The 142925-nt window shown below is 46.8% G+C and overlaps 2 protein-coding genes across 7 annotated transcripts in view; one reads left to right on the forward strand and one right to left on the reverse strand.

The window, feature by feature from the left end:
• Window positions 1-409: 409 nt before the first annotated feature.
• MTA3 (metastasis associated 1 family member 3) lies at window positions 410-120870 on the forward strand. Of its 6 annotated transcripts, none has more exons than XM_084793285.1 (18): window positions 410-766; window positions 3031-3098; window positions 9733-9826; window positions 32701-32827; window positions 47928-47991; window positions 49957-50074; window positions 58574-58676; window positions 63356-63455; window positions 76556-76744; window positions 82423-82497; window positions 84969-85027; window positions 88446-88570; window positions 91648-91796; window positions 92508-92730; window positions 99596-99682; window positions 103143-103289; window positions 115766-115957; window positions 117477-120870. In XM_084793285.1, exons 1-17 carry the CDS (start codon window positions 739-741, stop codon window positions 115921-115923), a joined length of 1914 nt encoding a protein of 637 aa, XP_084649411.1. In that variant the 5' UTR covers window positions 410-738; the 3' UTR covers window positions 115924-115957; window positions 117477-120870. The 6 variants fall into 6 exon arrangements, with proteins under 6 accessions (XP_084649411.1, XP_084649412.1, XP_084649414.1 ...); XM_084793286.1 differs by having other exon boundaries at window positions 415-766; window positions 88449-88570; XM_084793290.1 differs by lacking the exon at window positions 410-766 and adding an exon at window positions 981-1333.
• A 7608-nt stretch (window positions 120871-128478) lies between these two features.
• HAAO (3-hydroxyanthranilate 3,4-dioxygenase) overlaps window positions 128479-142925 on the reverse strand; it is a 15692-nt gene continuing 1245 nt past the window's right edge. Inside the window, exons 2-10 of the mRNA XM_084792790.1 lie at window positions 140237-140315; window positions 136146-136229; window positions 135796-135902; window positions 132612-132701; window positions 132205-132248; window positions 131785-131930; window positions 129549-129617; window positions 129160-129242; window positions 128479-128874 (exon numbers count right to left, since the gene is read on the reverse strand). Coding sequence (XP_084648916.1) covers window positions 128796-128874; window positions 129160-129242; window positions 129549-129617; window positions 131785-131930; window positions 132205-132248; window positions 132612-132701; window positions 135796-135902; window positions 136146-136229; window positions 140237-140315 — 781 coding nt within the window. The 3' untranslated portion in view covers window positions 128479-128795. The remainder of the gene's footprint in view (window positions 128875-129159; window positions 129243-129548; window positions 129618-131784; window positions 131931-132204; window positions 132249-132611; window positions 132702-135795; window positions 135903-136145; window positions 136230-140236; window positions 140316-142925) is intronic.

Below are 142925 nucleotides of genomic sequence, written 5' to 3' on the forward strand. Positions count from 1 at the left end.
CTGTACATAGAGCCTGTTTAGAGGCAGGGCCTGAGCATGTAGGGGAGTCTGTTCTGTTCAGCTTGGTTTTGGCACAACCACCATAGACCGGTCAATGTGGCTGGGGTGCCAGAGGCCGCTTCTAGTTTTTTTTTTTTCCTCGCTGGGTCTCAGACTAGGCAAGTTGCAAGCTGCAAGCACGTTGGGTCTTTTTGGCCCCAGGGCCTGCCGGCTCTAAAGGCACCAAACACCCTCTCATCACGAGGGAGGGACGCAAGCATCTGTCGCCTGCGTTGACTGCATCGGAGAGTTGCACCCAGAAGGGCGTTCATGTGCTTGAGGTCACACATAGAGGGGTGTCCCGGGGGTACAGAAGGAGGAAAGGAGAACCTGTCCCAAGGTGGACAGGTGACGCAGGCAGGAGAGACGCTCAGAGTGGTTGAACCTCTGCCCTCACCCGGGTTCTTCCACAGCCCCCGGCCCTGCTGTGCAACCCAAGGACAGTGCGGGTGGCCCCCGGGGTCCTCGGCCCCCCGCAGCCCGCCGCCCGGTCCCCGCCGCGCTCGGGCCTCCTGGGCCCGCTCGGCGTCGCTCGGCCGGCGCTGGGGGCGGGCACAGCCCCCTCCCTCGGTGTCCCCTCCCCGTTCCTCCCCCTCCCCCGTGGCGAGGCGGCGGCGGCGGCGGCGGCGGCGGTCGAGGCTGAGGCAGCGGCGGCGGCGGGCGGGGCTCGGCTCGGGCTCCGCGGGCGGGCGGGCGGACATGGCGGCCAACATGTACCGGGTCGGAGGTAGGAAGGCTCGGCCCTTCCCGGCCCGTCGGGGAGCGGGCGGCGGGAGCGGGGGTCCGGGCGGCGCACGCTAACCTCCTACAGCCCGGGAGTCCGGGCCGAGGGCGCCGCGGGCTGGGCGCAGGGGGCTCCCCACCCCCACTCCCCTCCCCCACTGCTCCTGCCCGGCGTCCCAGGGCCAGGCCTTTTCTGGGGCCACGCATCGGACACCCCCTTTACGAACGCCCCCAAAGGGACAGGGCCCCTGCAAACCCTCAAGCTGAGTGGCTTTTCCTTCGCGTGGCTTTTGGGCACCGGGGGGCTGGGGACACCCCCACGCCCCGCTTCTGCTTCTGTGTTAGTGTGGGCTAGGGGCTGTGGTGGCCCAGATAGGGGCACAGCTGGATAGGCTTGTTTGCAGAGCCAGGGCCCTGCACCTTGGCTGCTTTGGTTTCTCGTTCAGCCCCCCTAAGAGTAGGGCTGTGTATGGGTCTCGGGGAGCCGCAGCCCCAGGTGGGGAGTTGAGCTCAGCCTGGACGTTGGCTCAGCGGTCTGTCTTCCCAGCCTTCTGCAGAAGAGAGAAATAAGGTCAAACAAACTTTCTCTGCTCACGACGCCCTCCCTCCCTCCTTCCTGGTAAAATAATAATTCAGATAAGCGGCGTGTTTGTGAGTGAGACTTGCTCTTCTGTCTTTGCTCATTAGCTGAGCTCCTGATGGATGAATAGTGGGGAATGGCCTGGCTAAATGAGGCCACTTAGCAGCAGAGAGCCGGGAGAGAGCCGCTGAAGTAGACAGTGACGGTGCAGTCTAGTGTCAGGTAAACACATAGTGGGAAGTTTCCAGAGACTCTGTGTAGAAAAAGCCACTCTTGGAAAAATCCTGTACGTTTGGTTGAAAACTTGGCATGGTTTCTTTGTAAATGGAGTTGGATTAAATATAATAAAAGGGTAAAAATCCCCACACCCTCCCCAGAGGACTCAGCCCGGTTCCTCACCGTTCCAGGTAGAGTATGGAAAAGTTAGGCTTTCTCCTACCTACTCTGCCCGCCAGAAATCTTTTTTTTTTTTTTAAGTTTATACTCGAAATGAAATTGGGCTGGTAAGCCTTTCTTTCTGCTCTGATTTTGTCTTAGGTCAATAGTTTTATATGAGAAACATTGCCCAGGGATGACTGGACTAGGATAGGGGTGAGGATGCTGCCTTGGGAGCTCTGCTACCCAGTGATGAGAGTGTCTGCCTACCGTGGAGCACGGTTGTAGTTGTTGGTTGTTTTGTTTGAGACAGGCTGTCTACATAGGCCTAACTGCCTGCCACTACATAGACCATGCTGGCCTCACATAGATCTGCATGCTGCATCCCAAGTGCTGGGATTTAAGGTTTAGGCTTTTTCCTTCCTTCCTCCCTCCCTCCTTCTTTCGTTCTTCCTTCCTTCCTTTCTTTTTTTTTTTTTTTTGAGGCAGTCTTGCTATGTAGCTGAGACTGGCCTCTGCTTTGTGAACCTTTCTTTGTCCCTCCCCCCCCCTCCATTACACCAAGACAGGCTTGCTGTGTGTTTCCTCCCCCTCCCCCACCATGGTTTCTCTGTGTATCCCTGGCTGTCCTGTAGACCAGGCTGGCCTCGGATTTACAAAGATCCTCCTGCCTCTGCCTCCCTGAGTGCTGGAATTACAGGCATGCGCCACTAGGCCTGGCAACTTTTTTTGTTTTTTGTTTTTTGAATTAAATGGTTAATTTAAGGCTGGCCATCATGGCCCATGCCAGTAACTTCAGACTGTGAGAGATGGAGGCAGGGGACTTAGGAGCTGAGGCCAGTCTTAGCTACATAGTTGGTTCTTGTCAGCCCGGACTAATAAAGCTATTTCTAAAAGCGAAAGAAAAAGAAACTTAAGCAGGATGTGGTTGTGTGGTGAGTGCCACTAATCCCGACAAGTCAGAGTATGAGGCCCGGAGCCTCCTTGGTGAGAAGTGGGAATTCTAGGAAAGTAGCAGATGTGGAATAGCTTATTGAGGCTGTATTCCAGGAGAGCCAATTCCCTACTTCAATTGCCTACTGTAGAGAGTTGTAGCCTTATAATAGATTGCTGTGGGTTTTAATCCCAGCACTTCAAATCCTAGGCAGAGGCAAGCATGTCTCTGTTGAGTTTGAGGCCAGCCTGGTTAACATGGCAAGTCCTGAGACATTCAGGGCTACATAATGTGACCCTGGCCCGCCCCCCACCTCCAATGTTGTGAGCTATCAAGTGTGAACTTCTTGTTGAAAAGATCTGTAATGTTTCGATTGCAGATTACGTCTACTTTGAGAACTCCTCCAGCAACCCGTACTTGATCAGGAGAATCGAGGAACTCAACAAGGTGAGTACTGTTGCGTCATCCGCTGAGCGCCAAGACGCTTTCCCTTTAAGGGTGGCCGGGCAAAGGCCTCAGAGGGGATTTTCACTTTCAGTTCCAGACTATGAAAGTCAGATTTTCATAAATTACAGACTTCTGCAGGCGTCTCAATGTTTGTTTACTTTTTATAAAGACCTTTGGATGTTATTGAGTAAAAGATTGCGAATTTCTTTAAATTGCTTTGAGCCTACAGATCAGGTCTGTTGGGACAGCTCTTTTCCTGTTTAGAACTGTAGTGTGTATTTTTTGTTTCTTTGAGCCTGGGCTTTTACTGACATGGGGATCTCAATCCTCCTGCCTCAGCCTCCTCGAGCAGCGCTGTGCTTCGCATTTGTTAGCGAGTTAATATTTTCCTCCTCGGGGTTCAGGAGGAAGAATTTAAACTGGGCATGGCGGTTTATGCTAACAGTCAGACACATGGGAGCTCAGTGTCAGCCTGGGCTACAGCGTGGTCTAAACTGCCCCTCCCCCAGCACACAGTAAAATGAGTCAGTGTGATCCTAGCACCTGGGAGGCCGACACAGGAACTTTTTATCTATCTAGTTTGAGTCTGGCCTGAGTTGTATTACTGAGACTGTCTTAAGCAACAAAATAAGAGTCTGGGGAGATGGCTTAGTTGACAAAGCACTTGGCTTGCAAGCAGGAGGATCTGGGTTCAATTCCCAGAATCCATGTTTTAAAAAAAAAAAAAGAAAAGAAAGAAAGAAACAGAAAAACCGGTTTAGTGGCTTATGCTTATCCTTGCCCTGGGGCTCACCAGGCAAGCAGGCTAATTACTTGGTCAGTTCCAGGCTAGTGAGAACCAGATCTCAAAAACACACTGGGCGTGGTAGCACACCCATTTAATCCCAGCACTTGAGAGGCATAGGCAGGCAGATCGCTGTGAGTTCCAGGCCAGCCTGATCTACAAACGAGTCCAGGACAGCCAAGGCTACACAGAGAAACTCTGTCTCAAAAAGACCCCCCAAAAAACCAAACCAAAACAAACAAACAAAAAAACCCCCACAAAAAAAAGATAGGGAAACAAAATTTAAAAACACAATGAAAAAGAAAGGCCCTCTCTAATCCTAGCATTAGGGAAGCAGAGGCAGGTGGATTTCTGAGGCAAGCCTGGTCTACAGAGTGAGTTCCAGGATAGCCAGAGTTACGTAGAGAAATCCTGTTTGGAAAATCCAAAATTAGCAAATGAAGCAAAGTACTTGGTGAATAGTAATGTTATGTATAAGCATAAACACGAGATAATTTAGGAAATAATTAGTTCAGCAATTATTATTTTTTTCTTTTTCTTTGTTTTGTTTTGTTGTATTTTTGTTTTTTTGAGACAGTTTCTCTGTGTAGCCCTGGCTGGCCGGAGCTTGCTTTGTAGATGAGGCTGGCCTTGAACTCATGAAGATCCACCTACCTCTGCCTCCCTAGTGCTGAGATTAAAAGTGTGTACCACCACACCTGGCAACAATTGTTTTCTTTTTCTTCTTCTTCTTCTTTTTTTTTCTTCTTTTCGGCTTTTCAAGACAGGGTTTCTCTGTGTAGCCCTGGCTGTTCTGGACTCTCTCTGTATATCAGGCTGGCCTTGAAGTCACAGAGATCTGCCTGCCTTTGCCTCCCAAGTGCTGGGATTAAAGGCATGTACCACCACCGCCCAGCTAACAGTTGTTTTCTTAATGCCTTTAGTATGCCAACTTAATGCCATTATTGTTAATGCCAACCATTTATGATACACACTAGTTTGGGAAAACAGGTAATGAAAATAATACAATATGTATAAATTTATATATATATATATATATATATATATATATACACACACACACACACACACACACACACACACACACACGTGTGTGTGTGTTTTTCTCTACATTCTTCCTCCAAAAGATTGCTGTCGTCTCATCCAAGTACAGGCTAGAGGACAGTAAAAAAGAGAAGTTTCAACTGTTTTGGTTCCAGTTTCTGATTTTGAGATAGGGTTTCATGTAGCCCAGGCTGGCCATGAACTCCTGGTGTTCTAGCCTGGGCCTCCTGAGTGCTGGGCTTAGAGCCTTGTACCATCTACAGCAAAAGAAGAACACAAGATAAACAGTATTGAACTATGTTGGTCAAGAGATTTTAGTTTTGAATCCAAAGAGCTCCAGAATTTTAAGGAGAGTGTGCAAGATTCTGGCTTCTGTCAGTCTCCTAACTCAGAAGAGGCAACACATTGAATCCAGGTTCCATGTTCACTGAACAGTGTCCTGTGTGTGACATTTCAAACGTAGCACTTCTTTAATTTTGCTTTTATTTGTGAGACTATGGCTAATGTCTTTGTCTCGTAAGTTTTACATCACTAGAGTGCTTGCCTAGCACACACAATGCTCTGAACTTGATGTTCAACATTGAAATGGTGGGGCATGGGGAGTGATCATCAGCTATAGAGTGCTCAAGACCAGCCCGAACAACATGCGAGAGACCAGAAATGTCTCCTGCTTGCTTTTTTCCATGTCACTCATCACCTTTTTTTTTTTTTTTTTTGGAGACAGGGTTTCTCTGTGTAGCCTTGGCTGTCCTGGACTTGCTTTGTAGACCAGGCTGGCCTTGAACTCATAATGATCCACCTGCCTGTGCCTCCCGAGTGCTGGGATTAAAGGCGGGCGCCACCACCGCCTGGCCCACTTATCACCTTTAAATACTTTAATTCAAGGCCATGTGGCCCAGCGGCCCAGCACTTGCTTACCATTTCTAAAGCTGTGGCTTTCATCCCTAGCACTGTATACAGAAGGAAAGAAACTTTAAGAAGAAAGAGGGAGTCAGTGAGATGGTTCAGTGGGTAAGATTGCTTGACACCAAGCCTGAGCACCTGAGCTGCGTTCTATCCCCGGAGCCTACCTGTTAGAGGCAGAGAGCCAACTCCAGAATCTCCGATCTCTTTGTGTGTACACACACACACACACACACACAAACACACACACACAAACACAGACACAAACATACACATACAAGCCCATACATGTACCCAACACATACCAGACACACAAACACAAAACACATGCACACACACACACACACACAAACACACATATACACACATACACATACACACACCACACCACACGCACACACAGAGACATATACACAAACATAGACACACACACATATACATATATGCCCCACACATACCCAACAGAGACACACAGATACACCACACACACACATAAACACAGACACAAACATACACATACAAGCCCATACATGTACCCAACACATACCAGACACACAGACACAAAACACACGCACCCACACACACACACAAACACACATATACACACATACACATACACACACCACACCACACGCACACACAGACATATACACAAACATAGACACACACACATATACATATATGCCCCACACATACCCAACAGAGACACACAGACACACCACACACACATACACACAAACACAGACACAAACATACACATACAAGCCCATACATGTACCCAACACATACCAGACACACAGACACAAAACACATGCACACACACACACACAAACACACATATACACACATACACATACACACACCACACCACACACACACACAGAGACATATACACAAACATAGACACACACACATATACATATATGCCCCACACATACCCAACAGAGACACACAGACACACCACACACACACATACACTCACACACCGTAAAAACAAAGATAAAACCTGTATACTTTATTTTATTTTTTGAGACCAGGTTTCACTATGTAGACCAGGCTGGCCTCAAAAGCACAGAGGTCTGCCTCCCTCTGCCTCCTGAGTGCTAGTATTAAAGGCGTGTGTCATCATATACCAGGCATTGAGATGAGTCTTGCTGTGTTCCCCAAGCTGGTCTTGAACTTTCTTGGTGGTTCATGCTGGTCCCAAAGTTTATGTCTTTTTTGAAGGAGGGTCACACATATCTCAGGCTGGCCTCGAACTCACTATGAGGCAGAGGTGGGTCTTGAACTCCTGATCTCCTGAATGCTGGAATCGACATGCGTGACTGTGCTGGGAGTGTTGAGCTATACTTTCGGCTTCACATCTGTCCCCACCTACCACCACACTCCTCAGTGCTAAACCCTGAGCCAGTGCCCTGCCACTGAGCTGTATTGCTTCTGAGACCGATTGTCACAGTGTACGTAGCCCCTGGAATGGAACTTTCAATGCAGACAGAGCTGGCCTGGAACCTGGGCAATCCTCCTGCCTCAGCCTGTGGAGTGCTGAGATTATAGCATGAGTGCGCTGAGTTACCCTACCTGCATATACAAGTTTTTGCAAATAATTCCCAAAGATTCCCTCAAGTCATTTCTTGGAGCCTTAATCAGGATCCCCGCTGCCACTTGAGAGCTATTGGCAACAGGCATGGAAGTTAGGAAACTTCCACCATTGATTTTTTTCCCCACTGCTCATGTGGAGTATTGGGAATTGAACCCAGGGCACCTTGAACATGCTAGGCCAGGGCTGTGTCATTGAGCTGTGTTTATAACCCTTGATTTTGTTTTGCGGCGAGGTCTCAATGTGAAGCCCAGGCTTGTCTTCAGTTCTTGATGTTCTGTCTCTGTCATCCTAGGCGTGACGTCCCCCCCAAGCTCAGAGCTAACCCTTTACACTCATGACACACGCATTCCCCTCCCCCGTCCCTGCACTCGCTCCTTTAGAACTTCCCTTGAGAAATGGCTCAGTGGATCGTTATTTAGAAGAGCAGAGTGCAAGAGAAATGGTTGGTGTGTATTCTGTGGAAGGAGAGCCGTGGTGTCTTGTCTTGAGGGAAGAACAAAACTGCTCTATTGAGCAATCCAACAGGCAAGAGTGTGTATTGCCCAGGAGGTTTCTGTTGCTGGGGATTGAACCCCAAGGCTATGCGCACGCTAAGAAGCCACACCCCTTAGTCCTTAGGATATTATTATTTATTTTAGTGCATTGGTGTTTTGCCTGTATTGCATGTCTGTGTAGGGGTGTTGAATCCTCTGGAACTGGAGTTGCAGACAGTTGTGAGCTGCCATATGGGTTGCTGGGATTTGAACCTGGGTCCTCTGGAAGAGCAGTCGGTGCTCTTAACCTCTGAGCCACATCTCTAGCCCCAAAGAGTTCCCCCTTCCCAAGACAGTGTTTCTCTGTGTAGCCCTGGCTGTCCTGGAACTTGATCTGTAGACCAGGCTGTCCTTGAACTCATGTAGATCTGCCTGCCTCTGCCTCCCGAGCTCTGGGACTAAACCACCACACCCAGCCCTGCCCAGATATCCTAATGTCCTGATATGATGTTGCACACCTATTAATTCCAGCACTAGGTAGGCTGAGGCAGGAGGATTGCTAGTTCTAAGACAGGCTGTGCTATGTAGTGAGATCTTGATTTAAAAAAAAAAAAAGGTAAAAGAAAAAATATCTTGAGCTACATCTTTATCCCTCAAGCAGGTTTATCTGAAAATTTAATCATCTTTGTAGAGTGTTCCTGTTAGGCGAGCACATTAATGAGACAGGAATGAGAAAGTGCTTAAAGTAAAGCCCTAGATTTTATTTACATGGAAATACCGGCCTGTTCATTTAGCAGATTGCTGGCTCATTGCTTCTGGAGGATGACTTTGATCACAACATTATGAAATATATTGGCATTTGGGTAGAAATTTAATATGATTTCAATTTGAAGGGGCAATATCTCCACAGTACCATTTCTTAGTAAAACAATATTGCTGCCGATCTCTGTAAAATTGACACATTTATTATGGTATATGCTCTTTATATTTGAATATATCCATAAGTCCAGATCCGTTCTGAAACGTGTGCCACATACGGTAGAAATTTTGGACATTACAGTAAGTAACCCTTTATTGTAATCGATGTGTTTTTATGACGAGCTTGCCAGTGAATGATGGACCTGCTCAGAGGCCTGCAGACTTTATCGAGATGAGAGCAGGAGCCTGGGCCTCAGCTGCAGTAAATTACAGCTGAAGACTGCCAATTGTATTCTAGACTAGTCAGAAAGACCCAAGAGATTCAGTGTTGGGAACTTACAGTTTTTGGATATTGTTCATATGTGAAGGTCAACTCCGGATATTGATGCTGCACAGGGTGTCGTCTTTCCAGTTCTGTCCTGCAAGCTGGCTACCGCCCCCTGTGAAGGGTCACAAAGCTCGGGCTAGGTGACCTTATACTTGGGGATGGGTTTGAGGGGCAATAGTTCTCGACATCGTGAGCAAATTATTTGTGACTTTTAAAATTGGAGGGGTTAATTTCTCTGGTATGGTTGTGCATGCCTGAGGACTGTGGAGGCAGTGAGTTCAAGGCCAGCCCAGGTTACGTGAAACCCTGTCTTGTAACACACATACACACAAGATTAGGGGGAGCTCTTTCTCTCCAGGTTTCGCTGTTGTGGCTTGTGTTTTGAGACAGGGTCTTCTATGTAGCCCCGGCTGGTCTGGAACTCTGTGTAGATGGGACTGGCCTCTCACTATGTGCAGTCCTTTTTATCCGAGCTTTCCAAGGGCTGGGATTATAGGCATGTGCTGCCAGACCCAGCTTTTAAGCACATTTTATCTTTGAGACTTCAGGTCCCGTTTGACTTTTATTTTTTTCTTATTTCTTAGACTGCGAGTGGCAACGTGGAAGCAAAAGTAGTGTGCTTTTATAGACGACGTGATATCTCCAACACGCTTATAATGCTTGCCGATAAGCATGCTAGTAAGTGAAATGGCTTTCTTTTGGGTCAAAGATAATGTTTTATGCTTTTCACACACGCACAAAATTGTTTTCTGTTCCCATGAAACGTTTTCTTTCTTTTTCATCTATTTGTCTTTTAATTTCATTTTTATTTCTTGTGTATGGATATTTTGCCCATATGTATGCTTGTATGTCTGTGTTTCACGTGCATGCCTGGTGCCTTCAGCGGTTGAAGAGGGAGTAGCAATCTCTGGAGCTGGAGTTACAAATGGTTGTGAGCTGCCATGTGGGTGCTGGGAATTGAACCCAGGTCCTCTGGAAGAACAGCCAGTGCTCCCAACCTTGGAGCTAACTCTTCAGCCTTTCTCTTAAAAAAAAAAACAAAAAACTAATTTATTTTATAAATGTGTGTGTGTGTGTGTGTGATTGTGTGTGCCATGGTGCCTAAGTGGAGGGCATCTTTCAAGAGTTCTCTGTCCTTCCTTCCTTCGTTTTTTTCCCCCCCAAGACAGGGTTTCTCTTGTGCAGCCTTGACTGTCCTGTATTCTGTAGACCAAGGTGATCTCGAAATCACAGAGATCCACCTGGCTGTGAGTGCTGGGATTACAGGTGTGTGCCACCATGCCTGGCTCTTTCTGCATCTTTTAATTTCCCTTTCAGTTTAAGTTTTTGTGTAATAGTGTTTGTCCTCTTTCTTTCTCATCTCTGTTTTCATACAGGCATATACTTTATGTATACTAATATGATTTATATATTTATAATATTTATGTGTGTGTTAGGGAGTGAACATGTGACGTCATGCATGCTAGGGATGTGCTCTACCTCTGAGCTACTTCCCAGGCCCTGGTCACACTTGTTTAGATTATATTATGCATATTTTATTAAGTAATTAACATATTCAAATAACAGGTTTTTTCATTTATTTATTTATTTTATGTGTATGAGCCCTGTATCTGCATATATACCTGCAGGCCGGAAGAGGACATTAGAGGGTATAGTTGTGAGCCACCATGTGGTTGCTGGAAATTGAACTCCCGACTTCTGGAAGAGCAGACAGTGCTCTTACCACTGAGCCATCTCTCTGACCCCCAAATAACAATTTTGGAAGTTGGCATTAGCAAACCATCAGGGTAGTAGTTTTGTATTTGCTTATTTTCTATAGTTTCTTTGTGGGTATGGATTTGAGGACATTATGTTTCATTGTGAGGGGTTTTAATGGAGGATGCTTTTCTCTCTATAAAACACCTGGGCAATATCTTGAATTGATTTTGGTTTTGAGTGTCAGCTTTGTATATACTCTGATCTTCTTGCCTGTCTCCTAATTGCTCTAAATATATCTGTGTTACCATATCCAGCTAATATTTGAAATTTTATTCCTATTATTAGCATTTATAGTATAGGTGTATAAGAAAATAAAATTTTGCTAGAAAAAGTACTGAGCCTTATTTAGATATGAAGAATTCCTATAGATATTACACTTGGTGGGTTTTGTTTTGTTTTGTTCTTTCGGCACAGGGTTTCTCTGTGTAGCCTTGGCTATCCTGGAACTCAAATTGTAGACCAGGTTGGCCTCGAACTCACTGAGATCCACTTGCCTCTGCTTCCCTGAGTGCTAGGATTAAAGGCGTGCACCACCACTACCCGGCTTGTTGTTTTCTTTTTCTTTTTTAATCTTAAAGTTGTGTGTGTGTGTGTGTGTGTGTGTGTGTGTGTGTGTGTATCAAAAGTTGACACTGGGATGTTGTATTAGTTACTTTACTATTGCTGTGACAAAACACTGTGACCAAGACAACTTATAATTAGGTTTACAGTTCTAGGGTCCCTGATGGTGAGATGTAACATGAATTAGACAGCAGATATGGTAGACTTCATCTTATATCTTGATCCACAAACTTGAAGCAGAAAACACATTGGGAATGGCTTGAGTCTTTTGAAACCTGAAAGCCAGTCCCCAGCGATACACCTCTGCCTACAAGGCCACACCTCCTACTCCTTCTCAAACAGTTCTGCCAACTGTATTCAATTTATGGGGGCATTCTCACTCAAGCCATCACAGGTGTTCTCCTGTGACTGCCTGACTAGTTTTCATGTATCCCAGGTTGGTTCTGAACTTACTACATAGGTGTGCACCACCACACATGGGAGTTGTTGTTGTTGTTGTTGTTGTTGTTGTTGTTGTTGTTGTTGTTGTTTTTCTGTCTATCTCTTTAAGACAGGGTTTCACACTCTACTGCAGGCTTGTAGCCAAGGCTGGCCTCAAACTCGTGGCAATCTTTTAGTCTCATCTTCCCTGGTCCCAGGATTACAGGTATGAGCCACTAAGTCTGGTTTCAGTTCTTTATAGATTCAAGGTGTTTAATCCCCCCATCAGATGTTTACTCAGCAAAGATATTCTTCTACTGTGTAGGCTGTCTGTTCATTATTCTGGTTTCCTTTGCTGTGAAAAAACGGTTTTGTTTTTGTTTTTTGTTTTCTTTTTTTGTGAGAGGGTTTCTCTATGTAACAGCCCTGGCTGTCCTGAGCTCACTTTGTAGACCAAACTTGCTATGAACTCACAGAAATCCACCTGCCTCTGCCTCCCAAGTACTGGGATTAAAGGCATGTACCACCTCGCCCATCATTAGTTAATTCTTTACAAATACTTTTTTCCTCCCTTGAGACAGGGTCTCTCTATGTAACTGTAGCTGGCTTAGAACTCCCTATATAGACCAGACTGGACTCAAACTCAGAGAGATCTGTCTGTCTCTGCTTCCAGAGGGCTGGCACTAAACGTGTGTTTTATATGCCCTCATTGGTCAGGTTTTTTGTTTGTTTGTTTCAGTTTCTTGCCTTTTGTTTTTCCAGACAGGGTTTCCCTGTAGCCCTGGCTGTCCTGGAACTAGCTCTGTAGACCAGGCTGACCTTGAACTCACAGATATTTGCCTGCCTCTGCCTCCTCTGTGTTAGAATTAAAAGTGTGCACCAACACCTGACTATTTTGTTTGGTTTATGTCTTAGAGTTTTATTGCTGTGAAGAGACACCATGGCCACAGCAACTCTTTGTTTTTTTTAAAGATTATTTATTTATTTATTTATTTATTTATTTATTTATTATGTATATTGTGTTTTGTCTGCATGTACACCTGCAACCAGAGCTCATTTCAGATGGTTGTGAGCCACCATGTGGTTGCTGGGTATTGAACTCAGGACCTTTGGAAGAACAGGCAGTGCTCTTAACCTCTGATCCATCTCTCCAGGCCCCCACAGCAACTCTCTCTCTCTCTCTCTCTCTCTCTTTTTTTTTTTTTTTTTTTTTTTTTGGTTTTCCGAGACAGGGTTTCTCTGTGCAGCCTTGGCTGTCCTAGATTCACTCACTTTGTAGACCAGGCTGGCCTCAAACTCATAGCGATCTGCCTGCCTCTGCTTCCCCTGAGTGCTGGGATTAAAGGTGTTGCCACCACGCCTGGCTCACAGCAACTCTTATAAAGACAAATATTTGGGGCTGGAGAGATGGCTCAGTGGTTAAGAGCACTGTCTACTCTTCCAAAAGACCCGGTTTCAATTCCCAGCACCCACATGGCAGCTCACAACTGTCTGTAATTCCAGTTAGAAGGGATCCGACACCCCCACACCAATGTACATAAAATAATATTAAATAAATTTTTAAAAAAAGACAAATATTTAATTGGGGCTGGCTTACACTTTCAGTGGTTTAGACCGCTATCATCATGGCGAGGAGCATGGCAGTGTGTAGGCAGACATGGTGCTGGACAATCCAAAAGTTCTGCATCAGGGGTGGGGAGTGGGACAGGTGTTCCAAGACAGGGTTTCCCTCTGTGTAGCCTTGGCTGTCCTGGATTTACTTTGTAGACCAGGCTGGCCTCAAACTCACTGCAGTCTGCCTGCCTCTGCCTCCTTGGATGCTGGGATTAAAGGCGTGCACAGGCCTGAGTTCTACGTCTTGTTCTGGCAGGCAGGCTGCAAGGAGAGACTGTGTACCACACTCCGTGTAGCTTGAGCATGTGAGACCCAAAGCCGGCCTGCAGTGTCACACTTCCTCCAGCAAGGTCACACCTTCTATCTGCCTCTGGAAGAGCCACCAGCACTCTTAACCACTGGGCTGTCCTTCCGCCTAGGCGCTGTGTTCTAGTGCATTTGTCGTGTGTCTGTTTTGTGCCAGCACATGCTGTTTTGTACCTGTGGCTCTAGCATAATTTGAGGCCAAATATTTTTAGACCCTCTAGCATTTCCCTTCCTCAGCTACTCAGCGTCTTGGTGTCTTCATATGAACTTTAGGATCGCTTTTCTATTTCTGTGAGGAAGGTCATTGAGTTTTTAGTTGGTTTCTTTTGTTTTGTTTTTCGAGACAGGGTTTCTCTGTGTAGCCTTGTCCTAGAATCTCTTTGTAGACCAGGCAGTCCTTGAACTCACAGTGATCCACCTGCCTCTGCTTCCTGAGTGCTGAGACTACAGGCGTGGGCAGGCCACTGTGCTCAGCTGGCTGTTGGGATTTTAATGGGGATTGTATTGTTTTTGTAGATCCCTTTAGTTTTGTTTTTGTTTTTTGTTTTGTTTTGTGTGTGTGTGTGTGTGTGTGTGTGTGTGTGTGTGTGCACGTGCACGCGCGCGCATTGGTGTTTTGCCTGCATGTGTCTGTGTGAGGATGTCAGATCCCCTGGAACTGGAGTTACAGACAGTTGTGAGCCGCCATGTGGGTGCTGGGAATTGAACCGGAGTCCTCTGGAAGAGCCAGCTAGTGCTCCCAATCCCTGAGCCATTTCCCCCCACCCCTCTTCACTTTCTTTGTGTTTTCTGTTTTGTTTTTATTTTTCACGTCTGAGTCTCATGTTGTCCAGGCCGGCCTCAGACTTGCAATGGAGCTGAGGCTGACGCTGGACCTCTCTTCACTCTGCCTCCACTTTAGGAGTTCGGGCCTGACAGGTGTGGATGACCACTTTTGGATTTTGTGGTGCTAGGGATGGGCCTCTTTGAATCCTGGGGCAGCACTCTTCCTACTGCTTTGCATCTGCCACTAGTTCTCTCCAGTTTTTTTTCTTCAATGTTTTCATTGTGCCTCCTTGGTTAGGCTTATTATTAGGTAATTTAATCATTTAATATTTTGTTTTCAGACAGTGTCTCAAAGCAGCTGGGCTATCCTTGGATTCACTGCGCAGTGGAGGATGGCCTTAAGTGTAGACCCCACCATTTGCAAATAGGGATAATCTGACTTTTTTCCTACTTGTAGGAAAATCCTTGCTGTGCTAAAGAATGCAAGCACCGTACTGAAAAGGCGTGGGGAGAGTGGACCCTCACGGTTTTAGAGCGAGTGTTATTAGCTCTTCTCTGCTCGCTGTCATGTTGGCTGTGTGTCTGTCCTGTCTCACCTTTGTTGTGCTGTGGTGGTACCCTTCTGTTTCAGATTCCTTCAGGCCTTTTTTTGTGAGCCGATGAGGGTCTCTGTCAAAGGCCTTTCTGTGTCTACTGAGGTAGATTTGATTGATGGGCCGTGTTTTGTTTATTGATTGCCGGGTGGTGAAAGGGGAGTTCTTGGACTGAAACCGACTGGATCTTGGTGTGTGATCTCTTTAATATGTTGCTGAGTTTGGTTTGAAGGCATTTTAAGTCGTTAATTAGTTTGCACTGGTAGGGATCAAGCACATGACCTTGCTTGCTCTATGATTTCCCAGTGGTTTGCAGCTGTTTTATCGAGAAAATCCACATTCATCCAGGGAACTGGGCTATAGCTTTTTTGTTGTTGCTGTTATTGTATATTACTTGGTTTTGGTGTCAGTCACCCTGCTTTGTGGAATAGCAAAATAGTCCCTCTTTACTCTCAGGAGTAGTCTGGGGACAGGTGTTCCTTGTCCTCCTCCTTGCCATGTCTAGTAACTCTTTGTTGCCTGTTGGTTGGGGGAGTGGGGGATGGTACAGGGTCTTGCATACCTCCTGCTTCACCTCTAACTTATATGTAGCCGTGGAGGACCACAAACTTCTGACCTTCCTAATTGTACCTTCCAATTACGGCATCACAGACCTGTTCAACTTCACCTGGTTTGCAGTGAGGATCCATTTCCAGCTCCGGGCATCCTGGGCAAGTGTTAACGCCATTGCCAGCCACCTTCTGCTGAAGCCTGAGCCCAATTCCTCTTACATCTGGCATCTAGTTATGGCACCAACCCCTAGGTGTCCTGCTACCCCCACCCCCACCCCATCCCCTCACTAGATCTTTGTGCATTCTCTCTCAAGGTCTTCTAGAACTGAGTGACTCTGTCTGCTTCTGGCCTTGCCTTTGTGCAGAGACTGTTGCTACCCCAGTCTCGTTGTTTGTTCCGGCTGTGGTGCTTTGCATCTTCAGTCCAGCCCTCCTGTAGGAGCAGTCGCTGCCAGACAGTCAGTCCTTCTGCTCACTTCAGGCTTGAGGGACCTGTGGGTTTCTCTGCTGCTAGGACCGCAAGCGGCGTCGGCTTCCCTTCCCTCTCAGGAACTGGGGCTGGGGTGGCATTATTTTTCTGTATTTATCTCTGTCACTTTGTTTCTCTGTGCCTTTTAACTGCCTTGTCACCTATTTATTGATTGGTTTTTTGAGACAAGGGTCTCACTGGGTAGAATTTACAGAGCTCAGCCCACCTCTCGGTCGCCCAAATGTTGTTGGCATTACAGGTCTATACCACCATGCCTGGTTCCATATCTACTTTTAAAGACTTGTGTATTTCTGCCGGGCGGTGTTGGCACACGCATTTAATCCCAGCCCTGGGGGGGGGGCGGGGAAGAGACAGGTGAATCTCTGTGAGTTCGAGGCCAGCTTGGACTACAGAGCCAGTTCCAGGACAGCTAGAGCTGTTACACAGAGAAGCCCTGTCTCAAAAATCCAAAAAACTGAAAGAGAGAGAGGAAAACAACAAAACAAAACAAAAAACAAAAACAAACCAACAACAAAAGACTTGTATTTCCCAGGTTTGAGAGATGGTTCAAATGTTAAGAGCACTGGCTGCTCTTGCAGAGGACCTGGGTTATGGTTCCAGGACCCACACGGCTGCTCACAACCATCTGTAACTCCAGGGCAGCGCACCTGATGCCCTCTTCTGGCTCGATGGACATCAAGTCATATGGTGCACAGCTGTACATGTAGGCAAAACACACACATAACACAAACACACGAACAGATGTGTATACACCTATGCATGCATATTCAGAAAATAAATACATGAACAAAGGCTTAGAAAGGCTCCGCTTTCCTCTTCGTGGCCTTGTTTATTTTCACTGCTCTTGTGTCAACATCACCTTCATTTTTCCATTGAGTTTCACTTTGCTGAACTATGTCCTTATCCAGTGTTTTTTCCCACAAAATGTGTTGATGGTAAATGTTTTAAGTCTTTGCGTTCCTTAAAATGTCTTTATCATCATATATATTGGTAGTTTGGGTCTTTATATAATTTTGGTTTCAAAATGCTTTTCCCTTAGAACTTTGAAAATTGCTTGTTCTGAGGTATTCATTGTGAAATTTGATGTCTTATTTATTTTATTGGAGTTAGAGTCTTTTCCTATATTACCTTGGCTGTCCTGGAACTCTCTATATAGACCAGGCTAGCCTCTCACGGAGCTTGGCCTGCTGAGTGCTGGGATTCAAGGTGTGGGTCACTACACCCAGCTCTGTAGATTTTTATTCTTTTGTAAGTAAGGCTTTGTTCTCTTCCAGTGGTTTGTCCTTTAGCGTAGGTGTTCTGAAAATTTACTAGGATGTCTGTGTGAGCTTTACATCAATAAGCTGCTGTGTGCTTTTGGTGGCATTTCCTTTCGTCTCTGGGGATTTCTCTTAAGATGCCTATTTAGTGAGATTCATTCTGTGTTGTGCAGTCCTTTTGTTAATTTTTTCTCTAGAGACAGGGTCTCACTGTATAGCCCAGGATGACTGCCAGCTCACGGAGCCCACCCTGGCCTCTAACTCCCAGTGGTCCTCCTGCCTCCACTGCTCAGAACCGAGAAGTGTGTAACTGCACCGGCTTCTTAAAGTTGAAGGAAGTCTGTCCTAGTGAGCCTGGTGTTCTCCTTCCAGTCAGGTCTAAGGCCCCGTCTGGTGGTAGGGTGCCTTTCTCTACTCCAGGCACTTGGGAGGCAGAGGCAGGAAGATTAGGAGCTCAGGCTGGTCTGGGGTACATAAGACACTGTCGCTGGGCCTGGTGGTGCACGCCTTTAATCCCAGCACTCGGGAGGCAGAGACTGGTGGATCACTGTGCTTTTGAGGCCTGCCTAGGACAGCCAAGGCTACACAGAGAGACCCTGTTTCCCAAAAAAAAAAAAAAAAAAAAAAAGACACTGTCTCAAAAATTAAAAATCACCAGAGACAGAGTGCTTGCTGCGCCTTGGTGACACTCCTCACTGTTTTCCCTGCCTGATTGGGGTCGGCATAAAATCTATTTTCTGCTAGAACATTAAAGTAATAAAGTTGCATCTCAGGTTATTTTCCCCTTGCTGCTTTATAATGTTTTTATTTTTGTGAATAACATTTTATAATTAGCAGTTACAGTGAGCTAGTATCTCATTAGCCAGATTATTATCAACTGTAACTATTACAAAGTTTTATTATTTGACAAGTTAATTATGTTTTATGGTATACATTTTCTTATTGATCTGTTCTTTCGAATGTTAATGGTTTCTATTTTTCTAAACAGCAAGTGCTATATTCCTACTTTAAAATGTATGTCACGTTGCTTATTGACCACCAAATGAGGCATTCTAGTAATTGGGTAATTCCTCCGCTTTTTTTTCAAGGTTTTGTGTGGGTTTTACTTTCATAATTATGTGACATGATTTATGGGTTGGAAAAATTTGTACTCAGGTTTTGTATTTTTATGAATAGTTGAATGAAAGCCATTTTTATAATCAGTGTAGCTAGTCTCAAAATTTCCACAGATGATCTTTTCTGTTTTGTTTTGTTTTTTTGAGATGAGGGCTCAGTATCAGTCTGGAACTGTGTAGACCAGGCTGGCCTCACACGTGGAGCAGTCCTCTTGCCCCCTGCTCTCCAGGCGGGCATGCTGCTGGCTTGGAAGTGCTCCTCCGGCATCCGCGAAACCTTGGCTTTAATCTCCAGCACCTCATAAGCCAGGAGTGGCGATGAGTGAAGATGTACGCCTATCAGCCCAGCACCAGGGGGAGGCAGGAGGATCAGAAGTTCAAGGTCATCCTCAGCTACACAGCAAGTTCAAATCTGGGCTACATGAAACCCTGTCTCAACACACACAGCATACTCAACAACAACAACAAAATAACAAAGAAAAAAATTGAGACAGGGTTTCTCTGTGGGTCTTGGCTGTTCTGGATTCACTCTGTAGACCAGGCTGGGCCTGAATTCACAGAGATCTGCCTAGCTACCCCTCCCTGAGCGCTGGGATTAAAGGCTTGCACCTCTCGCTATTCCTTTGGTCAGAGTGTTAGTCCATTATCATGGTGACAGAGGGTGTGGCCGCAGCCGACACAGTGCTGAGAGCTACATAAGCAGAGAGAGTGAGACGGGCGTGGGGGGCCAGACAGACAATGAGACATGGCTTAAGAACAGGAAAAATAAAGCCAAGAAAGTTTAAAATCTACACACAAATACATCCCCACCACCACCACCACACACACACACTTATAGCTATTACTATTAGTGAAGCTGTCCTCAGGCCACAGGCATCCAGGTCCCTCTGGCTCGACCACTCTTCCTGAGCAGGGAATACAACTCTCTTCCATGACATCTGCCTCCCACGTTAGTGTCCCATGAGAAGTGTGTAGCAGGGAGAACCCCAGGCAGTGGCTGCTGAGAGGAGAAACAGAGGCCGTTTTCCATACCGCTTGACGGACACCATCCTGATGAAGAAGTCTCAGACATATGCTCTCTAGATGAGTCCTGGTCTAAGCATGCACTGGGATCCTCACTACGCAGATATTAGCGAGAACACGAGCCCCAGGCTAAGGGTGTGCGCTGCTCTCACAGAGACCGGGGTTTGATTCCCTGCAGCGACATCAGGCAGCTCACAAGCTCCTGTTACTCCAGTTCCAGGGGATCTGATGCTTCCGGCCTCTGGATGTAAGCCTTTACCCATAGCTACACCCGGATATAGACACCCGGACACCCAGAGACACACAGACACACACACCTGGACACCCAGAGACACACACAGACACACACACCTGGACACCCACACCCACACACAGACACACACACCTAGACACCCACAGACGTGCACACTACACTCAGACACATACACCTGGACACCTAAAGCCACACGCACGAGTACTCAGAGACATACACACTACACACACACACCCGGACACCCAGAGACACACATACACAATTAGTATAAAGAAAATTAAGGTAAACTACTGAGCAAGACTATACATCTGTTTAACATCTATATGATACACAGTTCTGTCTATGCCTGTCCTTCTATCCTTCCAAGTATGCGGCACATCTCCTTCAACAAGGCCACATCTCCTCATCCTTCCAAACAGTTCCACTTCCTGGTGACTAAGCATTCAAATGTATGAGCCCAGAGGGGCCATTCTTTTTTTTTTTTTAAGTTTTATTTTATGTATACAGTGCTCTGCCTGCATGTACACCTGCAACCAGAAGAGGGCATTAGCTTACATTATAGATGGTTGTGAGCCACTATGTGGTTGCTGGGAATTGAACTCAGGACCTCTGGAAGAGCAGTCAGTGCTCTTAACCTCTGAGCCATCGCTCCAGCCCCCATAGGGGCCATTCTTATCAAACTACCAATTTATTTTCAATAAATTCTATTTTTTGAAACAGAATCTTAGCTAGGTGTGGTGGCACACACCTTTAATACCAGCACTTGGGAGGCAGAGGCAGGCAGATCACTGTGAGTTTGAAGCCAGCCTGGTCTACAAAGCAAGGCCAGGACAGAGAAACCCTGTCTCAACCCCATCCCCACCCCCACCCCCCAAAAACCCCACATCTAAGAAACATAATCTTCCTTTGTTCAGGCTCGTTTTGAACTCAAGCTCGCAATCCTCTCTTTGTCCAGTGCTGGAATTACATTTCTGCTGCGACTTAAAATGCTTTGTTTTGTTTTATTTTTTTGCTTCTGAGAAAGTGTTGGGGATGACCCAAGCCTTGTGCATCCTAGGTGTGTGTGTAGTGTGCAGATCAACGGCTAAGGACCTCGCCTCCCTCTTTGCTGGGAGCAGGCTCACCATGGATTTCCGTTATGTTTAGCAGACTAGCTGGCCTTCGAGCTGCTAGGGAGTCCCCTGGGCACATGTCCCTGCGCAGACCCTGCACATCCGCCAGTTTTACGTAGCTTCTGGGGATTCAGACAAGTGCTGTTACGCACTGAGCCGTCTTGCTAACCCTTAGCTAATTTCCTTCTTTTCAAAGGCCTTGCCAGTGCTTTCTATTTTCCTCCCTTGTGTTGGGATTAAGTCAAGCTACCCAAAAATCCTAAGAGACGTGGAAAGCAGTGGTCTTTATATCAGTCAGAGTCAGAGAAATGAAGCAGTTCAGGTTGGATTTCTCACTGGAGACCAACGCTGATAGAACAGAGCCTATTTAGGGTCTTAGGGAACAGATCATGTGGGTACCCAGCCCCTCTGAAACTCTCTTTGGAGCTGCACTGATAGCATGCTGTTCAGGTGACTCAGCTGTGCAGGTGTGGGAAATAGTCTTCTGAAGGGTGGAACACAGTTTTGGATGTCCATCGAGAAGCTGGCAATGCTAGTGCCTTTTTTGCCTAGCAGGAATGCAGCACAGAATAGCTCTCACAACTTGGGTTGCAAGAGATGACAGTTTAGAGCTCCTAGAATGTGTCCCCACACATCCTGTGTGGAGGTCAAAGGACAAACATTTAAGACTCCATTCACAGGTGGGCGTGGTGGCGCATGCCTATAATCCCAGCACTCGGGATGCAGAGGCAGGTGGATCGACCTGAGTCCGAGGCCAGCCTGGTCTACAAAGGGAGTCCAGGACAGCCAAGGCTACACAGAGAAACCCTGTCTCAAAAACCAAAAAAACCAAAACCAAAAAAACAAAAACAACCCCCCCCCAACAACAACCACAACAAAACCAAAACAACAACAACAAAACCAAGGGGGGAGGCGGGAAAGACTGCATTCTCTTCCTCCATCGTGCTGTGTTCCTGTAAGTCATTTTAACCTTGGTACTGGGGTGCGGTTTCTTTGGTTGTTTTGTTGCTGCTTTGGAAACAGCACCATGCATCGTGTCTGTACCATGCATCGAGTCTGTTTCCCGTGTTCTGTTGGGGAACAGATGCTCATCACAGCCCTGTGAGAGTTCAGGCACTGTTCCTCCTCGGTCCCTGGCTGCTAACACCCCCCAACCCCCTCTCTGCTGTTTCAGGACAAGGTTTCTTTGTGTAGCCTTGGAACTCTGTAGTTCAGGCTGGCCTCAAACTTGGAGGTCCGCCTGCCTCTGTGTGGCTGCTGAGTGCTGGGGTTAGAGGTGTGTACCACCATGCCCATCAGCTTCTGTTCTTTTCTGCACACCATGTGTGCTTCTGGAGGGCCTTCTGCAGCCTCTAGGGTCTTTGCTCTCTAGAGCTCTGTCTTCTGAATTCTCTTTTCCCATTTTTGGACACCCTGTCTACCAGGTCCTGCCTCTCTTTCCCTCCTGGTTCTTTTTTTTAATTTAAATTATGTATACAGTGTTCTGCCTGCATGTACACCTTCAGTCCAGAAGAGGGCATCAGATCACATTATAGATGGTTGTGAGCCACCATGTGGTTGCTGGGAATTGAACTCAGGACCTCTGGAAAAGCAGTCAGTGCTCTTAACCTTTGAGCGCTATCTCTCCAGCCCCGCCTCCCTGTTCCTTTTGTTTTGGTTTTGGTTTTTTTTTTTTTGTTGTTGTTTGTTTTTTGAGACTGGATTTCTCTGTGTAATCTTGGCTGTCCTGGACTGGCTTTGTAGACCAGGCAGGTCTTGAACTCACAGAGATCCTCCTGCCTCTGCCTCCTGAGTGCTGGGATTAAAGGCGTGTGCTACCATGCCTGGCTTCCTCCCTGTTCTGTGTATGTAGATGTGTGTATGTGTGTACACACACACATATATTAATTTTATACTTATATATTTTATACTTATCTGCATGTGTGTTTGAACATGTGCATGCAGTGCCTGTGGGGGTCAGAAGAGGGTGTAGGATCCCCTGAGTTTGGAATTACAGGTGGTTGTGAGTTATGTTGGGGTGCTAGGAATTGAGTCTAGATCCCCTGGAAAAGCAACCAGTGCCATTAACCTCTGAGCCATCTCCAGCACCCCCAACTCCCCCTGCCCCCTATAAGACTCACTGTCTTGTTCCCTCATGTTACACACGGTTTTCTGTGTAAAGGCATCTCCTTCTAGTCTTCTTCCGTCTCCTGTGCAGTGGCCCAGTGTTAAAAGAAATCATGCTTTATGTCTTTTGTGTTCATTAATTATTTATTCTGTTACTAATAGTCAAGTAGATCTGGTTTCTGTTACTTCTGCTTGTCTAGAAACAAAAGCAAGTTGTATTTAAAATTTTTAAATTGAGCCGGGCCTGGTGGCGCATGCCTTTAATCCCAGCACTCAGGAGGCAGAGGCAGGTGGATTGCTATGAGTTCGAGGCCAGCCTGGTCTACAAAGCAAATCCTGGACAGCCAAGGCTAACACAGAGAGACCCTATCTTGAAAAAAACCAACCCCCTCCAAAAAACACACACACACACAAAACAAAAAACAAACAAACAAACAAAAAACCAAAAAAACAAAGAACAACAAAAAATGATAAGAATTTAGAGTATAGTTGAAAGCTGTGTTATTTTAGGAAAATGGCTGTAGTAGGCTCTCCTCTAGGGTCTGTGACCTCTCCAGCTGTGAGGCCTTGGCTAGGTTTACAGTACCAGGCATGAGTTCTCTCATTCTGAGCAGGCCTTAAGTATACTTAGCTATTGGCTACTGTTGGGGGATATCCCTCTACCATGAGGCTGGTCACTGTTGTGGGTGGGAAGCTTTACAGCTGAGCAGGGCTATTGATTGCGCTTCTCCCTTGGCGGTTTGTATAGCATCCTCTAACACTATGAGGAGTGGTCCCCAGGGAGGAAGCTTCAAGGCCATAGCAGCTAGATTCTTCCAAGTCCCATGACCAAACTGTGTGGAGTATTGAGCTTTAGGGTCTGACTCTCAAGATCTGGGAGGCTACCAGGGCAACAGCAAGAGTCTCCATTGCTTTGGGGATCCCTCAGACCCTTCTGAATAACAACTTATGTGAAGTGGCCGGTTCCTGTCACTGGGATTTTTGTTAGTCTTTGGCTCCTGGGAGAGTATTACCACCCTGTAATAATGAAACTATATATGTATATGCACGTATCTGTACATGCACTGCCCCCCCCCCAAGATGTAGGTACTATTAAGTAAACCTACGAATGGAAAGTTTTTTCCAGCATCTCCTTCTGAAATACCCATTTTCTCCCTCCCTTAACTATCCCCATCCCATTTTAAGTTTTTGTTTAACATTTATTTGTGTGTGCCATGGTGCATATGTGGTGGACAGGACAATTTTATGGAGGTGTGTCTGCATTTAAGTACTGTAAATTGTAGTCCTGACTTCCCTGGAATTCGCTATGGTTGGTTTTAAGCACACAGCAATCCTTTCTGCCTCTGCCTCCAGAGTGGGATTACAGGCATGTGGAACCTTTTTCCTCGGTTTTGTTCTGGGAAGAAGTATTCACCTGTGCTCAGGGAAGACAGTGTTGGTAAATTCAGTAGGGTGATGCTTTGGGAGGGCAGTGCTGGTCGTGGGTCCAGGAAGAGGATGCCCTGGGAGGATGGAGCTGGTCGTGGGTCCAGGAAGAGGATGCTCTGGGAGGATGGTGCTGGTCGTAGGCTCAGGAGGAGGAGTATGCTCTGGGAGGATGGAGCTGGTAGTGGGTTCAGGAGGAGGATGCTCTGGGAGGACCGTGCTGGTTACTGAGCTGGGAGGAGGGTGAGATGGCAGTGGATGGCCTGGTTACTTCTTGTGCTGGTTGGCTTTTATCATCCTGACAGAAACCTAGAATTAACTGAGATGAGGGAACCACAGCCAAGAAAATGCTTTGATAAATTGGCCTGTCTGACATTTTCTTGATTAGTAATTGATGTGGGAGGAGGGCCCAGCCCTTTGGGGAGTGCCACCCTTGGGCAGGTTATCCTCGGTTGCATAAAAAAGCAGGCTGAGCAAACCTTGAAAAGCAAGCCAGTTAGAAGCATCCTCTATGGCCTCTGCTTCAGTTCCTGCCCCCAGGTTCCTGCCCTGTTTGAGTTCCTGTCCTGGCATGCCTTCTGGTCATGGTGCTCTGTCACAGCATTGGAAACCCTAGCTAGCACACATGTGTTTCTTTTATTTTGTTTTTTAAGTTTCACAGTTTACAGCAAGTGGAAAGTTGCATGGTGGCAGGCTGAGGCTGCAGAATTCCAGATGGACTTTGATTTATTATAAGATTGGGCAGCCTTTGCCAGATGCAGTGTTCTTTGAATAAATGTAAAGCAGAAATAGCTTAAATTTTTGATGGGCTCCTAACTTGCTGAAGAACAGCTGATGAGTCATTGTAGTTCACTGTGAAAGGAACAGTTCGGAGACAGGCTTCTTTTTGTGCTTGACTTCTTGGGCATTGGCTGGTCATTTCCCACTCCCTTCTGTGGGGTCAGTGGGGTCAGAATAACATTCAAAGTGATGCTAAACTGGCTTGCCAGTCCTCTCAGGCGTGTGCCCCAGAGTTCTGTGGAGATGGCATCACTCTCTGTGCAACAGAATGCGTGCTTGCAGTGTGTTTAAATGTTTGTGGCTGTATGTAGCATTACATGCCTGTAATCCCAGCATTCCAGAGGCAGAGGCAGAGGCAGAGGCAGGGTTGTCTCTATGAGTTCAAGGCCAGCCTGGCCTACAGAGTGAGTTCCAAGACAGCCAGAGCTACACCAAGAAACCCTGTCATAAATTCTGGGGCTGGAGAGATGCTCAGAGGTTAGGAACACATGCTGCTTTTTCAGAGGACCCAAGTTCTGTTCCCAGTACCTGTGTCTGGCAGCTCATAATCACCTATGATCCACCGCTGGGGGACCCGATACCTCTGATTTTCAGGGATACCAGCATTCATGTGCACATCGCCACCCCACACATACACATCCCCCCTCCGTTTGTTAAGCTTAAAGAAATATATTCTGCTTTTAGAGGCTGTAGAGATAGCTCGTACTGTACTTGCAGTTCAGTTCCTAGCATCCACACTGGGCCGCTCACAAACGCTTACAACTCCAGCTCCTGGGATCCAGCACCCTCTCCTGGCCTGTGTACTTAAGTACATATCCTCCCACACATAATTAAAAATAAGTCCAAAGAAATTCTGCTTTTTACAGTAACTCTTGATAGATATTACCGCCATTAACAAAAGCTTCGAGTCTTCAATAGGACTTAAACGTGTAAGCAACTCTTTAGGCTACAGAGCAGGAGAACTGGGTAGGTGTTCTGCCAGAAAAAAAAAACACATTAAAATTGAGGTTAGAAAGTCTTTAAGGGTCTGGGGAGGCGGTTCAGTCAGTGCTTCTTCAGCATGCATAAAGCCCTGCACGTGATCTCCACACCACGAGAGCTGGGCCGGTTGCTCATGCCTGTAGTTCCAGCATTCATGAGCAGAAGGATCAGAAGTTTTAATCTATCCTCAGTTGTATAGATAGATCAGTGCTAGCCTGGGGTACATGGGACCCGTCTAGCAGCAGCAGCAGCAGGGGAGGGGGAGGAGGAAGAGGAAGAAGATGACCCCGAACCATTTAATAATGATTCTTTAAAAAAATTTTTTTTGTATGTATGTGTATGGGATATAGTGTGTGTGTGTGTGTGTGTGTGTGTGTGTGTGTGTGTGTGTGTGTAAGTGAACAGCACGCAAGGGTGTGGAGGTCAAAGGTTATGCTATCATTTTGTTAGTCACTGTTGTATTGCTGTGAAGAGACACCACAACCAAGGCAACTCTTGTAAAGGAAAGTAATTGGGGCCAGCTTACAGTTCACAGGCTTAGTCTGTTCTCATCATGGTGGGGAAGTGTGGCAGCATGCTGGGAGCATGCTGCTGGAGAAGGAAGGAGCTCAGAGCTCTACATCTGGATGGGAGAAGAGGGAGGGCAGCCAGCCAGCCAGCCACTGGGCTGGGCCTGGGCCTGGCTTGGGCATTTGAAACCTCAAATCCCACCCCCCAGTGACACACTTCCTCCAGCAAGGCCACACCCACTCCAACAAATAGTGCCTCTTCCTAAGCATTCAAAAGTAGGAGTCTGTGGGGACATTCTTTTTCAAACTGACACAGTCACACTGATGGATTGAGCTAGACTGCCATACAGCAAGCTTCAGGCATCTGCCTGTCTGTGGCTCCACTTTCTTCTTTTTAGATACTATCTGTTTAAGCACACACTTTTAATATGAGGTCCAATTTAGCTACTTGTTTATCTTGTTTATGTTTTGCATATTGGATAAGACACCACTTCCTAGTCTAAAGGGTTATGGGGATACCTGTCTTATTTTGAGTCTTAGCTTTTAGTTTGAGCTGTGGGAGTCTATGGGAATTAATTCTTCCCCCTCCCCTTGTTTTTTTGAGATTAGGGTCTGTCTGTGTAGCCTTGGCTGTCCTGGACTTGCTTTGTAGAGTAGGCTGGCCTCAAATTTACAGTGGTCCACCTGCCTCTGCCTCCCGAGTGCTGGGATTACAGGCATGTGCCACCATGCCCCTGGCTGGAGTTAATTCTCTTGTGTATGGCTATCTATTGTTTCAGCCCCATTTGCTAAAGGAAGTATTGTCCATTCTCCGTCTGAGGACTGGTCCTGGTCACCTTGCTTAAAGTCCATCGATGGCATGTTTAGGCTCGGCGTTGTCAGCTGTCCTTTGCTCACCCGTGTGTCCTCCCCTATGCCAGTTCCGTACAGTCTAGAGTTAGGTTCATTCTTACTCACGGTTATTCTGGCTATTCTAGGTCCCTCTTGTTGTTGTTGTTTTGTTTCGTTTTTTTCGAGACAGGGTTTCTTTGTGTAGCCTGTTCTGGACTCACTTTGTAGACTAGGCTGGCCTCGAACTCACAGTGATCTGCATGCCTCTGCCTCCCAAGTGCTGGGTTTAAAGACGTGCGCCACCACGCCTGGAAACTCTAGCTCCTTAAATGCCCATATGGATGATCAGATCTATGTTATTTTTAATGAAAAGGACAGTTGGAATTTCATTAGGAATGGCTTTCATGTATAGACCCACCTGGGAATTCACTGCCCTTTCAAGCAGTGTTAGCTCTTCCAACAGTGCACCTGGGTTGTTTTCCAGTTGATTTGGTCTTTGGCAGTGTTGTTGTTTTTAGGGCACAAGTTCTGTCGTTTTCAGATGTACCATTATCATTGCTATTCCTCTGTGTGTTTGAGGGTCTTACCACATACCTGAGGCTGGTCTCAAACTTGGACTTGTTTGACCATTGTCCTGGACAACCATTAGAACTTAGAATCGGAGCTCTCCAGCCTCCTCTCTCTCTCTCTCTCTCTCTCTCTCTCTCTCTCTCTCTCTCTCTCTCTCTCAATTATTTGTATATGTGTGGGTGTTTTGCTCTGTGCATGCTTGGCGCCTGTGGTCACCAGAAGAGGGCACTGCGTCACCTCCCCTGGAACTGATGTTATGGATGATTGTCAATTACCATGTGGCTGCTGAGAATCCAACCTGAGTCTTCTGGAAGAGCAGCTTTTAACTACTGAACCATTGCTCTAGGCCTTCACATGCACACTTTAAAAAGAAAAAGAAAAGCTTGGAGTAGTGGCACACATGTTTTGTCCCAGCACCTGGGAGGGAGAGGCAGGTGGATCTCTGTGAGTTCAAGGCCAACCTGCTCTATATAGTGAATTCCAGGACAGCCAGAGCTATACAGTGAGACTCTGTCTCATAAAACCAAAACCAGAACCAGAACCAAACCAAACAAAATTTTAGCAGGAGTCTAACTCAGCAATGGAAGGCTCGCTCAGGAGCTCAGGTCCTGTGTTTTATCCTCAGCACTATAAAAAAGAAAGCCAGCATTTGGTAGACTGAGGTAGGAGGAGGACCTTGAGTTTAAGGCTGTGCTGGACTATGTAATGAATTCCAGGCTAGCTTGTGCCATAAACAAACAAACAAACACTGGGAGGCAGAGGAAGGAAGATCTTTGTGAGTTCAAGGCCAGCCTGGGCTACATAGTGAGACTCTGTGTAAAAACACAACAATAACTGGGCGGTGGTGGTGCACACCTTTAATCCCAGCACTCAGGAGGCAGAGGCAGGTGGATCGCTGTGAGTTCAAGGCCAGCCTGGTCTACAAAGCGAGTCCAGGATAGCCAAGGCTACACAGAGAAACCCTGTCTCAAATAAAATAAAATAAAGACACAACAATAAATGGGTTATTTTATGTTATGAGCTAGACAGAGAAGAGCCTACCTATATGGCCTAAGTATTTGTGTGTCTGTATGTGTCTGCTTTATTTATTTATTATGTACTCCTGCATACCAAAAGAGGCCACCAGATCTCATTATAGATGGCTGTGAGCTACCATGTGGTTGCTGGGAATTGAACTCTGGACCTTTGGAAGAGCAGGCAGTGCTTTTAACCTCTGAGCCATCTCTCCAGCCCCTACAAATATATTTTGAGTATCATGAGTCTTTATTCTGGGAACTTGGGATTAGGAGGAAAAACCCCCATAAGAATTAAAAACTCTCAAACCAAAACAACAATGAAGCCCAACCAACCCCACCCCCACAAAAAACAGGCGAGGTTTGCTGTTACTACATGCAGTGCTGCCTTTTGCTCTGTGGGGCACCATTAGAATTCAGTAGCCATGCCTTTTAGAGCAACAATTTATCAAATTCCAATTAGGTAAGAGCGTAATCGTGTATGTGATATTTGCTGTACTAATAGTGCCAATGCAGCAAAAACTTTATCGATCTCCAATGGTGTGATGCCATTAGACCTGCAAGTAGATGGTTTTGTTAGTGCAGGGTTCCTCTTTGTAGACATCATTAAAAAGAACATTCAAGGAATGTCGAATTGCCTTGTTCTTTGAGCTTGGTGAGACTTTAGCTTTTACTATACTGATTGAGTGTGTGTGTGTGTGTGTGTGTGTGTGTGTGTGTGTGTGTGTGCGCGCTTGCCACCTCTGTGCATAAATAGAGGTCAGATAACAACTTGGTCCTTCTGTTATGTGGGGCCCAGGGATTGGAACTCAGGTCACCCAGCATGTGCTAAGCCACCTTGCCTGCTCCTAAGTGAAGCTTTTAAAATCAGCCAGTTTTCCAGGCTTGTTTTCAGTTCAGAGCTTTAAAATTTGAAATTAGAGAGGATAGCAGGCCTTCATGCAATTAAGTGACTAAGACAGTGGGCTTGGGGTGAGCTTCTGCTCCCTAGCTAGAGTGCCTCAAAAAACAAACAAACAAACAAACAAACAAACAACCGACACATCACGTAGAACTTTGTCTCATATTCACTTTGCCCGAGGTCTCCAGCCTTGCTTCTCAACGGCCAAGATCGGGAGTCATTTCTCAGTCACGCAGTGCCCCCAGCACCCTGAGGAGCACCTGCATCACTCCCGGTCCAGGCCAGTTGAACAGGCGAAAGGACCTCTTCCCTCTGCTCCCAGACCGCAGAGCTGGCTGCAGTCCAGCCCGGGTGGCCATCACCACATTGTCTGCTCTTCTCTTGGGTGGCATCACGCCGCCATCTTAACACAGGGCCACTGGGATCAAGTGGCTTCACTTCTATTCCAGTTTCTTATGTTGTCACCTTTAAACAAATGCAGTGTGTGGAGGGCGCTGGAGGTGAGTCTCCTTCCAGAAGGGAAGAGTTTCCTGATGCGTCCCCTTTCTCTGCCTGCCTGTGAAAAGGAAAGAGAGAAAAGATGGCTACATTCCTCTTCTCATTTCTGGGACTTTTTTTCTTCTTCTTTCTGTGATGTTGGTGTTCATAGGTTTTTGTTTTTGCTTTGGGAACAAGGTCTAGACTATAAAGCCAGGTCGACCTTGAATTCCACCCCCCTGCATCAGTCTCTGATATTGAAACCATTTTTCCCCTCCCAAAATGATTGGGCTTATAGTGTTCACACAAGACAGTAAAGGGTTAGTGTTATGCACCTGATTCCTGTATAGACAGAGTAGGGTATGAGGCCCTCCAATACTGGGCCCAAACAATTTCTTTTGTTTGTTAAAACAGTTCCCTTAATATCCCATGCTGGCCTTGGACTATAGCCTATGATGACTTTGTACCTTTTTTGTTGTTGTTGTTTTTGTTTGTTTGTTTGTTTGTTTCAGGACAGGGTCTCTCTGTGTAGCCTTGGCTGTCCTGGACTCACTTGACTCACTTTATAGACCAGGCTGGCCTCGAATTCACAGTGATCCGCTTGCCTCTGCCTCCTGAGTGCTGGGATTAAAGGCGTGTACCACCACTGTCTGGAGACCTTGTACTTTCTGATCCTTCTGCATTTACTGTTGTTCTAACACCCCCACTCTGGGACAGTGCATCCTGCGGCTCAGTCTGAGGGTTTTCCTGCATGCTCGACACTTGCAGATCCACGTCTGGGCTTTATAAAATGACTTGGTTTTCTTTCAGTTACTCATTTCCCACTTCAGGTTCTAATTTCTGGGCTTTTTGTTTGTTTTGGGTTTCTCTGTGTAGTCCTGGCTATCCTGAAACTCATTTTGTAGACCAGGCTGCCTCCAGAGTGCTGGGATTAAAGCTGGGAATGTGCCACCGCTGCCTGGCCACATTCTAATTTCTAAGGATATTTCCTCAGCTGGGCAGTGGTGGTGCATGCCTTTAATCGCAGAACTCTGGAGGCAGAGGCCAGCGGATCGGATCGCTGTGAGTTCGAGGCCAGCCTGGTCTACAAAGTGAGTCCAGGACAGTCAAGGCTACACAGAGAAACCCTGTCTCAAAATAATAATAATAATAATAATAATAATAATAATAATAATAATAATAATAATAATAATAATAATAATTTGAGATCTGTAGCCCTGAGTAGCTTAGAACTCTCTCTCCATCTTTCCTGCCTTGGCCTCCTGAGTGCTGGGATCTCAGTCAGATACTATTGTCATTCGCATCTTAGCTGCCATTTTTTCTAGTCATTTACTTTCAATTTTACTTATTTTTTAAAAAGAAATCTATGCCAGCTGATGGTGGCACATGCGTTTAAATCTCAGCACTTGGGAGGAAGAGGCAGGCTGATCTCTAAGTTTGAGGCCAGTCTGGTCTACAGAGCGAGTTCTAGGACAGCCAGAGCCACACAGAGAAACCCTGTCTCAGAAAACCAAAACCAGACCAAGAACACTGATGTGTATCTGTGTGAGTGTGTTGTTGTGATGTGTGTTTGCAGGCGTGCCTGAATAAAGGCAGAGTTTTCGGAGTCCTCTTCTATTCCTGTGAGGCGTGGTCTATCTTGACCCCAGGGGTCCCCCCCTCTCTCTGTTCCCAGATGTGGGGCTACAGGTGTTAATAAAGACCTGGGGCCTGTTGTGTGGGTGTCGGGATCCTAATCCTGGTCTTTGATTGTGCAGTAAGTGCCAACTGTCTAGGCACTGCTCGCTCGCTCGCTTTTTATTTTGTTGAAGGCAGGGCTCACCACGTAGCACTTGTTTACCTTGAATTTACTGTCTCTCCGAGATAGGCTTTGTGCTGGTGATCCTCCTGCCTCAGCGGGGATCACAGGTGTGTGCTACTACGACGGATTCTGCCACTTTAACATTTATGTTTGTCTTCTTCCTTGGCATCCCAAAGAACTGCACTTAAGGGTTGGGAGTGCAAAGAATGGTTTAATGTGAAGTTCAAAAGGAATTAGTTTGAAGAAAGTATAAAATTTACTAGTCTGATCTGTCTGTTCATTCTGTTTCAATATCCCATGAGGTGTACTAATGGGTTCTTTGGCTCTTGTTTGTGTAGAAGAAACTGAGGAAGAAACGGAGACAACGGTTGAGGCCGACTTGACTGAGAAGCAGAAACATCAGTTGAAACACAGGGAGCTCTTTCTGTCCCGCCAGTACGAGTCCCTGCCCGCGACGCACATCAGGTGAGACTGCTGGGAAGCTGCTCTTCCGTGCCTGGAAGCGCTGTGCCGAAAGCCCATGACAAAGCCTTCCCAAACGCTCTTCAAAGTCTTGCTCTGCTTGGCATACTGCAAACTTCATACTATAGGATTGGCTCTTGGGACTTGTAGCGTGTATTAGCATACAGAAGTCCTGACTGAACAGGTTCCGAGGTCATGTAGGCATCTTCACATTGCCTCATCACTAACAATTTGTTTGTCTCTTAGCATTACACACAGTAATGCTGGATTTCCTCAGATTCCCAGCGCATGATACAGTTGTGAGAACACAAGGAAAACACAGAGTTTGGTTTGCAGACACGTGACTTTAGCTCTCGGAGGACATATATAGCCTTTTATTTTCTTGTAGGTATGTCCAGGATGGAAACCTTGCTCTTTGTTACTTGTTTACTGGCATCAGCTCTGTGCATTTACTTAGTTTAAAAAATTGGTAGATGAGTTTTTTAGTGTTAGAAATTGAAGCCTGGAGCACGGTAGGCAAGTGCTCTGTCCACTGGTGGCATCCAGCCCTCACTCTATAACTTGGAGGACTGCACTGGAGTGGTGGTTGTCTTTTTTTTGATATACTGATAGGAATTGAAAGATAGATGCGGGCCTGGGTGGCGGGGCTAGCGCAAACTTCTAATCCCAGCACTCGGGAGGCAGAAGCAGGTGGATCCCTGTGAGTTTGAGGACAGCCTGGTGTACACAGTGAGTTCTAGGACAGCCAGGGCTACATGGAGAGACCCTGAGAGAGAGAGAGAGAGAGACAGACAGACAGACAGACAGACAGAGACAGAAGAGAGAGAGAGAGAGAGAGAGAGAGAGAGAGAGAGAGAGAGAGAGAGAGAGGAGCCAGGGGTCATGTGCACACCTTGGATAGCCAGGCCTATTATTACGTAGAGAAACCTTGACTCAAAAAGCCAAAAAAAAAAGAGAGAGAGAGAGAGAGAGAGAGAGAGAGAGAGAGAATTAGGTGCCATTGAGCTTTTCATTTTTGCACTGTAGTGTGTAGTAAGTACATCTTAGCAGTATAATAAAAATTTTGAACTCAAAAAGACAGGCGGTTTCTGGGGCCGTCGATGAAGCTTGGTTGGTAGACTGTTTGCTTAACGTGCAGTACGCCCTGGGTTTGATCCCCAGCACCGTGGAGGTGGGAGCAGGAGAATCAGACGTTCCGGGTGGTCCCTGGCTATACAGGGACTCAGGGGCAGCCTGGGCTACATGAGACCCTGTCTCAGTACCAACAACAAAAACATGGCTGGCGAGATGACTCGGCGGACAAATGCACTTGCTCCCAAGCCTGCGGACCTGAGCTCAGTCCCTGGCACCCATGTGGTGGAAAGAGAGAACCAACTCCTACAAGCTGTCCCCTGACCTCCACATGTGTGTACCATAGCATGTCCTCATAAAATAAGCAAATGTAATAATAATAATAATAATAATAATAATAATAATAATAATAATAATAATAATACTGTTAAATTAAAAAACAAAACCAGATGACAAGCAGATTCTGACCCTTGAGATCTGTAACACTCCCAAAGTCCTTGGGTAGAGGGAGCTGGTGGTGTATGCAGAGGGAGCTGGAGGCCAGCGCCGGGGCTGTGGGAGGGTTTGGTATTGCTGTCAACGTAAACCTTCAGTTTCAGTTCCGAGTCTTCTTCATTCTTTTCTTTTCTTCTTTCTTTAAATCCAGCTCCTTGCTGGTGGTGACGGTAAAAACTTGGTAGAAAAGTCGTAAAGGTTTTAGAAGTTACCCATCCGCTTCCCCCAGTGTTAATGGTGAAGCAGTCTGCGTTGCTGCTGTAAGGGCCGAGTGTCTTCTCCAAAGCTCTGGCTTGGCCCTCCTACCTACGTACATACACGTGCCGGCTGGTCTTAGGTCAACTTGACACACAAGCTAGAGCCATCTGAAAGGAGGGACCCCAGCTGAGAAAATGCCTATGTAAGAGACAGCCCTGTAGGCAAGCCTGCAAGGTGTGTTCTTAAACAGTGATTGAGGGGGGGCGGGGCTCAGCCCATTGTGGGTGGTTCCACACAGAGAGCAAGCCACGGGCAGCAAGCTAGTAAGCAGCACTCCTCCATGGCCTCTGCATCAGCCCCTGCCTCCATGTTCTTGCCCTATTTGAGCTCGTTCCTGTCCTATTTGAGTTCCTGTCTTGACCTGCTTTGATGATGAACAGTGAGATGAAAGTGTAAGCCAAATAAACCTTTTCCTCTCCAGCTCGCTGTTTGGTGATGGTGTTTTGTTGCATCAGTAGATGCCCTAAGACTGTACCCAAACTCAGGGCCCTTGGTCCTCTTTCCTGCACTCACAAGCCTGAGGGTCTCTTGTATGTAGTTTATTTCTTTATGACTCGACACAGAGACAAATTCTGGAATAGCAAGTTCCAGAAAAGTTGACTCCCCCTATTAGTGAGCACCCTGTTAGGTATTCTTTAGGAGTTAATGTATTCTGTGTGACTTAAGGCCTCTGCAAGAAAACACAACCAGGGCAGGCCGGAGGAAAATCTATTCACTGGTCAGGAAAGAAAACTAGGTGTGTATGTTAATAGAACATGAAAACATGATGAGATCGTTTTATCTGTTTTTATTTGCATATATTAATTCCACATAACAATAGTTTTAATTATGATAGCACCATACATTATTTTCGAGACAGGGTTTCTCTGTGTAGCCTTGGCTGTCCTGGACTTGCTTTGTAGACCAGGCTGGCCTTGAACTCACAGGGATCCACCTGCCTCTGCCTCCTGAGTGTTGGGATTAAAGGTGCCCAACACCATCACCCAGCTGAGGTAAGATCTCTTATAGCCCAGGCTGGTCTTTAACTTACCATGTAGCTGAGGCTGGCCTTCGACTCCTGATCCTCTTGACTCTGCCCTCCAGGTGCTGGGGTTATAAGCGTGCATTACCTTGCCCGGCTGAAATTTTCTTAAAGATGTACATAATTCATTAATAAATATTTCAAAAACCATATGCATTAATTATTTAATTAGAAGAAGTTAGACTATAAAGATTCATTTTGAGCTTAAGAAGTTGTGGGGCCAGTCATAGATTCCTGTTAGAACACGAATCTGACAAATGGTTTAAAGAATGCATCCAAAACACACAAGTGTATTTTTAATTTACCCTTCTGATAGCTTGGAATCTGTTTACAAGTAATGTTGGTTTTCTTTAACAGATTGCTTGGAATGGAAAAATGGTGTTTTTCATCTTCCATAAGGCCCGAGAGAGTGTATTGGAATATAATTATCATGACACTTATGCAAGGGCTTTACCTAGTGACGATGCTTTGAATTCTGATGAAGAGACATTTATGCCTTGTTCTCTCCGTGGTTTCCTGGTTGAGAGAGAGAAGTGCACAGCCACACTTTCTTCTTGATGGCTCCCTTTTGCAAACACTGAAGGCAGTTAGAGACAGTCTCTAGCAAGGCACAGAGCCTGGCTAGGCGGCCCACATGCTGATATGGAACAAGGGCGCGGTAGAGTGGTCTTGACATTTTGCTGGTGTTGAAGTCCTGCCCTATCTGCTCCGACCTTAAAAAGAGAAAATTGCCGAAGCCCCATTGTTTTTTGGCAGCTAGAGGCCTAATTTGGTGAATACTGACTCTTTGTTCCCAGAGACACCATCAAATGCCCAGAATTTCCTTCCCACTGAATGGAACCCAGGGGAAAGCCTGACTGCCGTATTCTTGGGCTCTCTGGAGCAGCTGAACTTCAGTGCTCACTTTCTGTAGGCCTCCCATGTGGCTCAGAAGCAACTCTTTGTTCCTCTGACTCCACTGGGATTGAGAGAGGCAGCAAGGGCTGGGCTCGCTCTGAGCAGAGTGAGGGGTTCACTTCGCCTTCGTGAGATGGGACATGAGCTGTGAACATCCTCCCTCCACAGCATCCTCAGGAGTGGGGCTGCTGGGCACAGGCCGCGCCCTTGGGTTTTATGCTGCATGTATTATAAAGCACAGAGACTCACTGCTATGTCGGCAGTTCTTGTTTATTTCCGTGTATTAAGTCTTTTATGTGTAGGTCCAAAGGCTTTCGTGTATACAGCAGATGCTGCGTGCTCTTTAAGAGCATCGTAGGATTGCTGAGCAGCCGTTCATTCATCCACAGGAGATGGAAAGTTCTAAGTTTGAGGATGGTAACACAGTTACAGCTGGGGAAGGCTGCTGTGCCCATTATTTAGTGTGGCCACTGACTTCATCTCTAAATGTAGCCTTCTTTTTGCTTTGTGGCTCTGGGACTCCTATATTTAGTTTTCCAAATGGCCCTGGTTTCTGTGCGGTTCATGTCCTAACAGCTATTGGGCTTTTTATGGTAGGGTTGCTTTTCCTGTGTTTAATCCTCACAGCGACCCGTAGATCTGTTATTACCCCTGTTTACAGAAGAGGGGCCAAAGCACAAAACAATTACGCACTTGCCTGAGTTTCCAACTTCATAAATTGCGTGTTTAGATATTGGCTGATTTCGCATTTGCAGATAGTCAGCATTAGTGACTTATACACAGCCAACTCTAGAAACATATCAGATCCCATGAAAGCTACAAAGTAACTTCTTGAGTAGGTAGGCTTTCTGAGTGTCAACATCACCATCTTTCTTATTTATTTATTTATTTATTTGGTTTTTCAAGACAGGGTCTCTCTGTAGCCTTGGCTGTCCTGGACTTGCTTTGTAGACCAGGCTGGCCTCGAACTCACAGGGATCTGCCCGCCTCTGCCTCTCGAGTGCTGGGATTAAAGGCATGCACCACCACCGCCCAGCTGAGGAAATATCCTTAGAAATTAGAATGTGGCCAGGCAGTGGTCAGGCTTATTTATTTATTTATATAGTGTTCTGCCTGCATGGCAGAAGAGGGCATCAGATCTCATTATAGATGGCTGTGAGCCACCATGTGGTTGCTGGGAATTGAACTCAGGACCTCTGGAAGAACAATCAGTGCTCTTAACCTCTGAGCCATCTCTCCAGCCCCACGTCTATCTTATATAGATTCGGGTCAGTTGGGTAAGGTCTAAAATCAAAGCTATTTAAGCATATAAGTTGTTTTATTATCCCAAAAGATACCGTTACAAAGCTAGCCGCATGTAGAAACCAGGAAACAACCCTCTTAACCTGCGTTTATAGATGTGTCCTTTCTGTATCTGACATTAGCTTCTCCACGTCTCAAACACACTAAGCCCAGCTTTTAAAAAGCTGCTAATTACAGCATTGGTACATGTAATGGTTACTCCCCTCCAGGCTGGGGCACAACTGGTCATAATTAAGAAGGACTAATTCTTTTCTTCTCGCCAGCCCTGAAATTGGACCACAGCCTTTGAAATTGGGCTTCCGCGTGCCTTAAAATTTCCTTAGCATCAGGTGGTCTTTGGGCCCAGTGTGTCCTCTAGCAACAGTTTTTGGACCTGAATATTTGCCCTGTAGGCATCGCTTGTTGCAAAGCATGAACAGTGATGGAGACATCCATTATAGACGTGCCAGTGGACCTTTCCCCAGTCCTGGGACCCTGTCCTCCTCATTGTTTTAACTCTGGCTGTGCTGACACCATACTCACCACTCTCCCCTCCCCCAACAATACTGGGATCAGAGCCAGAATGCCGTGTATCTTCAGCCCTACCGTGCTGTTTTTTGTTTGGTTTGGTTTTTTTTTTGAGACAGGATTTCTCTGTATAACAACCCTGGCTGTCCTGGACTCACTTTGTAGACCAGGCTGGGCTGGAACTCACGGAGATCGGCCTGCCTCTGTCTCCCGAGTGCTGGGAGGCATGTGCCACCACGCTCAGCTGTGCTTTTTATTTTAATTATTAAAACCAAACTTACTGTGGGCTTTAAGACAGAGCTTTGCTCCGTAGAGTGGGCTGGCCTGGCCCTCCCGATCTTCCTGATCTGGGCTTCCCAAGGGCTGGGATTCTGGTCATGTCCACCATCTACTTGCCCAACTATGTTTTTTTTTTTTTAATTAAAAAAAATTTTTTTTAACATTTATTTATTTATTATGTGTGTGGGGCTGTGGGCATGTGCATGCCAGTGACTTGTTGGAGTCAGTCTCAGTTTTTTTCGAAGGGATCCTGGGGGGTCAAACTCAGACTAGGATCAAACTCAAATTGTTCCCCTTAGCTGGTGGCAAATGCCTGTGTCTGCTGAGCCATATTGCTTTCTTAAAGGGGCCAGAGAAACTGTTTCAAACCTAATTTTGCTAACAGTAGTAAGATAAGTTTTTGAAGATGCAGGTGTACAGTCTCTGTGCTTCAGACAAAGCCTGGGGCTCTTTCGAGCAGCTGTAGGTTACTGTAGAGAGTACAGACATCACCGCCCCGCCCCTGCCGCCCTGCAGGAAAATGGCTGAGAACACTTCCTTGCCTAAGGATGCCATGTGGCAGCTCCAGATGAGGAGTTGTCTGCCTTCATTCAGTTCTGAGAGTCTCGGACAGCTGTTAAAAATCTTGCACCTTATGTACAATTTGCCTAAATAGTTCTGTCCAGACGACATCTTAGGCTGCAAGATCTCTCAGAGGTCAGCGTTGGGGTGTCTCTTTCTCCCCATTGTGGAGAACTGACCCAAGGGCCATTCAGAACTGGCAACTTGCACAGAGCCAGCATTTAACTTAGGAAATAAATGTCGTTGGCATTTAACAGACATGTTCTCACTTACAGTTGACCTTACGCAGAATTTGAGATTGAGAATGACAATTAGAATCGAATTTTATTTAAATCTCATTAGACTTAAAGATTGCGTGTACGACAGACAGGCCGCCCAGGACTTTTGGGAGGGAAGAATGACTTTCTTCAAGTGAATACCAAACTTCTAGATGGTCCACAAGGCAGAGCTGGAGGGGGTTCCTCTTTTTCTGTAGACTGTTGCCAAACAGAATCATCTAGTGAGCGTTTTGCAGCAGCCATTATGGGAGAAATGAAAATGTGTCAGGGCAACAAGAGGTTTTTTTGGGAGGGGCTACTATAGTTCTTCTGTTAGTATCTGTGTCTGTGAGGGTGGGGACCTTGGTGTGCGTGCGTGTGTGTGTGTGTGTGTGTGTGTGTGTGTGTGTGTGTGTGTGCGTGCGTGCGTGTGTTGCATCTCTTTTCTTTCAGACAGCCTAGCTCAGGCTGCCCTAGAATTACTGTCTTATCTTGGACTGATCTCAAGTATGTACCAGCGGCAGCAGAGTTGAGGCAGACAGTGTCTCTGGCTGAGGGGGAGGGTCCATCTGCTTGGGTATGAGTTACTCCTGAGTGCTGAGATTTAGAACAGCCAGCCTGGCTTTCATAAATAAACAAGTATCATGTATCACGTCTAACGTATTTTGTATGAACATATGTGTGTGCGCACACATACGGATGCCAAGGGTGACCATGGGCAGTCTTCTTCAGGTGTTGTCTACCTTTTAAAAATATTTATTTATTTTTACTATGTATGCATGTGCGTGCGTGCGTGCGTGTGTGTGTGTGTGTGTGTGTGTGTGTGTTGGGATGTATTTGGCAGTTGTGGGTGTGATGGCAGAGGCCAAAAAACAAAGGCAAATCCTCCTCTGGGCTGGAGTTAAGGCAGTTGGTGATGCTGGGCATGGAACTCAGGCGCTCTTAGCCAATGGGCCATCTCTCCAGCCCTATTCTCAGTGCTTTGAGGCAGGAACTCTCACCGCGACCTCAGGTTTACCAGTGAGGCTTGGCCAGGCTGCCTGCCTTCACTTCCCAGCTGCTCAGATTTCCTGGAGCTTGCTTTATAGACCAGGTTGGCCTCAAGCTCAGAGACCTGCCTTCTCTCCCTCCCAATTGCTGGGATTAAAGGAGGGTACCACCATTCCCGGCTCCCCTTTTGTAACTTATTTGTTTTTATATTATGTACATTGGCACTTTGACTGCATGTATGTCTATGTGAGGGTGTCAGATCACCTACAAAAAGAGTTAACGGCAGTTGTGACCTGCTGTGTGGGTGCTGGGAATTGAACCCAGGTCCTCTGGAAGAGGAGCCAGTGCTCTTAAACTGCAGAGCCATCTCTCCAGCCCCCTCTTCTTTTGTTTTTGTTTTTTAAAAAAGAAGTGTTCTGTAATGAACCAGGAAGTACACATAATTGACTTCTGCTTATTGAAGTGTGGTGCTGTTGAGAGAAATGCTTATAGGATTGTTTGAATTATGAGCCGAATTGGCTGTTTCATGGAACACCATTTTTATGTGGCATACCCGTTGAAGGATAAAGCCTAGCTGTCTAGATGTATTCGGCTGACTTGAAAATGAAGTGTACCTGTTACATAAACGTCTAGTTGTCAGTCATTTGCCAGTGTGTGTATCAAACCATCACGTACCATTTAATGTAAACTTTTTGCATATTAGTCTTGGCTAGCCTCAAATTTGAGTAATTCTCCTGCCTCAGATTTCTAAGTCCTGGAATTACAGGTGTGTACCACCCCACCTTACAAAATAATACGTTTCATTAACTTGAAAAATATGCTCATTTCTCTTTCTTCCTTTTGCTCTCTAACATGCTAAACTGTTGACAGACATAACTCGCACAAGCAGAAGGTCCTTGGATCATCAATAATTTTAGGGCTATAAATTGAAATGTAAGGTCAGAAAGTTTCAGAGCCATTCCGCACTCTTGAAAAATGCTGAAACAATAGACTTTGTGTTTAGAGTCACCTGGGAAGAGGGCATTCCGGAATTGTTGCTGTCAGATTGGCCCGTGGGTGTATCAGTGGGGTGCGTTCCTGATTAATGATTGATGTGGGAGGACCCAGCCTACTGTGGGTGGAGCCATTCCTGGACAGATGGTTCTGCGTGGTAGAAAGTATGTTGCTGAGCATCCAAGAAGAGCAAGCCAGGGTGGCCTCTGCTTCAGTTCTTGTCTCCAGGTTCCTGCCTTGAGTTCCTAGGTTCCCTCCGTGATGGACGGTACATTGTAAGATGAAATAAATCTCCTCCCCAAGTAGCTTTTTGGTTATGATGTTGTATTTACAGCAATAGAAGTCAAACTAATGCAAGGTCTTGGTAAGCAGATTGAAGAATAGACTAACAAAACAAAACAAAACAGCTAAGTCCAGGTGCTGTCACCTATAACCCCGGCACTTGGATTGGGATTGAGGGTTAGGCAAGGATTGCCAAGGTTTAGGTGAGCTTGAGTTCACGTAGATAAGACCTGTTTTGTTTTTTTTTAAATCAAAACAAAAGAGCTGGAACAAACTCACATGTACAATGCAGTCTGATTTCTGGTACAAGTGTCTTGGCATAGACTGAGGTGGTCTTGACAAGGCCCTTGGTGGTTGAGGGGGAAGAGCATTCCCCCCTCTTTCTCGCTTTCCTTGATATTTTGGGGGGCAGGTGATGAGGAGGCCTGTTTTCTCTGTTTTTCTGTTTCCAATGCTTCTCCTTACCTGGTTTTTCCATCTTGGTGCTTAGACTGATGATGTGGCTGGAGGTGGGATGGGAGGACATGACTCTTAGACACTGTGTGGGATAGTGCAGAGTCTCCTAATCCTTCTCACGTCTTGCCATGTCCTGATGACTAAGCATCCAGCTATACGAGCCCATGGGGGCCATTCTTATTGAAGCCACCACCTTCCACTCTCTGTGTGCCCCCCCCAATAGGTTTGCAGCCATATCATAGTGCAGAAATGCACCCAGCCCAACTTCCAAAGTCCCTGTAGTCTAGAACACTGTTTAAAAGTCCAAAGTTCAAAGCATCTTCTGACAACCTCTAAACTGTAACCTCCCTTAAAATAAAAAAAACAGATGACGTGCTTTCAACATACAATGGCACAGACTGTGTACGTCACCAATGCAAAAAGGAGGAACGGGCTGCTCACTCTGCAGTGAGGACCAAAGCAAAGCAAGTCAGAAAACCAGCAGGGCAAACTCTTAAGTTTTGCATTTCCAAGTCTGGTGTCAAAATGCTCTTTGACTGCAGCACACTTCTCTCTTGGCCTGTTTCTACACCCAGCGGGACACTTTCCTGGACATGTGTCCCGCGGTGACTTGGTATCTCCAACATCTTGAGGTCTCCAATGAAATCCAGGGTTCACCTTCACAGCGCCCCACTGTGGCTTCTCTGGGCCTCTACGCAGGTGCACCCGTATCACATGCCTGGCCTCAGTGGCTTTCCTTAGCCACCGAGAGACATTCCACTGCCTACATACAAGGTAGCTTGTATGCTTGACTCTATAGCCAGAACCATGTGGCGGAAGCTGCCAAGTTCTGCTGCTTTGTGGGGCTGGAGCTTACTTGGCCCCTCCCCCTCCAATTACATTTGCACCAACTCTCTGTTGTTGATAGTTTTCTTCACTGCTTAAGCTTTCCTTTAATTCCTTTTCACAAGTTGGAAGCTTAGCTGGGTATGCTCCGTCCCTGAGGTCACCACTCCCTTTAATTCCATTTAGCATCAGGATTTTCTCTAAACTTTACCTTTTTGAACACTGGCCTTAGCTCCATTGCATTTCCTGGTGTTCCTTTTCTTCTCAAACGGTATATTTTGTATTTCTATTTGCCCCACTTGCTCCTTTTCATTGTAGGTCTATGTAAGAATGGCTACTAGTCGTAGCCTCTCTATATGGCTAGTACTAGGCTATTATGAAATCTGCCAAGGCTAGTAATCCAAAATCCTTCAATTTAGCCTCAGGCAGAATTTTAGGACAAGGGCAAAAGCAGCCACTGTGTTGGCCAGAATATCACAATAATGGTTCTTGGTCGCATACTAATATTCTTCCCCTCTGAAACCTCTTGGTCTGGGTTCCTACTGATCCAATTGCCCTCAGCACTGTCTTCTGTGCTCCTACTAGGATGGCACAGTAAGTCCCACTGCTTTCCTAGTTCAAAGTTCCCAAGCCTCCTAACAAACAGTGGCCAGGCCCGTTACAGCAAAACCCCAGTCTGTAGGACCAATTTTTGTCTTAGTCACTGTTCTATTGCTGTAAAGAGAGCCATGACCAAGGTAACATTTAATTGGTAGGTTGCTTACAGTGTTAGAGGCCTAGCTCATTATCATGGCAGGGTGCATGGTGCAGGAGTTGTTTCTAAGAGCTACAGAGTGATCCGTAGGCAGAGAATGACAGTGTGTGGTGGTGGTGGTGGTGGGGGATGGATGGAGATACAGAGACAAAGGGCCTGGTTTGGGGTTTTGAAACCTCAAAGCCCACCCCCCCAACCCCCAGTGACACACTTCCTCCAACAACGCCACACCTCCTAATCCTTCTCAAGTTGTGCCATTCCCTGATGACTAAGCATTCAAATATATGAGCCAATGGGGGCCCGTTCTTTTCCCTTCTACCCTCCACCCCTGACAGAGTTTCTCCACATAGCCCTGGTTGTCCTGGCTTTGTAGCCCAGGCTGGCCTCAAACTCACATCAATATGCTTGCTTCTGCCTGCGATCACAGGCATGCACCTTCATTGCTATGGGGGCCATCCTTATTTAAGCCACCACCTGCTGTTTGGTTGTCTCATTCTGGGGTGTGATTGGCCCTTTCCTGCCGTAGTTGTATGAAGTGGTGGTGATCTAGAATGACACTGACCCTTCTTTGTAAAGCCACTGGAAAAGTCCTATGAAGAAAATCCTGCTTTTGTTAATGATTTGATTGTGCTGGCATATCAACAAAACCCAACTACTCTGGCGGTGGTGGTGCACACCTTTAATCCCAGCACTTGGGAGGCAGAGGCAGATTGCTGTGAGTTCAAGGCCAGCCTGGTCTACAGAGAAAGTCCAGGAAAGCCAAGGCTACACAGAGAGACCCTGTCTTGGAAAGAAAAATGAAAAAAACTCAACCACTTTATTATTAGAAAATGAAAATGGCCGCTGGCTGGGTGGAGACAGCTCAGTGAGTGTAGGATGGGGCTCCCTGCCAAACACCAAACCCAAACCCCAGTCAGACAAGTAGCAGTGATGACCAAGCGGCTAGTGTGCGGGAGCCCTCCGCAGACCTGGGGCTGCCTCTCTGTGGGCCGCTCTCTGTCTGGGCATTCTTCAACACTAAAAGCATCCTGTCCCTCTTCCCAGCGTCCGTTCCCTTACGGACCTGTATCCTTTATGTCTTGGATCTGAGTGGGAAGTGGTGTTCCCGGTTGCTCAATGTGCTCTGCTCAGCCTCTTCTGTTTTTCAGGACATCTCTGACATCTGTGATGGAGCCCTGGGTTTCCCTTTATACAGTTGTTTGGGGCCTTTTATTTGAATTCTCTTGCTGTCACTTTAAAGGCATCTCAAAAAACACTTGCGTGGGCTTTCCTGCCATTTATTGTTTAATTCGTTTCTATTGTGTTGATATTCTAGAATACCCCTCCTCCCAACCCACAGGGATGCTTGCAACTTATTTCATTCAGACCAGCGATTAGAATGCTTTACAGTAGGCATGGGTGTCTCTGAACATGCTGAGAGAGAGACAGAGAGACAGAGAGAGAGACAGAGACAGAGACAGACAGACAGACAGACAGAGGGAAAGGTATTGCTGTTTTGGGACTGCTCCTTTCTGAAAGTAAGTCCCTGTGGCTCAAGTTATTCAGCACAGGTAAAGCATTTTCATATCTAGAGCAAGAAATGTTTGAAGGCAGAATTTTTCTTTAGGTGGCTCTATATATGGAAGCTACTAAATAATTGAAATTCTATAAATAAATAAAATGTTTTAAGTACTCTGCATAGCTAAACTTAGTAGATAGGCGGGCAGAACAGATTGAAATGGGCAGTGAGGAGGAGTTATGCCCAGTCTGGATGAATGCTTTTGTAACCTGGAGCCCAAAGTGGCAGGGGATAAGCTAGCCCTCTCGTATGTTTAAGGTCATAGAAAACTGCTAAGCCTCTCCACCTCTCAAAAACGGACGCTTTCATTTTTGGTGGGGGTTGGGTATGAGATAAATGGACAGAGTATACAAATAAAAATATATAAAGTGTATGCACACTCTTGTAGAGCCCATCGATGTTTCTAGATTCTTCTGAAAACTTCCACAGACACTTTGCTGATACAGAAGCAATGAGGGCTGTGCATCTGTGACCCTCACTAGCAGTACGTTGTGATGCTGTAGTGCTGTGCCCTCTCCCAGCACCCCCCAGTGCCACGGAATGGAACCCGGGGCCATGCTTGCTAAGCAGTCACTGCCATTGAGCCACACCTCTGACCTTGACACATTTCCCCTTCTAGAACTGGAGATTGGCCCTAAGTTGTTGTATATGCCACACACACACTATTCACACAGCTGGAGCCCCAGCACTTTCCCCTTTTCCCTTTGACACAGGATCTTGCTGGAACTCACTCTGCAGCCTAGAAAGTCTTCTCTGTGTAGCCCTGGCACTCCTGGAACTCCCTCTGTAGACCAGGGTGGCCTCGAACTCACAGAGATCTGGCTGGCTCTGCCTCCCAAGTGCTGGGATTAAAGGCGTGCGCCACCACTGCCTGGCTTAAATTTTTTTTTAAAATTACTTTTTCATACAACATATTTTGATCATATTCTTTCTCAACTCTTCCCAGATCCTTCCCACCTCCTGACCCACCCGACTTCATTTTCTCCCTCTCTCTTTCTCACAGAAATAAACAGGAACAACACAAAGCAGAAATCAAAACAGACAAACAAACAAACAAAAAGGATCAATGAGATTAAAAAACAAAATACCACCCAGACACCACCCCCCCAAAATAAACAAACAAAACAACAGCATAAACGTGGAGTCTGTTTTGTGTTGGTCAGCTACTCCTGGGCATGGAGGCTGCCCTGGAGTGTGGCTGATACTACCCAGAGACACACCATTTCCCAGCAGATATCAATTACAAATAGCTTCTTCATTGGAGGAGGCGCCCTGTGTCTACTTCCCTTTTTCAGTGCTGGGATTTCGTCTGGTTTGAACCTGTGCAGGTCTGGTGCGCGCTGTCACAGTCTCTGTGAGTTCATATGTGCAACAGTCCTTTGTGTCTGGAAGATGCAGGTTCTGTGGAGTCACCCAGTCTTGGGCACAGCCAGTGAGGAAGGCTGATTAACACACCCTACCATCTGCATCCTGGTGCAGAGGAGCAGTCTGTTCTGCGCCCTGTTTGGTGCTTATTGTGGCTTATGGTAAACATTTTAAGCCAATGGAGATCTTTCTACCTGAGATAACTTTAGTTTTTCTCAGAGCTCACCTTTTAAGAGATTCTTAGCCAGGTACGGTGGTGTACACCTTTAATTTCATTTTCGAGAAGAGGCAGGTTTCTCTCTGAGAGTACAAGGCCAGCCAGGGCTACATCATGAGACCTGTCTCTTGGGGTTTTTGTTTTGATTTTTTTGTTTTTTGTTTTTTTCCAGACAGGATTTCTCTGTGTAGCCCTGGCTGACCTGGATTTGCCTTGTAGACCAGGCTGATCTCGAACTCACGGGATCCACCTGCCTCTGCCTCCCAAGTGCTGGGGTTAAAGGCATGTGCCACCATGCCTAGCAAGACCTATCTCTTTTAAAAAAAAAATCTCAGCAGGGTGCAGAGGCAGGCCTCTGTGAACTCGAGGCCAGCCTGGTTTACTGCTAACCAAGACTAAGCCAGCCAAAGCTACACAGAGAAACCCTGTCTAGGAAAAAACAAAACAAAACAAACAACTCATTTCTGAAGTCCTACTAGGGGCTGCAGTCAGAGGTGAATGCTGCTAGCCCTCAAGACCTTTGCTTTGCCCCATGTTCTGCACGAGTTACTTGTGTTTAAAAATTGAACTAGCCTTTAGAGCAGTTCCAGCAAAGGCAAGTCAGTTTCCTGCGACGTTACCCCCAAGTTCTACTGAGAGGTCTAACTATCCTCCTATGTGCTGGCTTGTATGGGACGACCGAGGACCCCTTGCGTGTGATTTTACCTCAGTGCTTTTATGGATCGAGAGGCTTGTGTTGGCCCAAAGGTTTCATTGACTTCTCCTCTTTTGTAGTGAATAATTAGGAAGAGCCTGTAAAGTGTCTGTTGTAATGATTTGCTGTCTAGTCACATCGCTGGACCTGGCTAGATTCTATAAATGCCTGTCAATGCAGCTTTATTGTACAGGACTGAAGTGTTTAAATATGTCCCTCATGGCACCTAGATTTCCCTCCCCCTTACAGTCTGGGCATTCCTAGCTTGTGTATGTAATCACTGTGAATCTAATGCCTGCCATGTTCCTTTCTTTTAAACAGGGGGAAGTGCAGTGTCGCTCTGCTGAATGAGACAGAGTCGGTGTTGTCATACCTTGATAAGGAGGTAATTTACAGCCCTTTCACTTTGTGTTTACCCCCATTACTCCACATGAAGTTCACACCTTGTACTATATTTCCTTTTGTGTCATCCTGGCAAGAGGGCGCCGACCCGCATGCATTTGGGAAACCGCTTTGTTCTGGCTGAAGTCAGCAGAAGCAGTGGCTCTCTGGCACTTGCCAGTGAGAGAGAGGCTCAGGATGGAGATAGGGATGCTTATCTCTGATTCTTGTCTTTCTTCCCAGAGTCCTTGTTTTTGAGTAAATGGCTCACACTCTAGTGTCTCTGCAGAATTCATAAGCATTGGTGGCCAGGTCACCATGCTTATTAGCTCTTGGGCCCTGGAACATTTTTGCTCTTAAAACGTAATTAAGTAATTATTACATGTGTATATGCCTGCCCACATGCACATGTATGTGATGGTGTGATGCACGGTGGTGGGGCAGCGGCGGTGATGGACACGGATGACACATGTGGAAGTCAGAGGACAACCTGGTGGAGTCATTTCTCTCTGTCTACCTTTTTATGTGGGTTGCAGGCATGAAACCCAGGTCCTTAGTCTTGGCAGCAAGCACCTTTACCCTCTGGGTCGTCTTGTTGCTACTACTGAGCCTTAGTAGGAACCAGTAGGATGTTTAATATGCAGATTGGTCGGTGTAATGGTGTGTTTAGTTACACTTGTGTCTATCTTTTTTTTTTTTTTTAAGTTTTTTTAATCTTTTTTTTAAAGATTTTTATTTATTTATTACATATAGCCGCCAGAAGAGGGCACCAGATCTCATTATAGATGGTTATGAGCCACCATGTGGTTGCTGGGAATTGAACTTAGGACCTCTGGAAGAACAGACAGTGTTCTTAACCTCTGAGCCATCTCTCCAGCCCCACTTGTGTCTATCTTTATGCACATGACTGTGCATCACAATTGAGAAGAAAATGGCAGAATTGTAATAATTATTTAATGGGATTTGTATGGCGATATTAACAAGCCACGGTAAGGAGGCCGAGGGATGGCTCAGTGGTTAAGAGCACTCCATGCTCTTGCACAGGACCTGGATTCAGTTCTCAGCACCCACATGACGGCTCACAACCATCTGCAACTCCAGTCCCAGGGCATCTGGTGCCCTTTTCCTGTCCTGTGGGCTCCAGGTGTACACGTGGTGCCCAGACATACATGTACACGTGTACACATAATAAAAACAAACAGATCTTAAAAAAATCATACTGCATTTAAGTTCCAGTCCTGTATTTAGTCAGTGTGTGGTGGTTTTTGTTTGTTTTAAGACGGTCTCACTATGTGTCCGGGCTGGCCCGGAGCTCACAGAGATCCACCTGCCTCTGTTTCCTGAGTGCTGGGACTAAAGCTGTGCACCTCACACCCTAGTTTCATTCAGTTTTTGAAACAGTGTTTTGCTGTGTAGCTCAGACTGACCTCAAAAGACCCTGCTCCCTCAGCCGCCCTGCCAGCTTTGTAAAACTCCGCTCAAGAGAATTTAATTGCTTTCTTTTATAGTAAAACAAATTATAAAATTTCATATTCTTCTTAAAGTTATTTGTCTTGGCTCTATATAATTTTGTGCTATTGTACATGATGACAGTATTGCCGGGTTCTCCCTAGAGATTAATCTATTCAGCAGGGCGGTGAAGGAGCACCGTTTAATCCCAGTGCTCAGTAGGCAGAGGCAAGCAGAATTCTGTGAGTTCAAGACCAGTCTGGTCTACAGAGAGAGTTCCAGGATGGCCAAGGCTACACAGAAAAACCATGTCTTGAAAAAACAAAACAAAACAAAAAAAAAAAAGAAAAAAAAAAAAGAAAAAGAAAAATGAAAAAATTTTATTTGGTCATTAAAGTGAAATGTTATACTCAGAAGTTAAATTTACATGTTTCATTATTGTGATACTGATTTGATTGCTTTACAAAAAGTAGAAGGAATTCAGCTTACTTGGGTGGTTTTTGTCTTTTTTTGTTTTCAGGATACCTTCTTCTACTCATTGGTGTATGACCCTTCAGTGAAAACATTATTAGCAGACAAAGGTGAAATCCGAGTGGGCCCAAAGTACCAAGCCGACATTCCAGACATGCTGCCGGAAGGTGTGTGTGCTTTGGCTTCAAGTCCTGGGAAACTGGTGTTTTAAAACGTGAAGGTTCCGCTCCTGGCAGAAGAAGTATAAATGGAGAGTTTAATAGTTTGAGCCTTCAGCTCGGCATGGTGGCGCACGCCTTTAACCCCAGCACTCAGGCGAGCAGAGGCAGGTAGATCTCTGTGAATTTGAGGCCAGCCTGGTCTACAAAGGAGAGTCCAGGACAGCCAAGGCTACACAGAGAAGTCCTGTCTTGAAGAAAACCAGAGGGGGGGCGGGGAGTTTGAGCCTTCCAGTTTTAGAACCATAATAAGTATCAGAGAATAAGCTACTTGCCAGCTACTCCTTCATGACTCATGACATCACATTTGTTTGTATGTGTGTGTGTGCGTGTCTGTGCGTGTCTGTGCGTGCGCATGTGTGGGTGTGTTCACAAAACATGTTTGTGGTCTATGTGTGGGTGTGTATGTGTGTACCTGTGTGCATGTGAACAAGCACTCCTGTGTTTGTATGTGTTTGTATGTATGTGTGCATGTGTGTGTGTTTCACTCGTGTGAATGTGGAGTGGGGTAGGCCAGTGGTCACCATGAAGTAGGGAGTCTGTCACCTTAACCTTTGAGACATGGTCTTCAACTGAACTGGAGCCTGTTGACTGTGCTCGGACTGGCTGGCCAGCGGGTGCCAGGGATCACCCCAGCCCGACCCCTCCTCCTCAGAGCTCATTTTAAGAATGCACAGCTGTGCCTGCCTTCTTTTTTTTATCCGGATGCTGGGGATAAAAGTGAGACCCTTGTGTCTGTGTTGCGAGCACTTCAGCCACTGAGCCCTCCCTGCAGCTCTGTGTCTGAAGCCAGCTTTAGAGTGTTCATGCTGTGAAGGGTGTGGTTGCACCTGCCTGTAAGTACAGAGGCAGGCTGATCTCTGTTAGCTTGAGGGAAGCCTGGTCTACACAGTGAGCTCCAGAACAGCTTGGCCAAGGCTACATAGACCCTGTCTCAAACAACAACAACAACAACAACAACAAACAAACAAACAAACAAACGAAACAAAACAAAAAAACCCCTAAAGTATAAAAGCTTTGTTAGTCTTGAACTCTGAAAAATGTGCGATTCCTATTCTTCCACATACTCCTCCTCCCTGTACCCCACCCCCAGCATCAGGGCACCCCTCTACCAACTGAGCTATATTCCCAGCCCTCTGTGTTGAGGTTCATAAGTAGTTTAAGCTCTCTGGCCCAGGGACAGTGCAGTCCAGGAAGCAGTTACATTTTGGTGAGAATTTGGCCCTCCCGTATAGTTCATGTGACTGAGAGGATCACTGTTTTAAATTTTTTTAAAAAAACCTTTGACTAGCTTTGTCTTTATGTGTATATATGGATCATGTGTGTATATGTCACATGTATGTGGCTACCTGAGGGGTCCCTGGAGCTGGAGTTCCAGGTGATGCTGTGGGCTGTCTGATACAGACACTGAGAACTAACTCAGGTCCCCTGAAAGAGCAGGAGCCACTGAGCCATCTTCATGCTGAAGGGAGACAGTTAAGGAGATCTTCCTAGAAAGTTGTATTTTTCTTTATTTGTATTAATTTTTGCTTGGCTTATTTTTAAAGTTATTACTGGTTAGCTTTATTTCTGTGTGTTTAACTTTTATAAAAAATACCACATTTATAACTCTTAGAGAAAAATGTCATTTAAAATGTTTTATTACTCTAGGTCAACCTAGTCCACAGAACACAGAGCGAGTTCTGGGACTGCCAGAACTACACAGAGAAACCCTGTCTGGAAAACCCAAATCTAAACCAAAACCAAACCAAAACAAAAGGCCTGGCCTTTGCTGGGTGATGGTGGTGCGCTTGGGAGGCAGAGGCAGGTGGATCCCTGAGTTCGAGGCCAGCTTGGTCTATAGGGAGAGTTCTAGAATAGTCAGAGCTACACAGAGAAACTCTGTCTCAAACAAAACAAAACAATATAATACAAAACAAATTTGTTCCATTTTTAGTGTGTGTGTGTGTGTGTGCGCGCGCGCGCGCGCGTGTCTCAAAGCTATGTGTAGAGGTCAGAGAACAGCTTCCACGGTATAGTCCGGGGGATTTGAACTCAGGCTGTCAGGCTTGGAGGCATGTGACTTTACCTGCTGAACCACCTCCCCGGCCTAACATGGCATTTAAAGAAGTCATAATGAGCAAGTCATTTGGATCTTCCTGCAGCCTCAGACGTTACAGTGTTCTTCTCACTTGTAAGTGGAGTGCCTACTGGATGCACAGCTTAAAGAACCTTCTTTCTCTTTTTCTTTTTGTCTTTGTTTCGAGACAGGGTCTCTCTGTGTAGCCTTGGCTATTCTAGACTCACTCTGTAGACCATGCTGGCCTCGAACTCACAGAGATCCGCCTGCCTCTGCCTCCCAGATGCTGGGATCACAGGCGTGCGCCACCATGCCAGGCAAAGAACCTTCTTTCTAATTACTCTCTGGTAGGAGAAAGGAGCATAAGCATTAACAGTGGATGTGTACAGGCATGACCATGGGCCTGGCGTGGCTGTAACCCAGCAGTGGAGAGGCTGAGGCAAGACGGTTGGAGAGTTCTGTCTTGAATTACATGGCGAGGCTATGTGTTGAAAAATAAAAGCAACAGACAAACACAAAGTACCAAACAAACTGCAGGCATTGCCACCACACAAGCAGCTGTATGCAGCCAAGTACCTGGTTGCAGGGCAAATAAACAGTAGAGAGTGCTGTATTTGAGAACAGGAATTTAGGACCCGCTACAATTAGAGCTTCTGAAACCGTTGGCAATCTCCAGTGGGTGCGCTTTGACCAGGGCCAGATTTGCACTGGCATGGGAGGCTGACCTGGAAACTATCCTGGGTAGGTGGCAGCAGCAGCTTGCCAGAATCTGACACAGGCTTGCTCTCGTTGTGACTATGTCCTGATGTATTCTAGAAGGCTCTTGTGGTGTTTTAACATTCCCTTACGGCTTACTGTCCCTCGGCAAACATGGCAGATCTGGAATGATGAGCGTGTAGTTTGTAAATGAAGGTAAAGATTAGAGTTTACATATTTCATTAAATTCAAATAGAGCACCGAGTTTTCCATAGAAGAATATGTCGTGTAGGAAATTCAAAATTATTATTTAAATGTATTATAACACTAGAATTTTAAGAAAGAAGTCTATTCTATATATGAAATGTTTAATTGTTAAATGGTTAAACTAAGATTGACCCTAGATTCCCAGATTTGGGTAAAATGTGGCTAATAGGTCTTCATTATAACCTTGGGAAATAGTTCAACCCATCTAACTTAACCTTTTCTTTCTCTTTAAAGAGCGTGAGGGTGGAGCGGTGCAGTGCTGCTCAGTGGTTAAGAGCACTGGCTGCAATTCCAGAGGACCCGGGTTCAATTCCCACTCACATGGCAGCTCACAACTATCTGTAACTCCAATATCTGACACCTTCTCACAAACGTACATCTATGCTAAACACCAGTGCACATAAAATGAAAATACGTAAATTATTTTAAAAAAGAAAGAGTATGTGGGCAGTAGTGGGTGATGCACACCTTTAATTCCAGCACCAGGGAGGCATAGGTAGGCAGAGCTCTGAGTTTGAGGCCAGCCTAGTCTACAGACTGAGTCTATAGCCAGCGCTACACAAAGAAGTCATGTCAAGGAAGAAGGAAAGAAAGAAGAAAAGAAAAAAGAGAGACCCTCCTGTCTCTGCCTCCTGAGTGCTAAGATTAAAGGCGAGTGCCACCACCTTTTGGGAGGGGCTCTGTTTTGAAGGCTGAAGAATAAACTTGTCCCAGCACTCTGAGAGGCAGAGGCAGGCAGATCTCTGTGAGTTCAAGACCAGCTTCATCTACCAAGCCAAAAAAAAAAAAATTAATTTGTGCATATTTTGTTGTTTGTTGTGTGTATGTGTGTGTGTTTCGGTTTTTGTTTTAGGTTTTTCAAGAGACAGGGTTTCTCTGTGTAATGGCCCTGGCTGTCCTAGACTCGATTTGTAGACCAGGCTGTCCTTGAACTCACAGAAATCCACCTGCCTCTGCCTCCCAAGTATTAGGATTACAGGTGTATGCCACCACCTTCTTCTCCCTCCCCCCCCCCCTTTTTTTTTCCTGAGACAGGGTCTCTCTGTGTTAGCCTTGCCTGTACTGGACTCGCTTTGTAGACCAGGCTGTCCTTGAACTCAGAGATCCATCTGCTTCTGCCTCCGGAATGCTGGGATTACAGGCATGTGCTGCCATGCCCGTTTTTTGTTTTTTGTTTTTGTTTTTTAAAGTTTTGTTTATTATGTATACAGTATTCTGCTTGCATGTACTCCTACATGCCAGAAGAGGGCACCAGATCTCATTATAGATCGTTGTGAGCCACTATGTGGTTGCTGGGAATTGAACTCTGGACCTTTGGAAGAGCAGCGTGTGCTCTTTAACCTCTCAGCCATCTTTCCATCCCCATTGTTATGTGTTTTTAAAACAAACTTTGGCTGACCTGTAGTTATGAAATAGGAAGATGTTGGCAGGTAGGGTAGGAATAGTGTCTATCCCTGCCGGCTCCGTGCAGTGCTCAGAGAGATGTGAGAGCTTAGGAGGAGAAGTGAGGCATTCCTGAGGAGCCCTTCCATCCCACACAGGCCTCCTGGAGGCCCATCTGGCTTCAGGGTCCACTGCCCTGCTCTGATATGGACGAGCGATACGGGAGGCTTAGCGTCTAGAAAAGCAACTGTTTGCAACAGGGAAATCACCCCTGCACCTTGGATTTGGTTCTTAATCCCTCTGAAACCCTGTGCCAGAACCGACTTCTCGGGGGAGGCCAGGGCTCAGGGTCTAAGGAGCTAAAGATCAGCCAACCTCTGTGCTCCCTGCAAATGTCAGTGGAGCCTTCATTTTGGCAAGGTTTTAGTTGTCACCCTTTCAGGTTATTCATTTAGCTGCTCTGAGGACAAATTCTCCAGATTTTGAAAGTTCTGTCCATTTCACCCGTAAACCTTGTTATTTTCTTCCCTTCCCCTCTCTTTCTCTGATGATTGAACCTGGGGCCTCACACACGCTAGACAAGAGCTTGGCCAAAGAGCTACAACCCTAGGTCAACTGTGTTGTTTGCGATGGATGGCTAATTAGTTTTATAGAATGCAGCTCTCTCAACACTGTGTTAGAAGCTGGTGGGCTTAAATAGGAATCTCATGCTGGGAACAGGGAAAAAGTTGAAGACTGGCTCCTGTTTGTAACCCTAGTCTCCAGAAGAGAGACTTCACAATCAGTTTTGGTTTTTATGAGCAGGATCTCACTGTGTAGCCTTGGCTGTCCTAGAACTCACTCTGTAGACCAGGCTGGCCCAGAACTCAGAGATCCACCTGCCTCTGCCTCTCAGAGTGCTGGGATCACAGGTTTGCAGCACCTTGACTTGGCTGCCTTGATATGTCCCAGCCTGCGGGACAAATCGAACCAGGGTTCGCCTGAAAGAGGGAGTGAGGATTGAAAGTGGGGTACAGAGACTCGAGAAATAATGAGTCAAGTCTGGAAATTTCTTTTTGTTTTGTTTTGTTTGTCTGTTTTTCGAGACACAGTTTCTCTGTGAAGATTTGGCTGTCCTGGGCTAACTTTGTAGACTAGGCTGGCTTCAAACTCAGCGATCTGCCTGCATCTGCCTCGTGTGCCACCACTGCCCAGCTAAGCCTGGAAATTTCTGATCAAAACTCTTATGAGTAAGACTATATATAGCAAGATCAATAGGATCTATTCTAATCCCACTCTCCCTAGCCCCCAGGCAAGAATACAATAGCTTGAATAGCTCCCTCAGGGAGATAATAACTAGTAACCAACCATTTTAAAGGAGATAAAATAGGAACCTCCTTAATCCTCTTGGTGGTTCCCTGCAAGAATTTCCCTATTTCTTTCAAAGGTAAATAACCCAAAGATAGCCTAGAACACAAGACCTCCTTCTGCAAAGGTCGAAGCCTAAGCACTGGATTTCTAACATGGCAGAATTTAGCACGGCTCCCCACACAGTTTTGCAGGAGAGACAGAGCAGAGTCAATGATGGGCAGGGCCACACCCTGCCACACCCTTCCTCCCTGCATGGTCACATTGATAGTCTCCTCTTAAGTTTAACTCTAGGCAGATATACATTGTAGACAGGTAGAACAGTAATTCTCCACAACAGGACAAGTTTTCCGCTTAGGAACATTAGGCAATGTATGAACATTATTGTCGTATTGGTGAAGGAAGTAGGTAAGTGATATTCTACAGGCACACCTTAGATAAAGCCCAATGATGCTGTCAAACGTGGGGGACTGCACAGACTATCTTAAGCCCCGAGTGTCAAGTGTCTAGCTTGAGAAAGCCTGCTATAGTGGCTTCTTGGGACACTCTGTTCAGTTAGTGTCATTATTATTTATATGATTATAATGCTTAGCATTTCAAATATATATTACTATATACGCTAGTATATTTCTGTGTTTTTAAATTTTAATTAATTTATTTATTTTTGATTTTTGAGACAAGGTTTTGTTAGACTTTGATTGCCAGAGTCTATTCCTGGAAGCCAGATTGAGAGCCAGAGTCCAGAGTCGATGCAAAAGCAAAGGAATTTATTAAGCTGACGCGTCAGGGTCCACCAAACTCCGGGGAAATGGAAAGACCCCGTTTGGTAATGGTGGAGGGTTTAAATACCCTTACAGCCGCAGAACTTAGTACAAACATAATTGGTTAGTTGACCTTTAAAATGACTGGTTACTAGTTATTTTATCCCCGAGGGGGCAAGAGCTCAGCTTGGGACATCACGTGCTGTCAGGTGCTCGGGACAGATATGAGGATGTGGTTTTTCTTGGATAGAATACAACAGCCCTGAGGCCATCTGGGAAAGTACTGCATAGCCAGGGTTGAAAAACAACTTTTCTATCTCTTCGGTTTCTCTGTGTAGCATTGGCTGACCAATTGTAGGCCAGGCTGGTCTCAAACTCACAGAGATCCACCTGCCTCTGTCTCCCAAGTGCTGGGACTAAAGGTGTGCACCACCACACCCAGCTCTTTATTTTATTTTTTGAAGTAGGGTCTCATTTAGCTTAGGCTGCCCTTCTCCTGTCCATTCTCCTGCCTTCATCTTCCAAGCGCTGGCAAAACTACCACGCCTGGTTCTATGCGGTGTTGGGCCTTGAACATGGACCCGGCTGAGTCATGTTCCGGTCCATTCCTGTACTTCTGCAAACTCTTTTTGTAGTGTTGGGGATCAAGCTAAGCTCATCAATGCTTGGTTTTCTGTTGTCCTATATTAGAATCCCATTCAGAGTTAATCCCATTTCTTATTAGCTTAATACTACTTGATTTGTAGATTAATAAAACAATTTATCCGCTTCCAAAATTAAGCTCTTATATTTATACAATGAGAGAGTTGTGCAAAAATGCTATCAGAAAGACTTAAATCTTTACTATTTGTTTATTCAAATCATCTTTCTTTTGGAAGTTGTAATGATTATATAAATATACTGCCAATGTTATTTGTATTTCTTATTTTCATTGTCACAATGAATGTGGTTTTTTTTCTTATATTACATTTTCTTTGGAATTCCACTGAGCTTTTTATATTTGTATTTATGATGCTATTCTAACAACTTATTGTTCCTTTGATTCATATCTCAGTATATCATCCAGAGTTTTCTGAGCATTATTCAACAAAAATGGTGATAAATGGCACCCTTGAGTGTTTCTAATTTAAGTATAATATAAAAAATGCCAGGCAGCGGCAGCTGGTACAACTGAGATGAATTTTATTTAGGAAGCAGATATTTCCAGTTGTCCAGGGAAGGGCTTCTAGGATGTCTGGTACAGCCTTGGTCCTTCTACCACCACATGGGGGGGGGGGCTACCCCGGGGGCTCGTAAGGAATAGTTTGTGTTTCCCAACATCTCAAAATGGTTGGATGATCGGTTTTCTGTAAGAACATTTCTGGATCTATGCTTCTCCAACTTTATGTGATAAAAAAGTGGGAAGTTAGACAGTCTTGTAATTAGTTAGATAGAGCCTCTGTGTTGTCCTGGAGCTTCTGTCCATTCTCTCATGTCTCTATCTCCAAGGTAGAGGGGTCATGGGTATGCACCACCACACCTGGCCTGGGGTCTCAGGAGATAATGGGTGCTGGTGCTGATGCTGATGTTGGTGCTGGTGCTGGTGCTGATGGTGCTTATGTTGGTGCTGATGCTGGTGCTGGTGCTGGTGCTGATGGTGCTGATAGTGCTAATGTTGATGCTGGTGCTGATGCTGATGCTGGTGCTGATGCTGATGTTGGTGCTGATGCTGGTGCTGATGCTGATGTTGGTGCTGATGCTGGTGCTGATGCTGGTACATACCACAGTGTTGGTTTGGTTGTATCACAATCTCTACACACCTACTGTCAAAGGTTGTAGTCAGATGTGACCACTGTGTACCTGATATTTGAGCATCTCTAATTCGTTAGTGGCCATGGTCATCAACCATCTGCTACAATGTGAATAACAACACTGCCTTTCCTTGTCTTTGGGCAGGAGACTCAGATGAGAGGGAACAATCAAAATTGGAAGTTAAAGTTTGGGATCCCAATAGTCCACTTACGGATCGTCAGATTGACCAGTTTTTAGTTGTAGCTCGGTGAGTATGCCATTATCAATCAAGCCTTTTTATGAAGAAATTACACTTGTTTATAGTTCCTTTTTAAAAAGAGACTTGTTATTTTTATTTCATGTGTATGAATATTTACCTGCATGCATTTAAATGTACTATATGAATACCTGTTGCTTTTGGAGACCGGAAGAGGCCATCAGATCCCCTGGAACTAGAGTTTACAGACAGTTGCAAGCTACCATGTGGGTGCTGGGAACCAGATCCAGGTCCTAGCAGCAATTTCTATAGCCTCCATTTTCTTCCCTCCCCCATCCCCCCTTCCCTCACTTCCTCCCTCCCTCTATACTTTTTTTTTTTTAAGGAAGGAAGAAATTGGACACCTGAATCCCAGATCCTTTTTGTTGTTGTTGTTGTTTGGTTTTGGTTTTTTGAGACAGGGTTTCTCTGTGTAGCCTTGGCTGTCCTGGACTCACTTTGTAGACCAGGCTGGCCTTGAACTCACAGCGATCCACCTGCCTCTGCCTCCTGAGTGCTGGGATTAAAGGCGTGCGCCACCACACCCGACTGAATCCCAGGTCTTTAATGAAAAATTACCCTTTGTTTTGGACATTGCTGCACTCTAAACTGGATTACTCAGCTGTCTGTAGAAATGTGCCGCTTCATCCAGGGATGGTCACGCGTACCTGTAATGGTGGGTGAAAGAAGGATGAGGAGATTGAGGCTAGCCTGGGGCTGTAGTGAGTTTGAGGCTAGCCTAGGCTACTTAAGACTGTCTCAAAACAAAAGAGGGAAAAAAAACCCACAAAAAAACCAATCACAAAATGAGGGTGGGAGGGAGGAGGAGAAGAGGAGAGCGGCTGTGTGAGGCCGGGCAGAACGAGCCTGCTGCTTACGCGGGACTTTCCGCCGCATGCTTGGTTGCCTTGCTTCTTCCCTGGGCTCTTTTCTTAAGCGATGAATGGAGGCAGGATTTTATTTCTATTTCCTCAATTATAAAAGTAAATGATGCTTGTGGGGGAAACTGCCGTAAAAAAGAAAGTGAATGAGATGAACATACCATTATAACAATAGATAAATTAGAAAAAGCACTCAGTGGATATCAGCAAGCAACTGGTGTATGACTGAGTTACACTCACACAATGGGACAGTACTTTACAGCAATGGAAACAAGAGAGTTTGAACTTTGTGTAACAAAGAGATGAATGCTCAAATAGTGAATGAAGGTCCACAAATTATGGCTGTTTATGCATATATACTGTGGTCATTTATTTTAAAAGACGATGTAGTGCACAAAACTCTTTCGTTTTATTAATGGCTACATATTATACATTATGGATGTGAGAGACTGTAACTGAACTTATAGTGTTTACTTCCTTATGGATCAGACATGGCAGAATATTAGTATCAGCTCAATCCAAACAATGTCTGGAAGAGTCTCTGTTCTACTGTCTTATTTTCTGTTGGAAATGATGTTAGACTCTTTTCAGACAGCGTCCTTTATAAGGACAGTCACCGGGTAAGGTGACTGGTGGTCAGACACTTAGGGTTCAGAGCCCTACCCTTACAGCTGTGTGCCTGCATGAAGGCGTTAGGTGTGGCTTGCTGGCCAAGGGGCGGCCAGTGGAGTGGGAGGCTGAAGAGCTGGGAGCAGCAGTGAGCTGTGGGTGTGGACGTGGATGTAGACCTGGCACCGGCTGTATGTTCAGGAAAATCTCTGGTGGTGGGTTGTTAGGGAGGCCTGCTGTTTTCCAGTTTGATTTACATTCTGGCTTCCCCCCCCCCCCCTTTCTCAGACTACTGTTGTGTTATCCTCATATATAAAACATAAACAGGTGTGTATATATGTGTGTATATATATATATATATATATATATATATATATATATATATATATATATATAGTGTAACTAAACATAGAAACAAAACCCCCAAATACCAAATTCAAATTAAATTATTTTTAGCTTTTGGTTTTTTGAAACAGAATCTCATTCTTTTTAAAAATTACTTACTTACTTAATTAATTTATTATTTATTTATCAATCAGAATCTCCTTCTGTATAGCCAGACTGTCCTCAAACTTGTAGCAATCCTCCTGTCTTAGCTTCATGGATGCTGTGAATACAGATTATTGGACACCATGCCCAGTGCCTGTCCCAAACACATCACTACAGCTGTAACCCCCTACCTCCCACACACGCACACTTGGGAGTTGGGTGGACTTTGGCCAAATTCACTTTATACTGTGGTAGAGTTTGCTTTTTCTTTTTCTTTTTTTTTGTTTTACACCCTCACACCTTTCTTTCTTTTTTTTTTTTTTAAGATTTATTTATTTATTATGTATACAGATTTCGTTATAGATGGTTGTGAGCCAACATGTGGTTGCTGGGAATTGAACTTATGACCTCTGGAAGAGCAGTCAGTGCTCTTACCCTCTGAGCCATCTCTCCAGCCCAAGTTTGCTTTTTCTTTTCTTTTTTCCTTCCTTCCTTCCTTCCTTCCTTCCTTCCTTCCTTCCTTCCTTCCTTCCTTCCTTCCTTCCGAGACAGGGTTTCTCTGTTACACAGAGCCCTGGCCATCCTGGAACTCACTTTGTAGTCTAGGCTGTCCTGGAACTCACAGAGATCCACCTGCTCTGCCTCCCCAACTGAGTGCTGGAATTAAAAGTGTGCCCCAACACCTTTTGAGTTTGCCTTTTCTAATATATTAGGTTTTGCGTACAATGAGAGGAAGAACTGTCTTCCGCAACCGTCCTGTTTGGCAGAGCAGGAAGTCTGTGCACCCTGCACCCCTTGGGGCAAGGCTCCTCGCTTACAGAAAGGCTCTAGCTTATCACCAATGGAAATTCGTGCCATGGAAGTTGCTTTTTGGAAATGCTACAGTAACAAATGTATTATTTTGAGTCTCCACGGGAAGGGGTTTCTGTTCCAACATTCTCTGTGAGAAATGTTACTGGGATTTCACAGTTGGTATTTAGAACTTGCTTTGCAGTGGTAGTCAAACTCTCAGTCAGTTTCCTTTTCCTATTTTGGGCACATATGCATACCAAATTATGTGTCCCTTGGCACCTTAGACACCATCTTCCCTCTCCTTCTCTGTGACCACACAGACTTGGTTTCTTGTTTTTTCTTGCTTGAATGATAATTACCTACATCTGCTGAAATGCTTGGAACCAGAGCTTTTCAGAGTCCAGGTATGTGGTTGTTTCGGATTTGGCATCTATGTTTTCCTGATGAGTTAGTTGTCTTGAGGAGGGGTCCCAAGACTGAACATGACCTTCTCCTATGTTCTGGAAGGAATTTCATTCAATATCTTTTTGTTGTTGTTTTGTTTTGAGGTATGGTCTCACTATGTAGCCTTGGCTGGCCTGGAACTCACATTGTAGACCAGGCTGGCTTCCAACTCAGAGATCCTCCTGCCTCAGGCTCCCGAGTGCTGGGATTAAAGGTATATGCCACTGCACCGCCCTTCTTCTAAATGATTTTGTACATGAAACAAAGTGTCCTAGAATGGAATATTTTTATTGTGTCATGTTAGTACTCAGAAGCTTCAAATTTTTGAAGATTTTACTTCTCAGGATTACCCAGTCTGTATTAAATCTTAAAAGAAAATGCTTTTCAACCGATGCATACTTCCGAAACATCCAACGGCTCTGCTTCCCTTTCGCTTACAGCTTCTTATTTATCATCTAAAAGTGTTCCTCCATGGTCGCTGCTTTAGTCCCTGCTTCCAGTTCCAGCATAAAGGTGTGTGTGTGTGTGTGTGTGTGTGTGTGTGTGTGTGTGTGTGTATGTGTGCTGAGCAGCAAAACTCATGCTACTGAAGCTGAGTGTGTGCTTGTAACCCCAGTGCTGGGCAGGCAAGTGGGGAGACCCTGGTGTTCCTGGCGTGCTGTCCTCAGTGTATGAAAAATTGTCTCAAAAATGAGGGGACAGCCCCAACCACAAAGGCTGGAGCTGCCTTCTGCATGCATGTACACGCATACATACGGCTTTGCCCGCCCCCCACACCACACACACACACACACACACACACACACACACACACCACACTACTTATATACAAATTATAAAAAGAAAAATAAAGTAACAGGTGGTATACTGGGTTAGTTTTTGTCGCAACTTGACATAAGCTGAGGTCATCTGAGGAAGCACCACTCTCGGGTTGGTCTATGGGGGTATTTCCTTGATTAGTGATTGCCATCGGAAGCGCTGGCGTACTGTGATCTGTGCTCCCCAGGCAGGTGCTCCTGGGACTTAAGAAAAGCCAGGCCACATGACCCTTGGAAAACACACCTGGAGTAGCACTCCTCCCTGGGCTGCGCCAGCCTCTGCTTCCAGCTTCCTGCTTGGCTCCCCTAAGTGATGGACTGTGACTGGGGACATGTAAGCCCCATAAACTCGTCCCTTCCCTCCCCGGTTGCTCTTGTTCATTGGGTTTAAGCATTTATCCCCAGCCTAGAAAACATACCGGGACAGGGGCAGGAGATGTTAGCTCAGTGGCTGGGAGCACTGGCTGCTCCTGCAGGGTCTCCAGCACCCTCACACAGCTCAGTTCCAAGGGATCTGATGTCGCTCTCTGCCTCCCCCTGCAGTAGGCATGCGAGTGGTGCTTTTTAAAAACATTCAATCGTAAAGTAAATCATTAAGATAATCTTTTGTTAAAGGAGTAGCAGCTTTACTGTTCTCACCTGTGTTTGGCTTCCTCAGTGCTGTCGGGACCTTTGCCAGAGCCCTGGATTGCAGCAGCTCCGTGAGGCAGCCCAGCTTGCATATGAGCGCCGCCGCGGCCTCCCGGGACATCACCCTGGTAAGATGCCTTTTGCCATTTGGGGTTATTCCTTTGCTGCTTGATTAATTATAAAACCGTTATAACAGTTCTGGAGACTGGAGAGTCCTCACTGTTAGCCAGTGACTACTAAGTTGACTCAGGCTGGCCAGTTGGTTAACTAGGCTCCTGAGTCACCTCGTGTTTGTGAGCAGAGACAAGAAAGCAGTGTTCAGGAATAGGTGTTGAGGAGCGGGTAGAAGTTGTGTGGGGAAACATACCTCACCATTTTGGCACACTGTTCCTTCTGGCTTTGTGCATTTCCCTGTTTGACTGCTCGGTTGTAGACCATTTATAGTATTTTGTTCTTTTTTTTTTATAGGCTGTTATCACTATTGATACTATTGCTGTGATAACCATGCATCCACTTTTTGGGTTAATTTTTAATAAATTTTAGTGCACGAATAACGGGTTGTATTATGACATACTTACTGTATTTTGCTCATTTTCAGGCATTTCACACATATTCCCAACCTCCTCCTTTAAAAAAACAAAACAAAACAAAACTGTATTTGAGATAGGGGCTCATGTAGCCAAGGCTGGCCCTGAACGCACTATGCAGATGAGGGTGCCTTGAAACTCCTGCTTCTACCTTAGTGCTGGGATTACTTGGTGTGGGTTTTATTGTTGTTTCCACTTAATTTAATTTAACTTTTTACTGGGTGTGTGTGCATGGTGCACGTGAGTGTGTGAACATGTGATGGTGGTTTGGGTGGCGGTCAGAGGACAACTTTGGAAGAAGGTTGGTTCTCTCCCTCTCCCTTTACGGGTGGGTTCTGGGAATTGAACCCAGGCTTTAGCAGCAAGCCCCTTTACCTACTAAGCCCCTACCGCCTACCCTTGCTGTCGAGGCAAGGTCTCGCTCTGTAGCCCTGCCTGGCCTGCAGCTGCTGGAAATCTTGCCTCGGCTTCTCAGATGCTGGGATTGAAGGCGCGAGCACCACACTCTTATGTTCTTTCCCTGCTTGGGGGTGGGGGTGCCATGTAGCTCAGGCTGGCGCTGAGCTAGCTCTCAACCCTCTTATTTTGGTCTCAGACATTACTGAGATACTGGCACATGCCATTATGCCAGGCTAGAATGTTGTTTGAAGAAAGAATTGGGGTTTTGGGTTTTGAGTTTTGGATTTTGTTTTGTTTTGCCTTTTTTTCAAGACGGGGTTTCTCTGTGTCCTGGAACTTGCGCTGTAGACCAGGCTGGCTCTGAGCTCAGAGATCCGCCTGCCTCTGTCTCCTGACTGCTTAGTTGCTGGTGTTGCTTAGGTTTAAGATGGCCGTGAACTCTGGGCTCAGGAGAACCTCCTTTCTAAGCCCACATTATTCGTGTTCTATTACACTTGGAAACATTTTCCTTTCGCTGTTACTCATAATTCTGTGTTTTGAATCCCACAGCATTCTTTGTGAGCTCAGCACAACTAGTCCCTGACACAGCTGGTGTGGATTGAAGTGCCGCCCCCCAGGGCACTGCTTCTTTAGAGTGTGGCCACATGTTGCAAAATCACCCTGCGTACCAGGGTGCACATTTATAACCCCAAATGCCTTCTCAGTGTGATCTGCACTTTTTTGTTGTTGTTGTTTTTGGGGGTTGGGAACAAGTAGCTTTATTGTCCACTCTGCTCCCATGTTCTCCTGATCTGTGCTTTGGGTGATGATGGGGGAGGCCATGGGATTGGCCTTCTATCACTGACCGCCAGCACCCCACACCTGCTTTTCCTTGTCACTTTAAGCCCCTGCCCTCCACCCCCAGTGTTGCGTGTTCTCACTTTGTATACATGGAGTGTTGTCTGTAACCAGGATGGTCTACAGCACCATCCTCAGGAAATTGAGTCTCTCAGATAAAACGAGCCACGAACTCCTATTACACTGTAGCAAGTTCTTTGTGCCCCAACTGAGGACTCAGATTGGGAAAGCCAGTCCCCGACCAGTATCGAGCTGTATGGCAGTTGGTGGCTGGGGCTGCTTTGCCCAATAGTGGTCTGTAGGGTGCAGAGCCTGGGAGCCGCATGACTCTCTGCTAGTGAGCATGTGACACTGCAAGGGATTTGTTGAGGAAGACAGCAGAGTTTAGTATGCATCTTGTCTGTGAAGGCTCTGAGGGGTGTGTGTGTGTGTGTGTGTGTGTGTGTGTGTGTAGTTATATAGTATCACAGTAGTATATGTGCATTTTCCCCTTTTGAGCTGACATGTTGCTATGTTAACCTGAAACTCTTGGGCGCAGGCAACTCTTCTGCCTCCGTGTCCAGAGTCATAAAGATGATGCCACTGTACCTGGCTGAGGACTGTTTGCAAAACAAGCACTTTAAAGAGCCCAGTTTCTATGTCTGTGTACTTACTAGAAGACTTTTTATTTGTTCTTGTGTATATATGACTTGTGTGGAAGTCGAGAAACTCCTAATCCTCCTGCCTCCACTCTTATGTGGTGTGTACATGTGTGTACCACTGTATACTAGACTTAATACTTGCTCTTATGTTTCTTCTAAGAAGGCGGCTTCCCTTTTTGTTTGTTTGTTTGTAGGCCACCTTTATATCACATACATTATTTTCAAAATTACAGTAATAAATAGTTTGAGATAAATAAACTTATTACTTATTTAAGACAGAGTCTCTGGCTGACCTGACCTGAGTCTGCAGACCAGGCTGGCCTCAAATTCACAAAGAATCACTTGCTTCTGCCTCCCCCGTGCTGGGATTAAAGGCGTGTGCCACCACACACACCCAGCTCATTACTCCGTTTAAAAAAAAAACAAAAACAAAACAGAAGTAGACCTGGAGTATCAGGCAGGTGTGGGCTGAATCACAGCCGTTCTTGTCTCCACTGAGGCCTCTCCTGCTCCCCCAGCTTTCCTCTCTGCCCACCTGCTGCCTCCTCTTCACCAGAGTGCTGCCTAGGTGTTATCTTTCTTAGTTAGACATTCTTGAAGATGTAGTGTGTGTGTGTGTGTGTGTGTGTGTGTGTGTGTGTGTGTGTGTGTGTGTGTGTAGGGGTGGGCGGACAGACAGGCAGACATCTTTAACACCTTGGCTTCCTGTTTAATCTGCTGTAGCTTCAGGTTCACTTGGAATCCTAAGCTCCTGGGGATTCATGCACAAACTGAATGGGCCTGGTTAAAACTGATGCTTAAGGAGCTGGAGAGATGGCTCAGTGCTTAAGAGCACCGCCTGCTCTTCCAAAGGTCCTGAGTTCAATTCCCAGCAACCACATGGTGGCTCAGAACCATCTATAATGTAACCTGATGCCCTCTTCTGGCCTATAAGCAGACAACAATGTATACCTAATAAATAAATCTTTAAAAAACAAAACAAAAAACCCTGATGCTTAAACTATAGACACAGGGTTTAGGGATTGCTTGCCAGAAGAGATGTGTGAAAGGCTTTTAGTAGGGTTTTCGTTGGGAATTTTATGGAGGAACTCCAGCAGGCTTTTAGCATTCCTAGGCCATTTGTTCATCCGGGACACCCAGGATACCTCTTGTCAACCACCAGTAATATTTTGGGGGCAGGTAATTGTACGTTCCTGGTGCTGACCTCCTCTTCTTGAGGTCTGTTATGAAAGCAGCTGAAGTGCAGATTTCAAGTGTTGTTACTCTAAGATGTGTAAATTTAATATTGTTAAAAGATACGGAAGTCCCTGGGCAAGGTGGTGCACATTGCCCCCCACCCTCCTCCTCCGCTCTCAGTGCAGTCCTAGCACTTAGGAGGTAGAGGCAGGCCAATCAAGAGTTCACAGTCAACTATGAGACACTGTCTCAAAACACAAAACGAAACAAAAGTCACTGGAGTTTGCTACATGTCACTCACTTCGTAAAATAGAAAGTAGCTTATATAGTACGCCAAAGGGAAGAACATCAACCAGAAATGCTTATATTCAGTTGACACCCTCCCCCCCCCACACTCCCCTCATTTGAGGAGCGATAAGCTTTATAGTCATACCACAGCCTATTGTCTCGTGGGAACAAAGAAAGATGGCTGCGAAGTCACTAGGCAGTGTGACCACGGTGCCAGTGTTGTATGTGGCTTGTTTATAGTCTGTCCTGGATTGAAACTTTGCTACCCTACTGTGAGCGGCATTGGTAGAATGCCAGCCCACTCCATCCTTGACCGTGGTGATGGCTACAAAGCCACCCCTCGGCCTGCAGAGCAATGTCAGCATCATAGTGACCTGTTGCTCACTCCTGGAGAAGCAGTGTTCTGGCTTCTCTCTCCTGCCTGGACTCTGAAAACCATGCTGTTTTACAGGTGATGAGCCCAAAGCGCAGAACCATTCCTAAGGCAGGCTTTCCAGTGACAGGTCTGGACCGAGGAAAGTTGGCTGTGTTGGTTCTGTAAGAGACGGACACAGTTAGAGCAACAGCTCCAATGCTTGCACTGCAGCTGATCTTCTGAAAATGCACCTCATTTTCCAGCTCCCGTCCTATGTCTCTGTGGTGTCATTTAGCTGTGCTTATGACAAAATGTAAATCCTCATTATACCAGCCAATCTCCTGGCTTCGACTTCTTTCTTGTTGTTATTGTAGGGTTTTGTTTGTTTGACGGTTGATAGAGGTGCTTGCCGTGCTGGCCTAGAATCTCACAGAGATCCACCTGCCTCAGGCTTTCAAGTGCTGGGATTAAAGGTGTTTGCCACCACACCTGGCTTATCCTAGATATTTGCTTGTGATTATTTTTCTTTCTTTCCTCCCCTGCCTCCCTTCTTCTACTGACTCCTCACTTCTCACATACCAGCTTTTTAAACTCTCCATCAGTAAGGGACCATATCTGCTTGTCTTTGCTGTTGACTCTCTAGCACCATGCAGTGCCTGCTATATGCATGAGTTCGCTTAAAATCTGGTGTGTGTGTGTGTGTGTGTGTGTGTGTACATACATGCAGACACCAGAGGAGAACATCCTTTGAGACAGTCTCTCTCTGAGCCTGGATCTGGGCTGGCAGCCAGCAAGTTTCAGGCTGTCCACGTGCCACAGTGTACCATACCTGGCTTTTCAAAAGTTCAGGTGTTTGCACAGCAAGGGCTGGCACTGCCCACTGGGGCACCTCTCTGACTCTCTCTCTCTCTCTCTCTGTGTGTGTGTGTGTGTGATGACAAGTTGGAGAGAGAATTCAGGTTGTCAGGCTTGGTGGCAAGTGCCTTTGCACACAGATTCCTGTTCTGGTCCCAAACACTGATTTTCTTCTTTTTAACATTTGGCTTTTTCAGAAAGGTTTTAGGTATCCTAGTCTAGCCTTGAAATCCCTGTGTATCAGTCCTCCTGCCTCTACACTCTGAGCACTGGGATCTAGGTGTGTGCGCGTCACTGTGACAGGTGTCATTTGCTGCTGGCCGTTGGACCCAGGGTTTTTGTGCGTGTCAGGTGTGAGCCTCTTCAGCCAGTGCCTTACTTTTCTTGAATCTCAGCAGATCACCATATTTGGATGTGGGAGGAATATACTAGAGAATTTTTAAGTGCTCTTTGAAAAGAGGTTTGGACATAGAGACATGGATCGGTCACAGCTTATCATACCTCAAGCAAACTCATAGTACCCTAATAGAACCATGTCTTTGTTGGAGTCTAAAAACAGTACAAAGGTGACTTGTGTCCCTGTCAGATTGACCCCACAGTCCTTGCCTTTGTACCCCATCTTCTTCATGGTCTTTCTCTCATGATCAGGAGACCAAACTGAGAACAAGTGAATGTAAGGCTCTGACTGGCTTTATCTATATTGCTAGCATCAGACAACATGTTTTTCCTGTGGCCTCCCTCACAGAAACTGGGCCCTGACATCTGTGAGTGTGAGACTCCTGTTGGATCTGATTACTTGGCTTTGGCAGAAGAGCCTCAATTCTGATTTGGTCTAGCCTGGTAGGACCTACTGCAGGCGCCCAGGCCAAAAGACACAATGGCCACCTATCAATTTTAACTACACATGAGTTATTTAAATGGCCACTTGTCAATTTTTAACTGCACACATGTTATTTCCAGACAGCTTGAGAGTGAGTTTCAGAATGGGTATTTCTTTATTGGTAAGTGTTTGTTCCTAAATAGTAATTTTCTCCTGCACTAACATGGTACAGTGTCACACTGTTACTGTAGTTAATGAAAAGCTTTATTCCAGTAAAGCCCACTAGAGCGGAAGACACAGCTCTTTTCTTACCCTAAATCTTGCTAATAGTTTGTGACAGTTGTCATTTGTGTAGTACCCATTAGTACTGTACTTTTGCTCTGTCTTTGTCTTTGTGCTCTTGTCTCTCTCTCTTCTCTCTCTCTCTCTCTCTCTCTCTCTCTCTCTCTCTCTCTCACACACACACACACACACACACACACACACACAGAGCAAGAGTTTTGTATTCTCTTTGATAGTTTTGCCATACACCTTTTTATTTATAAAATGAGTTTTGATTGTATGTTTTCTACTAAATTTTAATTTTCTTTTTTTTTTTTTTTTTTTGGCCTTTTGAGATAGAGTTTCTCAGAAGGAACCTCAGTAGTCAACAAGTCTAGCTGTGATGAATATTTGCAAGTAGTCACAGTTGGCTGTCCTGGTGGCTGGCTTTGAACTCAGAGTTCTGCCTGCTTCTGCCTCCCAAGTGCTGGATTAAAGGCGTGCGCCACCATGCCCAGCAAATTTATTATTATTATTATTATTATTATTATTATTATTATTATTATTATTAGTTTTTGTATTGGCATTTTGCCTGCATGTATGTCTGTGTGAGAGTGTCAAATATTGGAGTTACAAATAGTTGTGAACTGCAGTATGATCGCTGGGAATTGACCCCAGGTCCTCTAGAAGAACAGTCAGTGCTCTTAACCATTGAGCCATCTCTCCAGCCCTTAATCTTCCTCTTTATTTTCTACTTTAAGATTTAGTTTGGTACTCCTTTTCCTGAATGAGGTGTGTGTGTGTGTGTGTGTGTGTGTGTGTGTGTGTGTGTGTGTGTGTGTGTATAGTGTAGGCTGGCCTTGAACTTGCAGTCCTTTTGCCTCAGCTACCCAAGTCTTAAAGATCACTTTCAGCCAATTCTTGTTTTTCTTGTCCTTTATGCATTCTAGATTGTAAATGTTCCTCTGCCAACTTGGCTTTATTATTTATTTTTTTAAAGATTTTATTTATGTACACCTGCAGGCTAGAAGAAGGTATCAGATCACATTATAGATGGTTCTGAGCCACCATGTGGTTGCTGGGAATTGAACTCAGGGCCTTCAGAAGAGCAGTCAGTGCTCTTAACCTCTGAGCCATCTCTCCAGCCCAACCTGGCTTTAACTAGAATTTTTTTTTTTCAAGACAGGGTTTCTCTGTGTAACCTTGGCTGTCCTGGAGTAGCTTTGTAGACCAGGCTGGCCTTGAATTTTCAGTGATCCTCCTGCCTCTGCCTCCCAAATGCTGGGATTAAAGGCGTGCGCCGCCACCACCTGGCTAGAATATTTTCATTTATAGCATTTTTCTTATTATGTGCTTCTAATTATTTCCTTATTTTATTTGAAGTATTAGTTTATTTTTTGATAAAATAAAGTTTATAGCTGGATGGTGGTGAGGCACACCTTTAATCCCAGCACTTGCGAGGCAGAGATGAATCTCTGAGTTCAAGGCCAGCCTGGTCTACAGAGTGAGTTCAGTGCAGCCAAGGCTACACAGAGAAACCCTGTCTCTAAAAACCAAAATCAATAAATATAAAGCTTATAATGTAAATTAATTCTTTGTGGAGGGGCTTGTGGTCAGTGGAAATGTGTACATTTCCAATTATTTTAATATGTTTCAAACTCTACATTTTTGGATGTTATTGCTAGAAGCTTCACCCTGGGGGTGGCTAGGCAACATCTGGTCCTTTCCTCATGAGGGCCCAATGGCTAGCCATAGTTTGAGTCCACCAAAGTTCTCCCTGGGGAACCAGCGTGGTACTAGGGTTACTTGCCAAGCATGGGAGACCCTAAGGCAATCACACTGGAAGGTCTGCATCCAGCATGGATGATGGTGTCCCCAAGCCCACATAGATGGAGATGTCCCCAGTACTAGCACCCAGACTCTCACTCAGTCCCCAAGGCCAGGTATACTTAAGGGCAAAATTACATCCAACTGGTTGGGAGGTGTGGCTGGGTACTGGGATGGGGTGCCGCAAGCCTCCCCACCCCTCTTCTGTTCTCAGAAGGAACCTCAGTAGTCAACAAGTCTAGCTGTGATGAATATTTGCAAGTAGTCACAGCTGAACTCATGACCGCGGCAGCGGTTTGGCTCAGAGCACAGTCCTACACAACAGAGGGGCATGAGGGGTCGCGTCTGAGGCAGAGCCGTAGCCCAGGCTAGCCTGGAGCTCAGCATGAAGGTCTAGCTTTGACCTTCCTGCCTCCACCTTCCAAGTGGCAGGATTACAGCTGTTTACCACCCGTGCCCAGCTGTAAGTTCTTCTAAGGCTTGAAATCAGGATATAGTATGTGAGAAAAGACTCTCCTTTCAATTAATAAAATAAGCAAACTCTTTTCCTGTTAAAAAAAAAAAAGAAACATGACCTCTATATATTGTTCCCATTGAAGCGAACATTGACAGTAGGTGGTATACTTTTGTGTATAAAAACTTTTACTTTGATCATATTTTAGATTTATTTAGAAGAGTTTATGTTCATCTTCTGCTTGGAAAGGAAACTTGGGCTCAGTACGCTTTGAATTGACTTAACATCTCGAATGTGGTAGTGTGTGCTGGAGATAAAAAGTGTAAAGTTTTTGTGAAATTGTACCTGGGCAAATCAGTGCTTAGTATTGAGCGTGTGAGGCAGTGTAACTGCGGTCCATGGCAAGCGTGCATTCTCTGGGAAGCAGATTCTAATGATGATCTTCAGGCCACACGTCTGTTGAAGGCTTCTTCGTGTAGCCATGAAGAGAAGTAGAAATAAGCAGTACTGGGAAACTGGGAGGGGCGGTTCTCCCTGCAGTCTGAATAGAAGTCGCAGCTGACTCGTGGGGTGCACTGAAGAGATGTGTCAGAGCAGGCTCATTACACCCCGAGTCACCCACTCAGTCTAAAGTTGAAACCGTTCCATCTAGATCAAATGTGGAGGTGTCTGCCTGCGGGACTTGGAGCACCTCCATGAGTGTGTCCCGTTCTCAAGTGGCATCAGTCACACACTGCCCCAGACAGAGCACAGAGCTTTATCCAATACACGTCTCACCCCACACACTCAGCTGCAGATCTGCTACGAATCTGCTCTGAGCTGGGCCACTCCCTCCCTCTGCGTCTCTTAGCCTTCTCGAGCACCTGTCAGTAGCACAAGAGACCAAGGCCAAGTGCACAAACACACACCGAAGACTGGTTATGCAGTTAACATCCTCCTGGCCAAGCAAATCACATGGCGCAACCCACTATCTGTGTAGGGGCGGAGTAGCCTCCTGCGGGGTCCCAGGCAGGGGGTGAGGTGTTTGCCGAACAACAATCCTTTTTACCAGGGTGTGATTCTGTTTAATGAACAAAAGATGAAAAACCCCACTGCCAAGATTTCCTTGTCAGTCTTTCTCCTAAAATACTTCTATTTGTCATTTCCATCTGTTATGAATGAGATGAAATGTGACAACACCTTTGCTTTTTGGCAGCGGGAACAGCTTGTGCTCAGTTATGATTTTTCAGAATTTAGATTTGAATGGGTCTTGCAGCGGGTGCTTGTATCTACGGAAAAGATGTGATCTTTGCAAAGTGGTTATCTGAAGGAAGGCTTAGCTAGCTTTATGCTTAGTTTCCTAATCCATCTTTCATTTTAAATTGAGATATCTGTGCAATCACCTATGTGGAGTGCCCTTCATGGGTGGAACACGTACCTCCATGTAAACCCACTAGTAGGTGTAGATCAAGTGTACAGCGTCCTCAGAGTTAGTTCCCTTTTGTCCTCCCACTCAGTATCCTGAAACACAGAGAAGGCTGCATGACACTAAACTATGTTCTTTTTACTTAAAGCGTTTAAAGAGTACAGTTAGATCACACAGGAGCCCATTCAAAAGCAACATCTGTGTTTCTCAGAAAGAGGACACTAGTAGGGACATGTGAGATAGAACCCTCTGGTTCCCATCCTGAAATTGACCCTGCCCCTTCCCCTCCCTCGCCCCCTTCCCCCCCCCCCCCATCCCCTGCCGAGGACCAGCTCTTTCTGATTGCACAGTCCTCTCCACCAGACTCTGGCGTACTTACTAGAGATGACTGTTGTTAATGCAGGCCGGAGCTGACTGGTGGGCCGGAAGCTGTCCTGCGGAAGCTGTCCTGCGGAAGCTGTCCTCCTGAGCAGCTTGTATATGGCTTCAATGGAGGTTTCTTCCAATCAAACAGTTGACAGGCCACCACCTGAGACAAATTTAATTTGGTGACATTTTGGTTTCAGAGCACCAGTTAATTATAAAAGTTGCTTTTATCTTTTGAGGAATTTCAGCATCATGGTTAATTTGCATAAATTTCTAGAGGAGGTGTTGAGGATCAAACCTCTGGCTGAAGACAAGTCTGGCACTGAGTTACTCTAGCCCTTGTGTAGTTATTGATTCTGTTGTTTTGTTTTTGTGTTTTGAGGCAGGTCGAATATATTCAAGGATAACACTGACCTCCTTCCTACACCTCCACATCCCAAGTGCTGGGATTGGCTTTTGAATACTACCTAGTCTTTTAGTTTTATTACCTGTTGTCAATTTAGGACATTACAAAGTAACAGTTTATGGTTCCATCCTTAGTTGAAAGGATCCCTAAATACTGTAGATCGTTGTATTTTTATAGTGGGATAGTCTGAAAGAGCACTTAGATTTGGAGATAAACGAAACTGCTAAATCACAGGGTCTATTTAGTGTAACCTCACTAAATAGAGAATCCGAAATTCCCCGTGTGAAGCTTGGCTGGGTGCCAGCAGGAGGCAACAGCAGGGCCAGTGTGCTGAAGCCCCGGTGTGGCAGGCAGAGCTCTCAGAGGATGCTGCCCCACCGTCAATGCCTGCAGCAAACGACCACTTCAAACAGAGGCCCGAGCTGTGACTGCCAAGGGGAACTATAATGACATTTCTATTTGGCTTTTTGTGTGTGTGGAATCCAGTGATTAGCTTTAAAGTTAAATTTGTGCAAACCTTGTTCGCCCAGTTACCAAGCAGATCTGTACTAGTTATATTGCCTTTGTCAAGAAATTCAATTTATGCTCGTATCGGCCATGCTGGTTAATGCCTCACACCATAAATGCATCCTTGTTGTTGTAGGATTTTGCTGGCTGGCTTCAAATCTGTAGTCCTCCTGCCTCATCCCGAGTGCTGGGCTTACAGACACGCACCACCATGCCCAGCTGTAAATATATTTTTAAATTAACTAATTAATATTTTATTTGTTTGGTTTGTTGAGAGCCAGGGTCTCACTATGTAGCCCTGGCTGGCTGGAACGCAGCGACCCACGCCTTTGCCTCTCAAGTGCTGGAATTAAAGGTGTGTGCCACCGCGCCCTGCCCATTTGTGAAATTTTAAATGGCCAGCACAAAGTGCTTGTATAAAAAGGCGCAAGGCTTGGCATTCATGTGCACCAAAGCCTTTTTGTGTGGTGGGGACAGACACAGAAGCAGTATCACCTTGCCAGGCAGTCTGTGCTAAACATACTTGTGTGTGTGTGTGTGTGTGTGTGTGTGTGTGTGTGTGTGTGTGTGTCTGAGCATGCATGTGTGGGCATATGCATGCGTTGGCACATACACGAAGAGCTGGTTGTCGTCCTTGGCAGTTTCCATGGTATGCATAAATGTGTGTGCACATGCATAAAGGACCCTTCCTCCTCAGTAGAAAAACTGTAAGAGTTGTCAGAACTTGAAGGTCTATATTTGCTGCTCATTGGGGAGATAATAGGGTCCTGGGAATCGAACTTAGCACTTGGTGCATGCCAGGAAAGCATACTACCACACTGCCTGACCCCTAAAGTGGTCCTGGAACTCATTGTGTAGAGCAGGCTGGCCTCGAACTCACAGCAATCCACCTGCCTCTGCCTCCTGAGTGCTGGGCTTAAAATTCCTCTTAGAATATGAAACTTGCACTGGCCTCACTGTTCTAAGCATGCCTGGTTGTCTATTACTGCTCTTTCCAAAGTCTCAGCCAAGTTATATTTCAACATGGATTTGTAATCTTACTTGTTTTGTGTTAAATATGAATTCTATTCCTTTTACTTATTTACTTTGCATGTATATGTATGTGTGTACATGTACACACATGTACATGGTGTGTACATGTAGCCCAGAGGAGTCCTTCGGAGTCAAGTCCCTCCTTCTACCTTCAAGCTTGGCGGCAAGCAACTTTTACATGCTGAGTCATTTTGTTGGCCCAAATATATAATTTTGCTTTAAATATCATGCTTCATCCCATTTTTCTTTCCATCTCTCATTCTTATTAATAGTACGTTATTATCTTAATTGAACCAAGCCTTTTCTCTTTCACATAGTAGATTAGTATATTATTTCTTGGTCAGTGAAGATTTTGCCAGTCTTCTACAATAACTGAAGTGACTTGGCTATTTTGTTGTTTGGTTGGTTGGTTGGTTTGGTTTTTCGAAACAGAGTTTCTCTGTGTAACAGTCCGGGCTATCCTGGACTCACTTTTGTAGACCAGGCTGGCCTTGAACTCACAGCGATCCTCCTGCCTCTACCTCCTGAGTGCTGGGATTAAAAGCATGTACCACCACACTGGCTATGACTTGGCTATTTTTAAGTAAATGAAATCTTGAAGTCAAATTGAATGTGTCTTTTTATTTTTATTTTTGTTTTTATTTTTGTTGATTGTTTTTGTTTTGAGACAGGGTTTCTCCGTGTAGCCCTGGCTATCCTGGGCTTGCTTTGTAGACTAGGCTGGCCTCAAACTCACAGAGACCCACCTGTCTGTGCCTCCCCGAGTGTCAGGATTATAGGTGTGCACCATCATGCCTAGCAGATGGGTATATTTTTTAATACCTTAAGTAGTCCAGTTAGCATTCTCTTAAAGCAATTATTAGGAGGTGTCTGGCTGTTTGATTTTGACATTTAAAAGGAAATAATACAGCTTCTGTTAATTGTGCATGCCCTGCGTTCAGCGACTGCGCCCTCTGCTGGCCTGGAGGCATATGTGCCCACTGACATTTCGCATTCTGTCTCTCCCCTCCAGTTCCATGCCATGGACACACTGTACAGACACAGCTATGACTTGAGCAGTGCCATAAGTGTGTTAGTGCCACTGGGAGGGCCAGTCCTGTGCAGGGATGAGATGGAGGAATGGTCGGCCTCCGAAGCCAGCTTATTCGAAGAAGCACTGGAAAAATATGGCAAAGATTTCAATGACATCCGTCAGGACTTCGTAAGTGGAAACCTGGGAATGCACTTGGGATGGGCATGGTGCTCGAGCAGTCCGTTTTATCTGGATGGTGGCGCTTAGACATTCAGCATGCCCCAGGTGCAGCTTTTTGTTGTGCCTGGGATCAAAGTCAGGGCCTTGAGCATTTGTCCTGCCTCTGAGCCACACCCTCAGCCCCTGACAGTGATTTTATTTGCTTAAAATAGAATGACCAGCCACTTCTAAAGGAGAAAAGTGACATTTACTTTGCACTGCGAATCTGACCCAGGGTGAGGAGTCCTGAGATCCTGGAATTCACCGAGGTTGCATGAATTTACCCACTGTGCACTCTGACTCCCAAGCAGAAATATGGACAGTTCTGAGCGTCTGTGCACACTTACGGCCCGTGTGTACACTGACCCTAACTACCTCTAGTTGTATTACTAACTGTTGCTGTGGATTTGTAACGTGGGTGGACGCCGACCAAGCAGAAGAGCCAGATTTGCTTTCCAGTTCTTGTCCATCTTTGACTCATAATGATGTGCAGTGTTCTACTTAAAATTTTATTATCTCTAGAATTTTTCCCTTCTCAGATTCATTGAGAAATTGTGTATTCAAGTTGTACAGTATGGTGCGATGTGCACACACTAAGAATTGATAACCACACCTACTGAAGTGGTGTGTGTGTGCATGCATACGTGGATGTACGCACATGCACACACAGGCACTTGTATGTACATGTTCACTGGGGAAGACCTACTTTTAAATTTCAGTACTAGAGAGCAAACCCAAGTGTGTGACATGTCAGGAACACTCCATCATTGAACCATAATCCCAGGCCCACTCACACCCTTTTTGTTAGAGTTTTGCTAAATCGCACAGACTGACCTTGAATTTGAGATCTCTTGGCCCCCACATTTGGAGTAGCTGGCATTGTAACTGCACAGCCTCCCCACATGCAGGTGTCTTGCTCACCTTAGTTAAACTTATTCTCTTTGAAAAAGGATTTTTGTTTGAGATCTTCATAAATTACTTCCTATAATAACCATCCTTCATTTTAATTGGAAAAATAGACTTATTTGTTTGTGGTAAGGCCTCACTGTGTGGCCTTGGCTGGTATTGAACTCTGGACTGGTCATCCTGTGTCTGCCTCCTGAGCGTTGGGATTACAGGTGTATACTGTTATACTCACCTGAAAGAAAATATATGCCTTGACTACCATACATTAGATATGAGCTGGTGTCCTGCCTTTCAGTTTATTGCATATCTCCTGAATTAGTTCTAAAGCAAAATTGCTACTATCAATATGGATTGAATTATTAAATTCCAAGCACAGTACTTTTATGTTGTTGTCAACAATGACAAGAGCTCAGTCACACCTAGATTGTTACTTGCTATGACAGTGAATTCTAAAGCCAGGCAGATGATGCATCTCCCTTAATCAGGAGGCTGAGGTTGGAAGATCTTAAGTTCAAGGCCAGCCTAAGGATCCACATTTTATTAAAGGCTGGTTAGGTGGCCATAGCAGCACAGTGCTATTGATACAAAAGTTATAGCGTAATAGACTAAAAGTGCAAGCTTAAAAATCTCCTGAAGATCCTATTCTAAGGCCAGTGAGATGCTTCAACCAGCAAGGCCCTTCCCCAGCTGCCCAGCCTCACAGCCTGAGATCCATCCCTCAGACCCACAAATTACCCTTGTGTGCGGGTACTCACACTCACACTCATACTAAGTAAATAAGCAAAATAAGGGTCTTATTTTTATAAAGAACAAAATCTAGAGTCAAATATGGTGGGGTACACGGCTTGTACAAGCCGCACTTGGGAGATGAGGCAGGAGGATCAGGAACTCAGACCAGTCTGGGCTGAGTGAGAGCCTCTCTCAACAGCAGTGACACAGACCCACCGCTCTCTGGGTGGAATGGTAGAGGAGAGACGCCAACGTGAAACAGCTTCTCCTGTTTCTGTGTTCTGCAGCCAGCTCGGAATTCAGTGCTTTATATGTTCTCTACGTTACTTCTCTTGGCGGGATCTTGCCAAAGGTAGCTGTGTACAGCAAATGCCAGCAGCTGGGTGGCAGTGTAGGCTCCTCCCCCTTTGCCATCATAGGGGGTGTGCCTTTTTGAACAGCACCTTGATGTCATCAGGATTTGCATCTGTGTGGCCAAAGGAACAAACACATGGCTTCTAAGGGCCCGGAAAACGTACGCTGGGATGTCTTCGCTGAGGATCAGAACTAAAGCAGTATTTTTAAACCTCTTCCTTTGATCTGGAAGTCCCTTCCAGACTGAACTGCAAGCTTAGGTTCTAGATCAAGTATAAAAATTCTACAAAATGCAGCTTAAATGGCAGAGCTATGAGACTGCGCTCTCCCTAAGCAAAGCTCCAGGATGCTGAGGCTAAAGCCATGGGAACGTAAGACTGGGTGCTTGGCCAAACTGACCTCTGTGACTTTGCTTCATCCTTCGCTGCTGCATCTCTCACACAGCTCCCCTCGCTCCCCGCCTGGCAGGACGTGGCTCCATTGCCCTAGTGGCTTCTGCAAGCTAGACACACTACCCCAGTGGCCAGGGCATCATACTTCAAATCTGTTGAATGCAGGCGACAGAATCCACGTACCTAGAGCCAGTCTTACCTCTCTTTTAGTCTTTTACTTCTGATGAAGTCCCTACACTGTCCTCCTTGCCGGCTAGCCTCATCAGTGTTAGTTTGGGGGCCGGGGGCACGGCAGATATGTGCTCGTGTGTGTAGCCTGTACAGGGTTCTGGGTTGTTCCTCATACCCCACACCCACACAAATGTACACTCTATTAATAGAGTTATCTTAAAGTTTTTACTTGAATTTTCTAGCATTTGGGCCTAGTTTAGGGCTGGGGTCTGTCTTGACCACTTCAATCCCTGACAATGAGTCATTTCTTGTTTAGCTTGTGTGGGTGCGTGAGTGAGCGAGTGAGTGCGTGCGTGTGTGTTGTCAGATGCAGAGTTACCGTGTGCAAACTCTAACAGACTGAGTTTCATACTGGTCATCTGCTGAACTTAGCAGCATGTCTGGTCTATTCAGGTCCGTTCAGCTGTCCCAGGGCTGGGGCCCACTCTGAGTTTTCATCAGTGCACCGGTGTATATGCTTTCATCTTGGCACCTCAAATGTCTGAGTTCCCTGCCTCTGTTGGACATCTTCCTCACCCAGCAGGAAGGGCTTCCTACCCGGCTAGCTCTCCTGGCACCCCCACCCCATCCCAGTCCTCACCTAATGGGTTTTACTGCCTGGCTAGCTTTCAGGATTATTCCAACAAACCCACTTCATGCACCCATGGTAACCTTCTGCAGTATCCAGGAGACACCTGGATGAGTAAGCCAATTCATCTGTTTGGTCTGTTGCCTTTTGTTATATCTTGCATATTTAGCTAATTGTACTGTTTGGGACACTGATGAAGATGAGGTGATCTTAGCCAAAATACTTCAAATTATTTTCTATTTATTTTTATTCTGTGTATATGAGTGTTTGGTCTGCATGTCTGTCTGTGCCTGGTGCCCATAGAGGCCAGAAGAGGACATTGGATCCCCCCCGGGACTGGAAGCACAGGAGGTTGTGCACTACCATGTGGGTGCTGGGAACTGAACCAGAGCCCTCTGACAGAGCAGCAGGTGCCAGCTCTCCAGCAGCCTTCTTTCTGATTTTTGAGAGAAGGTCTCCTTTAGTGCAGGCTGGTCTCAAACTTGATCCTCCTGCCTCAGAACCTAGGGCTAGGACTACAGGCATGCACCACCACACCCTGCTTGTCTAGTGTACTTTTCCTTCCATTCCAAGTAGCAAAACAGACGGCACGAGGAATGTGCTTCGGTGGCTTACCTGGTCACTGCTGCGGTCGCAATGCTGCGGCCGTGTAATTCTGACAGGCACCAACCGTCAGTTAGGCATCACCTTCTGGTGAATGAGTGCCAGAGGGAGCTCTCTTGAAGCCATGGGGAGGTTGAGAGAGAAGTGACACTCCATCGTTGCCTGCAAGTGTCCTTTGTTGGAAGGCGCTGGAGCTGGGCCTGCCCTGTTTGCACTTATGGGCTTAGATAAGATGCAGCATGTGATAGTTTGGCTTGCATGGCCATTTGCCTTCCTTTCCTCAGATTTCCAGGTAAATGCCTGTCAGGTCCCTGTTTTCCAAGGAGAGAAACCAGAAACAGCTCTTAGCTTGCTCAGCTCCTAGCCCCACACCAGGGCTGACCTGTGAGGCCCGGCTGGAGGCATCTTTCATGGACTTTCAGACACTTGATTCCATTAGACAAATGCAAACAGCTGTTTGCTTCAGCTGCAGTTCAGAGCGAGGGGCTATGCCATGGTCCTGCAAAGACACCACATTTGTAACTACTGTTTAAGTTGCCACCTGAATCAGCTTAAAGTGCTGCCTTTTTGTAAAATTCTTGTTTTTTTTCCTTAGAGCAGGTAGGTAAATAACTGGGGGAGGGGATAGGATGCTGTGGGTGTTGTGAAGTAGGTCCCAAGCAACCCCTAGGTAGCAGCGCCCCCCCACACACACACACACAACCTTAACTGACCACTTCTTGCCAGATTCTGGGAGTTGCAATGTAGTTGAGTTACCTTTGCAGAATCAGCCACAGCTCAGGATGGTCCTGTCAGCCCTCTGCCACCATGGAGGCATCTCCACCCTCACTTCAGAGGCCTGTAAAGAGTATGTTCTTTGCTCTAGGCCTCATGAGTAGGAGTTTAAAAAAAAAAAAAAAAAATATATATATATATATATATATATAAGATCCCCCTCAGACACAGACATAGGGGAGGGGAGTAGGGGGGGAAGTGGGAGGAAGGGAGGGATGGGAGGATACATGGGATGGGCTAACAACTGAGATGTAATATGTATAAATTAATAAAAATGTATTAAAAAAATATATATATATGGAAAATAGCAAAGGTGAACTTATTTTTTAAAATAGGAAGCACACTTAGCTATGTCTTTTTGGTTTTAAAGATACATTTATGTATTTTATGTACTGTTGTTCTATCTTCATGAACATCAGAAGAAGGCATCAGATCTGAGTACAGGTGGTTGTGAGCCATCATGTGGTTGCTGGGAATTGAACTCAGGAACTCTGGAAGAGCAGTTGAGTGCTCTTAACCTCTGAGCCATCTTTCCAGCCTCCTGTTGTTTTATTTATAATAAACAAAATAGAGTTGTCAGGAAAGAGTTGAGAAATATTATACCAGATACCAAAAGGCATCCAGTGCAGTGATATCATTGGAAGTCAGAGTAACTTAGCCTCAGACTGCTTAAGTAATATTTCTAAAGTTGTGCAGCCCAGCGGATGCTTCAGGGCACGGCAGAGCCATTTCCCAGCATGCAGGAGGGCCACGTTCATTGGGTAATTAATTGCACCTCACTTCCTCCTGTCATTGCTTCACAGGGCTAAAAACTTCCCTGAATAAGTCAGGAAATATTCCCAGTGGTGATGTTTATAATTTTTAATCAGATTGATGAGAAACAGAATGAGTGCATGGGGTTGGATCTCTTACTAAATATAACTCAGTTTCTTTTGCTAAGAATTAATTTTGTGTTTTTTTTCCTGAAGTTTTTTTTTTCCTAAATAAGTTTTTAACATACAGAACCTTGATACTTCCTTTCAGAGAAGGGGTTTTGAAGGAAAACACTTTATGCCACAGGTTGTTTCATTATCATCTTAAATATTTTACAGCTCCCGTGGAAATCTTTGACGAGCATCATTGAATATTATTACATGTGGAAAACTACTGACAGATACGTGCAGCAGGTAACTTCCCGTGCCGCTGGCATGGCTGCCTGGCAGCGAGCTTTCTCCCCGTGTTTGTTAGCAATGAATTAATCCTGACCCTGTTTGATCTTTCCTACACTGCTTCAGGTCCCATGACTTCATTCTTTAGGATATAACTTCTAATATTTTCACGAAAATAGCTCACTCCTTTCAGCCTTCACAACTACTTGAGGAAGATGAGAGGAAGGGACGTGGCGGCAGAGGCATCGGGTCCTTGTGTGACTGATGGTTCACCTCCTCCTGCAAATGGAGTTTACTAGAAATACAGAACTGTCATGAACCGCTTGGACGATATGTTCTTATGGATTGATATTTGAGCCAGAGCCCATCAGCCTTATAGATTCAGATACGGCCATGATTTTCTAAAACTTCCATACGGATACGTGACATTTTTGTGGACCTGTCCCATAAGCTCTAGCCTCCCCAACTATGTTTAGGGTTACCTCTCCAGATGCTGGGTGTCACATCTAGAGCCTTGTGTGTGGTAGATGGGCATTCTGTCACTAAGCTATCACTAAGCTACGTGCCCTGCCCCCGCCCCCTGAGCTTTTGACCTTAATTGTAACACATCTGTTGTTATTTTTAGACAGGGCCTCACTGAGTAGTCCAGGCTGTCCCAAAACTTGAGTTCCTCTTGCTTCAGCCCGCAGAGTGGTAGGCTGGCAGGTGTCTGCCACCAAGCCCAGGTGTGGTAGCTTTCATCTTTATAGTTGGATGCTTTCTTCTTCAAAGTCATTTTAACATGTGGAATCATTAAATGTTGAGTTCTTCACAAATGCCCTAAATTCATGCTGCTCTTAGTTACTTATTTTGAAAAATACACCTTTAGAGAAAGGCATATAAATGCCTGTTTTAAATTCTTGTAGTCACATGTTGGAGCAAGGCAAAAATTAAAAACAGACAGCATTTGCCTAAATGTGCAAGCTGTACAGTGGCAAGTACTGGATGCTCCACAAATTCGCTTTAAGGCTCACTCAAGTGCCAGGCACTGCCATGGTCATGAATAGTGAATAGAAATCTACAGAGTATTGAACAATTTCCAGTGTCAACACCATATGCAATTCAGAAAGTGCCCATTTTAAACAACTGTGGTGGAAATGAAGGCTGTGCAGTCTGGGACCCTGTGCTGTTCAAGCGAAGTGTCCCCAAAGAAGGCACAGACGTGGCGCTAAAGACAGTTAACTGTGTTTGGGAAAGATTATCTCCCAAAAGTGTTGATTCCATTCTAAGTTTCAGGTTATCCTTGAACCTTTGTTTTCATCTGGTTGGACAGCTGACAGGAGGATGGCCCCAGTCTCTCTGGGGACAGGAACTCTGCATCCTCCCCTTTTCTGTTTGCTTTTATTTTTGTGTTGATTAGGACCTAGATCTGATTATGGATTTCCATTCTTTTTCTGCATTTGGCTCCTGGTTGCTTTTCAGTACAGCATTCTGTGAGTTCAGCCAAGGTTTAAAGTTACTACAGGGCCAGGCGCAGTGCACACCTGTAATCCTTACACCGGGGAGTTTGAGGCAAGGCCGAACAACACAGTAGTGAGTTCCAGGCCAGTCTCAGCTACAGCTACACCATGAAACCCTGTCTCGGAACTGACCGACTAACAGTTACTGCATATGGTCCCTCATTTGAGGGTAAAGCTTTGTTTAGTTCTATTTAGAGTAAACACAGTCACTCCCTCTTGCATGGAGTTTAGAGACTGTGTCTAAATATTTTTTTAAAAGCAAAGGTTGTGTGTGCACACACGTGTAGAGGGTAGTGGTGGTAGGACAGCGTGTATGGGCATATTCCTTCCAGAAAGGCCAGAAATAAAATAGAAAACTAAATGTGCAAAAATAAGACTGGTTATTGTCACTGTCCTCTGAGGGCTGGAAATGAGGTTCAGTGGTAGAGTGTGTACTTAGCATTTGTGAGTCCCTTAGGTTCAACCACACATGTAGTGTCTCTCTCTCTCTCTCTCTCTCTCTCTCTCTCTCTCTCTCTCTCTCTCTCCAGAAAAGTCCTTTTTAGTTCCTTATAAAATAATTGCTAGGCTATAGTGGTGTACGCCTTTGAATCCTGTCACTCAGGAGACAGAGGCAGGTGGATCTCTGTAAGTTCGAGGCCAGCCTAGTCTACATAGTAAGTTCTAAGACAGCCTGGGCTACACAGAGAAACCTTGTCTCAAAAACAAACAAACAAAAACAATGCAAAACAAAACAAAACAAAAGAAACCAGATTGGGAAGTGGAGTATTTTTATTGCTTTACTTTAGAAATCTATTTGGAACATGTCATGTGTGTTTACAGTTCTGCAGTCCAGAAGCTAATGGCTTTCTTAAAAGTCACTGAGGCTGTAGAATGCGTATCCGGAAGAACTCTTAAGATAGTGAATTGTACTGAAGCACAACTTGCCTTCTTGTGTGTCCGAGGGGGTGAAATTTCACACACACTGTTTTTGTCCATCTTTTGGATTAGAAACGCCTAAAAGCCGCAGAAGCCGAGAGCAAACTGAAGCAAGTTTACATCCCAACTTAGTAAGTAGCTGAGTCTTCTGACCTGCTCTTAAGCCCGGTGTTCCGAGCACCTCATTTGTTCGCTGTGACAAACCTGAATTTCCTTGTGTGTCTTGCCTGTCTTTCCTCTTCAAAGCCCCCAAATTGTTTTCTGTTGTCCACTACAATGACCATGGACAGCAAAGGGAGAGCTCAGAGGAAGGCCTGGGGTGACCAGCACAGGGTTCCAGGCGAAGGCCCGGCTTGCTGTTCTTGCATTAAGCTACCAAGCAAGAGTCCCATTTCCCAGTGGGACTGGGAAGGAAACTGTGTTGCTTGAGGCCACTGTGTTCCGTAAAGCTAGAAGTTTTTGAGACTTGTGCCTGGCAGATGAGTTTGTTTGCAGTTGGCATGCATCCCGCCTTGGAGATGTGTTGTCTGTGTGACTTGTTGAGGATGCCACGGGGTTTTCTTGGGCGGGGCTTTGTAGATGGTCAGCAGGTTGGGACTGGTTCCTGTGTCTAGCATTCTATCACTGCCTTTGGGGTTTACAGGTCATCATCCACATAAGAGTTTCTGTCCATGAGGTCTTCGGTTTGCTTACTCAGATCTACTACAGCCTTCTCTCTATTGCTTCAGATGTTTTCTAATTCTTTGAGCTAAATACAATCATTTTATATACATTTTTCTTTGCTAGATTTGTGTGTGTGTGTGTGTGTGTGTGTGTGTGTGTGGTTTTGTTTCTGTTTTTGAGACAGGGTCTCATTATGTCCTGGAACTCATTATGTAGGCCAGGCTGACCTCAGACTCAGAGATCTGCTCACCTCTGCCTCCCAAGTGCTTAGATTAAAGGCGTTTGCCACTACGCCTGGCTCTGGTTTACTTGGTAAAAACTGTAATTTATGCATCCCACAGTTATTCTCTATCTTCTGCAGTGTTGTTTTGAGACCCTTTAAATTATATATTTATTTCACGAATTCAAAACGTGTCATCCCACAAGGAAAACACTGGTTGTGACTCAAATGTGATCTTCTCAGGGGCAGACAGCCTTCTGCTGGCCTCAGTGCAGACACCTCAGAGAGAACATTTAGCCAGCGGGGACTTAGGCGCCCAATAGCTGTTTTTACCCAGCTCACTTTGCCTTCGCTCTCTTTATCCAAATCAGAGATCCACACAATGGCCAACTGGTTCTGTAACTAAGTCTCACTGGGGCATGGGCCTGTTTGTTTGTTACGTATTGCCCAAGTGCAGAATTTAGTAGTTGTGACTGTCACACACAAACCTAACTTCTTTATTAGTGAGCTCTTTAAAAGAAAAGTTTTCTACATTTTATTTAAGTGATCCTTGGAGAGCAATTTCTAACCATACTCAGAAAAAAATGTGCCTAATTTGCATTGTTTAAAAATAAGCTGAGTTACAGAGTCATATGTATGTCTCAGTGAATTTCCACATTAATGCTGAAAGAGAATATTGTGGGATTTGGGGACTCTTTTGTTTATTTGTTTTTAAGTTTTTTGAGACAGGGTTTCTCTGTGTAGCCCTGGACCCTGGACCCGCTTTGTAGACCAAGTTGGCCTTGAACTCACAGAGATCCGCCTGCCTCTGCCTCCTGAGTGCTGGGATTACAGGTGTGCGCTACTGTGCCCTGAATGTTATTGTTTTTTAGCACATTAAGAATTCTCAGGCTGGAGCGATGGCTCAGAGGTTAAGAGCACTGGCTGCTGCTCTACCAAAGGTCCTGAGTTCAATTCCCGGCAACTGTACATGGTAGCTCACAACCACCTGTAATTGGTTGCCCTCTTCTGGCATTCAGGCATACATGCAGGCAGAACACTGTATACATAATAATATACAGTGTTATTATAATAATATAATAATAATTATGTATTATAATACATAATAAATAAATCTTTAAAAAAAAAAAAAGAATTCTCTTTTCTGTCATGCTTCAGGCCTGGCAGTCTCCTGTAGGCAAAGCTTTGTGTTTAGTAGTGGGTGTGGAAGCTTAAGAAGACAGGTTGACTTCTTGAGGTTCATAGTACATACCTTGCCTGCTGAAAACAGTAACCAAGAAGATAGCTTTTTTTGTTGGAGTGGGGCGGGCAGTTTATTATGTCCCTTGACAGAAGTCTTTGAGGAAATACGAGTTCACTCTGCTGAAAGCTGTTGTGCTAAACAGCTAGTCGTGTCCTGAGTTGGGACAGGGCCGAGCCCAGTTGAAGAGCCCAGAGAAAGACGGTGTGGTTGGTGTGGAAAGAGTAGCCAGCCAGCTACAGGGTGGGTGGGGTGCGGTGGGGTGCCCATGACGTAAAGAGTGGGAGAATTTTAAGGACATGTCATGATTGCATTTGAAACAAGCAGTAGGGTACATATAGGGACACCTGTTGTGGGTGCTCAGTAGGAGAGGTGACACTAGCTTGACTTAGAAAGAGTTCTGGGGACGATGCTACCTTAGGAGGTGGGTTATCTTGCCAGTCACCAACCTCAGAAATGGTGGCACAATATTAGGTTAGGCCTTTTTGAGTTTATTCTATCAAAAAAAAAAAGATAGTAGATATGTGTAAAGTGTATACTGAGCATACACAACTGTGAGCTTCACGGCACACAGTAATCCACTTCAGACCGTAGACTAGATCTCTGAGGGAGAGCAGCCAGAAGGGAGTCTCCCGACTCTGAATGAGTTCCGTGTTTGCAGAGTGGAGGGTGGCCCTGCAGAGCTCAGCTGCATCTTTGCTTTGTCCCACCCCTTCAGGAGCCACGCAGAGGCCACAGGTCACCTTGACCAGGAGCAGTGCCAGGGCTTTCCCAGCCACACAGCACTGCCTTTACCTTAATATTCAATCCAAAAAAAAAAAAAAAAAAATCTCAGGAAAATTTATGATGAGGAGGATAAAGTCTAGTGATGTGTATCTTTCAAAGGCACAGTGTGCTCTGAAGAAACTGCAGTGCTGTGACGCAGGAGACACCACATCTACCTCAGAGTACCTGACACGAGATAAAACTGGCTGTTTTATACTTTAGTTTGTAAAAATGTGTGCCTTGGTTTTATTTTATTTTATTTCTTCTTATCATTCTACCAGATATACCCTCTTACTTGAGTCCCTGGGAGTCATGTGTGCCTATGTATTTCAGGTGTGTGCGTGTGCGTGTGCGTGTGCGTGTGTTTCCTTAAGGTTTGCTGTTACTGTTATTTTTTGTAGGTTAGTATACAAAGTCCTGGGTTCCTCGCAGCATCTTTGTACGTGCCTGTCGTTACATGTACTCTCATTTTCTGTCTTCTCTGGCCCCCTTACTTGGGTTGGTTCATCTTAGCACCCTGCTTCTGCCGCTCCGTTCCTTCACTAAATACATTGAGTGTTTGTCTTGTGTTTTGGGGAAGGTAAATTAGTAAAGAGGTGCCAGCTTTTTTGCCTTGTCCTAAAAATTATCTTTATCGTTTCACTTTACGTTTTGTTGAAAGCAGCAAACCAAACCCCAACCAAATCTCCAGCAGCAATGGCAAGTCAGGCACTGTGAATGGAGCTGTGGGGACCCCGTTCCAGCCCCAGAGTGCCCTCCTTGGGCGGGCCTGTGAGAGCTGCTACGGTAAGTTTGCTCAGGCGGTGCCTGGTTCAATGTGGGGAGCTGTCCTGCACTGTGGTTGCAAAGAAGCTTCTAGGAAGCTCAGAGGCAGCTCAGTGTGTCCTCAGAGTGAGTGGTAGCCCTCAGTCCCAGCTGCAGCCAGGAGAAAAGGGGGTGCTTGCCCAGCACCCTTGCTCCACGCAGCTGAGGTGGGTGTACTTTTGCTCTGCTTTTCTTCTGTGGGCTCTGTTTCCTGGGAGGTTTGCTTTTGTTTTGGTTGTTTTTGTTTGTTTGTTTGTTTGTTTCATTTTTTTAGTTTTTAATTGTGTACAGCTATATTAGCTTTGCCCAAACCACAGTACTGCGATACATACTAAATCCCCTTTTGGAGTTCCTCAATGTCATCTGACAAATGAAATGTGTCTGCTACTTCTGGAAGGAGAGGCAGATGTGTGGATAAACCAATGCTTACAGCCCTCAGGCTCCCAGAGCATCAGTAGAGGAAATGCCATGGTATGATATTTGCTTTTGGCCTCCGGCCTTGCTGTGTGTATCTCTGTTTGCAGGGCTCTTATGTGCGCTCCTGCTGTTACTTGGGGTTGCTGACATGATCTGGTGGGCAGTTGACACCACGTGTGTTTATTTAAAATCTCAGAGCAGCAGCAGCAGAAGCTCTCCTTTCTGTTGGCGCTTCTCTGCGTTGGGTTTTTGAGGCAGCCCAGGCTGGCCTCCACCTCACCCTCCTCCTGGCTCAGCATCCTCTTGAGAGGTTCGATCACAGGTGGACAGGTGGACAGATGGATATGTGTGCATGTGTACTTGGTGTCCTTATTTGTATCTAAACAAAGTCAGCCTGTGGGCTAGCGAGCTGGCCCATTGGTAAAGCCCAGGACCCCAACAACCAAGTTCTCAGCTCAGAGGAGCTTTATTTGCCCCCAGAGGGACAGAGGTCGGGAAATAAGAGACAAAGACAGGACACAGGATGAAGGAGACGGGGAAGGGAAGTAGGGAGAAGAGCAGGGGTGTGTCCTGGAGGGGGACACAGGACTGCCTCTGATAGAGAGGAGGCAGACAGACCATAGGAAAATGGTGGTTTATAAAGGTAAAAGGGTAAAACCCCATGTTAGGATGAGGCATCTAATTTTAATTGGGTATGTTAATTAGGTGAGCCAAAGGGGGCTTTTGATTGCTGGGCTTCAGTACTTTGATAGAGAGCCTCAGAGGGATGAAGTGGCCAAATAACGGAATAGACCTTGGTGGGTAGCTTTAGGGATGTAGTCTAATGGTTTTTAGCAAGGTAGAGGGGTGGGGAGAAGGGTCCAGCCTGCCAGAGGCATGTTTGCCATGCCCCCGCCCCCCATGCTCAGGCTGGCCAGAGTCCTTCAGAAGAGCTCATACTGGTCCTGCAGAGGACCTGAGTTTGGCTCAACCAACTCTAGCTTTAACTCCAGGGGATCCAACATCCCTGGCCTTCTAGGGCCCTCGCATTTATGCACACATGCATGTAATTAACATGTTTTAGCAAAATCTGTCTTAAAAGGTCAACTTTATTGTTTGTTTTCAGTTAAAAGAGGAAAGGGGTTAGGCCTCTCTTTGAAAGGAGTCTTCCAAGAATGGAACTTGATGAATGTGGAAATTATTCTGAATTAGCTAAAGGCAACTAAATATAATAGTCAGCTTTTCTGGGGCTCTTTTGGCGTGGGTAGGGTGGTGATTGAACCAGGAGTCTTTACTGCTCAGCCCAGGTTCTAGCACCAAGCTGCCCTCCAGCTCTGATTTTACCCTTTGCATGCTGGCGCGTGAGGCAGCCCCTGTGCCTGCTAACTGCTTTGCTCCAATGGTGGTAACTTACAGGCGAGGAAGACTGGTCACAGGCTTAGTGTAATAGGCTCTGCCTGCATTTTTAACTCTTCCATCTCTGCAGTTTCCACCTCTCTTAGACCCCACCTTGGAAAGATTTAGTGTTGTGTGACAGGAGTGTAAGATGCAGAACCTGACACAAGCAGTGTGTCCAGCCAAGCCATAAATCAGCTGGGGCCAGGCCTTACTGAGCATGACGGCTGCGCCAGCTCACGTGATAAGGATTTACACTCTTCAGGACAGTCTGTATTTAGAAAGACATTCTGAAGTAAGGTTTTTGTTTCCGGAGTAAAGGGACAGCACACAGATCTCTGATTTTATTTGCCTCCTGGCTTATCAGTGAGTCCCCTCTGGAGGACCTTAGCAATTAGCAATCCCTAGGAGAACGTCTGAGGCATTCCTTTCAGGTTTAAACACTGCCAAGGAGCTTAATGTGTGGGGTCCCACTTAGCTCCAACATAACTCAAAATGCCAGGTCAGTGCAATGACAAAAGTTTATTGTAATCAAGCCACTACTGATTTATCAGGGCCGTAGAACAGCCTGGGGGGCTCAATGGTGACCCTGAAGAGCATATCTAAGAAATGAAACCGTAAAACGAGGGGGGGGGGCTGTAGCGCTGTCCGATCATCCTTTGACATAAGCGGTTGAGCAAGGGCGTTTCCATCAACCAGGGTGGGAGTGGGCTCCTGGGGCTGAGAACATGAACTTGGTTTGACTCTGCCAGAAAGATGGAGAAGTTGTCCCTGAGATGTCTGGACTCCAGACAACTGTTTCTTTACAACAGAAACTGTTCAGCTATTGGGAAGTCCCCAGCTCCCAATAGGGCCTGGGACCTTGAACTTAGTTTCTCCCTATGATTAAATGGAGTCTGAAAAGGAAATGGTGGTAGTTAGACTACGTTTCTTTTGCTTGTTCACAACACTTAATAATAACAGTATTGTTCGGGAGACTTAGTTCTAGACATATACCTAATTAACAGAACAAAGTCTCAGCTGCCTGAGGCATAAATCAAGATGTGTCCATCCAGTGGATTCTCTTAATAGACACGACAAACTCTTGATGTGTGACAGAAGCAATGCATTCGGAGTACTGAGAACTGCACGTGTGTGCTGTGCTTTCCCGCGTGGCCCGCAGTCTCGGGAAAGACAGTAACAGTGTAGCTGTGGCTTCAAGGTGTCTCTGAGGTTTGCCTCTAATTGGGATCGTGGATTTTATAGCATCGTTTTTCTTCTGCCTTTAGCCACACAGTCTCACCAGTGGTATTCCTGGGGCCCACCTAATATGCAGTGTAGACTGTGTGCGACCTGTTGGCTGTATTGGAAAAAGTATGGAGGTCTGAAAATGCCCACCCAGTCAGACGAAGAGAAGTCTCCCAGTCCTACTGCCGAGGTACGTGAGCAGGGTCTGCAGGTTGAAAACGCCACGTTTCCTAGTTATGGCTTCTTCCTCGGAAGTAGGAGTGCAAGCAATACGGCACAACATACAAATGAACAAAACTGGGTTTTAGTACTGTATACTCGTGGGTGTGAACGTAGAAGAAGCAGGGACAAGTCAGATTTTTCAGGTATTCAAATATTAGTCTTTTGAGATTATTCAGAAAATAATGTGTGTGGGAGGCATTTGCCTGAGGAGAGAGCTTACAAATAGTCTTGTTTTTTAAAAACAATTTGTAACCTTTAGACACTGTTGAAAACATCTTATTACATAAAATAACAAACAAGAATTAAACATTTTTCCATCCTTGGCTACTGTGGAGGGACAAGGGCCGGGTCTTGAGTGAACAGTAGTTGAAGGATGACCTTGGTAAATGTGTGCAGATCGGGGATGTCAAGGGCCTGTGTCTACCAGAGGGAAGCAAGTTTCTGTGAGGCCTGATGGTACCTCAAGACTCCTTGCAATAAGTTAACTGCCAGCAGAGTCTTACTGATGGTATTGGTGCATACGATCTGGGATTGAATCCTGGCCCTGCCCCACATTCTTAACAGTCGTGCACAATGCTTTTCTCTCGAGGGGCAGGTTCCCGAGTTACAGATGCTTCCAAGTGGCCATGCACTTTGGCAAGTTCTCCTCTGTAAATTCCATTGTTTTCCAAAATTGCAGGACCCTCGAGTGAGAAGCCACATGTCCCGGCAGGCCACGCAAGGCATGCCGGTCCGGAACACTGGGAGCCCAAAGTCTGCAGTGAAGACTCGCCAAGCTTTCTTCCTTCAAACTACGTATTTCACAAAAATTGCTCGTCAGGTCTGCAAAAACACCCTGCGGCTGCGGCAGGCAGCGAGACGGCCGTTTGTTGCTATTAATTATGCTGCCATTAGGGCAGAATGTAAGACGCTTTTCAATTCTTAACCTTACACGTTCCGCCTCACCATCCTCTCTTTCCCTCGCTCTCTCTTTTTGTTTGTTTGTTTGCAATAAACATAAGTTCTTGTGTACAGCCTTTGTTTTTTTTTTTTTTAAACATTGTTCTTGTCTGCTGCCATTTATATCATTGCCACCCTGAGAAACAACATTGAAATCCCTTTAAAATTTCAGAGTAGAACTAATGAGAAAGGTGGTGATTGGGGCTGGGGTGACCTTACCCATTAGGCTTTTGTGACACAGTTGCCCAGAGGGACCTTAACCAAAGTGCTTCTGCCTATTTGCTAAAACTCCCTAGCAAGACAGCACAACCCAGTCTTCAGGGTTCATTGGGTTTTAATAAAATTTACTAATTTATACTAGTTAGGGATTGTCTGTCTTGGTACAACTCTCTCATCTTCCCAGGAGCCATTTACAGCCACTGTACAGATTGTAGAGAACACGGTCTTCATAACTAATCTCATTGTTGTTAGTATAATAAATTTTAGCCAAGTTTAGGAATCCTCTTCAAGGAAGCTTCCTGCTCGTCAGCATTTAGTTTTTACACAGGACACTGCTTGGTTGAACAGTCGCTGTCTGACTTGGTGGCATTCTGTATCATACATTATCACGTGGCGTCTCTGTGGCTCACCGCTCTTGTTTCCAACACATTCAGTCTTGCTTGTGTTTCTTCTTGTTGCTGCTGTTGGAACAAAGGTTACCTGCGCCACTGACCTGTGAACTCCTCTCTTATTGACACATACCTGATAATGTACACACGTGGTTTGTGTTAGATGTGGAGTCATACTTGCCAGGTAGAGCGACACAATTTCTCCCTAAAAGGTTTAAAAAAAAGTGGCTATTGCTTTACAAATAGAAAAGCTTAAAGATATTTTTTTGTTTTGTTTTGTTTTTGTTTCTTGAGACAGGGTTTCTGTATGCAGCCCTGGCTGTTCTGGAGCTCACTCTGTAGACCAGGCTGGCCTCGAACTCATGAGATCCACTTGCTTCTGCCTCCCAAGCCCTGGGATTAAAGGTGTGCAACACCATTGCCCAGGTCAGGTGTTTTTTGAGTGAAATTTTAAAAAATTGACCATGAGGTAGGGTGTGGTGGCAAATGAGTGCCTGTAATCCTGGGGAGGCAGGGTAGGAGAATCAGAAGTTGAAAGCCGCCCTCAGCCACCCAGAGGATTGGAGATCAGCCTAGGTGACATAAGAGCTTGTCTCAAAACACCAAAAACAGAAATGATGACTGAGAGAGAATTTATTTGTTTGTTTGTTTGTTTGTGTTTGTGTTTGTTTTGTTTTTTTGAGACAGGGTTTTTCTGTGTAGCCTTGCCTGTCTAGACTCACCTTGTAGACCAGGCTGGCCTTGAACTCACAAAGATCTGCCTGCTTCTGCCTCCCTAGTGCTGGGATTAAAGGCATGCGCCACCACCACCCAGCAAGAATTTATTTCTAAAGATAATTTTTCATCAGAAAGTTGAAAGTTGAAAAGTTTTTAAGTTTAAAGGCAAAAAGCCTTTAAGAAGAGTGAAAACGTCACCCATTCAATGCCCCTGTGGAGGGCGTCAGCTGTGTTATATAGCTATATTTGAAATTTTAGGCTTATCTTTGGGTCTGTCCTGGTATTTCTGAGTTCAGGGACTTGCCGTTTTTTCACCCATTTTAAGCAACTAGAAAATAAATACATCCACCCCACTGTTTAGCTGATTACACATATATTTCTGTGTAATTTCTTTGTTTTAAGGATTTATTTATTTATTTATTATGTATACAATGCTCTGCCTGCATGTACACCTGCATGCCAGAAGAGGACACCAGATCTCATCATAGATGGTTGTGAGGCACCATGTGGTTGCTAGGAATTGAACTCAGGACCTTTGGAAGAGGAGCTGGTACTCATAACCTCTGAGCCATTTCTCCAGCCCATCTGTATAATTTCTTAAAGGGGAACAAGAAAGCATTTGAGGCAGAAAAGGAATGATTGGCTGGGGACCATTATCATCTTTGTTTCTGGTGAATGAAAGAGAAGCCATGGCCAAATGGCCAGGCTGCCTCGAGGGCTGCCGCCGCCTTCAGCTCCTTGTCGGTTTTCAGTTTATTTGCACATCATCTTTGTTCTGATTATTCTTGAGTGAAGTGTTTTTGTGTCGCTTCATTCTAATCTTTTGTTAGTTGGAAGCCCATGCTACTAAAAATAGATTTAGGGTTAAATTGTCTATATTCTATATGTTCTAGTGAGTGGAAAATAATAATGAAGGAACAGTCGTTTGTTGTGATGAAATGCCAAGAGACATTATTTTCTTCTACTTTGTATTTATCTTCATCAAAGTACATAGAGAAGCAGACTTTTAGAACACTTTTACCTTACAACTTAATATTTCAGTGTTGCTCACTATGTTCTTTCTGAACTCTTCTGCTAGCATCTAATTGAGTTTTACATCGCCTTTTGGCTTGTGTCTCTACTTTGTTATAACCTCTTCAGTAGATGCTTTTATCTTAGCTCTGTACTATGATTAACTGTGAGTAACCTAATGTCCATAGGCAACTGAGTCTCTGATCCATCGGAAATGAAAAGCCCTTTGTGTGCCCTAGTGGTTGCCTGTCTGCGTGCATGCATGCGTGCGTGCCTGCATATGCCTGCATGCATGTTCCCGCTGCCCAGCCAGTGTTGTAGAATTACAGGGCATTGGAACAGGAGAGAAGCCACAAGCTTTCAGGCCCAGGGGAGCATGGCCCCACACCTAAGAACTTGACTCCCTGTTGTTTTTTGTTTTTTAAAAAGATTTATTTATTATGTATACAGTGCTCTGCCTGCATGTACATCTGCAGGCAAGAAGAGGGCATCAGATGACATTACAGATGGTTGTGAGCCACCACGTGGTTGCTAGGAATTGAACTCAGGTCCTCTGGAAGAGCAGCTAGTGCCTTTGAGCCATCTCTTCAGCCCTAGGTAATCCCTATTTTAAGAGAGCAGTTCTGATTGGCCGTGGAAGCACTCATTAGCCTTTCTTAAGTTCATTAAGGAACACGTGCTAAGGTTTGCGATATTATAGATGGGGGGTTTGCAAGAAGTAATAATAGCTGTGGGAACGGAAGTGGGAGGCTAGGAGAAATGGAGTGAGATTTTTTTCCCCCATTGTTCATCTTTTAGGGGAATGTATTTCCTATTAAATAAATAAATAAGTAAACCTCCCAGCCAGTGCCTGTAATCCCAACACTCAGGAAGCAGAGGCAGAAGTATTATTACTCCTTTAAGGCCAGCCTGGGCTACATAATGAGTTTAATTAATACCAGATCCTATCTCAAAACAAAACACAAGTATGTAGGATACCTATGCGATATGTATGTAACAAAACACTTGAAACTGAGCACATATAGTTAGCATACAGAATGCTCACACTGAAGCCGACTTAAAGGGCATAGGCAGCATTTCAGAGCCAGCTAAACTCCTGAGCAGCAGGGCCGCTCTGGAGGATTTGCCTGCCACCTCGTTAGCTTGTGAGATGATGGAGTCGTAAATTCACAGGCCAGCGGCAATCCCATTATGAAGTTACCGTGCGTGTCTTGAAAAGGTGTTGCTGTTTGAAGATGTGAATTCATCTTTGCAAGTATCCAAGAGCACATTACTTGAGATACTTGTCACATGGAGAGGTTTGGTTTTGTGGTTGTTAGAGTTCTCCTTTTCTCCTTCCTTCTTTCTTTCCTTCCTTCCTTCCTTCCTTTCTTATTTCTTTCATTCTTCTCTCCACCCTCCTCTTAGAATTTCTCTATGCGAAGGCCTGGCTGTCCTGGAACAGCCTTGTAGATGAGGCTGGCATTGAACTCACAGAGATCTGCCTGCCTCTGCCTCTTGGAGTGCTGGGATTATAGGCGTGCACTACCATGACAGGCTTCTGTTATATTTTCTAAACTTTTTTTTTTAATTGAGACAGGGTCTCTATGTAGACCAGGCTAACCTCGAACTCACAGCAATCCACCTGGCCTCCGCCTCCCAACAGCTGGGATTAAAGGCATGCGCCACCACCACACCAGGCTACATGTTTCTCTCAAGAACTGTTTTTCAGCACCTGAGTCCTGTGTTTCTTCTGTTCTATTGATGATTTTGTGTGCCCATGTCAAAAAAAATTTTTTAATGAGATTTTTGCTTTGTGTGTGTGGTTACTTGTGTGGAGAGTGAGATGCAGGCCTGCGACATGGCAGAGCATATCTGTGTAGGTCAGAAGACAGCATTTCATGAGCTTCTGGAGATTCTCCTGCCTTTGTCTCCCCTAGGGGCACAGTCGGATTACAGAATCCAAATTTCAGGTTGTCCGACTTGTGCCCCAAGCTTCACTCACTGAGCCTCCTTCCCAGCCACTGACTTTGTGCATTTTAATTACTCGTGTATATTTTGCAGCTTTTCTATTTTATAGTCTCCCTCCACCCCTAGTATTTCCAAAACATTAGAGAAAAGGTTGGAGATTGGTATGAAAGTGTCGCCATCCTATGTTTACCTCCAAGGAATATACGCCCTGCTATAGGAAGCTAACGAAATGAGCTATCGCCTAGTCAGTGGCTTGAGTGGCATGCTGTGTCCTCTCTGGGTGCCTTTGAGTCCCTCTGGCTTCTGTGGGCAGTCCTTCTATTACTCGCACATGTGTAACGCCCCCCCCCCCCCCCCCCCGTTGAGCTAGAGAAGGTGAGTAACTTGGGGATCAGGACTGACACAAAGCTTGGTGTGGCCTGGCCCGTAGGCCAGGATTGCAGCAGTGTGGATAGACGATCTGCTTTGTAAGCATTCCTGTGAACAGAATGTGTTTTCCCTACTGAACGGCTTCCATTTTTCTTACATTAAAGGCAGGCTGGCCCACCTTAGCACTTATCATCCTAATTTCTTTATATATCGCATGCTGACTGATAAACTCTCAACACCGACAGCTTCCTTGAAAATAGACTCATTGGTGAAGTTCAGCTTCCGGCTGGATCTCCAGAGGGGGAATGTGCAAATCCCCCCCCCCCCCCACCGGAAGACCACATAATTGGTGCAACTAGCCTGAGAAACTAGAGGCAACTGGCTGTAGTTCAAAGTAAACACGGTTGGTCCTGTGCTGGTGCCCGTCTGTGACGGACCTGCTGGCTCTTGTCAAACTGATGGTAATATCCTGGTGTCCGTCTCTTGTACCATTTTGACAGTTTTCCTGGTGCTCCCGCAAACTAAAGGGCAAAGTTTATATTGCTGCTAGGACTACAAACAGTGCCTTTGTCCAAAATGCTGAGGAATTTACCAAGGCGGTTCACCCAAGCTGCTTGAATTTACAAAGAAGAAAACAAAAACAAAGGCATTTCCTCTCTTATCTCTTTCCCAAACGTGGCTAGAACCTCAGGCAAAGTGGCCATAGGAAGAAGGGCGTTTGGTGTTGATGCTTGGTGGTTTGACCAGTGATTCATCCTTGCCGCGTTTGGGACACTTCTGATCTTTATTTAGATTGTAGTTCTAAATATGCTTGTTAAAGCTGTGCTGAATTCTGCCTCTGTCTTCACAACTTAGAAACTCTTCCAGAGGTGATCGGCTGAGCGGAGAGGGGGAAGGGTGGGGTCATTCAAAGTTGTCAGTGGCTGCGTAATAGTTAAACAGCACCTGGCCCACTGATTTGAATTCCTGGTGGCTTCAAGCTCCCTGCAGCACGTGCTTTGTCTATTTTAGCGCTTTTTAAAATGCTATCCCTACCATCTGCTTAATAGTTTTAAAAACACTTCCTTGATGAACAAGGGCTGGCTATCGCTCATGACAAACTCAGTCCTTTTAAGTTATTTGAGGTTCCAACATTTAAACACTAAATGTAAAGAACGCGCCTATGGATGTCAGAGGCAACTTCCGTATGTGTGCCTAGGAGGGCGGGGGGGGGGGGTCCTCACCTTGCAAAGGGAAAAGATCTCTCCTAGGATCAGAGAACTCCGAGGAGACATTTGCCACACATTTAGAGACGGGGCAAAGCATAAATATAATAATAGATCTACACCAGCTAAAGCAACTGGATAAGATTTATGGCAATGTCTGACTTTAAATTTTTTCCATTTACTTGGGTTTTTGCTGCTGTTGTTGTTGTTGTTTTGCTTTTGTCCCTTCAAACTACTTGACCTTAGCTCTTTGGTATGGCGGTGTCCCGCTCACTGCATCCTGATGACAGTTTATGTTGCATGCTTTATTTCCTTTTCTGAGATAGTTTATGGTTGGGGATGAGGGGATGAAAACGCAGTGGTCAGTGTCGGCCCTCACAGTGTGACTGTTGGAGCACATAGGGACCTTTAAAACCTCAGCCCAAGTATCATTGTATCAGACGAAGAACAGAGGACCATGACGGGACCAAACGACTTTGCCATCTGATGGAACTGAGTTTTGTTAAGATAGGTCAAAGCTCCTCAGTGGGGCGCACCGGGGGATGGGGGGGACAAGCTGAATGTGTTGCCCTGACAACTGTTTTTTTTTCCAATCCATATTAATCTTACGTTAGGATTGGTCCCACCTTGAGTGTACTATGTTTTCTATCATAGTATGGATATGTCACAGTTATCAAGGAAAGCTTTTTCCATCACTTTTTAGGCAGGCACACATAGGGGGCACACATGGTGTGCGTGAGACCCCCCCACTCACTCACACAGCTTTAATGCGAGCATCGGTGTGAGGGATGCTCATTCAGTTCAGGGATCTGAAAAGCAAAGCAATTTTCCCCAACCCAGAGGAAGGAACGGGAATGTGGTGGATGGTCTGCATTTTTTCCCCACCTGCACCTTTTATTTCTGTGATGCGTGTTCATGGTAGAGGAAGCCACCTCACTGCTTGTCTCCATGTTTCTTTCTCTCCCCAGATGCAGACAGACATGCCGAACTTTCTGGAAGCCCACTGAAAAGCAAAAGCACTAGGAAGCCATTGTCATGTATCATTGGGTATTTAGGTAGGTATCTTGGAACACAGGAAGAACTCAAGACACCTTTTACGGGTTGTAGGCATCTCTCCATTACAAAAACTGCATCCTTGCGCTGCGTTCAAGTCCTTCAAATGGGCGAAGTTGGGGACCTTTATAGTTTTATTCTGGCTTAGAAACCTTTTATTAGCAATGCACAGAGTTAAGTATATATGTTTACTTCTTTTAAAAGTTTGTTGAATTAAAATGTGTATTAATCAGTAATAGGCACAGGCTGAGAAAAAAGAAAGTCACATATGGTGGCTCCTGCCTATAATCCCAGCACCTGGGAGGCTGGGGCAGGAGGAATGCTGAAAATCCAAGAGCAGCTTAGCCACCTAGCATGACCCTGTGTGAAAACAAGAACAAAGACAAGCAAACTAACGGGGTGGGCCATTTTTAAATTATTCAATAATGCAGGATGAACATCTTTAACACTTTAAGTTTTATTCAGATCCTTATACTATCTCTAATTTACCTTTCCCTTTGACTAGAGGGTTGTTCTAAAAAACTGAATTAAATTGATTTTCAGCTTACATTAAGAAAAAAAAAGTGTCAGCCGGGTGTAGTGGTGCACGCCTTTAATCCCAGCACTCGGGAGGCAGAGGCAGGCGGATCGCTGTGAGTTCGAGACCAGCTTGGTCTACAAAGTGAGTCCAGGATGGCCAAGGCTACACAGAGAGACCCTGTCTCGAAAAACCAAAAAAAAAAAAAAAAAAAAAAATTATTACGTCATAGTGACTCATGCCCATACTGTCAGCACTCAGAGGGGACAGGAAGAGTCATGAGCTCAAGGCCACCGAGGCCACACAGCAAGACCTGTCTTAAAAACCAAAAGCAGCCAAGAGCAGTGGCAGACGCCCGCATCTTGGCATTCTCTAAGTAGAGGCAGGAGGATTAAGACGTCAAGGTCAGCCATGGCTACATAGTTGAGTTGAAGACCCATTTGGGCTACACTAGGTCTTGCTTCAAAACAAAACCCAAAAGTAAACTCCCTTCAAAAAAAAAAAAACAAAAACAAAAAACAAAAAAAAACGAACAAACAACCCCCACCCCTGTAACAGTGAAGTGTATAGCTCTGGGGTAGAACACCTGCCTGGAATACAGGGTCCTGGGTTTGAGTGCCAAGTGCCTCTGAAACATGAACGCTGTAGCTCTGATGCGCAGCTGCTTTGAAAGGGTTTCTATTATTTTCTAATATCTGCCACGTGACTCAGAAATCCACAGACAAATGGTTCCATTTACACGATGATATACAATTCCTAAGAATAGTGTTAAGAATTACTAAGCAATAACGTTCTCCCAAAGTTTTTAAGATAAATTGAGTGGAAAATAATGAGTTCCCTGTTTGAAGTAAAAAGATCGTGTGTTTTGTGATTCCAATATTTCTTTTTCGTTTTCTCAGTAAAGGTGAAATACTCTTGAGTTGCACTGAACCTTATTTTGCTGCCAGGAAGACTTATGTGTTTGAAGTATTCAGACTTTGGGCATCTAATCTTTGAAAAATCAAAGTGTAGCCTTGAACTTGACTTGCTATCTGACTCAGCGGCGCGCAGCTCCGTCTTTGATGTTCCCTTGATACCTTAGTTCTTGTTTTAGTTCTCAAAGGCAAAAGGGCTTGAAGTCTCAGCTATATAGTGAATTCCAGGCCCGCTTGGCCTACACAGGACCCTGCATAAATAAAACAAAATAACCATAGAATACATGGCTACTCCCAGCACTTGGGAGGATCGGAGCTTCAAGGTCAGCCTCAGTTACATGAGATCCTGTCTCAAAAAAAAAGCTAAAGAAGAAAAGAAGGCTTGCTTTCACATCCTGCCACATCTCACATGGTTATCGGTATGCCCTCAGTAAGGATACTGCCTTGAAGACTGCTGGCCGTAGTCTATTCCAGGAACTCCTGGAAGCCCCTTCCCACCTGGCAAGGAAGGAGCTTAGCACTGCAGAGTAGGCCACTGTCGCCCATCCCTACCAGATAAGTCCCAGCTGTTCTGTCCTTAACATGAGCTGAGCCCCATCTCCGTGAGTGTTCTATTCCAGACACTGTGGAATATAGTTTCGGAAGACCAAATACAAAAAACCTTGCCTTCAAAACTTTCTTGTCAAGTGGGGAAAGCACACAGTTAAAGCAATCAAACAAAATGTTAGATGTGGTAAATTGCAGGTCTTAATGTGCCCTGGGGGCACGTGGAAGAAGGACCTTATGTATAGTTGAGGGCTTTGAGGAATTGAACCCAGGCCGCTTGCATGACAGGCAAGTGCTGTACCACAGCCCTGGGCGAGGTTATCTCCAGTGAGTGCTAGGCCTGCCTTCTTGGCAAGGGCGGCAGTTGATCTTAGCCTTGAAAGTTTTATAGGTTTTGAATGGGTGAAAAACACGGAAGTGTAATTTCCACACCTCACAAGGTTGAGAGAACCAGAGAGACAAAGGCTCAGTACATCTAAGGACTGAAAGGGTTAAGGCCCATTCGTTGTCTCACTCAGGTATGGTGGTTATAACGGAAAGTGAGGCTACCACGTTGGACGATGCTGGCAAGCCATACCTAAATTTTAATAAGGGAAAGATTTTGATTAGACCAGGTTGTAGAGTGACTGAAACAGTGTGGGTGGCTTTTTCTCAATTTCAGGAAACCTGGCTAGCTTGGTCTTCACATCAGGCAGGTGAGAAGACAGCCTGGTTTGAGCATAGTTGTCATGCTAGGTGACAACTCTGAGGGTCGGCGAATGGAAGAGGCTTTGGAGCGAAGGTGCTCATACTAACTACCGCCAAGGGCTTTATCCTGCTTACCAGGATATTGCAATCTCTGCCTAAGAGCAAGTGGTGCCGGGCTGTTATGTGACGCACAGTAAAGACTCATGTACCGTATACACAGTACAGTTTTGTGACATGGTCTTGGTCAAAGTGTGCCATCCACGGTTTGCCTCCGGTTTCAAATTTCATCCGTTACGGAAATGTTCTGCCTAAGAGTATTCAGCACGGGCCCCAGACCTACTGACTGCACAGCCAGAGGAGGAGGCTGGTTTTTTCCCAGCGCTCTCCCACCAGATGTGCTGCGCGCTCCTTGTGGACAGAAGACAGAGGTGGGCTTTTCTGCGGCTGCCTCTGCAGATGATCTTTAGATTTCTAATGTGCTCAGGAGCCAGGTGCTTTATTCCCTTAGCAAATCTCAGGTTGCAAGTGACCTTCTGGAGTGGCTTCTGTGTGTTTGCCTTCACAACCTGAGGCTCAGCGCTTCAGCCAGCAGCGGGGAGCCAGGTTCTTTGATGAGCAGAGCCATGGTAACAACACTTGAAAGCTACCTCATTTATGCAAGGCCATGGCTGGCTCATAAGGAACCGACTCTCAGCTCATTAAGAAAGAAGATGTGTGCCTATTAGCTGGTGTTAAGAGTCCACACAGATTTCCAATACCATGTTCTGAACTGATAAACCCTTTCCCCTCTCCTGGCAGAGATCCATCCTGCAAAGAAACCTAATGTAATTCGATCTCCACCAAGCCTGCACACCCCAACCACCAAGAGGATGCTCGCGGCTCCGAATCACACATCTCTGAGCATTCTGGGAAAACGGAACTACAGTCATCACAATGGCCTAGATGGTATGTAACCTTGGAAACCCTGCTCTGTCCGGCCAGGACCACTCTGTCATTGCCTGCTTGTGGGTGTCCTTGGCTGAAGTGCTGCCTCATGCCTGTAACCCCAGCATTCCAGAGGTGGAGGCAGGAGGACCAGGATTAGAGGTCAATTCTGACTACCAAAAGAGTTTGAAAGCCGGGCGTGGTGGCGCACGCCTATAATCCCAGCACTTGGGAGGCAGAGGCAGGTGGATCGATGTGAGTTCGAGGCCAGCCTGGTCTACAAAGCGGGTCCAGGACAGCCAAGCCTACACAGAGAAACCCTGTCTCAAAAAAAAAAAAAAAAAAAGAGTTTGAAACTATCCCAGGCTCCATGAGCTCCTATACAAAAGAACAAACAAACAAACAAAAAACCCAAAATAGATTCCACACCGTAAGTGGTGTGACTGTGTGAACTGGTAAGGGGAAGGTAGGAAAGGCTGCCGTGGGCCAGTGACACTGCTGAGCACAGTCTCTCCACTGCTTGGGGGATTCCTCTTGCACACATTTGTCAAGAGCATAGTTTGCAGGGGCCTCTCTGTAGCCCCTGCTCCTGCTGAGGGGTCATCTTGCTCTTGTGCAGGCTTGCTGCTCAGTTTAAGCGTCCTTGCCTAGGAAGGGGTATTTTTGCCGCATGTCAAGCCATCAGTGTTCTCCAGGGCTGCTGCTGTGGTTAGCTTTGGACTTGGCATTTGTCTCTGACTACTTTCCCCTTATCAGTTGTTTTTTTTTAATTGCCTGAGAGTGCTACAGATCATGAAAGGAATTGCCTGGGTGATATCCTAAATACAGAAATAATTTGTTTGAAATGGCAAACCAGAGAGATGTCGCCTCTTACCCGTGGCATTTCTCTCAGGCTCGGCCATGTAATGACTCTTCAGGTGAGATTGAATTATCTCAGCATTTGGGCCCCAAACACCTCGACAATAAATCATCCCGGGCAGCGTGTATTGTTCATTTCAGTCATCCTGGAGTTCAAAGCTGTCGTTATGCTTTAAGTGTTGGCATTTATTTATGAATAAAACTCTCCAGGCTTTTCATTGCCTTATGAACTCACGTTCTTCAGTGACAGTAAATTACTTATAACAAGGCCCTAGAGCAAGGACAAGGAAAAGGCCTTCTAATAACAACTTCCCACGGCTCACTTCCTTTTCTGTGGTGTTTGATGGCCATAATCGCGCCCAAATGGGTAAAATACTGACAGTGAAGAGTATAGTCTGCCTTTGTAAGGTATCAGCGTGGTAGAAATGCGGCTTCCAAGGATTTGGCCTCATAGCAGGATTACACAAACACTGTCCTAGTAGGAAAACATCGGCTCCTGGCCTCCCATACACCTGATACAGAGGCAGAAGACCAAGGAAAGAGTATGTCAAAATGTAGAAATGGGGTTTCATAGCCCATTTGTCTGGCTCACAGCTGAGGGCCTTTGGGTTCAGAATTAGATAGAATATTGACTCTTTTTTGCCTAATCATGTCCTTTGCTTTTCTGGAATATACAGCCCTGCTGCAGACACAAAGTAGGTTATGATTTCTCCTCCTCCTTTTTGGGGTGGGCTGGTCTTAAAGTATTATGTAGTTGAAGACAATCTCGGGTCCCTGCTCCTCTGCCTCTCCCTCCCAGGAGCTGGGACTACAGGTATGTGCCCTGATGCCCACTTGATGTGGTGCTGGGGGATCGACCCAGGAGTCCATCCCTGCTAACTCCATGTCTTAGTTATTTTCCGCACTGCTATGTCAGAACTACATAACAAGAAACAACGTAAGGGGTTGGAGAGATGGCTCAGTCGCTGTGGGGCCTGCCACACACATATAGGAGAACCTGCCTTGGATCCCAGCACCCACCTAAAAGCCAGGCATTGCGTCCCGTGTCTGTAGCTCTAGCAGAGGGATGATGTGTGTGTGTGTGTATGTGTGTGTGTGTGTGTGTGTGTGTGTGTGTGTGTGTGTGTAGACCCCCAAAGCTAAATAACCAGTCAATATAGCTAAACCAATGAGTTTCAGGTTCAGCGAGAGACCCTGTCTCAAAATAAGCCAAGGTGGAGAACAATAGGGAAGACTTCCACACACCTACTTGAATGTATACACCCACCACACCCACACATACACACCCACAAAAACATGTGCACACACCAACATGAATGCATATACCCACCACACCTACACACCCACAGAAACGTGTACTCACACTTGAACATATACACCCACCACACCCACACATACACACCCGCAAAAACATGTGCACATACCCACTTGAACATACACACCCACCACACCCATAAAAACATGTGCACACACCCACCACACCCACACATACACACCCACAAAAACATGTGCACACACCCACAAAAACTTTTTTTTTTAGAAGGGACTTAAGGGAGGGAGATTTTGTTTTAGTTCACAGCTCTAGGGAATATAGTCTATCCTGGGAAGGCATAGTGCCCGGTGAGTGGCAACTGGCACACCGCATCAGCAGTCAGGAAACAGTCAACGGAAGATGGAGCCAGGTGATAAAACGCTGAGGCCCACCCCCAGTGACCGACTTCCTCCACCTCCTAAAGCTTCCACAGCCCCCCAGATAGGGCCACTGTGTGGGAACCAGGTGTCAAAACACATAACTTGGGGACATTTCACATTCACACTACAGCACCAGGTAAGCTCTGTACCAATGAGCTACAACCCAGCCCTTCACCTATCTTTACAGTGATGGATGTTGGACTAGCCGCTTTAGAAAGGCTTGCTTCACCCCCTCACTATGGCTGCTCTGGAGCCAGGTCCAGACATGCAGCGCTCTCTGCTTTGGTCATCTTCTCAGCACTTGGTGCTCAGTGTCGTGGGTCCCTGTCGCCTTGGAGATCCCCCTGTGGTATTCCCTCTCTAGAACAGCTCGTCCTATTCCTCTCTGAGTGAATGCTGTGGCAAGGTCACTGCCTCTGAGCTCTCAAGAGGACATGTGGGCACAGCACACAATTCATTCCTGATGTTGTGCCTGATGCTTGGGCTTCAGTTTCCGAAGATGCCCAGTTATTGGGAGCATTTTTTCCTTCTTCAGAACTCGTTGATCTGCTGTCACAGCTTGGAAAGGAGGCTGGTGACAACATGCCTTGCAGTGTGCGAACCCAACCTGGTCTACATCTTACTTAGTTCACACAACAAAAAGACCTTGGGGGCAGGGCTTGTCAGGGCACACGATTGTGTCCGCGTGCTTAACCCAGAGCCTGGTTCTTAGGTGCACAGTATAAATTATACAAAGTGCTGAGGAAAATGGGCCCAGAGGGGTGGATTGTAACTTCCCAGATTACCAGATATGCCTTACACACATGGCTCCAGGCCAGGCACAACTAGTTTCACAATCAGTTTCTAGTAACTGCTATAGCAAGCAGAGTGTGTGCAAGTGCACACACAGCCCTAGCACTCGGGAGGAAGAAGTGGAGGGAGTCTTAGGCTTTATAGATGCCTAGTTTACGTAGCCAGACTCTATCTTAAAGCAGGAGGGGCTGACGAGACGGCTCAGGATTTAAAACCATATTCTTGCAGGAGACACAGCACCCTTGCCAGGTGGCTCACACCACTCTTTAACTCCCGCTTCCTCTTCCGCCTTCCTCAGTCACCGCATTCGTGTGTGCACAGCCCCTCGCACACATAATTAAAAATAAGATGAGACGTTTTTAAATGTTTCTTTATATTTTTGGTTGTGAGCCCAGCTTTTAATGGCTCAGTTATCTCTCCAGCCCTAAAATGCTTAAAAAAAAAAAAAGCAATATAAGTGCTATTTAGAAATATAGAAACTATATAAACTTTTAACAGATAACTTATTATAAGAAGTCAATAGGACAACAGTTGGAGAGCAGAACAGATCGACTGACGTGGTGGGATTCAGGAAACGGGCACCAATGTTCTGTGTTAAGAGGGCACAAGAAAGTGGAACACCAGGCAGTGGTGGCGCACACCTTTAATCCCAGCACTCTGGAGGCAGAGGCAGGCCAATCTCTGCATTCCAGGCCAGCCTGGCTACAGAGCAAGTTCCAGAACAGCCAAGGCTACACTGAGAGGTTAGAACTAGAACTTCCTGGGTCTGACTGCCTGGAACAGGAAGGAGCCTTGTGGCTCTCTAGCACCCCCTTCTGGAAGAAGAGGGAGCTGGTGGCAAAAATTTGTTTTTTTGTTTTTGTTTTTGTTTTTTATATAAAGAGACTTAGTGGCAAGAGTGAAGAAGCCATCAAATGGATGGGTGTGGAGCCTAGAGGCCAGACTGCTACAGAAACAGATTCCCTCTGGGCCCTTTATTCTCTCAGGACGTAGGTCCTGCCTAACCTCAGTGCAGGACAGTGCTGGCCAGTGCGGTAAGCTTCCATGGTGCAGTTAGTCGTATGAAATCCTGTAGTAGTTACAGACTCACGGGAGAGCCTTACCCTGTGTTCTCTCACTCATCTCCCATCCTTGCCTTTCAGCTTTTTTTTTCTTTTAGGCACAAAAGAGTTGTTTAGCTTATGATTCCTTGGGGTTCATCCACGTCCCTTGGTTCTGTGTTTCTGGGCCTGTGGTGAGGTCAGAACATCACAGCAACATTGTTCACCTCGGTGGCAGACAGCGAGCAAGGGTGCACTTGCAGTTGCTGATGGTGGGAACTGGAGATATTTGCAAGAAGAAAGGATTTTTCCAAACACTTGAAAAAATATTTTTTTTTTTTTTGGTTTTGTTTTGTTTTTCAAGACAGGGTTTTTCTGTGTAGCCCTGGCTGTCCTGGACTCACTTGTAGACCAGGCTGGCCTCGAACTCACAGAGATCCATCTGCCTCTGCCTCCTGAGTGCTGGGATTAGAGCATGCGCCACCATGCCTGGCCTAATTTTTCTTTCTTTTGAGACAAGATTTCACAAATCCCGGGCTTCTCTCAACCTCCGTATGTAACAAAGAATCACCTAGAACTTGTGGTCATCCTGCCTAGAGCTCCTGAGTGCAGGATTCAGGCAAGTGCCAGCATGCCTAGTGTATACAGCACCCCAGGGCTAGGTGCAGGTTGGGGAGCACTCTACCCGGCTGAGCCACATTCTAGATCAGCTCACCTCCAAAATAAACAGACAGTTTCATACCGCCTCCCTGAAAGCCACTGCCTTTTACCTGGCCCTGGTGTATAGGCTAGGGGCAGAGAGCAAGCATATGACCTAAGCCAGTCATGAGACCCTGGACCACACACAGACTGTACCCACCCGATGGAACTAACTCTGGTGGTAAAGATGGACTCATGTACCAGAAGCCTCAGAGCAAAGAGCAGGAAAGGCAGAGCCGATTAAACCTGCAGGTACCTTGTCAGTGTCGTCCAGCGCTATGCCCTGTGCTGCACCCCATTGGCCGGCATACATGGAAGTGCTCTGATGTCCTTTGTGTTGCTGGCCCATTCACCTAATGCCAGCTAATGAGAGGGAGCCCTTTGAGGGATGCTCTCTGTGTCTCAGAGCCTGAGAGGGCAGAAGCGGGATAGATGCATCTGTGCCATGGGCAGGGGAGACAGGAAGTCGAGCGTCTGCAGGAGCTGCACTTCATCTCGGACTTCTCTGATTGCTCCAGAGAGGCCTTGGGTGACTCCCTTGGCTCCTTTGCACCTGTTTTCTCTTCTTTAGATCTGTAAAGTGGAGATCACATTTGCTTTACAGAGCTGTTCTCACGATTCAATTTTTTAAAAAAAACTTTATGTGGTTGCATCATCCCAACAGTTTATGATGTAAGTGTTAAACTTGCATTTTAGTAGTGGGGAAAACCAACAGCCCAGAGTGGCTAAGTGACTCGCCCAGTCACATTGCTAGTAGGTAGCTGCGGTGGGATTTGAACTTCCAACCTTGGGTTGTCCTCCAGATGAATAAGGACCCTGGGGTATATTGACTGAGGTATGTACATGAGAGATGTTGGTGCCTCCTGGATGCCCAGGAGCACACAGTGGGTATTCAGGTATTGTTTTGTTCATTTGTCTCTCAGACTCTGAACTAACAGAAGCCTGTCATCTCTGCTCTCTGTCTCCCCAAATCTTCTCCGTCCATATCTTGCCCCCTGTAACATTCCTTTTCCAGTTTTCAGAAGGAAAGGGGAAAAAAAGGAAAGAGAAAATGCAGAGAGCCACTTGAAGGTGAAAGGTGTTTAAATTAAACCATGCACTCTCCCTGCTGCCTCTGACGCATAGTAGGTGTTCAGTAACTCAATCCAGGCCAGGGCTGAGGCGCAGAGGAAGAAGTGCTCGCCCTGCCCGCACAGGGACCTGCTTCATTTCCAGGCCCCCTCTTTGTAAAGGAGGTGGGGTGGGGTGGAAAGGTGCTACAAAGAGCTGCTCAGAGTGATGCACACCGATGCAGAGGCAGACTGATCTCTGAGTTCAAGGCCAGCCTCATCTACAGAGTGAGTTCTGGGACAGCCAGAGCTACACAGAAAAACCGTCTCTGAAAACCAAGCTACACGCTCAGCTATCTTTACTTCTTATCTGAAAATGTGGCTTTCCTAGTGTGACTCCGGGACCACACACAGTGCTTTTACTCACAAGCCCAGCTATTGCGGAAGCTAAGGCGCATAGCTGTGGTTTTCCTGTGAATATTTGCACATCAAGAAGTGTGACATCTTTACAGAGAAATTGACTTTGATTAATTAATTCTAAGGATCAGTAAAGACAGGAATTGGATTTCTAGAGAGGGCTTGTATAATTAGAAACCTACAGCAGAGGGATGGAGCATCAAGATCTTCAGACAGCAGAGTATTTTTCACAGTGAAGACCAAATCTGAAAAATAAAATATCCAGAAGGAAAAGAGCAGATGGGCTGAATAAACCTCCGCTGACCTCCCCAGTAGACAGTTGCCTCCTGCCTGGGTCAGCTTCTGGGTCTTGGTTGGCCCGCTGACCTTTCATTACACTGCTATCACTGTGTGCTGCGGCTCTGCCATTATCACATGGGGACGTGCAAGAAAAACCCTGCTTTGAACTGATATCGATCACAGGCACACAGCTGGAGGTGCCCTAAATCTAAGGTGGCATGGCTCCTGTCTCAGGGGTCTTGAATAAGACGGGGGTGTGTCAGTAAAACCAAAGGAATAAGCCCCGAAGAAAAGTAGGACGGAGCCAGGGCAGCTGGTCTGGATGAGTGATGAACAGTAAGGGCTCCCTTCTTAGTCCTCTCTCTCCTGGCTCCCCCCCCCCCCTGCTACCCCCTCCCCCACCATGCTGGGGCGCTGTAGATTGTTCTCTTCTGATTTGAGGGACGGCAACTCTCTAGCTCTCCCACGGAGAGAGCTTCCACTGCCGATGGCCCTCCAAGGGCAGTATTATGATCTGGGTTGCAGAGTGTCCTTTCTATGAGTTGTTTCTGGAATCAGTGATTCAACAAGTCCCGCTGTTGACACCCCAGGTCTGGGAAACGGGTGGTGGTGAAAGCCACTGTACTAGTGTTGGAGTTCTGGGGCCACATCTGCTGTCTTCATAAATGCCAGTAAAAAATAGACTGCCAGGGACAGTGGATGGCACGCCCAGACATGCTTGCGCCCTGGCTGCCTTCTGTCAGCAATCTCATGTCATTTCCAAAGACCACAGTTTTCCTTGTGAATGTTCTAAAACACTATTTAAGGGAGAAAGTAAAATTTCTTTACATTCACCTCTGATCTTTTAGTCTCACGTGTAGTATCATCACTGGGCTAAATATATATTCCTAAACTCTGAATGTAAAATCATTACTTTGGGCTAGAGATATAGCTCAGTCGGTAGAGAGCCTACAGACCTTGGAGTTAATCCCTACCACCGCACAGTCTGATTGTGGCGGCACACATCTGTAGTCCCAGCACTGGAGGGAATAGAGGCAGAAGAATCAGGAGTTCATCTGTGACTATATTGCAGTTTAGAGGCCAGACTGGGCTGCTAGACCTGGGAATGCGGCACAGTGGCTGAGTCCTTACCTGGCGTGTGCATTATCAAAGATGGCGCACAAATGTCCCAGGAGCCCTTGCGATATCAGCACTGGGACATTTTTGGGTTTTTGTTGTTTTGAGAGGAGGGTGGGTTTCTCTGTAGCTCTGGCTGACCTAGAATTCAATATGTAGACCAGGTTGGCCTCAGACTCAGAGATCCACCTGCATTTGCCTCCCAAGCTTATTTATTTTTATGTTTTGTGTGTAGGAATGTTTTGCTTGCATGTATATATGTGCACCATGTATGTACCTGGTGCCCAGGGAGGCCAGAAAAGGGTGACAGATTCCCTTGGGACTGGAGTTGGAGATGGTTGAGTCACTGTGTAGGTGCAGGGACCTGAACCGGGGTCCTTTACAAGAGCAGTATTTACTAGCTCTTTCTCGGCCTCCCAGTATTGAATCTAATGACACGGTAAGTAAAGGCCAACCCCTGACGCTGCCGTATAAAGGCTCTTCCTCGGAGACATCCCAGGCTCCAGCGAGGAAAGGGGGAGGATGGTCTGCCTTTGGCACCTCATTAAGATAGTGCAAGGGGGAAGGTTTATGTGGCTCACCGTTCCAGGCTGCAGTCCACCATGCTGAGGAGGGCGGAAGCAACCGGTCACACCAGATCTAGAATCCGGAAGAAGACAGGCAATGCATACACCTGCTCAGTCCCCTTTCTCCAACTGTACAGTCTAGGACTCTGGCCAGGGAGTGGTGCCACCAACAGTGGGTGGGTCTTCTCAACTCAGTTAGCACAGCCATGACACTGGCTGACGTGTGCATGCCCTGGGTCTTCCTCGTCAGGACACTGCCTCAGCTTAGCTTTCCAATCTGATTTGTCTGCTCTCCCGTTAGTTAGTATGTCAGTTTTTGTTTGGTGTATTTTTAAATTCTGTCACTGCATGTGTGTGTGTTTATGCATATAAGATTCTTATGTCTGTTAATGTTTTTTTAATCACTATGAAGTGACTCTCTTTATCACTGTTAATACTCCTTATCTAGTGGTCTACTTTTTTTCTAATATCAGTTTCACCACATCACTTTCCTTTGTTTTTTCCATCTCTCTTTTTAAAAAAATTGTCTTTAGGGCCAGAACGATGGCTCAGCAGGTAAAGGCGCAGCCACCAAGCCTGTGACCTGAGTTTGATCCCTGGGACCCTCATGATGAAAGGAGAGAAGCGACTCCTGCAAGTGCCCTCTGACCTGCACACGTGCACTGTGGTACGCACATGCTACACACACACACACACACACACACACACACACACACACACACACTAACAAAATGTAATGGAAATTTTATAAAAATATAAAAAATATTTAAAAATAATAAAATGTAATGAAAATGGTCTTTAGGTGTTTGTTTTGTTTTTGCACTGTTAGACGTCAAACCCAGGACCTTGTGCACGCCAGACAAACGTTCTACCACCGAACTATTCCAACAGCCCATTTTCAGTTTGTTATTCTTTTCAGTTCTCAGGGTTGAATCCAAGTCCTTCTGTGTGCTGGGCAAGTGTTCTTTTTCTTTTTCCTCTTCTCTTTCTCTCCCTTTTTGGGACAGTCTCACTATGTGGCCTCAGACTCAGTTCTCCTGCTCAGTTTTCTGAACCCTGGCATCACAGGGCTGTGCTTTCTTTCTTTCTTTCTTTCTTTCTTTCTTTCTTTCTTTCTTTCTTTTTTTCCAGTTTTTCGAGACAGGCTTTCTCTGTGTAGCCTTAGCTGTCCTGGACTCACTTTGTAGACCAGACTGGCCTTGAACTCACAGAAATCCTCCTGTCTCTGCCTCCCAAGTGCTGGGATTAAAGGTGTGGTGTGCCACCACTGCCCGGCAGGGCTGTGCTTTCAACGAGCCTTTTCTTATTAAATCTTAAGTGAAATGACACAAACCACATCTCTAAAACCAGTGTACATTATTCCATCACAGATTTGAAAATCCCACAAAATGATATTCTATCCATTTAAAAATAAATAAATGATTTTAAAGGCAGGGTCTCTGTAACCCTAACTGGCCTGGAACTCACAGAGGACCACCTGTCTCCTCCTCCTGATGCTGGGATTAAAGGTGTGTGCACCATGCTTGGCCACCTAGTCCTTTTATGTTGCTTTCTTTCTTTTTCTTTCTTTTTTAAAGACAGGGTCTCACTGTGTAGCCCTGGCTGACCTGGACTTGCTATGTAGATCAGGCTGGCCTGAATTGACAGAGATCTGACTGTCTTTGCCTCTCGAGTGCTGGAATCAAGGGCATGTGCCACCACGCCTGGACCCTCCTTTTCAGGTTCTGAAACCCACCATGGGGCAGCCATGCCTGTAATCCCAGCGCTTGGAGTCTGAGACAAGAGGAGCGTGAGTTCAGGGCAAGCCTAGGCACATGTCAAGTTCAGAGCCAATGTGGGTTTTAGATATATAGTGAGACCCTGTCTTTGGAAGAAAACGCAACACGCCACATTGTCACCACCACAGCTCCTTTTCTTTTCTTTTCTTTTCTTTTCTTTTTCGAGACAGGGTCTTTCTGTGTTAGCCTTGGCTGTCCTGGACTCACTTTGTAGACCAGGCTGGCCTCGAACTCACAGCGATCCACCCGCCTCTGCCTCCTGAGTGCTGGGATTAAAGGCGTGCGCCACCACGCCCGGCCACAGCTCCTTTTCTATGTAGCTTCTTTGACGTATTTACGGCTGCTAGCCTGATCCCATGTCTGCTCCTTCTCACACTAAGTCTCACATTGATTTCCTGGGGACGTTTTTCTTTTGATTGTTGGTTCCATCTTCCTATCTCTCCTCTCTGACACTTAGAATACAAGCCCCTGTGAAGGACCAGCTCCAGAGACCCTGGCTTCCGTCGCCTCCGCCATGTCCTGAGTTTCGCTTTAGCAAGTAGTTAAATTGGGACATCACTTTGATCCATATCTTTTCCTTTTCCCATTTTTGTGTGGCAGGGGGAGGAGGTGCATGTCTGTGTGCGTGTTGTTTGCCTGGGGCGGGGGCTTACCAAGGCTGGTGCTGAGAATCATGGTCACTTTCTCGCCGCTCTGAGGCGGGGTCTTTCAGTCTGGCCCAGTGTGACTGGCCTTGCTAACCAGCTTGCTCTGGGGATCTTTATCCCCCACTTCCCCAGCTGGGATTGCAGGCAGGCCACCATGCTCACCGGACATTTTACGTGCCCTGACCACTGTGATTCTGTGGAAGCTTACTTTAAAGCAGTGGTTCTCAACCTGTGGGTTGCAACGCCTTTGGGGGTCACATGCCCCTTTCCCACAGGGGTCTCTTAAGACCATCAGAAAACAGAAATGTTTACATTATGATTCATAACAGCAGTAAAATTATAGTTGTGAAGTCACAATGAAAAAAAGTTTTAAGATTTGGGCGCTTGGGCGGGGCACGGGGTCAGTCACTACAACCTGAGGAACTGTATTAAGGAGTGACAGCCTTAGGAAAGTTAAGAACCACTGACTTAAAGATTTGAGGTCGTCAGATTTGCTTAGCCTCATGGGTTTTCAGTATAAAAATCATGTTGACCCAGCCCCTGTACATTGGGGAGAAATTAAACTCCAAATGATGCCTCCCCAGCCCGGGTGGCTACAGCCGTCCCTCACAGATCACTAGCCATCCCTGATGATTCCAGTGCTCTTGGGGAGTGTGGGGAACGTGCCGGCCAGAACATCTGAGGTCTCTTTGGTTGCCGCTGACTAGGTAGCCTTAGACTCACGCCTCTGATGACTTGTCAGAGTTAGACCACAGCTTTGTGCCTGAACGGGGGTCTCCGCAATGGCGGAAAGGGGCCCTCACTGAGTCTTGGCCCTATCTCCGCTACCTCCAAATAGAGAATTGATTGGCTGGAGAGTTAGTCCAGTTGTAAATCAGCCTAGCAATGCAGGAAGCAGAACTCCGCTCTTCCATGCCTCTCCACCTTGGTTTTCCTGGCTTAAAAAAAAAGAACGTCTTGCTGTTTAGGCTTTATGGAAACTTTTTTTCCCCTACTTCTCAGACAACATTGACAATGACTTGTTTTTTATGTTTGATCTCTAGCATTTATGTTAGAGATGGTCTCCTGGTGACCTTTACTTAAGGAAAGTGAGAACTTGCGTAGCACAGGTCAGGCCCTGGGCTCAGCCTGCAATACTGCAGGAAACAACAGCAACACACTGGGATGGTGAATGGTAGCTGGGTGGCTCCAAAGGCCGGGACCTTGATACTGCACCCCAGTGTCTCCTACCCCATTCCTGGTGTCAGTTTCTAAGCCCTTTGAGGATTCTTTGGACAAGCTGGCCTCTCAGCTTCCCTGCCAGCCTCAAGTCTAGCTTTCAGGCATGCGTGTGTGTGTGTGTGTGTGTGTGTGTGTGTGTGTGTGTGTTCATGCACTCATGCATACATACATGTCAGGCCACACATATAAAGGTCAAGGGCAGCTCCCTCCACCATTTGGGTCCTAGGGGTTCGAACTCAGGTCATCAGACTTGCACACAAGCGCCTTTTACCTCCTGAGCCATCTCACTGGCCCGCGTCTAGCTTTCTTACATGCATGGTCTCACTCACCATCTGCTTTCCAGCCTCCAAGATTCGGATGGTGAATTCTCTGATTTTCGGAAGGGGAGGACATGAACTCAGAAGCCTGCAACTAGAAACTGTAAAAGAGATTGCTTTTGTGGCATCGGTTGATCAGAGGGCAGAGTCTCCAAGTCCACGGGCTTCAAGTACTTCTGAGTAGTCAAACCAGTAGGGAACATTTTGCAGAAAACAAAGTAAGTGCTTACGATTCAGAGTTAGCGACGACAAAAGTGGCCAGTGTAGGTGAGCACATTTGCGCATGCGCAAAACGATAAATGGCTTGGGCTTATGAGGAGACCTGGGAATCAGACCTTTTCCTGGGGCCACGTGCTCCTGCCACTGTGGCGCATAGCTGGAGTCCTGAGGTTACCCACTGTTCTTGCTTCCACAAAGTGTGGAGCTGGGGAAGGTCTGGGCAGGAAGAGTGGAATGTTGTCAGTCTTGCCAGGGCTGATGTGAGCACTAAGTCTCTGCAGGGATACAGAGAGGCTGCCCGTCTCAGGGCCCGTGTGGGGAAGTGTGCCTAAACGCCAGATACAGAGCTACCAGCAGGGAAAGGTTGCTCTGAAACCCAAGCAGGTAAGTTTAGCAAACGTTCACCATGGTAGGGCAGAAGCATGGCCTTTGTATAGTTGATATATTATTTCTGTGAGGACAAGTGAATAACAGAGTCTGCACCTTCCCCGCTGGGGTTGGGGAGCAGACTTCTGAGAGATACTAGCAGGCACACTTATAACTCCGACCCTGAAGAAGGCGTTATACTCTTATTGGGCTGGATGGAGAATGGGAGGCTCAGTGGAGTGGGGAAATGTGATCTGAGTTTAAATCTTGGCTCTGTGGTGTCCTCACTGTGCAACGTTAAGTAAGTTCTCAATCTTTCTGATCTTCCAACGGTTCGGGCAGAGGTTAGATAAAGCAGTCATATGTAACACACAAGGGGCCAGTCAAGCAGCTGTTGTTGATTGGTTCCTGAACTAGATAGGAGCCTCTAATACTTGCGAAGATCCCCTTGTTGGATGTCAGGCTGTGCACGCACGGCTTCCCTGTTCTCAGACGTCTCACGAAGAGATGCTGTATCTCAGGGCATCCTCTGTTCCTCAGGATGGGTCGAGGCTGTAAAGGTGGTCCTGTTAGGGCTGCAGTGGATTCTGGGAGAGAATGCCTGAGCATTTTAGGCAGCCATGTCTGCTGTTCCATTGCTCGTTTCTATCACATGCCCAGATGTACAGAGCAGACAATCCAGGGGCATGGAGAGGTGGGATGGGAACAGCTCTGACCCCGTGACATGGGCAGGTAGTGCTCACTCTCCTACAGAGTGTAGTCATAGCCAGTGATTACGTCATAGCATCATGATGGTTACAATGGCTGCAGACATCGTGGGCTGCCCCTCCCAGCTGGGTGTGTCCCTTAGTCCTCCAAGTCAACAGGAAGTTCTGAGAGGTCTGTGTCTGAACACAGAACACTGGCCTGGCGTTCGAGCTCCTCGCCAGCAGTCATGCACCTGCATCCAATCCTGGCTTCAGTGCTTCGGTGTCACATGGACACTTTCTTGACATAGGTGAACTTTTCCTTGTGGCCCATCCCTAAACCACACCATGAGCCTTCCTTTCCCTGACGGTCACCATGTTGGTGGGAGGCTTCTGCCATCCACTCTCAGCGTGCAGCCACTGCCAGAAATCGTTTAGCCTTGACCTTGTTTCTTCCCTTTTCCAGAACTTACCTGCTGTGTGTCAGACTGAGCTGTTCCCTAGTCCATCCTGTACTTCAAGACCTGCTACTATCCCCGCTGGTGGTCACAGTCATGCCTGGCAAGAAGGAGGCCCCTTCAGTGGGAGAGCTCCGTGTACACCCCCTTTGAGGTCCAGAGGGGCAAGGAAGGAACTCTATACGAATGCACTGTCCGAATCTGTGACTCCACGTGTGACCCAGCGGCACCTAGCCTTATTCCCAGAGACCTTGCTGTCCCGGAATGGACCTCTCTGAGAGCTGAAGCAAGCAGGGAGCTACCAGCCTCCTCGCTTCCCAGCTCCCACTTCCCAGGAGCAGCTGGCTCAGCCATGGAGGCTGCCGAGACCCCAGAGCCCCACCGCCCTGCATGTGTCCGGCCTACTGTATCATGCTGTGAGATTATGTACAGGAGGGGACACGGCATCTTTCTGAGTGGACTCCCCATCAGAACGTGCCAGTGTTTCCACGGTTCATAGTATTTCCCTGCCCTTGCCGTTGTATCTCTTGGCTTCTCCTCAATAGGCTTCCTTCCTTTCCTTTCTGCATTCTGTACGGGTGTTTGTTCCCACCCTCAGTGGGGCCGGAGCACCTGAGGAGCAGAAGGTTCTTGACCTAGCCTGTGAGTGACTCTCAGCATCTGTTTAGTCACTGGAGAGCTCCCTAGAGGGCAGGTTGATTGTGCCAAGCGTGTGCATCACTGTGACAAGCTGTTGGCTTACTGCCCTCTTCCCTTATAGCTGAGGCAGCTGACAAAGACCTGTAGCTGGGCTGGAAGGCTCCTGTAGTGGGTCACAGATGCCCCACTTTATTTTAAGTAGACTCTGTTGGGCTTGTAGATATGAATCTATGTAGATGGCTTTGTGATCGCTCATGCCTCCAGCCCAGTGTTTCTGTGAGCGTATGTGCCGAGGCCCTTGGAGACCTGCCTATTTTACTGCCCTGAATACCAGCCCTCAGTGACATCCCAGATGGCTCCTCTGCCAGCCTCCACACTTAGCTGCAGTCACCAAAGTAGCTCCCTGAGCAGAGGGCATGGCCACCTCTCCATTAGCGGGGACAGGCTGTGAAGCACCGAGTCCCAGCTCTGTGACAGATGACTAGAGTCTGACCTTGCAACCGCCTTGGGGCCTGTGTCTCAAAGCAGCGGGTGGCTGATAGAGGTGCTCCAAACAGGTTGCTGCAAGACAATGTGGCCACAGCTGGAATTGAACGCCTGAGAAGTGTAAGTTGTCACGGAAACGATGACATCTGGAAGTCTGTGTTCCATGCAGCAGAGAGGAGGGGTGTGTGGCTGAGGTCAAAGGTCAAGGTTACAGCTGCCTTGTCCTCTCCCAGAGTTTTCAGGCCTCTACACAGCTATGGCAAGTTCCCACCCCTGCTGGGCCCGTGGCTTGGGGCCTTGCAGATGGGGCCTGGGTCACTGGTGCTCCATGGAACAGTTGCAGATGGCTGGCATTTCCCTATGTGCCCCCAGCAGCAAAGACCCAAGAGAAGAAGCAACTGGCCTTTGGGGTTATCATCTTACTTAGACTTTTACTGCTGTGAAGAGACACCAAGACCATGGCAACTTTTTATAAAGGAAAACACGTAATGGGGGCTGGCTTACAGTTTCAGAGGTTTGATCCGTCATCCTCATGGAGAGAATTGTGGCAGCACACAGGCAGGCATGGTGCTGGAGCAGGATCCGCAGGCAAGAGAAGGGGACTGTGTGCCACACTCAGCATGGCTTGAGCATAGGAGATCTCAAAGCCCACCCCCACAGGGGCACATTTCCTCCAACAAGGCCACACCTACTCCAACAAGGCCACACCCAACAATAGCGCCACTCCCCATGGGCTGATAATTCAAACACGTGAGTCTATGGGGGCCATTCCTATTCAGACCACACACACACACACACACACACACACACACACACACACACACACGGGGTGGGGGTGGGGCGAGAGAGGACAATTGTCTGTCCTTGGCCCTGCCCTGGCTTTGTGTGGCACATAGCCACAGGGAGAAGCACTTGCCTCCCTGTTCACTTGTCTCTTCTACCCTGTCACATCACGAGTGACAGCTCATCATGCTGACTATAGTCGCCCCATCCGCTGAGGCTTCGTTCTCTCTACCGGGTCCTAGAGATCTGGAGAAGAGCCTTGCCAGGGCAGGTAGAGGCACAGGAGGTCTGTCCTAGCCTGGGTCGCAGTTAGCATTGGGGAAAGCACAGCTCATTTTGAGCCTCATGTATCTAGAATGTTCTTTTCTCATCTTGTTTGTGAGAGCTGGCTCTTGCAGCCTCATCGTCCCCAACACGCAGCTTATGCAGTTTTGCTCCGCCTGATTACTGGGGAACCCAGAACACTGAAGGAATGCTCCAGGGTAAATAAGATAGGTTCCAAAGGACCAAGTCTCCTGTCCTTCCCTCTCTGAGCACTTGGTGCTGAGAGGGCTCTCATCAAAGCCTTTCTGGGCCCACAGTGTCCCCATCACTCAGTGAGCAAATGAGTAGATGAATTGAGGCTATGTTTATAGGCACATGGCAGTGGCAGGTCCTCTGGGAGGACGCAAGAAACTCTACAAGGCATCCGTTCTGTCCTCAGACATGGCCAACTGGGGATGCGCAAAGGAGGGGGGACCGACCGAAAGAGGTTGCCGGAAGCTCCCACAGTCCTGCCTTGTCTGCAGCCCAGTGTCTACCAGGAAGGCAAAACTTGGTTTTATTGATCAGTGCAGAAGCAAGAACAACAGAGGGCCTGGGAATCATGGGTCAGCTGTATAAGGTGAAGAGGCCATGTCACTGCAGGCCAGGGCCACTGGGAAGGAGCCAAAGCCATGAGGAGTCAGAGAGGGGAGAAAGAAGCTGCCTCCCAGTGGCTGGCTCCAGCCAGAAGCCAGCTACCTTGGGAGCCTGCAGGTTCAGCATGCAGCAGGGGAGGGCTGATGGGCAGGAGCCCTGTGGCAGGTGTACCCCTGTGTGCTGTGTCTTCAGAGCCTGGCAGTTTCTCTGCAGTGCTGGGACCTGGGGGAAGGAGGCAGAGGAGCAGCCTCCGTGGGTTTTATAAATTGTTTTCATTCTCCTGAGGAGGAATAAACAGCCTTCCTTCACAGTCGTCCCTGATTTCCTATGGAGGAATGTGCCCACTAAAGCACCCTGCCTTGTGCTCCCCTCCAGAAAGCCATGTCCTGGTTTCTGTGCGCGTCCCATGCCTGTTCCTCTCCTCTGAGTCTTTGGTTTCCCCACCCCCACCCAGCCATGAGCACTAACCAGAGCAGGCCTCAGTGCTTGGGAAAGCTCTCTCCCACGCCATGCCAGTGTGGCTTGTCTGTCTGTAGGAGAGGCTATCTATCCATCGGTTTGTATTGTGTTTCCAATAAATTTCTGAAAATCCTGCCTAGTGTCACAGTATCCTTTCCTGGGATAGTGTCTCAGCCATTAATGCTGTCTCCAGGCTTCAGTGTCTGGAGGGCTTCATCTAAAGGATGCCTCTGCCTGGTCTAGGAGAGGTCACAGGCCACCCCCAAACTCTCAGCAACCTTTCTCTAGGGCTAAATGTGCTTTTAGTGTCTCACCAGCCACAACCTGGGTAGGTGGTAGTTTCAGGAAGTTGTGGCCCTGAATAAGTGCCTTTGACTTTGTGCCACTTAGGCTTCGAGGTGGGAGCAACAGGCTGACCTCTCCCCACTAGGCACCCACAGAGCCACTCCTGCACTGCTGTGGCCAGCACTGAGTCCTGGGGGAACACATGTTGAGGTGTTTGGGAAAGAAGACCTGCTGTGCCCTGGCCCATGGCTGCCCTGCCGGGTGACTAAGACACTGCCTCAGCTGCTCTGCTGAGGTAATTATAGGGAAGAGTAAATAGAGGCTCCCATGAGAGAGATCCTTCCAGGCTAAGTGCCGGACCCTTGTTTGCTGTGCTGGGTGACAGATGATTGAAAAGCAAAACTAAAGGAGCCAGTGTGTTTGCTGGGTTTGTGTACACGGTGGTTAATTTTAAAATATGTATTATTTAATTTTTGTTCAGGAGTGTATATATATATGCATTGGGTTCACATGTGCCATGGAACATATGTGGAGGTCAAAGGGCAACTCCCTCAGTTCTCTCCTGCCACTACAGGTCCTGAGGATAGAATTTATCATCTCCGAGGCCCAGAACCGACAGACACGAGAAAGGGTTGCCTTATTAGATTGGCTTCCTTGTCAAGTAGGCAAGCACATTTCCTTATGCCATTCTGAATTTCCAAATGAAAACAATAACAAAATCATAATTCCATCTACAACGATGTAACTATCGCATACAACCACAAATCCTTGTCCCGCCCCCCTCCGCCCCCCAGAATAAGTGTCAAAGTCCCTTAAGGAATGCGTCCCCTTTAGCGTCCCACAACTTAGGCACAATGATATATATTTACAGCACTTACATGTGAATATCATCTCAAGATTACACTACACAAGGAAATGAAAGAAAACAAATATCTGCTTAATGAATATGCGTTCTTTGGAGATGGCTTAGGGGTTAAGAGCATTGGCTGCTCCTGCAAAGAACCACATTTGATTCCCAGCACACAAATGGCCACTGACAACCATCTCTAACTCCAGTTCCAGGGGATCTGGCGCCCTCTCCAGGTCTCTGTGGACAATGCCTACACATGTTGCATAGATGCACATGCAGGCAAGAGACCTATACACATAGAATAAAAATAAATCTATAATGCTTTTTAAAAGAGAAAAAGAAATATAACTTTCTCTCCCTTAGCTGCCATCAACTGCCAATAGCTCCTGAGCTAGGGATGGTGGCACCTCATAAGCCTTTACCCCATCCATGGCAGAATTTTGACTGGTTTGATCTTGTGCAGGTAACCACAAAACCACTGTGAGTTCATGAGGGCAATGGGCATGTCATGTCCAAGAGATAGCATTTCACAGCACTCCTCCCCAACCTCTGGTCCCTGCATACTTTTGGTACATTGGTATGTTCTATTTAGGACAAAGCACTCACAGTAAGTTTTCTTCAACACTTTGACTAGTTAGTTATGCATCTCTGTATTAACTCCTGCACACCCACCAGGAAGAAGAAGAAGAAGAAGAAGAAGAAGAAGAAGAAGAAGAAGAAGAAGAAGAAGAAGAAGAAGAAGAAGAAGAAGGAGAAGAGGAGGAGGAGGAGGAGGAGGAGGAGGAGGAGGAGGAGGAAAAGCCTCTCTGATCAAAGCTGATTGATGACAGCCACACAAGTCTACGGACATAATAATTATTTAGAAGGCAATGTGACAACATGAAGATTTAGCAAGACAACTGTAGTGGGTTCCCTGTAGCCCTTATGACACCCTGGCCCAGCCACAGGCTTCTGACCAGGTTTGCAGCAGGCATGAATCCCTTCCTGGGTAGCAGGCCTCATAGCCAATCAGAAAGCAGTTGGCTACTCCCTAACAGCCATGCCACCATCGCAGCTGGGCACATCTTGCCTGGCAGATCAGTAAGTACTGTAGCATACAGGCTTCAGACAGATATTTTTTTTAACAAAGTAAAACAAATAGTCAGTGGCAATTGCAATCATCATTTCTGTAACGGGTCACATGACCTTACCTGGTATTTATAGCTACCTTCCTCTAGCACCCATTCTGTATTTCCTACACTCGCAAAAGTCCCTCAGCAGGTCTCATTACTTGTGCAGTCATCCTTAAAGGATCTGGGTCATTGGTCCTCCTGCTTGGGTTGGGGTGTGTAATTTCCCACTCACCTTAATCACAAAGCATGGTAACACTAAAAAACTGTGCCCCAAAGAATCTCCTGCACTCCACACATACTCTCCCTTATTTTCCTTGTGCAAAAACAGTCCAATTTCTCCCCTTGGTCTTCCTAATGCTGTGATTTCTATCTTAGTTATTTGACTCAAAGACATCAAGAGCCCAAAGTGGCCAGAAGGAAGTCAGAGCTTCTAGTTCATCTTCCAAAATTTACATTTATTGCCCATTTAATCCCAACACTTGGGAGGCAGAGGCAGGTAGATTGCTGTGAGTTCGAGGCCAGCCTGGTCTACAAAGCAAGTCCAGGATAGCCAAGGTTACGCAGAGAAACCCTGTCTTGAAAAACCAAAAAAAAAAAAAAAGTTTTTTTCTTACATTTATTTATGTAGTGTGTGTACGTTGGTGTACATGTACCTTCATGTGTGTGTGTGTGTGTGTGTGTGTGTGTGTGTGTGTGTAGACAACTTGTAGGAGTCAGCTCTCCCCTTCCACCATGTGGGTGTTAGGAGGATTGGACTCAGATTATCAGGTTTGGTGGCAAGTGGCCTTAACCCACTGAGCCACCTTGCTGGCCATCAGCTTCCAGTTCAGTGGAATGCTTGGTTGCAGCTCCTAGAAATATCCAGAAATGCTGTCATACCTTAGAACCAAAACTTCTAGGCTAACAGAGCACAAAGTCACAGGAACAGAGCTACGGCCTCTCCAGGTCACTTTGACACCGTGCTAAGCCGCCCGTTGGTAGGTTATCCTCAGGGAGTTTCTTCTCATGGCTCCAGAAGCAGCTCCTTTGATCCTGTGTCATGCCTCCAGAGCCAAGGCTTCTGTGAGTCTTTCCATAGAAGTCAACTTTCCTCAAAAGCATCCATTTCTAGCTGAGAAGGGGCCCTCCCCTCTCTCTCAAAGACACACCTTCCTGTTACACTCAGGCTGAAATCACACACTCACTCCCTTTAAGACTTTACAGTAGGGCTGGGTGTGGTGGTGCACGTCTTTAATCCCAGCACTTGGGAGGCAGAGGCACGCAGATCTCTGTGAGTTCGAGGCCAGCCTGGTCTACAAAGTAAATCTAGGACAGCCAAGGCTACACAGAGAAACCCTATCTCAAAAACAACAACAACAACAACAACAACAACAAAAGACTTTACAGTAATCTGTCCAGACTCAAGCCAGACTACCATGTACTAACTGTGGGACCTTGGGAAAGTCACCCAACCTCTCTGTGCCCTAGAATTCTCATCTGTAAGATGGGACAATAGCATCTCTGTCAAGGCTAAAGCCATCAGTACATGTGCGATACTTAGAACAGGGCCTGGTACACAGTGTTTATTACTGTCAGCTCGCTCACCTTCCTACCGTTGCTCTCTCCTTTTCCTCCTCCTCCTGGAACTATACTTAAATTTCTCTGTTCTGTCCACAAGATGACAGGATGCTCAAACCACCAAAAGCTCGGTCCTCAGCTTCCTTCACCTTGCCTCCCTTTACTGGCAAAATAGCTGAAAGAGGAGAGTGTCTGAAAATGGAGTGTGTCTCCATTACTTCAAATCTCATTAATGCCTCAACCCATTACACTGCCCTATGGTTTCCATTCTGCTCGGGCCCAGCCTCTCACAGAACCTGCTGTCAGTAAGTCACTAATGACTGTCTAGAATACCAGAAGTCTAAGTGTCATCCCGTCTGCGTGGCTTGAGCACTCAGAGCTGTGGTCACCCCCCTCCTTCCTGCACTGGCCTCCTTTCTGCCTCCTCAGGGACAGATATCACTCCTGGCTGCCCCTCCCACACAGGTCGGCCTTGAGCCCCTCATTTTCTTGGGTCCTGGGATTACAGGCACGTGCCACCACACCTAGCTGACAACTTAGGTCTTGAGAAACGTTTTTTTTGTTTTTGTTTTTTAAATATAGTATCAGTCGGGGCAGCGTTAGCTTGGGTGTCCGTTCCACATGCTGGACACGGCAGGCTCGCCTGTGCACTTGGCTTTCCCTGCAGCGCGCAGTTGGGAAGCACTTTTGAAAATGCTCTGTTCTTGCACGAGGCACTTTTCCTTCGTAAACGATGGTTTCATTCCATTTTTTCTAATGGAGATATCTTTACTTGGGCAAAGAGATTGCTTTCCCTAATGGTCTCTTTTCCTTGCTACAGCCCGCATGCATTTTCTATTTAAAGCTTTCTACAGAGCGTTTTTTTTTTTTCTGGGTCTTTCTTTGTGTGTGCCCCCTACCTGCAGGGACTTTTAAGAGATGGCTCTTGGTCCACTTCACTCTCTCACTGAGAGCTCATCCATTACCTCTGCCTTCCCATTCCAGCTTGAGGATACGCCTGCGTCATGCTTCTCTGGAGGCTTTCCACACCGTGCACCGAGGTTTTCTCTAAACCTGCTCTTCCACCAATGTTGTCCTGAGTTGCTGCTCACCCACCCCTAGCCACTTTCCCTGCTCAGCCTGGCAGTGCCCATGAGCTTGGACCCTGTGCTCTTTGCTATGGTTCAGGCCTTTGCCAGGACTCACAGCCTGGGGTCAGAGTAGAGCTATTATGTGTAGCCAGTGGGAGGCTCAGTAAATGCTGGGTGAGCATTAGTGACTACTGACCCCTTGATTACCTGCTCCACTCACCTCCTTCCTAGGAGTCCTTGGAGGAAGGCAATGCATGCTGCTGTGTCCTGCCCTGCATAGGAGCAGGTTACACTGGGAGAAAGAAAGAGAAATTGCAAAATGCTGGTCTACACCCACATAGTGTGGGCTGGAGCCCCAACATCTCGGGTTCACCTTGCACCCTAGACTGCTGTTCTCTCTTTTTTCTCTTCCCTTGTTCCCTTCCTGCACTTCCTCCTCGGAGCTCTGATGCTGGCTTATTTCCATCTTCCATCCTGTAGTTGGCAAGGGTCAGGGTCACGGATCCCAGTCCATGAATGGAGGAGTAAGTCCAGAGAAAGGCACACTGGGACAGACCAAGGGATCCCTACTTTCCCCCGGGGGAATGTAGTGGCAGCCTAAGGTCCAGCCTCAGTCGGGTAAGGGGCCTGTAGAAGAAGGAAGGCCCGGAGAAATTGGGACAGGCAGCAGTGGGGCCAGCTAGCTCAGTGGAGGCGCGCTGGCAAGCTGAGTGCAAGCCTAGAACTACAGGGAGACTCCAGGGCAGGCTAGGAGCTGGAGCCACACCCTCCCCTGGGACTCTTCCAGGGCACCTGTGCCTGTCCTAGGTAGACAAAAAAGATGAGGGCATCGGGACATCTCTCTTACATTAGGTTGGGCTGGAGCGGCCAGCTAATTGTAGAGATTGGGTTAGGAGGATCAGAGAGAGGTGTTGGCAGAGGGGTGTGTGTGTGTGTGTGTGTGTGTGTGTGTGTGTGTGTGTGTGTGTGTGTAGGCGATGACATGTGGTCTCCCTCCAACACTGGGGCTGCTCCATCAAGTACAAACCTGGGTAGACACCTGCATGCCAGGCACTCTGGGTGGCCAAGCAGTGACAGTTGCTCAGGCCTGGATCCCCAGCAGTGTCAGATGTTTCAGAGAGGGACAGGCGCTGACTCAGAAGTGTTCCGTATCATGGAGAGTGGCTCTACCAGGGTGGAAAAGGCACAGTGAAGGCGAAGGGAGGGGCAGGTGAAGGTAAAGGCAGTGCAGACAGCAAGGCAGCCAGGGGCAGCCAGGAGTGACCTGGAGGCTAGTCAGGTGGCCCATAGCCCTTCCTGCCACCTGGCTTTCCTCTGAGATGACTGGTGAGTTTTCAGAAAAGGGAAGTCAGTCGAGACACCAAGCAAACCAGTTTCAAAATGAACGCACCCCACTGTCTCTCGGCCTGTCTCCATCCTGCCCCGCTTGCTCTTTCTTCCCTGACACCACGCCTCCCTCCTCTGCTGCAGTCCTGAGACCTTCTGTGTGAGTCAAGCAGGTCTGACGTGGGCTGAGACCCCAGAGGGAGCAGTACAGAGGCAATCAGGTCCCAGACAAAAGACCCACAACCCTGGAGATCTGAGGGCCCCACACAGGGACTCCATCTGTCATCAGTGTCACAGCAGCAGTCAAGGTCCCTTAAGGGAAAACTATTTCCTCTGGTCAAGAAATGAATTCTCCGGCCTGGGTGGAAACCTGGCATTCGATCCCTTGACTAAGGGACCATCGCTAGGAAGGTAGATGTTCTTTAAGCCATGCTAAGGGCACAGCAGGAACAAGTCTCCCTTTGATGAGACGATGCAATTGCCTTTCCAGAATTCCTACCGCCTAGAGCAGATGCTTTTGGAGCTGCAGGCGGATGACTGTAAGTCCTTTCCTCGGGAAGGCATACCTCTCCTTTCTTCTGTCTACCACTGTTCTAAGCATCCTTTCTCTCAATCCAGGCTTCCTTACTCTGTCTCTGAAGCGCGTCCTTCTTTCCTTTTGGCCATGTGGCTGCATGTCTGGCCCAACAGCTTGCCTGCTTCAGGTTTTTCTTTTAAACAATAATGAAATTGTCCTCTGTAAAAATCAGGTGCTGTCACCTTCATGGAGCCCTGTGAGAACAAGATGAGGAAGCCTGGTGGTCCTTTCCTGACCGAGGACGCTCTCCTCCCAGAGCTGGCACAGAGATGCACACTGGCACGGACCAAGCCACTCTGGACAGTGGCACCCGTGTGCTCCTTCTTTGCTTATGGGAAAGGCTTTGGGGTAGGAAGGCAGGTAGGAAGCTCAGGGCCAGAAAGCCCCCCTCCACAAAGTCGGGTCCCCTTTGCCCTCCAGTGGAGTGTGTCAGAGCAGTGACATCAGGCTGGGCCAGGGAGACAGGGTCTAGTTCCCATTTCTCGAGGAAGTGATGCCTCCAAGCTTAGGCCTGCTTTGCAGATGCAGCCTGGGTAATGTCCTCGTGAGCCCAGGCGGCTGAGGAAGGCTGTGCTTGTCTCTCCACTTTGCCATTCCTCCACTTGTGACTAGTGGCTAACTCTGGGGACAGGGAACTCTGCATTTTAGGCATTTCTATTTTCCACGATTAGCATAAATGACTTCTGTGATTGAGAAAGAAACTCAACAGAGTGGGGTTTTGTTGTGTTGTTGTTGTTTTTTAAGTTGTGTTAACAAATAAATGAACGAGTGGAAACAGAAAAAGGTACAAAGAAGCACGGGCTATACAGCCATGCAGGACTCAGAGCATGTGTGGCTCAGCATTGCATACGCAGTGAGAAACGCACATCCACACGTGGTGGTGACACAGTAACAGGTCCGCCAACTCCTTACGGTGACTGGTGTCCCTAAGCCCCAGACACAACACATCACAGGTGACACAGGGCCTGCCACCTACAGCTCACAGCACTTGTTCAGCGGGATGCCTTTATTTGAGAGATTTCTTAGTGTCAGGCTGGTGGACCCATGGGGACAGTGTGCACCTAGCTGAGCAGTGTAGGCTGTTAGAAGAAAGGGGAGCTACTGGTACCCTAGGAGTCTGGCATCCTGGGCTGGAGATGTCGGGGGTGGGGGGGAGTAGTGGTGACAGTGACAACCCATGACCAAGCAAAGGGCCTTGTTGAGGTGCTTAATGATGTCCCTGGAGATGTGGTGAGGCAGAAGGGGCAGCTGCAGGACAGCGCTCAGGCACCCACATAAGAGAGTCACCCCAGTGGCTTCTTACAGGCAGGGTCCTGTGTCACAGACAGGGCCACAGACCCTTGTGCTCGCTCCCACGTGTACCTGTGAAGACACAGATAGGCAAGGTCAGAGCCCGGAGATTCCAGGGAAAGGGGCTCCGTCTCACAGTTTCAGAAGGTCCCTGCAAAAACAAAACAAAAAACCCAGACGTGGTGGCGCACGCCTTTAATCCCAGCACTTGGGAGGCAGAGGCAGGCGGACCACTGTGAGTTTGAGGCCAGCCTGGTCTACAGAGCGAGTCCAGGACAGCCAAGGCTACACAGAGAAACCCTGTCTTGAAAAACCAAACCAAACCAAACAAAACAGAACGACCCTGAATATACTCACGAGCTCCCAGCAGGCACCAACAGGCTGTCATCTGGAGCCAGGCACACACACTGTCCTCCCACTGTCACCTTAGAGGAGCCCTCCTGTGAAAGGAGAGCAGACTCAAATGGAGGCTGATGAGACTGAGCTCAAGGCCAGCCTGAGTGCAGGGGTGAGCATGGCAGGGGTGAGAGGGTTTCATGGTAGAGCTCTCGCCTTGCAGGGCGCCCTAAGTGCTGTTCCCAATGTCACAAAAACAAAACAGAACAACAAAAGAGGGTGGGGAACTGTCAGGTCTCTAAACCTGCTTTAATGTCCCCAGGAGTCTCACTGTAGAAGCTTGAGGTCCAGGGACAACCCAGGCTCCGTGGACAGGAAGTTGTGCCACCCTGTCCCGGGATACCACTTGCCAGCTGCCACAGCCACACGTCGACATCCTGTCCTGGGCCTTTGCTGCTACCTTGTCCATGGGCGATGACCTGGTGGGAGACAAAGCAGGGTCTTTCCGGGGGGACGATCCTGTCCCATTTGGGAGATAGTCCTGACCTTGGTTCTCAACCACTATGACCTTCAAGGGGTAAGATGTGGCCATTGTCACTGCCTCATCCCCACTTGACAGGAATCAGAAAGGGAGACCCACCTACCACCAACTGCCTGTGCCCTGCTCGTTATTCACGACCACACAGGTGGCGCTCTGCAGTTTGAGTGTCACCAGCTGACATGCGGGCACAACCATCCAGCTGCCCGGATTTCCACAACCCTTCCTGTGAGATGTTCAGAGTCTGACTTGAGAAGAAAGGGAAAGAGGCTCAGGCCCGTTAGCCTCGTGATCACAGAGGGCCTGTGCTCCGCCTGGCTGTAATGGGTTAATGGATGTTTGCTGTGGAAAACTAGGGCAGCTAGATAAGAGGGTGGGAGGAAGCCATGAGCTCCAGCTGTGGTGGGTGGAAGGGGCTTCAGGTTTTGTGTCCCAGTATCACGGCCACCCATAAGCTTTGGGTGTCCCTGGTACTGAAAGGAAAGTCCAAGCCTACACTCTGTGAGCCTCCTGCCCCTGAGTGACTACTATTTTCTTTCTTTCTTTCTCTTTCTTTCTTTCTTTCTTTCTTTCTTTCTTTCTTTCTTTTCTTGTTCTTCTTGTTCTTGTTCTTGTTCTTCTTGTTCTTCTTCTTGTTCTTCTTCTTGTTCTTCTTCTTGTTCTTCTTCTTCTTCTTGTTCTTCTTGTTTTTGTTCTTCTTCTTCTTCTTCTTCTTCTTCTTCTTCTTCTTCTTCTTCTTCTTCTTCTTCATTGTTTTTGAATTTGTGATGTGTACATATGGGCATACACGCCATGATTTGTGGGATCAGTTCTCTTTCCACTTTTATGTGGGTCCCAGTGATCAAACTCGGGTTGCGGGCTTACACAGTAAGCACTTTTGCCCACTGAGCCATCTCTCTGACTTGCAGTGACTATTTCTAAACATACAGGCTGTGCCATTGGGAAGCCATCACACGTCGATACCGGCATCCCTGTAGGTGTCACCTTGTTCTCTGACCCAGCCTCACAAAGGAAGGTCGATGGCTTTGAAAGGCCACTCTAGGCTCCCCATTCAACACCTGGGTGAAGCCCCACTGTCTCTAGGACATGTCCCCTCCCTTAGACTACCTAGCTCAGCAAAGCTCCAGCAGCAGCTAGCAACCCAGCTTTCATCCTTGTCTCCGCACCTGGCTCTGACCAGCCTCAGGGCTTGCAGGGGGAGGCTCTTTCAGTCCTTCAGGCCTTTATGTTTTTCCTCTTCCAGAATGCTCCATCCACCTCTCTGTTTCTTCCTCCTGTGAACCCTTACATCAGATTTACAATTCTACGTGGGGGCTGTAGAGATGGCTCAGTGGTTAGGAGCACTTGTTCTCACAGATGACTCGGTTCCCAGGACCCACATGGTCACTCATAAGCATCTGTAGCTCCAATCCCAGAGGGCCCAACGCCCTCTTCTGGCCTCTATAGGCACCATGCAAGCATGTGGTTTCCTTTCACACATGCAGGCCAACGCTGATAAACATAAAATAACATAAAGAAATCTAAATGTTTTTAATTAAAAATTTCTATGCGCGCATCACCTTCTCCAGGAGCTTTCCATGACTTCCTTTCCTTTATCGTTCTATGACTTTCTGTGTTTTCTCTAGTAAATAAGCTGTCACATAACTGGCACTTGTTAGTTCACTTGTCCATAGTAACTGTCTTGTTCTTACCCAAGCCTGAAGCAGCAGGCATATTAGACAGTAGGCTAGCTTATAGGATCTCTATAAATTGCTGCACAGCCCTCCGCCAAATAATGCTTTCTCTTCATCTTCCAAGCTCCCACGTGCCAAAAGCTCAGGAGTGGGTAAGAGGCAGGCACCCAGGAAGCTGACAATGGGTGAAGAATCTCTACTCTGCAAACAAACTGTCCCTGGGACCATGAAGCCACCAGAGAATTACAGAACGAGAAGTCTATTCTCCAGTCTCTAAAGTGTGTGTCTCTCTGTAAGTGTGTGTGTGTGTGTGTGTGAGAGAGAGAGGGGGGTGGGGAGAGATGGGGAGGGAAATGGGGGAGCAGGGGGGGAAGGAGATTGCTTCACTTCTCAGGGGCTGGATGGGTGGATGTGCAGTACCTCAAGCCATGTTACCTCAGTCTCATAGGTGTCCCCAAACAGGCTGAGGGATGTGCCTGCCTGCAGCTCCCTGGAGTGGCCATCCAGCCAGGCTTTCAGTGACATGGGCTCCATGATGGATCGTGTACTCAGTGGGAATGGTGGCTCCTTCAGCAGCTGGTCTGTGCTAGCGACACTCTGATGAGCAATGACCTCCAGGCTCAGCCCACCCAGCCCCAGTATAGCGGGGTCCCAGGACCCCTAACTCAATAGCCTATATGGGACTTGGGTGCAGCCTTATGGCTAAGCAGTCATATGGGGGTGCTACTTGGTGTTGTCTGCACTGGGGCAGAAGTCTTAGAAAGAGGCTCCTGGGACTCTGAGTCAATGCCCACCCCACTAGAGGAAGAGAGTGAGGGAGAAAGAGAAGGAAAATGTGGCAGTCAGGGGCCTCACCAGGGTTGGGTTTTCCTGTTCGGTACTGCTCAGAGCGGAAGAACCTGCAGGGGCAAGCAGGAAGGAGGGGAATGGCAGCATTTCTGTTAGGATGCCACTGAGACACACACACACACGCCTGCACTCACCCATCCACACACGCACGCATACATGCACGCATACACGCATGCACGCACGCACTCACGCACGCATGCATGCACGCACGCACACACACCGGAGCCAGTACACATTCACAGACCCTCACATGATTCGATGACTTATCTTACTTTCCTTCCCAACCCTGCAGAGCAGCTTGTCCCATCCCTAAGGTCAGAGGCTCTTAGTAACTCCCGCCTCTGCTGGCTCCAGGCCAGTGGGCATTGCAAAGCTGAAGGGCAGTGAGGGGAGGGGTCCAGTTGGGGACTTACTCTTGGATGATGGGGGCCAACTGCGTTCCAAGGTCCTTGCAGTAGAACCATTTCTCGAAGAGGACATCCGCAGTGTCTCCCACATAGTACCTGCCAAAACGGGTGGGAGTGGGGGGGGGGAGGTCAAGGTAACTTACTCTCCACCTGGGCAGCTTTGGGGCAACTCTGCTTGAGGGCCCCTTTCTGAGCCCAGGCACTGCATAGCCATGCTGGTTTTGTTACCCCCGTTGGCACAGCCCAGGGATCACACTTAAACCTGGCGTGTGTGAAGAAGATAGAACTCGGAAGATAGGGCTCGGAAACAGAATGACTTGGCAGAGATTACACAATATATATATATATACACACACACACATATGGCAGAGTGGGCTATATTCAAGACCGAAGCCTGGAGAACATTTAATCTAAGTGTATTTGTTTTCGGCAAAAGGAACATGAAGCTGAGCCTGAATCTCGGGCAGGTAGCTGCAAGTGATGCTGTCTGTTCTTTGAGTCTTTATGCACAGAAACTTCAGCAGCCAATGAAGCACCCCCCCATCCCCCACCTGCTCTCCATGAGGGAGGGAGTCTTCTGTTTCAGAGGTCAGAGGGCAGTGAGCTCTGGCCTTCTCTAGCACACACAGCCTTCAATCACCTCTGCCACCAATGTCCCACCAGCAGGGAACACCTGAGCAGGCAGATCTTTGCTGTGTCACTGGCCCCAGCCCAAGGCAGGTGCTGGAGCAGTTGTCACCAGAATCTTCAATCCCTGCACCTGCACCTGTACCTGCACCAGCACCTGCACCTGCATCAGACCAGCCCAGTTCTGTCTGGTCTTCACCTGTCACCAGAAAGGCAGGGACAGGCCTATGGAGAGGAAGAAGCTGCAGTCATACTGTGAGCCTACCCAGCTAGCTTCTACCCTGGGATGGAGCTGGCTACTGGAAGGCTTCATTATGGGACTGCGGTGCCCTCATGAATGGCCTCAGGGTGGCATTTTAATGTTGAGTTCCTTGCTTTTATTAAAGGTCAAAAGTAGCCAGATGAAATCTGTTATTGAATTTGCTGTAAAATGTTATTGAGGACACCAATAACTCACCAGAGATGCCTCCTCAGAGGGCACTTTAGAGGGGATTTAAGGCCAGCTACCTGCCTATATAACAGGCCATTATGCTGCAGTCTGTGGTGTAGCCATCAGCAATATATACATATACATATGTGTGTATGTAATTTATATATTCATATATATGGAATTGTTAACAATATGAGTAATAGTTGTGAACTTTTCCAGTAGACATGTGGCTTCCGTTATATAAATTCTGGGTACATTCTAGAAGTCTGCAGTGCCTCATGACTTTTTTTTTCTCTTACATTTATTTAGGGCGCATGCACACCAGCGCATGGGCTATGGAGGTTGGAAGAAAACTTTCAGAAGTTCACTCCTTCCCCATGTGGATCCCCAGAATCAAACTCAGGCCCTCAGGCTTGGCAGCCAGCACCTTACATTGAGCCATCTCACTGGCCCCAACAACAATTGTTTATTTATTTATTTTTTTTACTAAACAAAGTAAAATGTAAATGCATGCATGTAATAAGACTGAAGGGTTGTAAGGGACAGCTGTGAACAAAAAAAGGTCACCTCTTATGACTAACAGAAGAATGACAAAGGGCTTCCATTCCTGCTTTTTAATTACTTGTTTTCTTTCTTTCTTTCTTTTTCTTTGTTTTTGTTTTTCAAGACAGGGTTTCTCTGTGTGGCCTTGGCTGTCCTGGACTCGCTTTGTAGACCAGGCTGGCCTCGAACTCACAGCGATCCACCTGCCTCTGCCTCCCAAGTGCTGGGATTAAAGGTGTGCACCACCACACCTGGCTCGACTCATTTTTTAAAAATGAGTACATAAATATGCCCCTTCTAACAGAAGATGTGGGGCAAAGAATTTTGATTCTGGTAACTTAATGAGAAATGTAAGTTTTCTTTGAAAATCCAAACCACGGTTGCAAAAAGTTGGGCGGTGATGGCATATGCCTTTAATTCCAGCACTTGGGAGGCAGAGGCAGGAAGATCTCTGTGAGTTTGAGGCCAGCCTGGTCTACAAAAGTGAGTCCAAGGCAGTCAAGGCTACACAGAGAAACCCTGTCTCAAAACAAAAACAAACAAACAAAAACATGGTTGCAGGAAAATTTTTGGTTCTCCTTTTAGAGTATAATAGTCTAATGCGGTGGTTCTCAACCTTCCTGATGCTGCGACCCTTTAACACAGTTCCTCATGCTGTGGTGACCCCAGCCACAAAATTATTTCATTGTTACTCCATAACTGTACTTCTGTTGCTGCTATAAATCGTAATGTAAATTCTTTCCTATGGTCTTGGGTGACTCCTGTGAAAGGGTCATTCGACCCCCCTGAGAGGGTAGTGGCCCACATGTGGAGAACAGCTGGTCCAGAGACTGATGGAGCCCCAAGGGGAGTGGGATGGAGTCTGACTTTACCCTCCAGGACCTGCTTCTTCCACTTTGCTGACCCAGCATGCACACCTGCTCCGTATTTCTCTGTAATGCCAGGTCTAGCAAGTTACCTTTCCATGGCCTAGTTTCTTCTCCAGTGACTACCAGAGAACACTTCTAGTATGTGCAAATCCCTGGGCTCAGCCTCCAGAGCTTCAAAAAGAGCAGATGCTCAGCGCACCTAGCCCCCAGCATCATGGGTGAGTATAGGGAAAACCCACATCCACAGAAAGCCCTAGCTGGTGCTGCCTGGGGCACACCTGCTCCTGGCCAGATGCTCATGCTTGCTGTGACCTGAGGTGGAGGCACTGGCTGAGGATAACTCTGCAGGCCCAGGCTGCTAGAAGCAGCATCATTCGCCTAGAGCAGAACATGTGGCTTTCTGGCTTCCTTCATCCCTCCCCAGTACCAGTTTCCCGGCCAACCTGCAGAAGGACAAATTCAAAGTCCAGCTAAAGTCTTCATGTGTACCACAAAGAATACCCCTTCCTCTCATCCTCAAACCCACTCTCAACTCTCGGCTCTGCCAGCAGATCTGGGGTCACCATCACTTCCTGTTGTCAAGCGCTCTAGTGGCTGTTAGTGGCCAGGAAGTACTTTCTTGAGTCTGTCACAGATCCTTCCTGCTATACTTTTGAGCTATACCCCTCTGTTCTTAGCCTCTCAGATCACCCAAGCCCCACAAGACAACATGCACAGTTACCTCAGCCCATCCAGCTCAGTTTCCAGCCTCCTTCTCTCAATCACCAGCCCCATGGTGTTGGCAAACCTCTGCGGGGAGTGGGGCACCCTGGCAGGCAGGAGGAATATCTGTAGGGGTGGAGAACAGGAATCTGGTAAGGCTGCAGTCCCTCAAGGTGACCTTAGTGTCCCCTGCACGCTGGGTGACCCATGGGGCAGCAGGAGGCTCTGCCCAGCTTCTACCCAGAAAACCCAAGGGAGTGTTGGCCCATGCTCGGAAAGGGAAAGGCCTGAAGATGGGCAGGACAATGAACCAGGGTGGGTTTCTGCTCTGATGCCCTTTGCCTTTCTTTCCCCTGGGGTCAGCCTCACCTCTCCCTGCCGTATGACCACGTCCCTGTGTTTTCCTTGCTCCAGGACACGGAGAACCATGTCTCCCTCCAGCTGGTAAAACACCTGTGGGAAAACAAAGACCCTGAGATGTCCTGCTCCGTCTTTTAGATCCTTAACTTCTGCTTAGGACCTGAGGTCTGAGCAGAAAACTGGAAACACTTTCTGAAGGCCTCAGGGCTTATGAACAGCCCCAGCATTCATACCCTGAGGCTCCTGTACCCCCTCCTCCAGGCCACAGACAAGAAGGCTGGAGACATGCAGGGGGGATCACAACTGGAACATGTAGGTGTCCATCAGATTACCCAGCATGCAACAGCAGGTGCCTGGCTAGAAGGAGGAATGTAGAAGGCTCGCTGAAGAATTCAGTGGTGCAGCCGTGATACCCTCTAATTTAGGCTGGGCTCTTTTACCCACATTAGAAATCTTACAACCCCAACATGGACATTATTAGCCCTATTCTGAAGAAAGCTGAGGCCCAAAGCAGCTGGTCTAAGCTAGTGAGGCCTGGAGTTGCAGTTGGGACTGTAGCCTGTGTGTGGCTCTGGGGCCCTGGTGGATTCCTCCAGCCATTGAGATGCTCTGGCACTGGGCTGTGGAATTTGACGGGCTAGGTGGTTGGAGTTGGCAGCTGGGCGCTCTCTAGGGGATGCCTACTAAGTTTTCTATTCTATCCCAAAATCCCCATCAGTACGCTTTGAGCTGGACATGATGACTTGTGTCTTTATGTGGCAGGAGGATTGCCCTGAGTTTGAGGCTAGCCTGGGCTATAGAGTGAGACCTTGTTTCAAAAACAAAGCAAAAAAAAAAAAAAAAATCTCCAGAGGATTCCAATTACATAGAAGCCCATAGATAACATAGTCCATAGATGACACAGTCCATAGATGACATAGTCCATAGATGACATAGGTGACAGTGTTCATGGTTGTGAGGGAGGTAAAACTGTCTACACTTCTGTTTTCTGCAATGAATGGTATTTACTTTCATTATTAAAAACAAGCCATGTGATTGAAGACACAGCTCCATGGCTGAATGTTTATTATGTAGTATATATAAGGCTCTTAGTTTAATCTTCCACAACACACACACACACACACACACACACCTTATATGTTATTTAATACAAATCAGAAAACTCTTAAGTTTTTTTCATAGGAAGCAATTGAGCTTGTGTGTGTGTGTGTGTGTGTGTGTGTGTGTGTGTGTGTGTGTGTGTTCAGTTCTTAGTGTAAGTCTTGGGTCCTTTCATGGTAGAAGCAAAGAGGGACCTCAGAGTTATGGGGACAGGTTAAGGTCCCCAGATCCTGCAAATATCAGGGAACGGTGGGAGGAAAGGGGCCAAATTCAAGCCTTTCCCAGGCTGACAAAAAGATATTAACAGCCATTGATCAAAACAAGAAGGCAGCAGTGGAATTTTTCTGCCTTCCTCCATGCCCAAAGGCCTTCCCTGTGCTGAGGGGTGGGCCTGGCCTATGGTAGAGGACATATCCCTGACAGCAGAAAGTCGCAGTAGCCCTGGGCAATCCAAAAGGAATTACGTTCCTTGGGAAGTAAATGATGTTGGAGGCCTAGGGCCAGCCGGGAGATTAAGTGTACCAGCTCACACCGATATTAAATTGAGTCCGGCTTCTCTTCTGCGACCTGGAAAGGACTCACAGACAGGGGAACCAGCAACAGGTCAGGACCCACACCTATTAAGTACCTATTCTGTGTGCATTGCTTTCTCCACAGGCAGAGCTAGAGTCCCATGTGCTGCAAGAAAAGGCTCAGACTGAGGGTCCAGGATAGGACGTGGCTAGTCACATGACTTGCCAGAGAAGTGGGGTCTGAGTGGTGAGTGGGTCCAGGGCACCTAAAGGCTGTTGCAGAGCTCAGCCAGGGTCAGATGTGCCTTAAACACCACTCAGGGTGACTGCTTAGGCTCTGGGTGAGGACAGACAAGGACAGAGAAGATGCTGCCTGGCTGGCTCTGAGGTTGCCCAGGGACTGGAGAGGTATCAAACCCTGCCCCCCTACCAACAATAGGTCCAAATACCACAAACCCACCTCCAGGCAGACTTCCCTGAGTCAGCAAGTGTTCCTCCGCACTGAAGCCAGCCCAACTCATCTCTCAGCCACCAGCTGAAGAGCAAAATGGACTAGCCCCAGGACTCAGGGAGACACTGTTTTACTCAAGGTTATCAATGCTGTGATGAAACGCCACAACCAAAGCAACTTGGGGAGGAAAGGGTTTATTTGGCTTATGCTTCCATTGTCACTTCATCACTGAAGGAAGTCAGGACTGGAATTCAAGCAGGGCAGGAACCTGGAGGCAGGAGCTGATGCAGAGGCCATGGCTCTTCATGCCTTGCTCAGCCTGCTTTTTTTTTTTTTAATAGAACCCTCTTATAGAGCCCAGGACCACCAGCCCAGGGATGGCACCACCACCCACAGTGGTCTGAGCCCTCCCACTAATTAAGAAAATGTCCAACAGGCCAGGCGTGGTGGCGCATGCCTTTAATCCCAGCACTTGGGAGGCAGAGGCAGGTGGATCTTCGTGAGTTCGAGGCCAGCCTGGTCTCCAAAGTGAGTCCAGGACAGCCAAGGCTGCACAGAGAAACCCTGTCTCGAAAAACAAAAACAAAAACAAAGAAAATAAATATCTAGCAGGCTTGCCAAATATTATGGAGGCCCTATCTCAATGGAGGCTTCCTCCTCTCCGGTGACTCTAACTTGTGTCAAGTTGACATAAAAACCATCCGGCGCAGACACACATCCACCTGAACAGCACAGAGAGACCCTGAGATGAGACGGCTGAAGAAGAAGAGAGAGCGAGATGGGGGACAGCTGGCCTAACTGTTGAGTGGAGATGGAGCTGGGGAGGCACGGGGGAAAGGCTAGCTGGGCCTCAGGCACCACAGCACCTCAGCTCTGACCCATCTCCACCCTGCAGTTTTAGGGTTTCCTGTCTTTTTTCATCACAGGAAGCCAGTGTCAGGGAGGTCAACGTTTGTGGAACTGGTTCTGCTCAGCTCGCCCTCTGCCTGCTGTTCTGGTGTCTAACGCGCACACTGGGCCTTCAGGATTTGTTGACAGAGCGAGTCTCAGGCGAGCAGCCCTAGGTTGGCGTGAGGGGGTGTCAGTGATAGGGGTGGAGACTCAAACCCCAGAACCAGGGCTTCCAGAAAACAAGGGGTCCTCCCACAACATCCTGATATATGATAAATACTTTGGGGCTCTGTCTGTGTCTTTTCCCCCCACTCTCCTCTGCAAAACAAGTTCTTATTTTGTGGTGTAGGCAATCCTTGACCTTTGATCCTCTTTGCCTTCCTTCCTGAGTGCTAGGATTACAGGTATGCATCATCACACTCAACAGTTTTGCCTTTTTTCTGTTTTGTTCTGTTTGTTTTTGTTTTTGTTTCTCTGTGTAGCCCTGGCCTGTCCTGGACTTGCTTTGTAGACCAGGTTAGCCTCAAACTCAGAGATCCACCTGCCTTTGCCTCCTGAGTGCTGGGATTAAAGGTGTGTGCCACCACGCCCGACTCCAACTTTTGCTCTTTTACAACGTGGCTTTGGTAAGCAAGCAGAGAAGCACAGAGCTCAGTCTCCAGACTCCACGTCATAGTAGCCCTAGTAACTCAGGACTTGTTCCCTCTAGTAGTAAAAAGGACCCACTTGGTCCCAACTCCCTCAGTACCACCCGTGCTCTTCCTCCTTGCTGCCCCCCCCCCTCCGTGTTTCCTTTCCACCTCCTTGTGTCATTAGACAGGGGGAAGCTGGCTTCTGGGCTCAAAGTACAACGGAGCCCCTCAGAGTTTGTCTTATATGGAGGGGAGCGATCATATCTATTGATTGAAGGTTGAAGAAGAGGAGCCATTAATATAAGCCACATGTCTGTGAAAGTGGAGACCCCACAGCCTCCCCAGGAGAGATCCCGGGGCAGAAGGCAGACACCCTGATTCTAAGGCAGCAATTTCCCTTCCTGTGAGAGTCATGTTTGCTTTTCTCTGGACCACTCAATCTAGTCCTAGGATGCGTCTGGCCCACCCCAAGGGGCAGCAGGTGGCAAGGGCAAGCAGCCTCCACCAACTTACCTCCTCACCCTCCTCAATGTGATAATCCTTCCTGGTATTGGGGCCTCCGACGAACATGATTTTGAGCTGCTCCTGGTGCCTGCAGTGGGGAAGCAAGAACAGGGTCTGAATCAACTTCTGGCAGCAAAAGGGGCGGGGTGAGGACCTGTGGGGGCAGGAGGAGGTCTGGTGCATGCATTTAGGAGACTAGCAGGCCTCCCTCGGGCCCAGGTTGTTCCTCATGCAATTACGTGTCCCGGGGTGACTGCCTGCGTGTCTTCAGACCAACAGAGAGGCAGCGCTGCAGCGCATCACTCTTCATGGCGCCAGGACCATGCTTTAAGATCTCAGCGACAGCAAAACAAAGAGAAGCCCTCGACCTGTCTGCTTGTGAGACTGTCCACCACTGGGGACAATACTCGGGGGACTCGCAGGGGATGGAGACACGTGTCTGGCATGTTCAAAAGCACAGGCACTGGAGCCAGCCTCCTAAGATCAACTCAGCTTTGTGGCAAAGGCGTGTTGGTTGACTTTACTGGGGTTTATTTTGCTCATCTGGAGAGGCAGCTTTAATTCACTTTGCAGGTGTTATTTCTAATGTATTTATGTGCTAAATACTTTTAAAAATATTTTATTAATTTATTCACACTACATCTAAATTGTTAGCCCATCCCTTATATCCTCCCAATCCTCCCTCCCTCTCGCTTTCCCCCTATTCCCCTCCCCTATGTCTGTGACTGAGGGGGTCCTCCTCCCCCTATATATGCTCATAGGGTATCAAGTCTCTTCTTGGTAACCTGCTATCCTTCCTCTGAGTGCCACCAGGCCTCCCCATCAAGGAGATGTGATTAAAAATGGGGCACCAGAGTTCCTGTGAAAGTCAGTCCCCACTCTCCACTCAACCATGGAGAATGTCTTGTCCATCGCCTAGATCTGGGTAGGGGAATGTACTAAATACTTTTATGACATTTGGGAAAAGGAAACCTTAATTGAGAAAAATCCCCCACCCCTTGCAACCAGATTGACCTATAAGCCAGACTGATGTCTTGAGTGATGGGGAAGGACCCAGCTCACTGTCGGCGGGGACATCCCTGGGCTGGTGGTCCTCGGTGCTATGAGAAAGCAGGCCGAGCAAGCCATGGAGAGCAAGCCGGCAAACAGCAACCCTCCATGGCTCCGGCCTCCAGGATTCCTGTCCTGCCTCAGTGATGGTCTTAAAGGCTGCAAGTGTGGAGGACAGAGGATAACACTTAAGAGTCAATTCAGTCCTTCAGGCTTATGATAAAGCATCTTTCCCATTGGCCCATTCTTTCAGCCATTTTATTCCCTTGCCTTTTATTAATAGATATAACTGAGATATACTTGGAGCACATACAGAAAGTGCCTGAACAAGTCCCTTTGAGCACCATACCTCCCCCCCCCCCCCAGCCTCCTGTCAGACTGCACAAGCCAGACCATTTTCCTCCTGTGCTCAGAGCCCTCCAGCAGCTTCTCATCTCTCTGGGGTGTTAGAGTTCGAATCCCCAAACTGGTCCACATTCTTACATTGGAGTCCTAACCCCTTGGACCTCAGAAGGAGACCCTATTTGGAATCAGGGCTATTGCAGGTGTAGTAAGCTTAACGGAGTGAGCTATGCTACCTGTTACCTATCACATAGCTGTAGCATATGAAAGCTGGGTGTGAACCTCACTCAGAGCCTGCCTCCCTAACAGCGCTATATGTCATGTTGTTGCAGTAGGGGGCGATCTTGATGGGACGCGGGAGAGACACAATGCCTTGAGGAAGCAGGAGTCCCAACCAGGAGGGAGTGATAGTTCCAATTGCCTTATGATTTGCTCAGTGCAGCCTGGGGTGTTATGAGTGGGAATTTAGACATGGAGACTCACAACAGGAGAGGGTTTGTGAAGATGAATTTGGCACCACCGCCCCAAACCTGGGGCATTTGAGGTCAAGGGATGCCACCAACACTAGCAAAGCCCCAGAGAAGCTAGGGCCAGGCATGGCACAGACTTGCCATGAAAACTCCCGCTGATGGGAAGTTACCCCCACAGGCATGTTCTTACCGTTGGCATTTTGCTTAGCAGAATTTCAGTTCTATAGGGAAGGCATTTCTGTCAGTTTGCTTCCTGCCATATCCCCAATGTCCAGAGCATCGTGGTGCTCAGCAAATACCTGCTGTCTGAACAAAGGGAGGGCCTTAACAGTAGGAGTTCTAGAGGGCTGGATGGCTGGGGGCGGGGCGGGGCGGGGCGGGGCGGGGCTGGAGGCAGGCTGGCCACTACTGACCAGGCTGATGTGGATGGATTCAGAGGAGTGGCCATGGGATTGAAAGGAGGATGATTAGGAGGAGTCTGAATGAGAGACAGGGATTAAGTGGAGGAAAAGCAGCAAGAATGACAAAGCTGAGGGGTGGGAGACGGCAATGGTAGACGAGAGACGGCTTCAAGGGGCCATGACGGTTAGCTGGGGGGTATTGTGCAGTGGCCAAACATGTGTATGTGTGTGTGTGTGTGTGTACTTTGTTCCTGGGCTTGCATGTGGACTCTGCCCTTCGCTAGTTCTGTGACGCTGGGAAAGTTACTTATTAAATCTCACCCGCTGGGGTCCTACTGTGAGAATTCAGTGAGATGACCCGAATATACTTGGCCTAATCTTCCTGTCAGAGGGTACGTCAGGGTTGAAACACTACCCACTGGGAATGACTTTTAG

The sequence above is a fragment of the Acomys minous genome (assembly GCF_964271855.1).
Source record: "Acomys minous genome assembly, chromosome: 8".
Taxonomy (NCBI): domain Eukaryota; kingdom Metazoa; phylum Chordata; class Mammalia; order Rodentia; family Muridae; genus Acomys; species Acomys minous.

What these genes read in the sequence shown, in the direction of transcription:
- MTA3 (XM_084793285.1), top strand. Translation starts at nt 739, where the DNA reads ATGGCGGCCAACATGTACCGGGTCGGAG. An exon ending in CTGACAGATACGTGCAGCAG is followed by an intron (nt 82,498 to 84,968) that starts GTAACTTCCCGT and finishes CTTTTGGATTAG; the next exon opens with AAACGCCTAAAAGCCGCAGA. An exon ending in GGCCTGTGAGAGCTGCTACG is followed by an intron (nt 88,571 to 91,647) that starts GTAAGTTTGCTC and finishes TTCTGCCTTTAG; the next exon opens with CCACACAGTCTCACCAGTGG.